We start from the raw sequence: 144,179 nt of genomic DNA on the forward strand, positions 1-144,179 counted from the left end.
CCCCTTCGCCCCCATTATGAAGGGGATGAACTTGGACATTAAAAAATCTGGAGTGTCACTATTGACCTCAGCGAACCCGGAAACTATGGATTCGACACTCTTTTTCAATTTTATAAATAAGCCCCCCTGACCCCCACTACTATGGGTGCTAGAGATGGCTCATCCCCACAGTGCTTGTCTGCAGATAATACGTTATGTGTGTACCAAGTTTCGTTAATTTTGCTCCAGTGGTTTAGGAGGAGATGTGTCATTTACATACATACATACATACTAATATACATGCATGTTTTATATATATATATAGATAGATAGATAGATAGATAGATAGATATCTTCGATTATTTTTATATCTCACTCCCCACCAAAAGGGGGCTGAATTTGGACTTATAAAAATCCGGACTGCCAATATTCATCTCTGCGACGCCGAAACTATGGATTCCACACAATTTTCTACTATTTTTATATGTCGCTCCCCCATCGCCGCCCTCCGCCCCCCCACGAAGGATGCTGAAGTTGGACTTTAAAAAAATTCGGAGTGCCACTGTTCATCTCAGTAACGCAGGAAACTTTGAATTCGACACTATTTTCGATTATTTTTATATTTCACTCCCCCCCCCTCAACCCCCAGCAAAAAGGGTCAATCCAGTGTGTCACTATTCACCTCAGTGACCAAAGAAAGTAGTACGGATTCAACTCTATTTTCGATTAGCTTTTTCTCAATCCCCCTTTCTGCGTTTAGGAGCGCGCAGTTGTGAGCTCGCATCCGGGAGATATTGGGTTCGAACCCCACTGTCGGCAGCCGTGAAGATGGTTTGCCGTGGTTTCCCATTTTCACACCAGGCATATGCTGGGTCTGTACCTTAATTAAGGCCATGGCCGTTCCTTCCCATTCCTAGGTCATGCCTGTCCCATCGTCGCCATAAAAACTATCTGTGTCGATGCGACGTAAAGCAAAATAACAATCCCCTCTTCGGCCCCCACCACAGTGGGTGCTGAACTTTAACTTATAAAAATTCAGTAGTGTCAATATTCATTTCAGCGACACCGAAGTCTATGGATTCTACACTATTTTCGATTATTTTATATATCACTCCCTCCTCACCCCCCACACTCCAAATGGGGCTGAAGCTGGAGTTTTAAAAAATCCGGAGTGCTACTATTCATCTCAGCGACCACGAAATCAATGGATTCTACACTAATTTCGATTATTTTTATATATCACTCCCCTCTTCGCCCCCCACACTCTAAAGGGGGCTGAAATTGGACTTTAAAAATACGCAGTGTTACTATTCATATCAGCGACCACGAAATCAATGGATTCGACACAATTTTCGATTATTTTATAAATCAATAAGTCTAGAAGAGTCAGTGTCGAGGAAAAAGTACAGTACTTCAAGGAAGTGGGTACGGCTGCTGCTAATCGCAGCTCTGATAACCAAGTAGGAGATAAGAGGGACAGGAGCGTTAGTTCTTGCTTCGCATTTAGTGCACATTCTCTGATTGAATGGAGCACAGATCTACCATCTGATTGAAAGGATCGTGCTCCACACTACCTTCCAGTAGCATGATCAGGTAAGTGATGCAGTATCGACCTGTAAAGATGGAAATACTACCGTTAATAATCTGCTGCAGTATGGTTCCTTAAAAGAGTTTGTTACTCTCTCCTTTGCTGTGTTATTACGACGCATCCCCAAGACTTATAGCGTCAGTGGAAAGGAACAGGTTTAGGAGAGGAAACGTAGCGGTCGGGGCAATAATAATAATAATAATAATAATAATAATAATAATAATAATAATAATAATAATAATAATAATAATAATAATAATAATCTTTGGGGCTCAGCTACCGTGATCAAGCTTTGTAATTTGGGGCAATGGTTGGCTCCCTGTGCGACAATTTCGATGTTCCCTTCTACTACTCTACGAACTACGGCTGTTGTCGGGCAAACAGCAAATGGTCTGACATGCAGCTACTCTCACTCTCCTTACCTTCTACGCACTTGGCTTGTTCTCTTCCTGTCCTTTCCCTCAACTGATGAGGATTTGACACAGTTTTGCCCTTCCTGACCAGTATTCACTACTCCGTGTTTATATTTCCACTGTTTATATATCAATATCCACCTTTAGAAGTATCAAAAACAAAATCATGTTATTCGTTACCTAGCAACAATAGTAAATTATGCTGCATCCTTCAAGATCCCTTTTAACATCAAGGTCTAATGTATTGACTTCAAGGCTTGCAGCAAGAGTGCTCAAGAACGTCGCCCTGTTTATGATCTCTACAAAAAAAAAAAAAAAAAAAAAAAAAAAAAAAAGACTTCATGGAAAACTGTTACATTTCGCTTGTATCCTTCAGTTCTTTTAACACTCACAGCAAGAGTATAAAAACTACATGAATTTCAAATGTTCACTTCTTCATGAAAGTGTTAGTTATCCTTTAATGTGTTGTTTTTGATACTTCTAGCCATGTTCTTCTATCGGCTGATGATGTGCCGAAACCAAATTAAACACGTTGTGACATAAGTTTGTGCAACGGTTTATCACTGTATTGAATAGGTGGAACCTCTCTCTTTCTAACACTGTCATTCTCAGTTCAACACGGATCAATTATTAAGTTTTTAACCTTAAATAATAAATATGAGATATGCTTAATTAACCAAATATGAGATATGCTTAATTAACCCAGGGAGGACTGTCCAGTTTGTAAATAATTAATTTAAATGGTTTAGCGTACATATAATTTCAGTTATTATTATTATTATTATTATTATTATTATTATTATTATTATTATTATTATTATTATTATTATTATTATTATTATTATTATACTGCGGCTCCTTCCCTGGCTTTTGGTCAAAGCAGTACCAAGTTCGATTTTGGGCCGGGTCGGAGATTTTACCATTCATCTGGCTTGGGGCGGGGTGTTTATAACATCTTTATTCTTATAAATCGTAGCCTATTTGACAGACGCGCAGGTCGCCTATACAGCGTCAATTCGAAAGACTTGCACCAGGCCTCTCCGGAAGCCACACGCCTTTATTATTATTATTATTATTATTATTATTATTATTATTATTATTATTATTATTATTATTATTATTGTTGTTATTCAAGGAATATGAACAAATTCCACCATGAAACTGTTTGTTTAATAATTTCCTGGCACACATGTAATTAAATGATGGTTATTTAATCATGGGCTTTTGCTATACCTTGTTTAACTGCACCTCTTCGAAGTGACAGAAATAATTTATCCATGTCTCCAAATCATTTTGTCCAACGTTATCTGTTCTATTATTCTCATCCTCTGCGAGTGCTGTGAGCGTTTACTGCCGGTGTATTGTCATTTCTTGTGAAATTACTCGAGTTCCTTCTTTATGCCATTTGTAATTTGCACACCTTGTATTTCAAGGCCCGTTTAGTAATACATAGTGCACCTTTGAAGGCTATCCCAATTAAGAGAACTGTGATTACAACTGTCTACTCTATACTTCACTTGTTTGGCAGCCGCCCTATAGTCTTCTTTATACAAAGGGCACTAGGGAAGTTTTGCAATGTGAGTGAACGCTTTAGACTTTAGCAAAATAATTTCCACCACACTCAATACACTTCTCCATACGTCGAAGCCAGTCACTGAACCAACTCTGCCACTTTTCTTCGGTTACATTTTCACGCTCTTGATCCCATGCTGCCAGAAGCTCCTCGTCGGACATAAAACGCCGCCCATTCAGCTTCATCTTCACTTCTGGAAAGAGTGCGAGGTTACATGGGGCAAGATCAGGACTGTATGGAGGGTGATCAAACACAGTCAATCCTGATCTGACAAGAAAATCCAGTGTTACATTAGCACGATGTGCTGGAGCATTGTCGTGATGCAAGAACCAAGTGTTGAGCCGTGACCTCGGACGGAGCAGCTTGAGAGCCTGGATGACCTGAGGCAGACAAGCCTCTCAGTACCACTTCGCAGTAACTGTCCTTTGTGTTTCTAGCACAACCCGAGTCAGGATGTCCTGTTTAGTGAAGAATACTGCAATCAACCTTTTCTTCACTGACCTTGACTTTCGCACAGTCACAGGAGTACCCTCATTTTCAAAAAGCCACACCTTGCTCTGGGATTTTGTTGGGACTTGTAATAATAAAGCCAAGTTTCGTCATCTGTAACGATGCTATTGACGTTACGTGAAGTCCCATTTTAAAACTGTTTTAGCATTTTTCAGCACATTTCACTCGATGTGCCCTTTGTTCCTCTGAGAGTGAATGGGGCACCCAAAGGGTACAAACCGTTCTAACATGGAGATGTCGTGTAGAATTGAATGAATAGCTGGTGCAGGGATGTGGAGGGTCACTTCTACCTGCCGATATGTCAACCGCCTCTCTTGCTGCAACATTTTCCTCACAGCTTCAATGATTTCCTCAGTCACTGATTCAGACTGTCACCCAGAACGAGGATCGTCTTCAACCCCAAACCTTCCCCTCTGGAACTCCTTGTACCAGCGGAAAATTGTTGTCCGATGTGGACAGTCTTTCCCCAGCATAGGAGTCATTTCCTCCAGGCACTGGTCAACAGTTAATCCATGAGCAAAATTGTAGCGGATAATTGCGCGATATTCACCTTTAGATCTCACTGACATCTGAACTTGCTTTCAGTCCCACTGCTTGGTTACAACTGGTGTGAAGGTCGCACCTTGCTGTCTTCTAGACCGCTTTTCACTCCTCTTCTCATCCCTTACCATAACAGGGGTGTCCAGCTAACCGTTTTTGCGTATTGCAAAATTTTCCTAGTGGCCTTTGTAGCTCCGTCCTAACACGTGACTGAGCTCTGTCTTCTTCGATTCCTATTGGCTCGCTCAAGTGTGGCCATACGTAATGTAAGAGCTTTAACCTCTTGGAGGATCGTCCCTTCGTTCGTGAGAGGGTCGGGGAGGAGAATGGGAACTTCCCAGTTAATAAAAGGAACTTCTGACTTCTCGTTGTACAGAACGATCAGGCAGTGGAAGCGGCAGCCGAGGTAGGACAGACCATTTTTACTGTTACCTGGGCTTCGGAGCAAAATCATTTCATGAGGAAATAACCTTTTTCGTTCCAGGACGTGCCACTTAGAGGGTGACACCCTCTTTCTGGCTACAGCTCATCTCTTTCAACCTTCACGGCACTTTTATCTGAAAAATATTCCACTTTTCAGTCGATAGTTCAAAAGTCCTATCGCGTGACCATTCCGTCGTGTATTCCAGTCGATAGTGCTTATCTCTAGGTTCAACCCATCCGTTTCCCGAATTCAGGGCTTCATTTTCTGTCACGCCAAACTGCTAGTAGAAAACCTTGGATAAAGACCTACTGACGGTTTCTCAGGAATAGTGTAACGACTTTCCTCTGTAGTAATAAAGTCGTGCACGACGTGTGAATGTTGTTCATTACTATACAAGTCTGTAATTATATTATTACAAGTGATTTTTACATGATGACCATCGAAGAATATTATAGGTTGATAAGACTCATAACGTACGTTCGATATGAGCTCCCTTGGTGAAAATCCAAGCAATGGTCCAATCGAATCAGGTTGTAATCTGAAGTCAATCTTGAATGAAGACTTGATAACACATTTATATGAAACTAGCTGGAGCACACGGCGGCGTCCGGGTAGTTTTTGAATGTTTACCTTTAGTATTTGTAGTACCAGTTAGTTAAGTGTAAAGTGGATGCTTATTGATTTATTTTCGAGATATTCATTTTACGACCTATTATGTAGTTTTAGAGTTACATAGATGTATCTCATTTCAAGTTTTAGATTATTTAATTTTGGAGTAAAACCTTGTGCTTGTGGAAGCTAGAATTGACTGGGAAGTATTTGATTCTTTCCAATAAAAAGTAAAAGTAATAATTATATGTACTTACAAGTCGCACTGTACATAATGATGTACACGATTTCGGCAGTCATTGAGACTGTCAAAATCAGCCTAGTGACCCCAAAAGCAGTGTATTCAACACTATTCTCGGTCATTTTATACTGTATACTTTTAAGCCCTTCTCAGCTCCTGTCTCAATGCAGACTGAACGTGGACTTAACCGGTATCAAGAGCGTCACAGTTCGTATCAGAGACACATAAACAATGGATTTCGACATTAATATTGGTCATTTTCCATTATTTTTGCTCGTCTGCCCCTCTCATTCCCCACCCCCAGCGGAGGCTATTATTTTTCGTCTCCATTGTATTTTTTCTAAGATGGTAAGTCATACGTGTACAGGTGTCGTTGAGAGCAATTCTGTAACATACCCACATACAGTACATGCATAATATATCCGTTATATTTACATTCATTTTCACCCCTCCTCAAGACTCCATACTGATTGTGGCTGAAGTGTGACTTAACCATCCAGAGTGTCACAGTTCGACTCTGTGACGTCGTAAAGGATGTATTCGACATTAATATCAGTCAAATTCGTTTATTTTTATATTTCACCATTTCCCCTAGGAGTGCTAGGGGGTGTTTTACCCCAACACTATTTTTTTCAGATAGTAAGTCATACGTGTACCAATTTTACATGAGGGCTGTGCTGGATGAAAGCACATACATCCGTAATTTCGGTCATTTTGAACATTTTCCTTTCCACAACGACATCAGGAGTGTCATTATTCAGCTCAGTGACATCGAAAACTATGCACTGTGCATGAATATTTGTTGTTATCTATTTATTATATTTCACCCGTCTTTCTGTGTTTTTTATAATTCACCCTCGCCATTAGGGGTGCTAGGTGTATTTGACCCCCACAGTAATTTTTTCTATATTGAAAGTCAAGTGTATACCAAGTTTGGTTGAGAGGTATGCTAGAGCATACACACATACGTCTTCAAAATGTGTCCCTTTGGACATTTCCTTTTCTTTACCAGTTCTCACCCGTCTGCCGATTGTGGCTGAACTTAATCTTAAATGGCATCCAGAGTGTCACACTTCATCTCAGCGATCTCAAAAACTATGGATTAGACACAGATATCGGTCGTTTTCGGTTAATGTTTACATTTCACCTCTACTTTAGAGGCTATGGGTCTCTTACCCCAAAGGTATTTTTTCCAGATAATTTACGTTGAGAATTACGCTAGAATATACACATATACGTCTATTATCTCGGTCATTTTGGAAATCATGTTTTCCACTTCTTCTCACCGCTATGCGAAAGGAGGGAGAAGTTGTACTTCTAAAAATATCGGAGCGTTACTATTCATCTCAGCGACACCGAAAAGAATGGATTCAACACTCCTTTCGATTATTTCTACGTCTCACCCCCTCGTAAGTGTGCTGGGGTTGTCATACCTCCACGCACTTTGTCTCCTGACAATAAGTCATACGTGACATAGTTTGTTTGAAATCGCTCCCGTAGTCCCGAAAAGTATGGATTCAACACTAATATCGGTCAGTTTTATTCATAATTATATTCCGTCCCCTTATCTAAGGTTTCTAGGGATGTCTTTCCCCCACAGTCTTTTTTGTTCCAGATAGTAGGTAATATTTGTACCAAGTTCGGCTGACTATTGGACTATTGGAACGTACACACAAACATCCTTAATCTCGGTCATTTGGATATTTTCTTTTCTTCACTCCTCACCCGCCTTCCAATTGGGAGTGTTTCTATTCATTTCAGCGACTCCGAAAACTTTGGATGTGACCCTATTTTCGATTATGTTTATATCTCACCCTCTCCAACACCTGCCCCTAGCGGTGCTAATTTGTCATAATCCCACGCAGTTTATCTCCAGATAGTAAGTCATAAGTGTTAGTCCGGATCCTCGGTGTACGGGGCGACGCGTCCTCCTGTGACCGGGTGGCACCGGGTTCGATTCCCGGCCGGGTTACGAGTTTTTATTTTAAATGATTAATATCCCTGACCTGGGGCCTGGGTGTTTGTGTCTTCCTTAATGTTCCTTTCCTCTCATTCACTTCCGCCATTTACAAATACACGCAAGTTCACACTTACGGTGCAAAGTAGGGGCAATATATTTTCTTAGATCGACGCCCCCAAATAAACAGCATTTTAAAAGAGTCATAAGTGTACCAGGTTTTGTTTGAATCGCTCCAGTAGTTCGGAAAACTGTTATTGTTCGCTTTTAGTTTTGATATAAATCACCCTCCTCTAGAGGTATCCTGAACAGAATTTTCTCCAGCTACGCTGTAACATACATAGGCTGCGTCCTTTATTTCGGTCTTTTTTAACAATTTCTGTTTTACCATTTCTTCCCCTATGCCAAAGGGGGATGAAATAGGATTTATACAAAGTATGGAGTGTCATTATTAAACTCAGCGACCCCAAAATTATCGATTCGACAATACAATACCTCAACGACCCCGAAAACTATGGATTCGATAATATTTTCCATTAATTTTTATATCCCTAACCCCCTCACCTCCCACCATAAAGGGGCGTGATTTTGGACAGAAGAAATCCACAGTGCCGCTAATCATCTGAGCGACCCCGAAAACTATAGATTCTACACTATTTTCGATTAATTTATGTATCCCTCAGCCCTTGTATCCTACCTCAAAGGGATCTGAATTGGACTGTTAAGAAACACGGAGTGTCACTATTCATCTCAGTGACACCGAAAACGATGGATTCGACACTATTTTCCATTATTTTTGTATACCTGTCTTCCCTCGCCCCTCCCCCAGCCCGAAGGGCGCTGAACTTGGTTTATAAAATTCTTGAATGTCACTATTCATATCAGTGACCACAAAGCGTACGGATTCGACAATACTTTCGATTATTTATATATATCACACCCTCTCCACCCCCAACACTGAGGGTGCCTGGGATGTCTTACCCCCACGCGGTTTGTCAAAAGAAATCCGGCGTGTCACCCTTCATCTCAGCGACCCCGAAATGGATGGATTCGACACCATTTTCGGTTATTTTGATATATCACTTCCCCCTCGCCCCCCACCCCAAAGGGGTCTGAAAATGGACTTTAAAAAATTCCGGAGTGTCACTATTCATCTCAGGGACCACGAAAAGTATGGATTCGACACTATTTTCGAATATTTCATATGTCACTCCCCTCCCCCCTCCTCAATGGGTACGTGGGGTGTCTAACTCATCACGCGATTTGTCATGAGAAATCCGGAGTGTCACTATTCATCTCAGCGACCCCAAAAAGAATGGATTCGACACTATTTTCGGTCATTTTGATATATCACCCCCCCTCGCCCCCACCGAAAAGGGAGCTGAACTTGGACTTTGAAAAATCCGGAGTGTCACTATTAATCTTAGCTACCCCGAAAAGTATGGATTCGAAAGTGTTTTCGATCATGTTCTTATATCACTCTCCCCTCGCCCCCCACCCAAAAGGGGGCTGAATTTTGACTTGAAAAAATTTCGGAGTATCACTATTCATCTCAGCGAATCCGAAAACGATGGGTTCCACACTATTTTCGTATGTTTTTATATGTGACCCCCCTGGCCCGCCACCCATTCGGGGGCTGAATTTGGACTTGGAAAATTCCGGAGTATCCGGGGTCTTACCCCCACGCAGTTTGTCAAAAGAAATCCGGAGTGTCACTATTCATCCCAGCGACCCCGAAAAGGATAGATTCGACACTATTTCCTATTACTTCTGATTTATGACTCCCCCTCGCCCCCACCCAAAAGGGGGTTGAAGTTGGACTTGGAAAACTTCCGGACTATCACTATTCATCTCAGCGAATCCGAAAACGATGGATTCGACACTATTTTCGTATATTTTTATATGTGACCCCCCTCGCCCACCCGCTCCTAAGGGTACTTGGGGTGTCTTACCCCCACGCTGTTTGTCTCCTGATACTAAGTCGTATGTGTACCAAGTTTGGTGGAAGTCCCTCCAGTGGTTTAGGAGGAGATGTAGTACATGCATACATACATACATACATACATACATACAATGACATATATATATATAGATAGATATAGATAGATGTGGCCCACATTAATTTTTATTTCTAAACTCTAATCACCAAACCGTTCAATTAACGTACTTTCAATGTAGTGATGAAGATCGCCTACTGAATAACTGCCTGGCGGTAAAACTAGCACATAATCATCGTAATAGAACTTGTTTACGCCATCATGAACATTATTGATTTTACTGTAGCTTTCAAACGCACACGTCCAAGACTATGTGGCTGATGACCTACTTCGATCGGGGGATTAAAGTAGACGGTTGTTTCAGGTCCTTCTCCGCGTACAACGAACGTTCTTACACCGCTGATGCTCCTTGTCTACTGTCTGGGTTTGATACAAGAACATAACACATAATCCCCCGCACACGCGTGTATTGAATTTTTGCACAAGGCTTTTATTGTAAAAAAAATATCTGCACTTCTTCCGAAATAACTTATGAGCTCAAACGGAGGATTTAAGTCTCCATAGCCATCGAAACACCATACTTTAGACTTATGTTTTACGTAGGCAACGTAATGACTTCCAGGTCCACGACTGTTGTCGAAGTTGATTACAGCACTCTCACGTTCACGTGGGTATACCGGTAGTTGATCGCGCATACACACATTGCGAAAATAATGAATTCCTACTTGTTTAGCATACGTAAAAACCCCTTAGTGGGTTATAGCTCGATGTGGCAGTGCATTCAGTAGACATTTCTTGGTGATGTGTAGATGCCAAGCTCTTTCTCGTATGGCGCTAGCTTCATGTGTACTTACGCCTTTGCCTCGTAATGCAATTGCCACCATTTTTTTTAAGGCATTCATTCTCTTTTAACTGTTGCTTCGCTTCTTCTAGAGCCTTCAAAGTTCTTGCTACAATACTAGCACCACCCAGCAAATACCTTAATGCTGCTAGTCCAGCAAACAGCGCAGGAAAAAATCCTCCCCGTTTTGGTACAGGAATAATTTTTGCACGTTCAAAAAACATTGCTCTACACTTTGGAGAATTTCTCGCTCTTGCTGCGCGTAGTGCTTCAGTAATGGCTTCTCGCGGATTGCATTCCCGTCGAGTGGATTTCGTGCGGCCTTTGCAATTTCTTTGCATCCGAGAGTTTTAGTTTTCTTCTATATAACGTTTGGATATCGATGTTTCACAGTTCTGTACATGAGTTACTCGTCAAGAGCGATTTATGAACTGACAGTTACTTGTTATTTCGTTCGATATATATTACTATAGCGTACTTTATTAGACAGTTACCATGAAGATTATAATGCAGCAAGACACACTACCTCTTAGTGATATAGTGCCACACCTCTTACTTAGTTCTGGTACAACTACACAAAGACGACATGGAACTTTTCTTCCTTTTACTATTCGATGTATTATAACTGACTCATATAGATGCGGGAAGACAAATCCTTTACTTACATTCATTACCTATTTTCATGGCATACTCTTCGAGAATATTTACGTTTTAGCAAAGTCACTGTCAGCCACTATACACTATTCTTCAAATTGTAAAGGCGATCTGGTTAAAAGATGGTTTGAACTATTTTCAATTTATTGCACATGAGCAAGTACCATCAACTGATGATGTGCTTACCAATTCTCTTATATATTTGACGATGTCGCTACAAAATGGCAAAGCGTTATTCGCTCATACTTTAGAATGGGACTACATGAAAATGTAGATTGCTTCTATTTATGTCAAATTTATTCTCGTGTGCCTAAACAGTTCATACGCTACAACGCAAATATTATTATGCTTCTTTCGGCAAGATAAGCGCAACATGCGACGTGTCTATGATGATCCTGTTAACACTGATATGACACTGAGTGACTTTGAAAGTATGTGCGATACGTTCTTTTCAGCCCACCGTTACGGCTTTTAGTAATTGGTAAACAAAGTGATGTTCATTATGGACGGTATCGCATGGGATTTGATCACTTTTACGCATCAACACTGACTTAGAGACTCCACTTGGTCAAAACCGTCATCATGAAAACATCCAGCAAAGAGGTTAAACAACATATAATCCGTGCTTGAAACAACATTCGACGAACATTTAACCTCCTCAGTCCCTGTGTAGCATATATGCTACATGAGTTCTTTATTTTTTCCCGGTCGGGTAATGGCTCTATCGCGTGGTTGCCGGGTGTAGCGTATAGTCTACTGTGTGTGCTTCGTGCTCATAACTTGTTTTTGTTTATCGCACAAGTGTATAGGTGGCAGTACTAGTGAGAATATACAAGTTTGTTGACATCAAGACATGGGGACGAGACGTGCAGGTATTTGTTATGTATATGTTTATTTAATTAATGTGAATGATTTTAAGATAGCTTATAATAGGTCAATAAGTATTATGCTAGTGATCAGAACTCATTTGATATTGTATACTGCCGACAGCATGACGCTTTTGATGATGTAGCGTATACTCTACATTAGGCAATAACCTAGAAAATTTGTGCATACAGCAGAAAATTACTGTTCTTTTCTTAACTCGTTTTCTCGCTGCAGTTGTTAATATTAAACCATAGTTGCCTTCAAGATTAAGTACGTACTTGAATATCATTATACATTACAGTATTTAAATGAATACTTGGTACGAAGAATGCGACAATTTATATTTGACCTTTCATTATTTTAGCCTTGAAGGAAACAGATATTGCGGATCTTATTGCCACTATCAACCTTGGTGTGTCAGATATTGAACTGGATGGAGATGATGATGATATTGATGAAGATGACTTGAGAATCAACGCTGCAACTCCACCTATCGATGAAAGCAGTTCTGAATCGGAAGAAGATGCATTGCTGAAACGCCGCAGGGTTCCCACAGCTATGCCACCACTTCAGTCCAGGAATTACCATGCTTTGCACCTACCAGAAATGATGAACAGAACACAGAAAAGTAGGTCAAGATGTAGGCTACCAGGTTGTAAGGGTTTCACTTTTGTACAGTGCACTCAGTGCAAAATAAATCTGTGTTTTACAGAAAAAAGAAACTGTTTCTTGGCATTTCATAGAAAATAATAGGAATATTATTGCACCACGTTTTTGTGCTTTTTACAAAAAAAGGGCAATACTTACATATAATTTGTTGTAAATATGCTTTATAATTTGTGTCACACTTTGTATTGAACATGGTGAGAGAGAATAAAAGTATGTGATGTTGTTATGTATTAATGTATTTTAAGTGTTTATTGCACTTACAATCATAAAATACAATATAAGAAAAAATAAGAATTGTAGGAAAGTCACTTCTCAGTCCCGATGTAGCATATACCCTACATGCCATAATGGCTCAACGAAACATACTAATTTTTTTGGTTAGCATTTTCAAGTTATTTTAGCCTCTTATAACACACTGAATGCAAAAACAGAAATTTTCATGACTAAAACTTGCTCCGGGACTGAGGAGGTTAAAGAGCTTAAACGTATTAAAGCAGATACTGATTCATTTCTGAAAACGCAACTACAATAGATACACAATGAAAGGAATTTTTAATTCTACTTCATTTCCCAAGTCCACTACATGTTCTTTTTCAATGCAAATATGTCATGATAAAGAAAAACAAGAAAAAAGGAAAGCCAGAGGAAGAAGGAGAGAAGCAGGATGCGGAACCTACTACATCACCACAAGATATACATTCTTTGTCTGAGATCACACCGGAGGATCGCTCCTTGCTCCTTATATAGAAAATCCCTTTACAGGACAAACTGACACAACCTACGGTATTCGCTATGATGATGACTCTTTCTGGATAGGTAACGCAAACGTTAAGATTAATGGCAACAGTCACATGGTAAAAATGTATTACCTATAAACCTACTTAAAGGTGTGTTGGAACTTCTTCCTCACGAATATCTGACAAGGATATCATTTCACAAGATGATCTCAAAAAATATAAAACAATATTATTGCTAGTGACGCAACACGACATAATTACTAGAGGACAGAAGCAGTAAATATAAATAAGAGTCACAAGTGTCGGGAGTTTATTTCTAAGCTGCTTCCGTCACATCAACGAACTGCACGTGGTCTTAATATTATCTACCAACTTTTGTTGCCGTATGTACACACACGACTCTGGTATGACACTAACTTACTCGTAGAACGATTACAACTTCTAAGATGCTGGTCACGAATCAGCAATTCTAGAAATAGAGGGATAAATACGTCATGCGGGTGGCTCGTCATGATAAGCACCGCACACGAGTTACATAAACCAGGCCGTCGCACCTACCCTCGGAAAAATTATCTCTGGCAAGCCGACTTATTAGAAATGATTCCATACGCCTCTATCAATAAGGGTTATAAGTACCTATTTACTATCTTCGATGTGCACTCTAAGATTGCTTTTGCACAACCTGTGCGTCCTAAGGCCGCAGTTCAAGTCAAAGACGCATTTAACGTATGTTTGAACAATATCATGCGGGCAATTTCGTCAGCTGTTATCCGCTATCTTTAATCCACAGAACACCGTGCTGCCCTCTTTATGGCTACTACCTTAAGCACGTAGTAGCGGGCAATTAGAAAAATTCTGTTAGCTATCATCCGCCATCCTTAATCAAGAGATCACCGTGCTGCCATCTTTAGCTAGATACATTTGAAATGTGGTGGCGGCAAATTGAAAAATTCCACGTGCTCTTGTTTAGAAACAAACTCACGTGCTTTTTTGACTATACATAGGCTGTTAAGGCCTTATCATTCTCCTCCTCCGCCTCCTTCTCTACCTCCTCCTCCTCCTCCGCCTCTTATGTCAAGGCATAGCTTTATATCGAACAAGTTTAAACCTGCATCGCGAAGGCAAGTGGGTGCAGCGATAATATTATTGTGCATGTTTAGACTTGCGAAACATAAGAAGAGTAGAATCAAACGCTGTACTCGATACAACATGTGATCAGAACTTTGATTGAAGTGTTCAGAACACAAAATAAGTGATCAAGACTAGAATCGAACACTGTACTCAATACATCATGTGTTTAGAACATGTTAGGGGATACCCTTGTTCTAAGAAGATCAGATTGAAACATAACAAGGCTAGAATCAAACACTGTAATCGATGTTGTTAACTTCAACATGTGATCAGAACATTGATTGATGTGTTCAGAACACAAAACAAGTGATCAAGACTAGAATCGAACACTTTACTCAATACAACATGTGTTTAGAACATGTTAGGGGGTACCCTTGTTCTAAGAAGATCAGAATGAAACATAACAAGACTAGAATCGAACACTGTAATCGATGTTGTTAACTTCAACATATGATCAGAACATTGTTTGATGTGTTCAGAGCAAAATTACAATTTTAATGATTTGCTTAGTGTAAAATCAAAAACTATGGAAACACACTGTGCACATATCGCGTAGCTAACTCGCTCAGTAAACGATATTGCAAAACTACAACTTCAATGATTTGCCTAGTGTAAAAATCAAAAACACACTGTACACATACTGAGCAGCTAACTCGCTCGGTAAACGATATAGCAAAAGTACAACTTCAAATCATTCGTCTTGTGTGAAAATCAGTCGAACAAATTATCGCATAAACACGTAACATGAAATATCAGTCAATCTGTTGGCATGGGTTACAAGCATGTAGCTTATGCGGGAAGTAAAATTAAACAGAACGCTAGTGCTATAAGAAATACTCTGCTTACATTTAAGTCCCTAGCTGTTGAACAAGTTATTACATAAATATGTAACATGAAATATCGGTTAGGAAACATATTGTTTCAATCTGTTGACATGGGTTACAAGCATGTAGCTTGTGCAGGCGAGTGATACTATGCAAAATGTTGAGCCGAAAAAAAAATCGTGATAGAGTGTGGAACCCTGCGGTTACGTCTTATCATAAGGGCAAAAGGGATGAAAGGACTCTTCCTCCTCCTTACCGCACATTCCTTGTAGGGCTAATTGGCTAAAGGGCTAATGGGCAAAAGGGCTAATGGGCTAAAGGGCTAAAGGGCTAATAGGTAAAAGGGCTAAAGGGCTAAAGGGCTAAAGGAGCAACAACCTCATCGATCGCTATGAGCAAGAACGCTTGTACTTTGTTAAGTGTAGAAAATTTATCTTTATTGGTAAATGGTTTATGTTCAGAACAAGTAATGGAACCTAGGGGTTACGTCTTACCTAATAAAATCCCCGAGGTGCGATGAGTTACGTTTTTCCAACTAGTGTTTGGAACACTGAACATTTCAAGATGATAGCAGAGAGGTTAGCAATGTTCTGTTGTTGGATTTTAAATTCCGCGCTACAACATGCATAAGGTGGCAGCCTTGAGGTTTACCGCCGTAAAGATGACAGCAGTGAGGTTAGCGATGTTCTGTTGATGGATTTTAAATTCCGCGCTACAACATGCATAAGGTGGCAGCCTTGAGGTTAAGCAACGTAAAGATTGCAACAGTGAGGTTAGCGACGCTCTATTGTCCTTCAAAGTGAGGTTAGGGTCCGTCAAGAAGATAGCTGTCAAAAAAGCACGTGGCTATGTTTACCAAACGAGAGCACGCGGTCGTGACGTCACGGTCAAGTAATCAATCCTTTTCCCTACGTCGTTAATAGCAGCATTAGGATTAGCTATGTTTAAAAATGTTGGGAACAGAGCAGCAGTACGAATAGTCATGTTTTAAAGCGTGTACACATCACCTATCGATTTTATATGCATCGACTGTCGTACTAAACTTCTTCCGCTATTTTAGCATAACCTGTACCCATAAACATAAAGTACAAAGAATAGCCATGTTTCAAAGCGTGTACACATCACCTATCGATTTTGCATGCATCAAATATCGCACTAAACTTCTTCCGCTATCTTAGCATAACCTGTACGCATGAAGTTAAAGTACAAAGAATAGCCATGTTTCAAATCATGTACACATTACCTATTGATTTTGCATGAATCGACTATCATACTAAACTTTTTTCACTAGATTGTGTTGCTATCTTAGCATAACCTATACGCCATCTTGTGTCCGCCATCTTGCGCAAGCATCCTTAGGGCGTCTCAAGCCATCTTGTGCAAGGACCCTTAAGTCGTCCCATAAGAGCAGTCGCTATCTTGAGCAAGCATCCGTACGGCATCTCATAAGGAGCCATGTATAACTGCCATCTTGCGCAAGCATACCAAGGGCGTCTCATAAGAACCTATGTATAGCAGCTACCTTGCGTAAGCACCCTTAAGGAGTCATCTTGTGCAATTAGCGTCGAGAGATGGCTGCTATAGAATTTTTCTTTTTAAATTATCCACCACCATATTTCAAAGGTATCTAGATAAATATAGCAGCACGATGCTCTCTTGATTAAGGATGGCGGATGATAGCTAACAGAACTTTCCAAATTGCCCGCTACTACATGCTTAAGGTAGTAGCCATAAAGAGGGCAGCACGGTGCTCTGTTGATTAAAGATGGCGGATGATAGCCGTCAAAGGAGCACGTACGTATGTTTCAAAACAAGGGCACATAGAATTTTTCAAATTATCCGCCACCACATTTCAAAGGTATCTAGCTAAAGAGTGCAGGACGGTGCTCCCTTGATTAAAGATGGCGGATGGTAGCTGTCAAAATAGCACGTGAGTTTGTTTCCAAACCAGAGCACGTGGAATTTTTCAATTTGCCGCCACCACATTTCAAAGGTATCTAGCTAAAGATGACACCACGGTGCTCTTTTGATTAAAGATGGCAGATGATAGCTAACAGAACTTCTCAAATTGCCCGCTACTACGTGCTTAAGGTAGTAGCCATAAAGAGGGCAGCACGGTGTTCTGTGGATTAAAGATAGCGGATGACAGCTGACGAAATTGCCCGCATGATAGCAGCACGGTGCTCTGTTGATTAAAGATGGCGGATGACAGCTGTCAAAAAAGCACATGGCTTTGTTTCCAAACAAGAGCACGTGGAATTTGCCGCCACCATATTTCAAAGGTATCTAGCTAAAGAGGGCAGCACTGTACTCTGTTGCTTAAGGATGGCGGATGACGGCTGTCAAAAAGCGCGTGGGTTTTTTTTCCAAACAAGAGCATGTAGAATTTTTCAAATTGCCGCCACCACATAGAGGGCAACACGGTGCTCTCTTGATTAAAGATGGCTGTTGTCACGTGGAATTGCCTGCCACCACATTTCAAAGGTATCTAGCTAAAGAGGGCAGCACGGTGCTCTCTAGATTAAAGATGGCTGCTGTCAAAAAGCATTTTTCAAATTATCCGCCACCACATATCAAAGGTAAGTAGCTAAAGAGAGCAGCACTGTGCTCTGTTGATTAAAGATGGCGGATGACAGCTGTCAAAAAAGCACGTGGATATCTTTACGGATTCAAATCTCGCACTAGTGAGGTTAAGTTGGTAGCACTAAGGTTTAGGCCCGTTAAGATGGCAGCACTGCGGATGACAGGTGACGAATTTGCAGCTACTGCGATAAAGAGGGCAGCACGGTGCTCTGTAGTTTAAAGATGGCGATGACATCTGTCAAAAAGCACGTGGATTTGTTTACCGATTCAAATCTCGCGCTAGTTAGGTTAAGTTGGCATCACTAAGGTTTAGGCCCGTCAAGATGGTAGTACTGAGGATTGCGATATGTTGTTGTCTGTTAAAAAGCACGTGGCTGTCAAAAAGCACGTGGATTTGTTTACCAATTCAAATCTCGTGCTTGTGAGGTTAAGTTGGTACCACAAAGGGTTAGGCCCGTTAAGATGGCAGTACTGAGTTTAGCGATGCGTTGTTAACGATGATAGCTGTCAAAAAGCACGTGGCTTTGTTTACCAATTCAAATCTCCCGCGGGAGGAGGAGCAGGCCCCTGGGAAGGCTCTCGGGAGGAGGAGGAGGAGGCACGGGCCCCTGGGAAGGCTCCTCGGGAGGAGGAGGAGGAGGAGTGGGCCCCTGGGAAGTCTCCCGGTAGGAGGAGGAGGAGTTGGCCCCTGGGAAGCCCCCTCGGGAGGAGGAGGAGGAGGCCTCTGGGGAGGCCCCTCGGGAAGAGGAAGAGGAGGAGGCCCCTGGGAGCCAGAGGAGGAGGAGGAGGCCGCAGATCCATCCAATTATACTACTATTGTTCATTGAAGACAAATTAATATCACCTTCATACAAGCTGTGTTGAAGCGTCGTAGCAGGCTGGAATCTGCGGATCCTAGGATGGTTGCTGGGCACGGCCTGGAAAGGAGTCACGCCCGTCGTGGATGTGAAGTTCTTGACGTTCTGGAATTTCTGGAAGTTCTGGATTTTTTTTCTGGAATTTCTCGAAATTCTCGAGGATTTGAGAGTTCTCGATTCTCCAGGCGCACACGTTACAGGGTTCAATCTCCCACGAAAATGTTGATGAAAAGTGAGGCATGATTCACATACAAGTTTCCCGTACGGCATTCAACTTACTTGTAGCACTGTTAAACAGATTGACCTTTAAATTATTGCGTTCACTTATTGCAAATGAAATATGGCAAGTGTTACGAAAATGTTGATTCAAACACCTCGCTGAATCGTAAATGTTCATAAATTGTCACTTGAAAATAAGACGATTGAACTGAATATCTGACCTTGTGTTAGAAGTTAGTCGAATTAATAATTGAGAAAATAATGTGTAATTTATAATGTCAAGTTCATGACATGAGCTTGTTAACACTGGCATGGCAGGGTCACTAATCATTGTCATCACAGTTCTTAATTCACGGATCTCGCCAGTTTATGATTAGAGCACAATATTAAGCACAAGGTGCACAGTTTATGCAAGTTCAGGACACATTGGCACGTTTGTAATAAATTCAGAAAATTAAATGGTACTCGGAAATGTCCTATTCCGTCGATAAACAAAATTAAGTGATCATTAAAGTAAAACTGCTCTTGGAAAAAGTCTAACACTGTCCATGAAAATGATTACGAAGCATAAATTGTAAGTTCAATTATGACACTGAAAAATTCTGTGTTTCCTCGGAACTTCACGAGTGGAAAACACAAACTGAGATATTGCATGGGTAGTCTACGTTTTCACAGTCCGTTACGATGACACAAGTTGAAACAAAAGTCCAGATGCGTCACTCGAAAAATATTTCAAGTTTCCACAATCTGTTATGAAACATAAGTTCGAACATAATACTCTGAAATACTCTAAGTTTCCTCAGTTTGTCAAGAAACACAAGTTCAATGTGGTACTTGGAAAATTGTATCATTCACACGAAAAGATTTATGTTTCTACAGTTTATCACAAAACACAAGTCCAAATTAGACACTCCCAAAGTCTGTTTACGAATATACAAGTTCAAAATACGAGTTCAAATGTAGTACTTGTAAAAGTTACGACACTCACGAGAGAAATTGTAAGTTCCTTCGGTTCGTCACTGAAACACAAGTCCTCACATGGCACTTGAAGAAAATCAAAGTTCCAACTCCGCTGGAACCGAACACTCGCAACCATAGGATCGGTCCGCACTCGTAGCGCTCCACCCGTCACCCATGTCGCAGAGACGGTGGAGTAACATACACTGACTCTGTAGTCCTGATCGCCCTCCTTTTATGCCAGATTGTGGCGAAGAATCTAGCACGTTGGTGTTATCCACCCCTATAATTCCTTAAGTACACGGTGGATTTTCCTAAGAATTTGTCAGGTTGCGTCTATTACGATGGCCTTCACGGTGGCAGTGTCAAAATAACAACATTTTAACGCTAAATGGACTTTTGTACTTGGGCCAGGACATTACCATATATGGTCACGTTTGACCGTGCGGAGATCACCCGAAGTGCCTACGTCACGGCTGAGTACGTCAGCGAGTTCGGCGGGCTGCCTATGTTCCCCCTCGCGCGAAGTTCATCACACATACTTCGAACTTCTTTTCCGTAGCGGCGTTCCTGGTACAGTATACATAGGCTCTTATAGGACTAACCCTGGAGGAGAGCTGCACTAGGGCTCTCAAAGAAGGATACTTGCTGAAAGCTAAAATCATAATCAGAATGATGAGATGTAGATAAACATAGAATGTTGTTATAATCAAACTTTGTTATCCTGTTAGAAGTGAAAACGTTCGTTCAGTGTAGATTGCAAAGTGAAGAACCGAAAAATATCGTGCTACACACATGACGAGGAATGAAACCCAGGGGTCACGTCTTATCAGAAGAGCAAAAGGGAATAAGGACTCTTCCTCCTCCTCCTCACCGCACCCTCCTCCTAGGGCTAAAGGGCTAATGGGCTAATGGGCTAAAGGTGTAAAAGGCTAAAGGGCTAAAAGTCTAATGGGCTAAAGGGAAAAAGGGCTTATATTTATTTGTAGTACCTAGGGTGCCTCTCCTGTCTTTATCCGGGCTTGAGACCTGCTCTACATGTAGAGGCAGAGTTAACACCCTAAGGATGGGAAAATGTTGGAAAAGCGTCTGTACCAATATAGCTACTCGATCCATTGTATGCTACAGGAGGATGACATAGGTGAGGGTGAGGGATGGGAATGTATGAAGGTGTTTAGGCAGTTGTACTGTCGAGAGAGAGCTTACAGGTAAGGTTTTCACTTTGAGGATTTATTGCTCAATAATACCTGCAAGACGTAATGCTGGCACTATTTCAAAAATATATCTTTTATACTGTCTGTAGCCAGCATCCTGATAGTTTCCTAGCGGTTGCAAACGTTTTACGAGTAGTTTGAGTCCTGGCAGTGTCTTACGTCTACCTGGGGTAACGGAGTGTTGTTGTGAACTTTGAGCCTGCATGCACAGTGTTGATGTGTAGGGACTTATTTTGGTGTAATACGTGCTTCTGCAGTTGCGTTTACAAGTACAAACTTAGCTTGTTCTGATAGCAAAGAAGAGATGAAATCTTCTTCTACTTCAACTTGCATCTCTTGTTGAGATGTTTGCACGCTGACAGAACTCGTATTAGGCTTAGAAAATGAAGTAATATCATAAAGCTATAATGACAAAGAAACACTGAGATCTTCCTCTCCTACTTCTCCTTTTTCTTTATTATCACTATTATCATCAGCATCCTCATTCTCATCGTCATCATCATCATCGCTTTGCTTTGCTTTGCTTTTCTTTATCTAGAAATGTGTGCTTAGTAACAGAACTTGTAGCAGGTCTAGACAACCAGGGAGAATTAAAAATCTCTCGCTAAGTTGTACTTTTTAAAAATAAATCAGTATTTGCTTGAATACGGTTGAGCTTCTTCTCAGTGAAACTACATTACACGCGGCTTCGTGACGTTGAGCGTTGTAAGCGTACTTCAACTATGAAGAGAACTGTATGGAATTTCTCAAGAAATATTTGTTGAATAATAAACTGTTACAAATTGCTTCATCAAATGACAAGTACTTGTGAAATGTTCATTTCAATGTAAGGAATAACGGATTATTAGTTTGTAATAAATTATGTACCTACATATTTCACGCAGACGCTGTTATGCTATTACCGGTATTTATTTGTTAATATAACCCTGGTCTCTTCTCTTAATCATGTCTATGGTGCCTTAATTTAGCACTATATGGCAATGAAACGTAAGTGTTTCTTACTTGCTATCTCGAATCGAGCCACTGTTCCTTATTTTCTATCCGGAAATCTGGCAACCTTACTGACATTCGTAATGCCAACATTACGTGATTCTTCTCAAATTTGCAGTATTAACAACATATCGATATAGCTCAAGTTATTGTATTACATTCTCACTGATAACTGCTTTGTGAACTCCAGTACATTATTCTTGGCCATTCTCTAGATCTTACGTAGGCTATCACGAAATAATTACCTACTTTTCGCAGCAAATTTCAACTTGCACAGCGTTGTAAAGAAATACACAAGGATAATTTTAAAAATATTCGTAAGTAGCCAAATAAAATTAGTGCAGAGAATGCAGAGGACACTAAACATGCTCAAGGAGAGAAGGAAACTGCTCTCTTCACAGGGTAACACAGTATCAATTATCAAAATTAGCCTCCTTCAGAATGAAGCTCTCACCAAAGATGTTCTTTTCTTAACAGAATGAATGTCACATAGATCATTAATATTAATCTTTCTTCCAGCTGCTCCGGAGCTGAGGGACCTCATCAATTCTGATCATCATGAGCAAACGTCCTCAGGTGAGTTCCTACTTTTTTCTTCGTCAACATTTCTAGCACGAGTTTGGGTGATCTTAAATTTACGCACTGTGTTCTGAAGTCTGTTTATCTGCGAATATTGTCGTATGCGCGTTGAAAGTCAATGAAAATGTTATAAATATTGTATCATAATTCCAGAGTTTCTCAAGCAGTTTCCACAAAGTGAGAATGTGGTCAGTGGCTTACCGATTGGACCTGAAGCCGGCATGATGATCTCTACAAAACAGTGCGGTTTTCATGGGATAACGTTAGGCAGCGCCTTATAGATTGCATCCAGGAGGCTGATTCCCTCCATTTCTCCAACAACACGGAAGACTTTATTGCAATCATTTTGGGGCGCAGGTCTGTCAGTCAACCAGCACTTTAACTCATCCCAGAGATATTCAATTTGGTTTAGGGCAGACCTATGTGCCGGCCGTTCGGGTTTATTCACTTCCACTTGCACAGACACATCGGTTATGACCGTTGATTTATGAATGGGTACATTGGCGTGTAAAAGTGGAAAAGGTCATTAAAAAATTGTTGTCAAAGCGAGGGTAGCGTTAAATTGCCCAATAATTTCTGTCGGGCTTCGATATTCATGGTTCGAATAACTAAATCCATTGCTCCAGGACCAAACCACGAAGAACAGGCCCATACCAAAGTGTTCTCTCCGCTAAAATTCACTGCGGGAACAACGCACTCTGTTAAGTAATAATCACTTGGCCTTTACACACATCAGACTGCGGCAACGTGGAGCTTTCCCATTGTTCTCGAGTCCACAGCATTGCGTTCAGTTGGGAGCTTGCCAATGGAATACAAACGTACTGTGGTGTCGACCAACGGTACGAGTATTGGACTCACTTTGCCAAATCAAAAGTCTGTGGATACGGTTTCAAATAACGCTCAACGCTTTGACTTCGCCACTCGTCGCACGTGTCAACGGTGCGGATTTGTTCATAGTTTTTGGCTTAAGTGATCAACAGTCTTAAGAACCCAATAGTTATAATAATCAAAGATTCTAATCTTATTATCGTCTCCACTGCCGATTAAGTCTAGATTTACGGCTGTGAGAGTTTCTGCTTGCATTTATCAGAGGAAGTAATTCCAATAAGTTCTTCTCATCCGACGTACGGAGCTTGACGTCATGAAGCAATTTCCTCCCTCTGAAGGCGTCCACCAGTGCGCTTCCTCCTTACATCATGCTCCCTTCACCCTCACTACACACTCGGACTGAAGCTCCCAACAGCGTATCTTCAACCTGAAAACATTCACCAGTGAACTGCGCTCTAAAAGTCAGTAATCTAAATTTGATATTGCTGGACAGACTTCCTTGTTGATGGAAATTTACGATTTTACAATGAATGTCATTTTGTTAGCATTTTCCAAATCCAGATTTTTGCTTCAAATATCGAGAGAAAATAACAGACTTTTCTCGCTTTCTAGGGAGGACACCGTCCGAGAGTCGGTACAGGCCGGCAGAATCCGCATTCCAGCAAATCTAGAACGAGAGTAAATTACGACAGAAGTCACAACATTCGGGATGTAAGTATGTTGAAAATTTCTATCACTTTGTGTCAAAATATTTAAGAAAATGGGCAAAATCTACAGAAAATTTGAAAATATTTAGGTGGGTAATATTAGAAAGGACAGCAGTTTGGGAAGACATGTAAAACACAACAGCTTTGTTAACAAAGTAATTCCTTCGATTGAAGCTGAGGAAATTATTCTGTACGACGAATAGTTGTACGTCAAACGGTATGTGTTCGCAGAAAAACTGGCTCGTTGGAAATCTGAGAATAAATCAACAGCCCAGTGCCGGTTGGCTAATATTTCGCCTTCTTTTCTCATGAAGTGTCATATTCAAAACTCCTTAAAATACGAGAGTTTCTTTCCTGTTAGCCCGGAGCTAAAGCTGCTACCGAACGGGTATTCTTAAATATGGACTTCTTGTGGGCAGATGATAGTACTCAGCTACCCACAAACACACTTTAGGCGATACTTATAACTACGCTTCTGGCCGATTTCTAGAAAAGGTTGTGTGACAAAAAATATTTTATCAGAAAATACAACTCATGACAAAAGTACCGGCTATACGGTCTGTGACAACAAAGTTATGTGAATGAAGTCAGAACGGTCGATCCACCAGCACCGGTGACACACAACGCTGCATTGCGTTGCAGCAGGTTTTGACCACCTGCTCCCAACGTTGTTCAGTTGAGCATCGTGTGCGTGCCGTATAAGACCTTTTTGACACAGTGGGTGTTTAGTGTGTTGGTTCTGAACTGCGTACAGGAACATAACGACCAAAAGATCAATGTACAGTTTAGTTTTAAGCTTGGCAAGACACCGAAAGAAACGCATTCGATGCTGGTACCTTTTTATGAATATCAAGCACTGTCCTCGAAGTGTGTGTACGAGTGGTTCGCCCGTTTTCGAGGAGACCTGGAAAATGTTTCTGACAACCCCCGTAGCGGAAGACCGGCGACCGCCGTCAGTGACGAAAACATTGAGAAGGTGAGGACATTGAGGGCGAACGATCGGCGATTAACTGTGCGCATGATAGCGGATGAACTGCAGATTAACCGTGAATCCTTGCGACAAATCGTTACCCAGAAGTTAGGGAAGAGGAAACCGTGTTCTCGTCTTGTGTCTCATCACTTAACTCACGATCAGAAGCAGGCTCGTTTAGAGGTTTTTTTCACAGGATTTTGTCGAAACGGCGGTTGCGACACCAAATGTCTTGAACTGTGTTGTCACTGAGGATGAAACCTGGTGTCACAGGTACGACCCTGAAACTAAACGGCAAAGCGTGGAATGACGTTATCGGCGATCCCCTCGTCGGAAAAAAGGTCAGAGCCGAAACGACACGCACCAAAACGATGCTCATCAACTTTTTCGACAGTCAAGGCATTATCCACAAGGAATTTATACCTGAGGGAACGACGTTGAATGCTGCACAGTACATTGAAATTTTGAACCTCACCGGAAAAGTCTACGCAGGGTACGACTCCAGTACGCAAACCAAGGCTCATGGTTTCTTGTCCATGACAACGCACGTCCGCACACAGCCAATATCGTCAAACAGTTGATGGCAATAAAGGCGGTGGTGCAACTTGACCATCCCCCAAACTCGTCAGATCTCAAGCCTCCAGACATCTTCCTATTCCCACAAGTCAAAATCGCTTTCAAAGGAAAGAGATTTGACGATATTCCTGACATCTAGCGAAACGTTACGTGGCTTTTGAATACTATTCTAAAGGAAGCCTTCTTGAAAAGTTTCCAGGAGATGTATCGCCGATCGCAGCAGTGCATGATTATTGGAGGGGACTATTTCGAAAAACAGTAAGGTCACTGTGTTGCATTGTGCTTCTATGTTGATAGTACAGGACTATTCATCGAACTTTGTTCTCACATGTTGTAAATGTGGTTACCTTGAACACAGTGCACTGGCTGAAATGCAGTGTTGTGCGTCCATTTCCCGTACATTCTGTTTCAGGAAAATATTTGTACAACAGTGCTTCTTACAACAAGTTTCAGGGAATTCTGTCACGTTATGTTGAGACAGAAAGACAGACATATAGACAGACATACTGACAGGCGGATGAAAATGCAGTGGAACCTACACACACAAAATGCAGAAAAATGCGAAATGTACAGAAAAACAATCATTTCTTTACTGATTTGGAATTTAGTGGATAACTGGCCTGCACATAACTGAGCACAGGATTGTATTTTTTAGAGATACATTGTATTTGAGACAATAAATGTTGGAACAATATTAATCTTTCAATACACAACGATCCCTACTTGCTGAAAATATTTGGGGATCAAAAATTCTATGCATGGATTTTGTGACGTAACTTTGTGATAGTACATATACACTCATGTTCATATAAACCAGAACACCTTCAAATATTCGAGATAGGAAGTTCATATTTACAGGACTTACGCACTAGCATGTTCGGAAGATATTATTATTATTATTAAGCGTATGGAATTTACAGAATGGACAAATATATACAATATTATACAAAAGAAAAACCTGCAAGGAATACTGGTAAGTAGGGAACAATTACACATGAATATCTAAATTGTTTATCCACTGCACTAGGGATACTGAGACATCAGCAAAGTCTTTTCGGTCTCCACCATAAGCACGCAGAGGGCATTCGTCCATTATATGATGCATGGTCTGGACTAAAGCACCACAATCACACGCTGGAGAGTCCCTGAAGCCCCACTGGTGAAGGGAGAATGCAGATCTTCTACAATTTGTGCGGAACCTGTTTAGTGATGCCCACGTTCTTCTTGACAAGCTGAAACCAGCTGGGGCGTGGTTTGGATTAAAGAGGCTTGGCCACTCCGGAGCTGTACGAATCCATTGCTCTTTCCATTCCTCTTTTAAATTGAAACCAGCATCCATTATATTCTTAGCTGTTTTCATCGGTGGCTTACGGGATTTCAACCTTTGTCTCCAGAGATCTGCAACATCTCTATGGATAGGTAGAGTTGGATTGGACATGATCTTATTATATTCTTGAACAAGGGCTCTTGAACGTCGCAGGCTTGGTGGAGCAATGTGGGACAGGACTGGCAGCCAGTGCGTTGCAGTAGGCTTCAGAGTACTAGAGATGATACGCATGGTGGTGTTAAGTTCTACATCGACTTTCTTCACGTGGCAACTGTGAAGCCATACTGAAGAGCAGTATTCAGCTGCAGAATACACGAGGCCAAGCGCAGTACGTCGTAATGTGTCCGCTGAAGCACCCCATGAAGTTCCACACAATTTAAACAGAATATTATTACGTGATCTCAACTTAGATCCGAGGTTTTCAAGATGCTTTCTATAAGATAGGGTTCGGTCAAGCAGGTGTTTTCAGGTCATAATTTGATGATTCATGCATGTTTACCTAGTATTTCGACACAGGCATGTTTAAAAGCTGAGCTGCTGGACATGCTTCTGACGTCCACTGGTAAGAGATTCCATTGTCGGGCTGCGGTAACGGTGAATGATTTCGTGTAGATTGCTGTTCTGTGTACAGGAAGGGATAAACACATGGTGCTGCAGGATCGGGTATTTTTGTTATGGTCTGTGGAGAGGAGCTTCATTCGATCACGGAGATAGGCTGGTTGAGAACTTTTAAGAATAGTATGCAAGAAGCAAAGAGTATGAAGTGTGCGTCGTTCTTGCAGGCGAAGCCACCCGAGCCGCGTGTAAGACGGCGTGACATGGTCAGCGTAACGAAGTCCACAGATAAATCTTACACAAGCATTCTGAGCACACTGTACTTTCCTTCCCCAGTCTACTCCTAGGTTGTTGTAAACTATATCGCAAAAAAAAAATGAGGTAATGCGAGTGATTCAACAAGAATTTTCTTTAGTTTAAAGGGGAAAGTGAATTTGAATTTACTGAGACAGCGTAGCGTTCCTCATATTTTTGTACACAAAGATATAGTTTGGGCAGACCTGGACAGATGTTCGTCAAATATTATACCAACATTTCTTACATTTTGGCTATACTGTATCGGAGTACCACTTATGGACAACTGTGGTAACGCTGTTCGATTGAGTTTTCAAAGTAATTTAGGGTAACCAATAATTATTGCCTGGGATTTTGATGCGTTTAATTTTAATCCGTGATTTCTGGCCCATATATCTGTGTACAGGAAGGGATAAACACATGGTGCTGCAGGATCGGGTATTTTTGTTATGGTCTGTGGAGAGGAGCTTCATTCGATCACGGAGATTTCGGGTTTGCTGTGTATATATATCTGTAGGTCATCAGCGTATAAGTGGTATTTACAGTGTTTTAATCCGGAAGATATGCCATTTATATACAAAGAGAATGTAGCATGGATGGCTATACCCCGGGACGCAATTCGCGCCTTGTACGCGACAAAGCCAGCACGCGTGGAACAAGTTATCAGTGCCCATGGAAGACGCAGTGCCTCCTAGGCAACAGTGCACATGATGAACCTAGATGAGTCACATGCTAATCGTTTCTGCAGAACATAGTAAAGAACATGTCCTGGTAATATGAGATATATATCTCTAGTCTTTCAAGGTGTTCTGTATTTTATGAACATTAGTGTATAATACAAGATATGTAAATTTAAATGTAGGAAAATTCATACATTATGAAAAAGTGGTGGGAAGAAAAAAAGAGAAAGAGATGTAGCTTTCTCTGGTGAACTGAAATCGAAAGTGACCGCTCGTGTCTTTCAGTTGAAGTAATCATTTTTTCAGCGCGGTATGACCTGGTGATCCGATCAAAACTTACATTGAATTTCACCTTGGCGTGCATAGATTTGACTACGAGCGTAGGCATATCCGGTAAGAAGTCATAAGTACGAGCTGTTAGTTGACCTTCCGTCCTGCGTACTAATTCAATATTACTGAGCTTGGAAATTCAGCACATTTTAAATAAATAACCTGAAGTATTCACTGTTGGAAATTCTGGGAACAGCTTTAAATTATTTGTTTGCTGCCGAGAAGAAATGAGCAGCGTTAATTTTTCAGCCGAGATATGTCCAAACTGCGCTCTCCTGTCTTCCCCAGACCTTCGTCCGTTCTTTCTCTATTACGGAGCAGAAATTACTTCCCAGCTTATGACTTTCTTAGAACTCGATGTTGCTTTCTGAAATGTTGAAATATCGGTTTACGGGACGAAGCACGTTCTTTCTGTTCAATATTGCATTCTCCTAGTTGTCCGACTCGTTGGCTGAATGGTCAGCGTACTGGCCTTCGGTTCAGAGGGTCCCGGGTTCGATTCCCGGCCGGGTCGGGGATTTTAACCTTCATTGGTTAATTCCAATGGCCCGGGGGCTGGGTGTTTGTGCTGTCCCCAACATCCCTGCAACTCACACTCCACACACAACACTATCCTCCACCACAATAACACGCAGTTACCTACACATGGCAGATGCCGCCCACCCTAATCGGAGGGTCTGCCTTACAAGGGCTGCACTCGGATAGAAATAGCCACACGAAATTATTATTAATATTGGAGGCTTACGATCGCTTTAATTATGCAAATTTTAATAATCTTGACGACAGATTTAGGTTATCGGGTACAGATTCCGAAATAGAAGTGGTGTATCTATTTATTTGTTTTGATTATTGAACACTTGCATTTCCGCGACATCATTATACAAAGTAATAAGTTATATGAACTCGTGACCGAAATGCCAAGCCAGTTTGGCGACATTAGGGTCCCATAGCAGCACAGGAGTACGGCACAAGGCAACCAGAAGGAACCGAATTCTAGGGGTAATTCGTGTTTGATGAAGAAATGATAAAAATGACAGGCGGAATCAGTTTTTTTTACAGGGCAAAAATTCGTTTTCTGAGAGGTGAAAAAGGAAGAGGGAACTCTCAGATATATGACAAAATTGACGGACGAAGCGTTTAAATGTAAAGCAAACAGTTCTGCCAAATGTTGGCAACTCACGCTGCGTTTGGGAGCTGTAAGGTAGAGACGAATATACAACCAATAGTATTTGCCCTTTTGCCGAATGAAAACAATTATATTTTTGATTCCATCAGGTCACATTGGAGCAAAGACTTGTTTATAGTAAGAGGACATCCAAGAGAGATGTTTGTTGAAATTATCTAATGGAGGATTACGTCATAAATGATAGGGATTGGTTGATTGATTGATTAGTTGATTGGTGGGTTGATTGATTGATTGATTGATTGATTGATTGATTGATTGATTGATTGATTGATTGATTGATTGATTGATTGAGTGTTTGATTGATCGATTGATTGATTAGTTGATTGGTGGGTTGATTGATTGATTAATTGATTGATTGGTGGGTTGATTGATTGATTGATTGATTGATTGATTGATTGATTGATTGATTGATTGATTGATTGATTGATTGGTTGATTGATTGATTGATTGATTGATTGATTGATTGATTGATTGATTGATTGATTGATTGATTGATTGATTGATTGATTGATTGATTGATTGATTGATTGATTGATTGATTGATTGATTGATTGATTGATTGATTGATTGATTGATTGATTGATTGATTGATTGATTGATTCTCTTACAGGCTGTGCCGGACTGGAGGCATAAACAACCTCCTAGCACGAACGAATCAGAATCTTGGCACTTGAACTTGAGCCTTCACGAGCATGAGATCTAAGTAAAATTTAAATGGGAAACGGAAGGCAAAGTCTGGATGAAAGAATAGAGAACACAGTAAATAAGTACGAAGACAGAGGAGACACCGGAGCATGTCCCAGAGCCACCTCATTCTTCAAAAGATGGAATTAACTCGATGAAACGTAATCACGTCCCGTGACGTACGAACTGTGTATTTTGTAAATAACTGAGTTTAAGGAAAACCTTCCTATTAAGATAATGACGAAGTTGTTCCTTACACGCCTAAATAGTTGAGAGATATTTCCCCTTGTAAGCGACGTTGGTAGGGGCTCTCACCATGCAAGTGTGATCATTCTAGCTGAGTGTCTCCGTCTGACTTCCCTTGGTCAATTCTTGTTCAATTCCGACCCCTTCGTGGCCTTTGGTTTTCTTTTTCCGATACCTTTTCGATGGATTCGACCTCTTTTTTCTTCGTTCGGATTAGTGTTAAAAGGAAGGGTTGCCTAGTTGTAGTTCGCCATGTTTAATGTTTGGACTAGTTTAAACCAGCCTAAAAATTAGCATACTTAATTACTTCAGATATTCTGAATGTTTCTGTCATCATAGGACGGTAGTCTTATTCAGAGTCGGTGGCTACTGTCCAGCGCTTTATACACACATTCATTAAATTTTACTTTTATTCATTTAACTTAACTTAATTACTTGTTACATTTTCAATATTGCTCATAACCTGCTTTCTTACCTCTTTCATACCCTAAAACTTCCGAATACCTATTCCTGAGTTTTCTCCAGTGGTGATTATTGTTTGAGAGGAACTCTACAAAGGAGGACTTGGATCATGAAGAAGAAGCAAGTCACCCTCTTTAATATTAGGTTGTTCCACCTTCCACTTACACTTTACCTGAAGCTGGCCAGGGTATTCCAGATGCCAGCGCAGCTAGAGTTCGTCACGAGCAGCCTGCACCTTTCTCCACGAGGTCGGTAAAGGTACATCAAGCCATCGGAGTAGCGCCAGGCGAGGCCTATCAATAATGTGAGGGAGCAAGAGGAAGGAGATCTTGAGGGTCCATGGACAAAGGAATAAGCGGCCTAGAATTTACTATGCTCTCAATCAAAATGTGAGGGAGTAAGAGGAAGGAGATCTTGAGGATCCATGGACAAAGGAATAAGCAGCCTAGAATTTACTATGCTCTCAATAAAAATGTGAGGAAGTAAGAGGAAGGAGATCTTGAGGATCCATGGACAAAGGAATAAGCAGCCTAGAATTTACTATGCTCTCAATCAAAATGTGAGGAAGTAAGAGGAAGGAGATCTTGAGAATCCATGGACAAAGGAATAAGCGGCCTAGAATTTACTATGCTCTCAATAAAAATGTGAGGAAGTCAGAGGAAGGAGATCTTGAGGATCCATGGAGAAAGGAATAAGCAGCCTAGAATTTACTATGCTCTCAATAAAAATGTGAGGAAGTAAGAGGAAGGAGATCTTGAGGATCCATGGAGAAAGGAATAAGCAGCCTAGAATTTACTATGTTCTCAGTCAAAATGTGAGGAACTAAGAGGAAGGAGATCTTGAGGATCCATGGACAAAGGAATAAGCGGCCTAGAATTTACTATGCTCTCAGTCAAAATAAGCAAGCAATTGAATTGTTCATAGGAAAAAGAAAATGAATTTGAAATTATCTTTAAATGTCGCTTAAGAAATTTGACACAAGATTCCCAGCCACCACCACGATCAGTTCCATAAGGGTGATAAAATTCCACTTGAATCCTTTCAAATGAGGGAAATTTTGAATTTCCTGTTCAGCTAAGGAAGAAACAATAGCTCGCTTCATTTCTTCGGAAGCTCCAAAAATGTTTTGGTATTATCAGAAAAATCTTCTGAAGGAATACATCCACGAGAAGAAAATGGAGAGATGGCAGCTAAAATGTAGGAAGTAGAAGCGTTGGTTACAAGTTCAATATGAATGGCTCCGGTATCCATACAAACAAACAAAACAGCATAGGCTTTACCTACAGCTTTAGAGGTAGGCCTCATAGGGTTAGTTCTATAAGAGAAAGGACCCGCATAATCAATACCAGTAAATGCAAGGTTGAGACCTGAAGGAAGGTATGTAGCACATGAGCTGAGATGCAGCAAAGGGTTAGAACGAAAACAATAGCTCGCTTCATTTCTTCGGTTTGTTTACTGCAGAGTTAATCTCATGAATCCCATTAATAAGCAAATAATGATCAGAAATAAGATATAATAAGGTGCGAGCACCAGCGTGCAAATGCTGATAATGAAATTGCTTTATAATCAACTTGGTGACATTATGCTTGAAGGTGAGATGGTAGGATGTTTCTTATCTTCGGACAAAATAGAATAAGAGAGCCGACCACCCACTCCTATAAGATTATCTTGATCGAGATAGGGAGACAAGGGGAAAATTTCACTACCCTTGGTCAAGGGGAGACCATTTCTGGGAGATCGAAACTCTTCAAAAAATGTTTGTTGCTGCACTATAAACAAGATTTTAATAGAAGCAGTTCTTAATTCCAAGGTAGTTAGAAATGATTGAGGTTTCAAAGGCTGATCTAACACAAAAAATTCCACCTTATGACATAGGCCATTACTCGTACAAGTTTATGAAAGGTGGAAAACTTTAGAAGCATTGGATGAGTTTGCATCTGAACATGCACAGCAATTGCAGTTCTACGAAACTCCATTGTCTTCACAGACTCTAAACTAGGACGGATGAGCCATTGCTATGAAGATTTGGCAAGCCACGAAGGACCATGCCGGTACAAACTAAAGCTTGCTAAACGCTTGTGGGTGCAACCTCTCAAGATGACGTCAGCAGTATTTCAGCTAAAGATCGTGCTTGAAGCTTTAGAACTCGGTGAGAGACAAAAAACTGCCAATGAAGAGAAGATAAGCCAAGATAAAACGATGATCGAGTCAGTCCAGAAAAATATCTTAGGACTATGAATTTTTAAAATTTTGGAGTAATTTATCGGATAATTCTACAGCAGGCAGAGCTGCACAAAGCTCTAGTGGAGGTAATAAAACAACTTTTAAAAGAGCCAGCTTGGATTTGGAAAACAAGAGATTAGAAAAGCATGGTTCGTTTCTCGAAGCAAGGTAAGCGAATCACCCGTATGAATTTTTATAACTATCAGAGAATAAACGAAGCTCTAAACTGTGTACTGGTTATGCCATTTTTGAAGAAACACGGAAGGCTCAATTTCGTTCCAACCTACCTTCAAAGTGCACAAAGTTTGCATAAAGAGTATATCAATAACTATGCTGGGAGCTAAATATTGCAGAGGATCAAACATTTTAGCAATTTCGGAAAGGACTTGACGCTCGGTATTGGGAGGATTATAGACAATGTCAATTTAGAGGTGAACGTATCCTGTTTAGGGCACCAATATATTGAGTGTTGTTTCCTCTTTAAACAATTTCACAGCGTCCTAGGCCTGATTCCTATCCATAAAAGAATTTAGAAGTTGACTATGTTTCACTAATGATTAGCATTGTCTAACAGGCATCGAACCGAATTCCATCGACCATTGTAATGTTTAATTTGAATAACGGCAGTAGAAAAGAAAACTTGAGAGCCTCTAATGGAAGAAGCCCTTTGAGTTAAGGTTTGTGCACTATTAGAAGGAATATTACCTTGAGCAAGCTCAACGGTGGATGGACTAGAACTAGTATTATTGTGGCGATGTATTAACGAATGATGCTTCAAGCGACAATGTTTACAAGAACTGATAGAATTCTACTTGTCCAACAGGTGACTGCCAGACAGATAATTGAAACATCTCTTGTTTATTTGAAGAAATTTTCTCCTGTCGTCTGTGGAAAATGACTTGAATTTAGGGCAGAAGAACAAAAGGTGGTCTTCCGAGCAACCCACAGGTTCGGAAGTTATCGTTTGAACATTCAATGCCTGAGTTCTAGAAACAATTATGAACTTAGAAACCTTAGGGACTGGCTGAAATTTATTATCCAAATTAAATGATTGATTACTCATCTGTAAAGCGATAGCTGAGAGAATCTGGCATCTTTGTTTGTGTATTGGAGATCTCAAACTACCAGATTTATAGGGTGTCGGGTTTGAACTTGGAGGAAATGAAATACAACAAAACGTATCCCAGTGTTGAACTGGTTGATTCGAGATTGCCAAGGCTTTAACATGCAACACCACAGTATCCAACAACGCTTTAAAGGCTTGCACCTTATCTGCTCTGGTGGCAGTCAAGACGCTGTATTCTTAGGCGGGGGTTTCCGTATCGCTCCTTCAATAGATCCAGGGTGACTGAATAATTGCTACGGGTGAGAGAAAGAGACTCGGTAAGTTTCAGTGCAGAACGTTGAACCGAGGAGCGCAGATAGTGGAACATTTGAAGGTCGGGCAGCGACTCATTACGATTAACTAAGGAGCCAAACAGTTACTCCTCGTTACCAAGCAAATGGGGAAGTAATGAAACTTGAGAGGTTAATATCAGAAGGTTTCAACACTCCTGAATGGGAAGTAGAGTTAGAAAGTTCTTCCTGTTTCAAAGCTGTCTAATGATTAGTATGGCCTCGGCATGTCGTTCAAAGTAAAGATTGTCGACCTCCTCTCTGTCGACTGACTGCTCACGCGACTGGATTTCCTTGTTAGTTTGGACTCAATAACTAAGACTAAAAGCCACTTCGTAATTGTTTAGTCTTTGAAGATGATTATCAATGTTACTAGTTTCATCTTCCTAGTTGGAAGGGAACTTACGAAGCAGGCTAAGTTGACATTTGTAGACAGCGCGAGCTCGAATCAACTTGTCGTCGGGCAGCATACTGGCGTCCAGAACAACTGGGGTAGCTGAAGTCTGCATCAGGGACTAGTGGAAAGAAATTACAAGAGAATCCTGGAACAATTGCAAATTAAAGTTAGTACAGTTGTGAAAACGTATCTGCTGTCCCGGGTTTCGGCACCATGCAGAAAACTTAGGAATAGTTATTCGGAAATTTTACGCGTTTAAAAGAGATAAGAATGCGGGTTATGGGAAACAGCAGTTGCAAAATTTATTACAGTAATATTGTAAATATAACAACAAATAATTAAATTGAGTTAAACGAATAACAGTCAAATTTAGTGAATGTGTGTATAAAGCGCCAGACCATGAGCCAAATAGCCACCGACTATGCGCGATAAAGATAAGATACAATAAGAGTATCGTCCTATGATGACAGAAAAATTCAGAATATCTCAAGTAATTAAGTATGCTAACTTTGAAGGCTGGTTGAAACCAGATCAAACAATACATTTAAATAACATTAACAAATATATAAATATTGAAGTTTACCAAAAGTTAAATTTAGTTAGGTTTCAATGACTAACTTTACTAAGAAATCATGAAATAGGTTACAAAATCTTGAGCTGAATCTCGTAGCACTCATTCTCCTCCAGGAAGTTAAAAGTTCAAAGGAAATTTCATTGCAGTTGACAATTATCACAGACGAACTGCCCGACATATAAAAAAGTCCTTTCAAAGGAGTAAACATGACTCGTAAAATAGAGAATAGAATAGCAGTAGATTTAGCGAATATTTCGCTGCAGGCTACCATTCGATATCTCAAATAAAATGAAAAAGCCAGCCAAGCCAACAACTAGCGCTGCGGTGTGCGAAGACGAAGGCGAGGAACCGCAGTTGCTAGTGCGTGCACCCAAGACGAAAGGGTTGCCGTGAAGAACTGACGGAGATTCCGGAGAGTGAGCAAGTAGTCGGGCTATGTAGAACAACACAAGATTCTAGATGCAGCAGCCGAAGAATAGTGCTGAAAGACTAACAGTGAAAATGACTACGCAGAAACCTTAACAAAAAAAAAAAGTAATAAAAAAATTGCTTTCAGAAGGTATATTAATAATTACAATCAATAAACAATACAGTAAATAAATTACCAAAGATAAAAAGTAGAAAAGAGCCGAGGGATACATTCTTGGTACCAATCAAAGATAAAGTTGGCGATGACGTAAACAGTCATGCACTGGTGAAATGACCAATCACAAATCAAGAATGATTGACGTAAGGTCAGCGTAAATAGCGGAAGAGAAAGGCAAACAGCTATCCATTAAACCTGTGACATGAAGGCACGCCAAAGGGGAACTTAAATCGAATCAACGGAAACGTACCAAGCTGAAAGCATATTTAAGGTAAAAGGAACGAAGATAAATGCCGTAGCTACCGAAAATAATGTAATTTACCAAAACCGTACGTTCCACAACCAGTTAAAAGATATTTCAGCTATTTAGCTCGTCCAGAACTTTGGCGAAGTGTGATGGGACCAGGTCGACCAGGTCACGACTTCTTAAAGTCAAATAAACGAAGGAAGAGTGAGCTGAACCTCCCCCTCTCGGACTGTCGGTAACTGCTGCCATCACCCGTTTTCAATTTAAATAACGGCTGTTCCGAAAGCGCCTGCTTCTCGATGACAACAAATCTGTGGGGTTCCATGCCCCCTGTTCCAAAGTGCTCTGTTTATTTGAGTAGCACAGGAAACGTTGTCTACAGTAGTGCTACATTGATCGTCTTGAACCCATTAATGCCGTCCATTTCATTCGCCCCTATAATTCTACCCTTCCTTTTGAATCACCTCGCACACGAAGACTGGTTCTTACATAAATAACAAGCTAATATCGTTTCTGTTTTTATTTCAGGGTGGAGGAACTGGTACAGGCACTGCTCCTCTTCCGAAAGGGTAAGATGCGTCTAGTGCAGTAATAATAACAATAATAATAATAATAATAATAATAATAATAATAATAACAATAATAATAATAATAACTAGTGGTGCATGTTTGTGGGTTACTGTAGTCACGTCCTAGTTCGTGAACCATGGGCAACGGCTGAGTGGCCTAGTAAGTGGTCCTGAGAGTCGGGATACCAGTTGCTATGGAATGGGAGTGGGCATCTCGGACATATTCTGAGTCCTGGCCCTCCTTGTGCTCAGGCGGCTAGGACTATACAATCCACCGGTGGTCCATAACCCGTTAGAGGAGAGATCCTCACTTGGACTATGTGTAAGTATGGTAGCATCCTGCTTCATGAATCTACCGAGCTCAGAACATTTTAAGCAAGCCTCGGACCTATGGGAGTAACGGAGTCCCACTCCCATTTGACAGGCGAGGGACTCCTTGGAAACAACTTGGCGAACGAAATGGAATTCGATGGGGAGCTATCAATATTAATGGGGCTTATGGAAGAAAGAAAGTAGAACTGGCTGAGTCAGCAAAGAGGATGCATCTGGATGTGCTAGGAGTAAGTGATATTCGGGTAAGGGGAGATAACGAGGAAGAGATAGGAGATTATAAAGTGTACTTGACGGGTGTTAGAAAGGGAAGGGCAGAGTCTGGGGTAGGGCTCTTTATCAGGAATACCATTGTACAGAACATAGTTTCTGTTAGGCACGATAATGAGCGAATGATGTGGGTAGATTTATCAGTTGGAGGAATTAGGACTAGAATTATGTCCGTGTATTCACCATGTGAGGGTGCGAATGAGGATGAAGTTGACAAGTTTTATGAAGCATTGAGTGACATCGTGATCAGGGTCAACAGCAAGGATAGAATAGTGCTAATGGGCGATTTCAATGCGAGAGTTGGGAATAGAACTGAAGGATACGAAAGGGTGATTGGTAAATGTGGGGAAGATATGGAAGCTAATGGGAATAGGAAGCGTTTGCTGGACTTCTGTGCTAGTATGGGTTTAGCTGTTACGAATACATTCTTCAAGCATCAGGCTATTCACCGCTACACATGGGAGGCTAGGGGTACCAGATCCATAATAGACTATATCTTGACAGACTTCGAATTCAGGAAATCTGTTAGGAATATACGAGTTTTCCGCGGATTTTTCGATGATACAGACCACTATCTGATCTGTAGTGAACTAAGTATCTCTAGGCCTACGGTAGAGAAAGTGAAATCTGTCTGCAAACGAATAAGGATAGAAAATCTCCAGGACGAGCGAATTAGACGGAAGTACATGGATATGATTAGTGAGAAGTTTCGAACAGTAGACAGTAAGCAGGTTCAGGATATAGAAAGTGAATGGGTGGCATACAGGGATGCTGTAGTAGAAACAGCAAGGGAATGCCTAGGAACAACTGTGTGTAAAGATGGGAAAAGGCGAACATCTTGGTGGAATGATGAAGTGAGAGCAGCTTGTAAACGTAAAAAGAAGGCTTATCAAAAATGGCTCCAAACAAGGGCCGAGGTAGACAGGGAGTTGTACGTAGATGAAAGAAACAGAGCGAAACAAATAGTTGTTGAATCCAAAAAGAAGTCCTGGGAAGATTTTGGTAACAACTTGGAAAGGCTAGGTCAAGCAGCAGGGAAACCTTTCTGGACAGTAATAAAAAATCTTAGGAAGGGAGGGAAAAAGGAAATGAACAGTGTTTTGAGTAATTCAGGTGAACTCATAATAGATCCCAGGGAATCACTGGAGAGGTGGAGGGAATATTTTGAACATCTTCTCAATGTAAAAGGAAATCATTCTGGTGGTGTTGTGAACAGCCAAGCAAATGGGGAGGAGGAAAAGGATGTTGGTGAAATTATGCTTGAGGAAGTGGAAAGGATGGTAAATAAACTCCACTGTCATAAGGCAGCAGGAATAGATGAAATTAGACCTGAAATGGTGAAGTATATTGGGAAGGCAGGGATAAAATGGCTTCACAGAGTAGTAAAATTAGCGTGGAGTGTTGGTAAGGTACCTTCAGATTGGACAAAAGCAGTAATTGCACCTATCTATAAGCAAGGGAACAGGAAGGAATGCAACAACTATCGAGGTATCTCATTGATTAGTATACCAGGCAAAGTATTCACTGGCATCTTGGAAGGGAGGGTGCGATCAGTCGTTGAGAGGAAGCTGGATGAAAACCAGTGTGGTTTCACACCACAGAGAGGCTGTCAGGATCAGATTTTCAGTATGCGCCAGGTAATTGAAAAATGCTACGAGAGGAATAGGCAGTTGTGTTTATGTTTCGTAGATCTAGAGAAAGCATATGACAGGGTACCGAGGGAAAATATGTTCGCCATACTGGGGGACTATGGAATTAAAGGCAGATTATTAAAAGCAATCAAAGGCATTTATGTTGACAATTGGGCTTCAGTGAGAATTGATGGTAGAATGAGTTCTTGGTTCAGGGTACTTACAGGAGTTAGACAAGGCTGTAATCTTTCACCTTTGCTGTTCGTAGTTTACATGGATCATCTGCTGAAAGGTATAAAATGGCAGGGAGGGATTCAATTAGGTGGAAAAGTAGTAAGCAGTCTGGCCTATGCTGACGATTTGGTCGTAATGGAAGATTGTGCCGAAAGCCTACAGTCTAATATCTGGGAACTAGAAAATAGGTGCAATGAGTACGGTATGAAAATTAGCCTCTCGAAGACTAAATTGATGTCAGTAGGTAAGAAATTCAACAGAATTGAATGTCAGGTGGGTGATACAAAGCTAGAACAGGTCGATAATTTCAAGTATTTCGGTTGTGTGTTCTCCCAGGATGGTAATATAGTAAGTGAGATTGAATCAAGGTGTCGTAAAGCTAATGCAGTGAGCTCGCAGCTGCGATCAACAGTATTCTGTAAGAAGGAAGTGAGCTCCCAGACGAAACTATCTTTACATCGGGCTGTTTTCAGACCAACTTTGCTTTACGGGAGCGAAAGCTGGGTGGACTCAGGATATCTTATTCTTAAGTTAGAAGTAACAGACATGAAAGTAGCAAGAATGATTGCTGGTACAAACAGGTGGGAACAATGGCAGGAGGGTACTCGGAATGAGGAGATAAAGGCTAATTTAGGAATGAACTCGATGGATGAAGCTGTACGCATAAACCGGCTTCGGTGGTGGGGTCATGTGAGGCGTATGGAGGAGGATAGGTTACCTAGGAGAATAATGGAGACTGCTATGGAGGGTAAGAGAAGTAGAGGGAGACCAAGACGACGATGGTTAGACTCGGTTTCTAACGATTTAAAGAAAAGAGGTATAGAACTAAAGGAGGCCACAACACTAGTTGCAAATCGAGGATTGTGGCGACGTTTAGTAAATTCACAGAGGCTTGCAGACTGAACGCTGAAAGGCATAACAGTCTATAATGATAATGCATGTATGTGTGTAATGTATAATAACTAGACGAAACCCCGTCAAAATATAACGACTCATGTATAAGATATTCTGTGTACAATTAGCCCACCATGATCGTTAAGGCGTGAAGTCTATACGGTCTCACACCGTGTTCTGACGGTTCGAGTCCGTTGGTCACCCTCTCCCTTCCTAACATCATATATTTCGTGTTTCATCTCACCTCAGTAACTCCACTGATGGGTAGACCACAGGAACTCACTACGAAGATTCATCTCACCTCAGTAATTCCTCTGATGAGGTTGGCCTCAGGAAATCGCTAAGAAGATTCATCACAACTCAGTAACTCCTCTGATGAGGTTGGCCTCAGCAACACCCCTGATGAGTTTGGCCTCTGGAACACGCTACAGAGATTCATCTCACCTCAGCAACTCCTATGATGGCTTTGGCCTCAGGAATTCGCAACTGACCTTCATCTCACCTTAGTAACTCTTCTGATGGGGTTCACTTCAGGAACTGGCTATGAAGATCCATCTCACCTGAATAATTCCACTGATGAGGTTAGCCCCAAGAACTCTCAACGTACTTTCATCTCACCTCACCGAAAATCCTCTGGTAGAGTTGGCCTCAGGAACTCGCTATGATGATTCATCTCACCTCAGTAACGCCTATAATGGGGTTCACCTCAGGAACTCGCATTGAAGATTCATCTCCGCTCGGTAATTCCTCTGAGGGGGTTCACCTCAGGAACTCGCTATGAAGATTCATCTCACCCCAGTAACTCCTCTGATGAGGTTGGCCTCAATAACTCCTGTGATGAGGTTGGCCTCAGAAACTCGCTACGGACTTCCATTCGCCTCATTAAATCCTCCCTTGAAGTTGGCCTAAGGATATCAGTATGAAGTCTCATCTCACCTCAGTAAGTCCTCTGATAGGGTTCACGTAAGGTACTCGCTATGAAGATTCATCTCCCCTCAGTAACACCTCTGATGACGTTAACATAAGGAACTCGCTAAGAAGAGTTATCTCACCCCATCATCTCCTCAGATGAGGTTGGCCTCAGGAACTCACTACAGAGATTCATCTCACCTCACTAAATACCCTGATGAGGTTCACCTAAGGAACTCGCTATGAAGATTTATCTCACCTAGTTAACTCCTCCGATGAGGATGACCTAGTAATTCGCTACGAAAGTTCTTCTCACCTCAGTAACTTCTCTGATGAGTTTGGCCTCAGGAACACGCTATAGAGATTCATCTCACCCCAGCAACTCCTCTGATGAGGTTGGCCTCAGGAACTTGCAACGAAAATTCATCTCACCTCTGTAACTCCACCGATAAGGTTGGACTCAGGAACTCGCAACGGAGTTTCATCTCACCTCAGTAACTCCTCTGATGAGGTTGGCTTCCGGAACTCGCTCTGAACATTCATCTCACCTCAACAACTCCTCTGATGGAGTTGGCCTCAGGAATTCGCAACAGAGATTCATCTCACATCTGTAACTCATTTATGAGGTTGGCCTCAGCAACTCCTATGATGAGGATGGCCTTAGGAACACGCTACAGAAATTCATCTCACCTCAGGAAATCCTCTGATGGCGTTGGCCTTAGGAATTCGCAACGGACTTTCATCTCACCTCACCAAAATCCTCTGGAAAAGTTGGCCTCAGGAACTCGCTATGAAGATTCATCTCACATCATTAACGCCTATATGGGGTTCACCTCAGGAACTCGCATTGAAGATGTATCTCACCTCGGCAATTCCTCTGATGAGGTTGGCCTTAGGATCTCGCTATGAAGGTTCATCTCATCTCAGTAAATCCTCTGATGGGGTTGACATCAGGAACTCGCTACGAACTTTAATCTCCTCAGTAAATCGTCTGATGGGGTTGAAATCGGGAACACGCCATGAAGTTTAATCTCACCTCAGTAAATCCTCTGATGGGGTTGGCCTCATTAACTCGCAAAGAAAAGTCATCTCACCTCAGTAACTCCTCTGATGAGGTTGATTCTAGGACTTCGCTGCTAAGATTTATATCCCCTCAGTAATTCCTCTGATGGGGTGAACCTGGGAAACCCGCTATGAAGTTTCATCTCACCTCAGTAACTCCTGTGATGGGGTTCACCTCAGGAGCTCGCTACGAAAAATCTTCACACCTCAGAGACTCCTCTCATAGGGTTGGCATCAGTAACTCACTACGAAAATTCATCTCACCTCAGTAATTCCTCGGATGAGGTTGGCCTCAGGGACTCGCAACGGACTTTTAATCTCACCTCAGTAAATCCTCCGATGGGGTTGATCCCAAGAAGTCGCAAAGGATTTTCATCTCACCGCTGTAAATCCTCTGATAAGGTTGGCCTCAGAAAATCATTACGAAGATTTATCTCCCACAAAACGCTTCTGATCGGGTTGGCATCAGTAATTCGCTACGAAGATTCATCTCGCCGGAATAACTCCTATGGTGAAGTTGGCCTCAGCAACTCCTCTGATGCGGTTGGCCTCCGGAACTCCAAACAGACTTTCATCTTACCTCAGTAAATCCTCTGATGGGGTTGACCTCAGAAACTCGCTACGAAGGGTCATCTCACCTCAGTAACTCCTCTGATGGTGTTGTCCAAAGCAAATCCTCTGATGAGTTGACTTCAGGAACTTGCAATGAAGATTCATCTCACCACTGTAACTCCACCGATAAGGTTGGACTCAGGAACTCGCAACGGACTTTCATCTCACCTCAGTAACTCCTCTGATGATCTTGGCTTCCGGAACTCGCTCTGAACATTCATCTCACCTCAACAACTCCTCTGATGGAGTAGACCTCAGGAATTCGCAACAGAGATTCATCTCACCTCTGTAACTCATTTATGAGGTTGGCCTCAGCAACTCCAATGATGAGGATGGCCTTAGGAATTCGCTACGAAGTTTCATCTCACTTCATTAACTCCTCTGATTAGGTTTACCTCATTAAATCGCAACGAAAAGTAATCTCACCTCAGTAACTCGTCTGATGGTGTTGGCCTCAGGAACTCGCTCTGGACATTCGTCTCACCTCACCTCTGATGGGGTTGACCGCAGGTACCCACAACGGTCTTACATCTCACCTCATTAACTCCTCAAATTAGGTTGAGTTCAGGTAGTCGCTATTAAGTTTCATCAGTAACTCTTCTGAATATGTTGGCCTCAGGAACTCACTATGAAGCTTCATCTCACCTAAGTAACCCCTTTGATGGCGTTGGGCTCAGGAACTCGCTATGAATGTTCATATCCCCTGAGTAACTCCTCTGATAGGGTTGTCCTCAGGAACTCTCTATGAAGATTCACCTCACCTCAGTAACCCTTCTGATGTGGTTGACCTCAGAAACTCGCTATGAATGTTCATCTCATCTCAGTAACTCCTCTGATGGGGTTAACATCGGGAACTCACTATGAAGTTTTACCTCAACTCAGTAAGTCCTCTGATGGGGTTGACCTCAGGAACTCGCTACGAAGGTTCATCTCATCTCAGTAATTCCTCTGGTGAGGTTGACCTCAGGAACTCGCTATAATGATTTATCTCACCTCAGTAAGTACTCTGATGTGGTTGACCTCAGAAACTCGCTATGAATGTTCATCTCATCTCAGTAACTCCTGTTATGGGGTTAACCTCGGGAACTCGCTATGAAGCTTAATCTCACCTCAGTAACTCCTCTGGTGTGCTTGGCCTCAGGAACTCGCTGTGAAGATTCAACTCACCCCCGTAACTCCTCTGATGGGGTTAACCTCAGGAACTCGCTATGATGATTCATCTCACCTCAGAAACTCGCTATGAATGTTCATCTCATCTCAGTAACTCCTGTGATGGGGTTCACCTCAGGAACTCGCTATAAAGATTCATCTCACCTCAGTAACTACCCTGGTGAGATTGACCTCAGGAACTCGCAACGGACTCTCCTCTCACCTCAGTAACTCCTCTGATGAAGTTGGCTTCAGGAACTCGCTACGAAGAATCATCTCACCTCAGTAACTCTTGTGATGAGGTTGACCACAGCCACTCCTCTAACGAGATTGGCTTCAGGAATTCGGTACGGATATTCATCTCACCTCAGTAACTCATCTGATGGGGTTGATCTCAGGAACTCGCGACGGACTATCATCTCACCTCAGTAAATCATCTGATGGAGTTGATCTCAGGAACTCGCTACGGACTTTCGTCTCACCGCTGTAACTCCTGTCATGAGGTTGGCCTCAGGAAATCGCTACGAATATTTATCTCCCGGAGAACTCTTCTGATCTCACCTCAGTAACTCTACTGATGATTTAGGCCTCAGGAACTCACTATGAAGCTTCATCTCATCTCAGTAACCCCTCTGATGGGTTTGACCGCGGGAACTCGCTGTGATGTTCCATCTCACCTAAGTAACCCCTCTGATGGGGTTCACCTAAGGAACTCGTTATGAAGATTCATCTCACTTCAGTAACTCCTCTGATGAGGTTGGCCTCAGGAACGTGGAACGGACTTTCAACTCACCTCAGTAAATCCTCTGATGTGGTTGACCTCAGGAAATCGCAACGGACTTTCATCTCACCTCAGCAACTCCTCTGATGTGGGTTGCCTCGGGAACTCGCTACGATGATTCATCTCACCTCACTAACTCCTCTGATGATGTTTTCCTCATCAACTCGCTACGAAGGTTAATCTCACCTCAGCAACTCCTCTGATGAAGTTGGCCTCAGCAACTCCTCTGATGAGGATGGCCTCAGGAATTCGCTACGAAGATTCATCTCACTTCATTAACTCCTCTGAAGGGGTTGGCCTCATTAAATCGCAACCAAAAGTCATCCCACCTCAGTAACAATTTTGATGAGTTTGGCATCAGAAACTCGCTGCGGAGACTCATCTCACCTCAGTAACTCCTGTGAAGGGGTTGACCTCAGGAACCCGCTATGAATGTGCATCTCACTTCAGTAACTCCTGTGATGGGGTTCACCTCAGGAACTCGGTAATAAAATTCATCACACCTCAGTGACTCCTCAGATAATTTTGGCCTCCGGTACTCGCTTCGGGCATTCTTCTCACCTCACTAAATCCTCTGGTGAGCTTCGCCTCAGGATCTTGCAACTCGTCTTATGAGGTTGGCCTCAGGAACTCGCCTTGGAAGTACATCTCCTCTGGTGAAGTTGGCCTCAGCAACTCCTCTGATACGGTTGGCCTCCGGAATTCCAAATGGACTTTCATCTAATCTCAGTAAATACTCTGATGGGGTTGACCTCAGGAACTCGCTACGAAGGGTCATCTCACCTCAGTAACTCCTATGATGATATCCTCCAAAGAAAAACCTCTGATGAGGTTGAACTCAGGAACTTGCAACGAAGATTCATCTCACCTCCGTAACTCCACCGATAAGGTTTGCCTCAGGAACTCGCAACGGACTCTCATCTCACCTCAGTAACTCCTCTGAGAAATTGGCTTCAGGAACTCGCTACGAATATTCGTCACACCACGCTTACTCCAGTGATGAGGCTGACCTCAGCCACTCCTCTAACGAGATAGGCTTCAGGAATTCGGTTCCTCATATTCATCTCATCTCAGTAGCTCATCTGATGAGGTTGGCCTTAGGAACTCGCAACGGACTTTCATCTCACCTCAGTAAATCCTCTCATGGGGTTGATCTCAAGAAGTCGCGACGGACTTTCGTCTCACCGCTGTAACTCGTCTAATGAGGTTGGCCTCAGAAAATCGCTACGAAGATTTATCTCCCACAGAACCATTCTGATCGGGTTGGCATCAGTAATTCGCTACGAAGATTCATCTCACCACAGTGACTCCTCTGGTTAAGTTGGCCTCAGCAACTCCTCTGATGCGGGTGGCCTGAGGATCTCCAAACGGACTTTCATCTCACCTCAGTAAACCCTCTGATGGGGATGACCTCAGGAATTCGCTACAAAGGGTCATCTCACCTCCATAACTCCACCGATAAGGTTGGCCACAGGAACTCGCAACGGACTTCCATCACACCTCAGTAACTCCTCTGATGACGTTGGCCTCCGGAACTCGCTACGATGACTCATCACACCATGCTAACTCCTCTGATGAGGTTTGCCTCATCAACTCGCAACGAAGGTTCATCTCAACTCAGCAACTCTTCTGATGAGCTTGGCCTCAGGAACTCGCTACGATATTCATCTCACCTCAACAACTCCTCTGATGGAGTTGACCTCAGGAATTCGCAACACAGATTCATCTCGCCTCAGTAACTCCTCTGATGGGGTTGACCTCATGAACTCGCTATGAAATTTAATCTCACCTCAGTAATTCCTCTGATGGTGTTGGTTTCGGGAACTCGCTATTAAGGTTCATCTCATCTCAGTAACTCCTCTGATGGGGTTGACCTCAGGAACTCGCTATGCAGGTTCATATCTTCTCAGTAACTCCTCTAATGAGGTTGACCTCAGGAACACCCTATGATGATTCATCTCACCTCAGTAACTACTCAGATGGGATTGACCTCAGAAACTCGCTATGAATGTTCACCTCATTTCAGTAACTCCTGTGATGTTGTTAACCTCGGGAACTGGCTATGAAGTTTAATCTCACCTCAGTAACTCCTCTGATTAGGTTGATCTCAGGAACTCGCTGTGAAGGTTCATCTCACCTCAGTAACTCCTCTGACGGGTTTGACTTCAGGAACTCTCTATGAAGGTTCATCTCACCTCAGTAACTCCCCTGATGAGGTTGGCCTCAGGATCTCGCCACGGACTTTCATCTCACCTCAGTAACTCCTCTGATTGGGTTGGCTTCAGGATCTCTCTGCGAAGATTCATCTCACCTCAGTTACTCCTGTGATTAGGTTGGCCTTAGGAACTCGCCACGAACTTTCATCTCACCACAGTAACTCCTCTGATTGGGTTGGTCTCAGGAACTCCGTGTGAATATTCATCTCACCTCATTAACTCTTTTGTTCTGCTTCTCCTCAGGAACTCGCTATAGATATTCATCCCATCTCAGTAACTACCCTGGTGAGATTGACCTCAGGAACTCGTAACGGACTTTCATCTCACCTCAGTTACTCCTCTGATGAGGTTGGCCTGCGGAACTCGCTACGATGATTCATCACACCACGCTAACTCCTCTGATTGGGTTGGCCTCACCAACTCGCTACGAAGGTTCATCTCACCTCAGCTACTCCTCTGATGAGGTTGGCCTCTGGAACTCGCTACGAAGATTCATCTCACCTCAACAACTTCTCTGATGGAGTTGAACTCAGGAATTCGCAACAGAGATTCATCTCACCTCAGTAACTCCTCTGATGAGGTTGGCCTCAGCAACTCCTCTGATGAGGATGGCCTCAGGAATTCGCTACGAAGGTTCATCTCACTTCATTAACTTTTCTGATGGTGTTGGCCTCATTATATCGCACCGAAAAGTAATCTCACCTCAGTAACTCTTCTGATGGTGTTGGCCTCAGAAACTCGCTATGAAATTCATCTCATCTCAGTAACTCCTCTGATGTGGTTGACCTCAGGAACTCGTTATGATGATTCATCTCATCTCAGTAACTACTCTAATGTGGTTGACCTCAGAAACTCGCCATGAATGTTCATCTTATCTCAGTAACTCCTCTGATGGGGTTAACCTCAGGAACTCACTACAAAGTTGAATCTCACCTCAGTAACTCCTCTGATGATGTTGATCTCAGGAACTCGCTGTGAAGTTTCATCTCACCTCAGTAACTTCCCTGATGAGGTGGGCCTCAGGAACTCACTGTGAAGGTTCATCTCACCTCAGTAACTCCTCTGATGAAGTTGGCCTGAGGAACTCGCCACGGACTTTGATCTCACCTCAGTAACTCCTCTGATTGAGTTGGCCTCAGGAACTCTCTACGAATATTCATCTCACCTCAGTAACTCCTGTGATGAGGTTTATCTCAGGAATTCGCTGCGAAGATTCATCTTTCCTCAGTAACTCCTATGATGAGGTTGATCTCAGGAACTCCTCTGATGAGATTGGCCACCGGTACTCCTGTGATGAGGTTTGTCTCAGGAACACCGCTACGAATGTTTATCTGATATCATACCCGAGCCCGTAGAGGAATACAACACATTCTTTGTAATGTTACTTTTTGCCAGTGTTGCAACTGTAACGACGTTCGTACTCTCGACCTGCACGTTCCAGTGTTTCCCAGTCGAATGGAAATGGGTCCCACTCACATGAAAATGGAGACGTATTACCTGAACGAGTTAAATAATCTCAAGGGTTTGTAGATTTCTGCCTCTTTTCAATGTACAATTCACCGATCGACCGTTGGGAAGCAAAACGGTGGCTATTCCTGTTCACGCTAATAACAAAACTACTTTTGTGTTAAGCATTGGTGGACCATGTCAAGGATTTCATTAATATAATGCATGTTGCTCCTAGTTTGCTACAAGCACAGTATCAGCTAATTCAGGTTTGTAAATTGGCATATCAGCAGTTTGCTGATCCTTCGAGATTCCCTGACAATAAATTATGAGCCGGAGTATCGACTGACACTGCTAAGTACCGGAGTGGAAGAAGTTCAAATTATTAGCGTTAAAATTACGACACGGAGAGAGGAACTTACACATTTTTCTGACAACACTCCAAGCTCGAAAATATAGGGAAAGCTACAAATACAAAGGGACAGTAACACTGAACCGAGTAGCTTCTCCGTGATTAAGCGGCTCACTACATAGCAACACCGAATGGAAAATCTGACCAGGAAGGCGTCCGAATGCATATTCGTGCTTGTCCCCATCCACCTCCCCACTTTGTCCAGGTGGCATTGAAGTACTGGAGACGGATTTTGGAAATCAGAATGCAATATTTTCCCTAATAATTTAAAAATGTATGCCAATTTTTTATGCTTTTAAAAGCACTCTACAAATACACAGGCAAAGGGCTTTCGTCAGAACTCTTTACGATGGCAATCGGTTTCAAGCTTGTCTCCAAATCGCTGTAGTTTTTTATATATTTAGAAAATAATAAGTACGAGGCATGTTTTTGAAGTAAGAACCGTTTTGATATTCCGCCGATGCAGCGCTGCGGTCAGCATTCCGTGCATGCGCGCCGTCTACCTGCACCTATTGGCAAGGCTGATACGCCATTACGGCAATAGTCGCCCTTGTGTACGTTTGTTGGCGAGCATTTGAAATGGCCTCGCCGATCGAGAGTCCCGCCGACTATGACGTCCGGTCTGTTATTCGTTTTCTGAGTGCAAAAGTTTTGAAATCTATCGATATTCATCGTGAGATCTGTGCAGTTTACGGACCAAACATTATGAGCGATGGAATGGTTACGAAATGGGTTCGAGCATTTAAAGCTGGCCGCAAAGATGTGCATGATGAAGAATGGAGTAGGCGTCCTTCAGTCATTAGTTAAGGTTTGCTGCAGGCATTTGACCGTGTAGTGAGAGAAGCTTTCAAACCTTTTGCACTCAGGAAGCGAATAACAGGCCGGACTTCGCAGTCGGCGTAACTCTCGATCGGCGAGGCCATTTCAAATGCTCGCCAACAAACGTACACAAGGACGACTATTGCAGTAATGGCGTCTCAGCCTTGCCAATAGGTGCAGGTAGACGGCGCGCATGCACGGAATGCCGACCGCAGCGCTGCATCGGCGGAATATCAAAACGGTACTTACTCAAAATGATGCCTCGTATAAGGATAATGATAATTATAGTAATAATAATAATCTTTTACAAGGGTGCGGAAAATATTTAATAGACACTTGTGAAGTGTTCGCACTTTTCAAGCGTGTGGGATTGTTACCCACTGTAAAGCACACATCCTTTTCGCTCAGCGGTTCCGCTTTTGTAGAACTCTGTACATTCAACTAGTATGCGTTCTACTATTATTATTACTATTATTATTATTAATAATAATAATAATCCTACTTCAGAAGTCTCAAGACTATTCCTCCTTAGTTGGTAGCGATCGATAAGAATCATTTAAAATATGGAATCTCAGAAACAGATACCATTCAGACAGGTTCACCAAGGAGAAGGCTCCGATCGTCTACAGGGTCGGGTACGCGGTGAGGTGGCGGGGATTTTATGACCAGATGCGCTTCCAGACGTCAATCTCATGAGAGGAGTTAATGAGATGAAATTAATGACGTGATAAATGAGAGTAGGAAGGGAGAGGGTGCCGGCACATAGCCTACTCCCGTCGAATAGCACCAAGGAGTCTGCTCAAGTCTTGATGTCTCGATCCTATGGAAGAATCACCATAAACTGCGTCATGTGCCCTCGCCCCATGTGAGCACTGCGGAGAAGTTTGGAATTTAATCCAGGCTTTAGGCACGCAATGTAGTGATTAGAAGTGTAAGCCACCACCTCTCCTACCCTACCGGCCAACATTCCGATGGTGGAAATATTTTCGATCAACAGGAGATGAACCGGTTAACCACCGTACCAGACTGCACCGCCTTTACGATGATGGCCGGCTAGTAATAATAATGTTCATAATAAATAAAGTTCGAATGTTGAAGAAGAGTCGCATTTCTTTGCTGAAGTAATTTTACCAGGAATCTGAGAAATTAGTGTGAATGAGGAGTTGGTCAATACAATTTTATGATGCATATAAACAAATATTTCGGCCATTTTTAATTTTTGTGTCATTTCGCACATTTTACTGATGTAAAGTTATACATTGAGCATTTTTGTTCAAGTTAAAACGTTCTTTTCCACAGGGTACATGTAGCACAGGCAGACAGATGTATGCTCTTGTCGATCGTCATTTCTTTGTATGTGTTTTTAATGGAAGTTACCTAGTTCAAGATTTAATATATCGTTACGACAACAAAGACGACAAGAAAATTCTGATTCCTGACTATTGCTATGTCCCAATACCCCAAAATCAGGGTCGACCGTATTCATACCATCAATTTCCTAAGCAAGATGCTTTCCGTAAAAAGTGGTTGCATGCGATTCGTAGGCAGGACCTATGAAATAAAAAATATAACTCCTAATATCAAAGTCTGCTCCAAACATTTTACAGTTGAAGATTATGTCATTACTGAAACTGTTAAGTAAGCCAATTAGTACTAATTAAGAAATAATTTTATAATAAGGTAGTACATTCTGAAAAGTTAATATGACCTATTTCAATACTTTTAGGCGAGAAACGAAGACTTAAATATAACGCTGTACCTTCGATATTTGCATGGTGTAGCACAGGTACCTTGCAAATAACTCGGAGAGCAAGAAGATATAGAATTGGGAAAACAGCCATAACACCGTGTGCGGTACGGTACCCTGAATCACACCGTGAACTATAATTTGACACTGGAGCACCATCTAATTCAGACTTCCTGAACAGGAAATAACTCATTACTTCCAAATTTGAATTTTTTTACCGGTATTTGTCTTATGGTCCGAAACAAGATCCTCAAAATAGTGCGCTACACATAAATTAAGTTCAGTTGTACTGCATGTAGCCCCAGGCACTGCTGTCATACCAGTGTCGTGCCTTATGTACGCCTATAAGCAACAAAGAAAAGAAAAAATACCGTATTAGGAATTTTTCAAAAAGCTATTTGAACTTTAAGAATTCAATCTTAAGAAAAACGCTAAAAGAATGATTTGCTGCATTTATTCCTTACTGGTACCTTTCAATCAACTCTTACATTTTCCCGGATTTTTTTCGCCCCTTTCCTTCAATTTTGCTTCCAAATCCGCAATCGTCATTGCATCTATACCATTTACCATCTTATTGAAAACATTAGCAGAATATGGTAACTCCATTTAATGCACATAAAGCAAAAGTTTCGTTTCGATGATCGCAGATGTAGGAATACTCCATTATAAGTCTCATGTAAAACAATCGAGCAGCGGAAAGCGCATACCGGGTATTACCATTACGCTGCCTTGCGGACAAGTTTTGCGTGATATATCCCTATTGCGCCTGAATCAGATCTCAAGTAGCTGTAGCTCTGTATTATGTTCATCACTCTATTAATAATAGTGATGGTGATGGACAAAGCAAGGAAGAAAAATAAAGCCAGCTCTGCGTGGGAACCAGCTCAGTATCGGGAAGCAAAGTAGCATCTGATAACCGAAGTAAGGGGGATGCGGTCAGAGAACTAACAGGGCATAGATAGCCTTCAATAAAGGATAAAGCTCTCCACATCTAAAACATCAGGTTAGCACACATGTTTGTGTACGGAAGAGAGACCTGGACACTAGCTTCAATGGTGCTGCAGACGAATACTCAAAATTCCTTGGAGAGATAGAGTTACTAACGAGGAAGTATTGGAAAGAGATGGAGAAAGCCCGAGCTCATCCCCGAATATGGAGAAAAGAAGAAATACATTAATTGGACATATGCTGAGACTAGACTTCACCCTAGAGGGCTCTGTATAGAAACAAATGGTGGGGGAAGGTCTCGACTGGAATATATTGGTCAAGTGTTAGGGGAGCTGTAATGACAATCTTCTGTAGAGATTGGCACCAACCTGGGACATTCGGAGAGCTGCTACCAAACAACCTTAGTGTTGTAAACTTTAGTACTCGGTAATAATATTAATTGTTCCGAGTCTATTTACAATATGAAAATTGAATTTTAAAAATTAAACAAAGGTTATATTTCTCTTTAAATCGCAAACTTAACAATCTTTTCACTGAGTGAACAACATGAGGTTACAGGTGCAATGACAATTTCAAAAATTGGAAAATCCAAGATTCAGAACCTTAACAATTCTGGGATTCAAGCCCCTAAGTTACAGATTTACAATTTGAAAATGGTATTATGGTAAGGGCAGAAATACCCTAATTCAAGAGCACTTGGTCCCTAAATTACAATGTCAAGCCTTCCAGAGGCACCCTTCACCATTACAAATCTTTGAAAAGAGCTAACAGGCTCTCAGTTTCTTCCAGCCCACTCAAGGCAACATCAAAATCTTACACTCTCTGGCCTTTCAAGGCCCAATTTACAAATTGAAACAGGGATATCTAGTACCCAACCAACAGGGCCTTTGCGAAAAAGAACAGGTAAAATAAACGGCCCGAACACAAACTGAATGGAGGCGAATATTGCTCTCCCAGATAATAAAACTTAAAAACCTACACGGCTTTCGGCCGATAAAACTGGGGCTAGTCCCAAATTACTGAGGTGGCTCGCATGGAAATTACTTTAATACATTACAAGAAAGGTTACAAAACGTAGTCACCTCAGTTCAGGAGGGTAACTCACTCTCTACCCCGATTTACAGTTAAAGAGTTTAGGAAATTTTACATTAGCCGAAAGAAGATTTACATTTTAGAAAAGGTTTTTTACATAGCTAAAGATTCTACCGTCCGAAGAAAGAGGCGCCCCGCCTCTTGCCTTAACACACACACATAGAAAGACGGCGATCAGTTGACAAAGTAGCCCGAAAAGCCGCAGTTTGTATACCCTCAGGGAAGGTTCGAGAGAATTCAAGACTAATCAGGACACACCATCTTAATTTTTATTGGTTAACACAAAGTGAGCAACAAATGCGGGATTGGCTGAAATTTAATTACAAAAATTTATGATTGGCCCGATTCAAAACTGGCGGAAAAAGAAGTGTTGCCAACCCAAAAATAAATGAACATAGATTCAGTTAAAAAGCTAGAAATACGAAACTTCTTTACGTATAAATTCTTCCACCTTGCACCAGAGTGCATGATCAGAGATTTTGGTAGAGTCATCTGCGGAAAAATGTTCAAACTTCTTGATTAATGGAAAAACAAAACACGGAGATATTCAATCAGTTTAGGAAACTTCAGAACAACACAATTCATAAATATGGTAGTAGTGACATCTTCCGATTGAAGTTCCAACTTCATGTGGTATCCGTTGCACCTTTTGATCGATAGAAGAGCTTATTAAGGCGCTTATTTTGAATCTGCGGCGTTGAGGTATACCTCCCGGTACAATAATAATAATAATAATAATAATAATAATAATAATAATAATAATAATAATAATAATAATAATAATAATAATAATTGTTACCGTGTTTTAGCGGTAGTTATGCGTAAAAGAAGGTGCGGGTGTGAATGGGTTTCAAGCTACGAAATTATAGTGCATGTAAAATTAATTTAAAATTTAACAAGGTTATATTTTCTTTTCAAAAACAAAGCAATAACAGACATGGCAGGTACAATGTAGCAAAACAAGGGGAGTTACAATATTTACAGGTTTTGGGCTTCACGCCCGGACTTCAGCGATCAGCTCAGTTTTACCACAAACACAAGTTTTAACAGAGGGGCAGAAAACCCCATTCATCCCTAGGAGCGCCTGGCTCCGAATTACACAGAAAAGCCTCCACGAGGCATATGACACTCCATTTTCAAAAGAGCGATCCGCTCTCAAAATTTAAGCCTCTCAAAGGCCACACCAAACTCTACCTTCAAGCTGTCCTCTAAGGACGTATTCACAGGGGTAAAATACCCAACCTACTGAGGTCTATTACATGAAAAGAAGGTTGATTACATGACCTCTAAAATAACAATTTGAGAGGAGGCTAACCGCACTCCTGATACACTTTGTTTAAGACCTACTTGGCACTAGGCCGTTAATACAAGGGCTAATCCCATACTACACAGGTGACTTAAGAAAATAACAATTTACATTACATCACGGAAGAATGGGTTGAGAACATAAGTTCACCTCAAGACAATGTGAGTGGGAGCTCGAGAGGGTTAAGCACTCTCTATCCCGATATGTAGCTTTACAAGAAAAAGATGAAAAGAGTAATTACATTTTAGGAAAAGGTTACATGATGGAAATGCTTCGAACCCGCCGCGAGACTTAAACTGCCGACCTAGCAAGAAAAGAAGTTATTAATAGGCCATTACCTGGTGTTGAACGGCTGAAGAAGAAAGAGGCGCTTCCCGCCTCCTGCTATGTACTTAATACACTGAAAGATGGAACAGAAGTGGCCTGGAGACCCTAAAATCAGCAGTTTATATCCTCTCGCGGAAGATTCTAGGCGTTAGGGGAAATAAAACACCCTCCCTCAAAGTTTTTATTGGCTAGGGAAAAGAAACCCCTACATAGAGGAAGAAGAAACACATTATTGGTGGAAAATTAATTAAAGAAATTCGGGATTGGCTAGATCCAAAATAAGGGGAAACAGAGGGGTATACAGCCAACTTAAACCATGACAGAAAGAAATTTAACAAAGAACCAACTCTTGAAATAAAAATTTCTCCAACAAAATAGTTCTTTGATTTCGCACTAGGTTGCACTATTGTAATTCTTCAGTAGTGTCCTCTAGAAGAGAAAGTTCACACTTCTTACTTCAAGCAAAACAAAGACACATCAGAAATGACACAGTTCACAAACTCAAAAATTTCCAAGTGGTGACATCTTCTGAGAAGCTAGAAAATTAATAGAGTAGATAAAGTTCAGATTTCCACCAGAAGAGGAATTTCAACTGGCGCAACTTTTAAATAACCGGAGTAGAGGTGTACCGCCCGGTACAGACCTCCCCCCCCAAAAGTTCCTCCACGGGGTAACACAGAAGAGCATAACTTTTGATTGAAAGTAAGGTCCAAGTTTTAATGTGAATGTGAAGATAGTTTGCAGTAGCATTTATGAGAATTAGGTTTGTTTCAATTTCAAAATTTGTTGTTGCAGGTGAAGTAAAGTCTTTCTGTTTGTAGAAGTTGAATTTCTGAAGATAAACTTTTAATACTTGAAAGTGATGAAAAATTTGGCAATGTCCACCAATTATTGTTGTTGAATTCCCAAGTGTAATCATTACTTATAGTAACTGTTCATATAGTTGATGTTGATGAAGTGAGGTGGCCAGACCGGCCGTTGCAGCTTGCGTTCAAAGGAGGCCACTCGGACCCCTCAAGTACCCTGAGATACCGCTCGCCCGCACTATGAGGGGAGCAGAGGTGTTGAAACACGCCGCGCCCGCGGTGAACATATACAGGCTGCGGGCAAGTAGCAGGTCGTGCGCCGCACATCAGCCTTGGCCGGAAGGAGAGCTCCGGCTCGCCGGGCACATGTCGTCTTCGCTGGAGAGGAGGGGGCCCATCCCCCTCCCCAGATGCTGCACGGCGCTTCGCGGCTGCGGGGGCACTGAAACATTAAAACTAGGCGGCAGAATTGTGTTGGACCATCATGTTTTTTTGAGGGCACAGACTTGTAGAGAGATAGAGGAGCCAGCGGCGTGCAGATATTCATGGTATTCATTAAGCCACTGTGTAGAGTGGAGCAGGAGACGGGAGCGTGGTAATGGCCGTGGCAAAGACAGGATGGCAGTTTAATGGGTCGGGGCAGTTTTCACAAACATGCTTACATAAGAAACAAAATCCTATAGAAGGGGCAGAATGCCTAGAAATTGAAAACTCAAAACAAAATATAACCTCCATATTCCTTTCAAGATAACATGAAGCAAGTTAACACGTAAATTACACCGGTTTCACCTGTGACAGGTGAACCCTAAATATCCTCTCGGTGGCTGGATTGCTAACTAACAACGTAACTGGCGTAAGAAAATCGAGAATGATACAAGGCCCATGAAATCTGGGGGCAAGCTTGCCCGCGGGAACAAAATTCTTGACCATTACTTGGTCGCCTACCTTCAAAGGGGTGGGTCTCCGTCCACGATCATACCTTTCCCTAACCTTTTCATGAGACATTTTAAGATTGGCTTTAGCCTTCTTCCAAAGATCTTTAATGCTGTCCGGATCTATTGTCTCGGGTAGAATGTCATTCAGAGACCAGAGGTTAGAGAGCGGCGAGTTGGGAACAAACTTAAACATCAAAGAAGCTGGAGTAAACTTGTGAGATTCATGAACCGCCGAATTCAAAGCAAAAGCTATCCAATGCAGGGACGTGTCCCACCTGGAAGGATCTTCATGATGATAGGCAATGAGTGCGGACCTGAGATTACGGTTAACCCGTTCAGCCAGAGATGGTTGAGGGTAATAAGCAGAAGTAGTTACATGAGAGATTGATAAGTCAAAACAGAATTTACGAAATAAATTAGATGTAAAAGCCTTAGCATTATCAGATACAATATATTGACACGGACCAAAAGAAGCAAAAATTGAATTTAAGCAGGTAATGGTAGACTGAGCGGTAGCCAGCTTAGTCGGAAATAACCAAGAAAATCTGGTAAAACCATCTACGCACACAAAGATGAACTTGTTAGCGTTACCCTTTGACTGGGGGAAGGGTCCTACATAATCGATATACAGACGTTCCATGGGGCGCGACGCTTGATGCGAAGACAAAAGGCCTACCTTGGTGGACATGGTGGGTTTACTGAGCAAACAAGATTTACAAGCTTTTACAAGTTCACGGATTTCACCGTCCATACCTTTCCAGATGAACATTTCACGAATCTTTTCACGAGTTTTAAAGATACCCAGGTGCCCCCCCAATGGGGTCTCATGATAGTATTTGAAGATCATAGGCACAAGAACCGCTGGAACGACAACCTTCATCATCTTATCATGCCTCGATGGGCAACATAAAACACCATTCCTCAGAACATAAGGGACGACATGTTCCCCAGAAGAAAGGGTTTCCATTATCGGACCCAGCGTCGGATCTTCACGTTGGTATTTCTCAATATCCCTAAAGAGCATGGGAGCATCTGTTAAGATGGCATTAACCTCAGATAGTATGGACTCGGGAGGTGATGAACTGTCGGCCGGTTCCTGGGTCTCGACGTCGTTAGAAAACATACGGCTGAGTCCATCAGCCACAACATTTTCAGTACCTCTGATATGCCGTACATCGAATTGGAAGGCGGAAATACGGATGGCCCAACGGGCTATACGACCAGTACGACGCGGCCTACCTAAGACCCAGCTTAAGGCTTGGTTATCTGTCTCCAGGTCGAATTTGACATGTTCCAGATAGAGACGGAACTTTTCTAAGGCAAATAAAACTGCCAAACCTTCGAGCTCATAGATGGAATACTTGGCTTCTTGAGCCGATAGAGCCCTAGATGCATAGGCGATGGGTCGCCTCCCTAGTTCAGTCTCTTGAAGAAGGACTGCAGCTACAGCTGACGACGACGCGTCCGTTTGGACGATGAATTTCTTCGAGAAATCAGGCATAGCAAGTACAGGGGCATTACAGAGAGCTAATTTAAGGTCTTCAAAAGCGGCTTGTTGAGAAGGTCCCCACTCAAATTTGATGCCTTTCCTACGTAGAAGGTTTAAGGGCGCCGCTCTATTAGCGAAGTTAGGAATAAACTTTCTGAAGAAATTCACCATACCAATGAATCTAGCGATACCTTTGATGTCCTTAGGAGGTTTAAAATCACGGATGGCCTGTGTTCTAGAATGATCAACTGCTACACCATCAGGTGATACAATATGCCCTAGAAATGACATAGAGGGCTTAGCAAAGGCAACCTTGGACAACTTGACAGTCAACCCAGCTTTACGAAGGCGATCGAGAACTTCTCGCAGATGATCTAGGTGTTCTTCAAAAGTCTCTGAAAATACGACGACATCATCCAAGTAGTGATATAAATATTCAAATTTGATGTCGGAGAAGACCCTATCCAACAGCCTAGTGAGTACAGCTGCTCCCGTAGGGAGCCCGAAAGGCACGCGGTTGTATTCATATAAATTCCAGTCCGTGGCAAACGCTGTAAGATGTTTAGACTCTTCGGCAAGGGGAATTTGATTATAAGCCTGATTCAAGTCCAAGATGGTAAAGAACTTGGCCTTACGAAACCATGAAAAACAAGAATGAAGGTCGGGAAGGGGCACAGATTGCAACACCACCTTCCGATTGAGAGCCCTGTAATCAATGACAGGCCTGAAGCCTCCTTGGGGTTTCGGGACTAGAAAAATAGGCGATGAATACGCTGACTTAGAGGGCCTAATAATACCATCCTTCAACATCTGATCGATGATTTCTTTCAGAGCTTTCATTTTAGGAGGAGACAGCCTATAAGGTGGAAAGCGAACAGGAATCGAATCCGTGACCTCAATTTTGTATTCAATAAGGTCAGTAACACCAAGAGTATCAGAGAACACCTCGGGAAACGACTGACACAATTTGCGAATACTATCAGCCTGCTCCTCAGGTAGATGTCTAAGGTCTAACACCATCTCATCCTGGGTAGGCGAAATAGATGAACATGATGCAGAATTACACTTTAATAGAGGGATTTTACAATTAGAGGCAAATTTGAATGTGCACGACTTACTCTGAAGATCGAGCACAAGACCAGTGTAAGACATGAAGTCCGCTCCCAGTATGATGGGGCAAGACAAATGCTTGGCCACAAACAATTTGATTTTCCATGTAAATTTAAAAACACGAATTTTGACATGTAAGGAACCTAGAATTTCTAATGGAGATGAATTAGCCGAAACATATTTAACAGGAGATGAGTCATAGTCAGGGAGTTTACAAACAGATTTCAATTTAGAATACCAATCAGCCGAAATAATGGAACAAACACTGCCTGAATCTAAGAGAGCTGTTATAGGCTCGTTATTTAACTCAATCTTAAGAAAAGGAACAGGTGCGGGGGTATCCGCCGCAATCCTAAGACACTCTCTGGGGCATTCAAAAAAGGAATTTGAAGATTGCTCATTCCCTGAATTCTCGACCTTTTTGCCCGGGGCTGAGCCTTGGAAAGCAGGATTAGTCGACTCAGCCGAAGCCGCTAGTCACTTTTTATTATTGGCATAGGTGGAATTTGCACCAGAAGTTGAGCAGGAGGGGGTGCTATTTGAGTTTGGGCAATTCTTGGCGATATGTGAGAAAGCCCCACATTTAAAGCAGCCTTGTGATGAACCAGCTCCATTCCTAGTCCCACTTGGCTTGATCAGTGGACACTTGTTGCGCAGATGGTCAGGCGACCCGCAAGCATAACATTTACGGGGATTGACTGGTCGGCGAGGTGGAGGCCGAGTGTTACTAAAGGAAGGCGGGGGTTCTTTCGCGACACGCAAAGAATCGGCGTATCTAACTCCTTCCGCTGAGACGGCCAATGCTTCAAGTTCAGAGAAGGTTTGCGGACACGCCGCGAAACACAAATATGACCTGTAGGATGGCGAAATACCTTCTACAATAGCCTGTACAATCTGATCTTCAGGAAAGTGCAGAGCAAACACCCTAGTGTAGAATTTGATATCTTGTATGAAATCAGCCAAGTTTTCATCCAAGCGCTGTACACGGTAATAGTACTTCTGAATCAGAGATGACCTGGCGCGGGCAGGAATAAAATTTGCAAGCAAATGTGCATGGAAATCTTCGATAGATGACTGTTCAGCTATGGCTCTTACTATTTTATCAGAAAGAATACCAATTGCATAGGGATAGATGATTTGCAAAATCTGACAAGGGGAAAGCGAAAACACAAGGGCATGATCCTGAAATTCCACTAAAAATCTTAAAAATGAAATAACTTCACTAGTGGTGTTGACAGAAAACTTAGAGATACCTCTTAGCAACATTGCCAATGGATGAGGCAAGCTGCTAAACCCAGGTGACATAGTAGGTAAAGGTTTCAATGGCAAAGAAGTTAATTCAGAACGAATGTTACCCAATGACGCACGGCGTTCAGATTCGTTGTTCGATGGGGCAGAGATAGTTTGAGCAGCAACGGTTATCCTATTGACTTCTCCCTGAGGAGGCTCTTCATCACTACCTACATTCACTACGGTGGGCTGATCAGATTTGGGAGGAACTTCCCCAGTTAACAATTGAGTGACTTTACTAGACAATTCAGAGATAGTTTCAAGGAGCGTATTAGCTTGCTTCCTCTGAACGTCATTCACCTTCAGAGAAAACAGATCATTAACTCTATTTGAAAGGTGATATAATCTGCCTTGTACACGCTTAATTTGGTTAGGAGACGGATCATTTTCATCAAAAAAGCTGACTACGGATGCTAGCCCAGTAATGTTTTCGACGATCGTGGAAAGAGAGTCATCAATTTCTTTCTCTCCCAAATTGGGGATGGAAATGGGCAAATCAAGGGACTCTCTAAGCTTGTTTGTGTCGATTGCAACCGTGCCTCCAGATTGAACGTTTCTGATAATTAACTCGTATATCAACTCCTCTTTGCGCAAATAGTTAAGGAGGAGAACATCGCGAGGGCCGGGCATGATGACGGAACAATTTTGAAAAACTCAAAAAATTCCAGCAACTGAGAAAATTGTTAGAGTTCGAATCAAAGCAATGTTTAGCCGTCAAAAGGGGCTAAATTGAGACCCATTCAACCACGCTCTGCTACCACTTGTTACCGTGTTTTAGCGGTAGTTATGCGTAAAAGAAGGTGCGGGTGTGAATGGGTTTCAAGCTACGAAATTATAGTGCATGTAAAATTAATTTAAAATTTAACAAGGTTATATTTTCTTTTCAAAAACAAAGCAATAACAGACATGGCAGGTACAATGTAGCAAAACAAGGGGAGTTACAATATTTACAGGTTTTGGGCTTCACGCCCGGACTTCAGCGATCAGCTCAGTTTTACCACAAACACAAGTTTTAACAGAGGGGCAGAAAACCCCATTCATCCCTAGGAGCGCCTGGCTCCGAATTACACAGAAAAGCCTCCAAGAGGCATATGACACTCCATTTTCAAAAGAGCGATCCGCTCTCAAAATTTAAGCCTCTCAAAGGCCACACCAAACTCTACCTTCAAGCTGTCCTCTAAGGACGTATTCACAGGGGTAAAATACCCAACCTACTGAGGTCTATTACATGAAAAGAAGGTTGATTACATGACCTCTAAAATAACAATTTGAGAGGAGGCTAACCGCACTCCTGATACACTTTGTTTAAGACCTACTTGGCACTAGGCCGTTAATACAAGGGCTAATCCCATACTACACAGGTGACTTAAGAAAATAACAATTTACATTACATCACGGAAGAATGGGTTGAGAACATAAGTTCACCTCAAGACAATGTGAGTGGGAGCTCGAGAGGGTTAAGCACTCTCTATCCCGATATGTAGCTTTACAAGAAAAAGATGAAAAGAGTAATTACATTTTAGGAAAAGGTTACATGATGGAAATGCTTCGAACCCGCCGCGAGACTTAAACTGCCGACCTAGCAAGAAAAGAAGTTATTAATAGGCCATTACCTGGTGTTGAACGGCTGAAGAAGAAAGAGGCGCTTCCCGCCTCCTGCTATGTACTTAATACACTGAAAGATGGAACAGAAGTGGCCTGGAGACCCTAAAATCAGCAGTTTATATCCTCTCGCGGAAGATTCTAGGCGTTAGGGGAAATAAAACACCCTCCCTCAAAGTTTTTATTGGCTAGGGAAAAGAAACCCCTACATAGAGGAAGAAGAAACACATTATTGGTGGAAAATTAATTAAAGAAATTCGGGATTGGCTAGATCCAAAATAAGGGGAAACAGAGGGGTATACAGCCAACTTAAACCATGACAGAAAGAAATTTAACAAAGAACCAACTCTTGAAATAAAAATTTCTCCAACAAAATAGTTCTTTGATTTCGCACTAGGTTGCACTATTGTAATTCTTCAGTAGTGTCCTCTAGAAGAGAAAGTTCACACTTCTTACTTCAAGCAAAACAAAGACACATCAGAAATGACACAGTTCACAAACTCAAAAATTTCCAAGTGGTGACATCTTCTGAGAAGCTAGAAAATTAATAGAGTAGATAAAGTTCAGATTTCCACCAGAAGAGGAATTTCAACTGGCGCAACTTTTAAATAACCGGAGTAGAGGTGTACCGCCCGGTACAATAATAATAATAATAATAATAATAATAATAATAATAATAATAATAATAATAATAATAATCTATGTGTAAGAGCGAAGGACGGTTTGCCCTAGAGGTGTGCTAAGGAATGATTTTAACTTACTTCAGTTTCTTGCTAGACGTTTGGAAATCACATAAGTAATGTAATGAACTAAGTGCCAATAATCATTACGTCAATTTAGGAACTTCTGATGCCCTCCCCCACCCCACATAAGAAGTACTAACTTAAAATTACTTCAATCTGCGTATACCTCCGTGGAGCTGAACAGGGAATAAAATTTTGCACTCAGCATGTATGCAGAGGTTTGCTCGAAGCAGCTCAAACAATTTCTTGCGATTTTGCAACCAACTTACAAAAAATCGTCAACAGTTTAACACATGCCAAAATAAAATAAATTGCACTAATATACGAAACTATGAGCATTTAAGAAACGAATATGCCTTGGACGTATAGGTAAAACCGAAAATATTATTAATCTTTGAAAATACCTTTTAAGAAATAAATAATGTTTTTCAATGAGAGAAAGATCAGACATTATTGCGTCATTCTTCTTTGCTCTTAAACCCGAAAGAGGGAACTTTAAATTTTGAATAATCCAGTATCCTTATGATGCGTGTGGTTATACTAAATTATTCACTGTACACGTAACTGTCATCGATGCCAGGTTCTTCATGGTCCGGTGCACGGTGAGGAGCCGAGACTGTGCGTTCCCATATAGCGGGAATCTCTCTCGTCAAATAAAGTCACTATGACTGTCTAAACCTTCTGAAAATTCAAGGGTACCGGAATCATTTGGCCTTGAACATGGACAAGCACACGCAATAACGGAATAATTATGGTTCGGGAAGTACATCGATCACACGATAGACCATAGAAACGAAATAAACTCTAAACTGAACTGATGGCAAGGCCAAATTATTGTATTCATAAGCCAACCAGGGCAAATTCAGCACTAAGTTAGTGTAACGATCAACTATCACCATTTAATGGAAAGAAAGGGATCAAAATACTTAAATTGGAGATGCCTTATGTATCGGCGTTATGGCGCCGAGTGTAAGGGGGTTCATGTGGTAGTTATTCGCTCGTCAGTGTCTGAAATAGAAAGAGAACCTCCCTAAGATATTTCCGCTCACCTAACAGAACACAATGACACGACAAGGATGGATAACTAATCTGAAAACGGCTTGAGGAAGGCAGTTTCAAATCCAAAACATCTGCAACGTCCAGAATTTGGCAGAAAGTGTAGAACACACAGCTGATGTCCCTTAGAGTTTTGTTCACGTTGATCCCACCTGTTTGGCAGTAGTATAACTGGACAGTTCGGCCGCCACCTCCAACTCCGGCTCCCAGGGGCCCACTCCACCTCCTCCGCTCGAGGGGCCTTCCCAGGAGCCCGCTCCTCCTCCTTCTCCCGGGAGCCTTCCCAGGGGCCGGCACCTCCTTCCGCGGGAAATTTGAATTGGTAAACAAAGCCACGTGCTTTCTGACAGCTATCATCAACAAAAACTCATCGCTAACCTCAGTACTGCCATCTTGACAAGCCTAAACTTCAATGCTGCCAACTTAACCTAACTAGCGCGAGATTTGAATCGGTAAACAAAGCCACGTGTTTTTTTGACAGACACGTGCCTTTTGACAGCTATCATCGACAACAACGCATCGCTAACCTTAGTGCTGCCATATTAACGGGCCTAAACTTCAATGCTGCCAACCTAACCTTACTAGCGCGAAATTTGAATCGGCAAACAAATCCACGTGCTTTCTTGACAGCTGTCATCCACCATCTTTAATCAACTGAGCACCGTGCTGCCCTCTTTAGCTACATAGGCCTATCTTTGAAATGTGGTGGCGGATAATTTGCAAAATGCTTTTTGACAGCAGCCATCTTTAATCGACAGAGCATCGTGCTGCACCGTTTAGTTGAAATGTGGTGGCGGCAATTTGAAAAATTCCACGTGCTCTTGTTTGGAAACAATGCCACGTGCTTCACTGACAGCTACCATCCGCCATCTTTAATCAAGAGAGCACCGTGTTGCACTCTTTAGCTAGATACGTTTGAAATGTGGTGGCGCAAATTCGAAGTGCTTTACAAACTCACGTGCTTTTTTCACAGCTACCATCCGCCATCTTTAATCAAGAGAGCACCGAGCTGCACTCATTAGCGACATACTTTAGAAATGTGGTGGCGGCAAATTCGAAGTGCTTTACAAACTCAAGTGCTTTTTTGACAGCTGTTATCCGCCATCTTTAATCAATAGAGCACAGTGATGCACCCTTTACCTACTTACCTTTGAAATGTGGTGTCGGCAATTAGAAAAATTCCACTCGCTCTTGATTGGAAACAAACCCACGTGCTTTTTTGACAGCAGCCATCTTTAATCAACAGAGCATCGTGCTGTCCTCTTTAGCTACATACATTTAACATGTGGTGGAGGACAATTTGAAAATTTCTTTTTGACAGCAGCCATCTTTAATCAACAGAGCATCGTGCTGCAATCTTTATCGTAGTAGTAGGTAATTTCTATGTCACAGCTGTCATCCGCTATCTTGCATCGTAAACCTCAGTGCTGCACTCTTTAGCTACTACCTTTGAAATATGGTGGCGGATAGTTTAAAAAATTCTACAGCAGCCATCTCTCGACGCTAATTGCACAAGATGGTGGCTATACATGATTCCTTAAGGGTGCTTGCGCAAGATGGCGGCTATACATGGCTCCTTATGAGACGCCCTAGGGATGCTTGCTCAAGATGGCGACTGCTCTTATGAGACGGCTTAAGGGTCCTTGGACAAGATGTCTTGAGACGCCCTAAGGATGCTTGCGCAAGATGGCGGACACAAGATGGCGGCTATAAACGACTCCTTATGAGACGCCATAAGGATGCTTTCGCAAGATGGCTGCTGCTCTTATCAAGAAAGGTAGCTTAGAGGCTAACGTGCCGTGCTAGTTCGATTCATAAAATTTGGGGCTTAAATGCATAATGTTAAATATCTCGAAAACAGTGCATCGTTGAGCAAAACCGACAAAAGTTTATGCCTAACACCTATGCTCGCAGTATGAGGAACATGATAGCATAAGAAAAACATAGTCTAATGATGAGATCAACGGTTCGGTTCCTACTTATGCCCTTTGGCATTTACTCTGTTTTAGCTTGTATTGAAGCGAGATTTTGTAACATGATCAGGTCTAGCTATGGTAGAGAGTATAACGTGCCCTGTCGGTTCGATTAATTAAATTTGGGGCTTAAATATAAAATGCTAAATATCTCGAAAACAGTACATCGTAGAGCAAAACGGACAACGTTTTTCCGCCAAATACGTACGATCGCAGTTTCAGGAACATGATAGCATAAGAAAAACATAGTCTCATGATGAGTCAACGGTTCGGTTACTACATAGGCCCTTTGAAATTGACGGCTATCTAATCCTACATGATGGCGGCTGCATAGATTCTTATGAGGCAGCTTAAATGTGCTTGCACAAGATGACGGCTGCTTTTATGAGAGTCCTAGGGGTATTTGCGCAAGGTAGCAGCGACAAGACGGTGACCATACATAGCTCTTTATGAGACAGCCTCGGGGTGCTCGAACAAGATGGCGGCTACTCGTATGAAGAAAGCTAGCTTAGAGGATAATGCGAAAGATGGTGGCTGCTGTAATGCATGCGGTGGAGGGAAATTTGAAAAATTCTATGTGCTTGGGCCCATCTTTAATCAACAGAGCATTTGAAAAATTCCACGTGCTCTTCTAAGAGCGACCATCTTTAATCAACAGAGCACCATGCTGCTATCTTAAACTACTTACCTTTGAAACGTGCTAGCAGGCAATTTGTGACAGCTCTGATCGTTAATCAACAGAGCATCGTGCTGCTATATTTACAGCACTAAATCTCATACTTTAGAAATGTGGTGGTGGGTAATAAAAAAAACTTCGTGCTTTTTGACAGCTATCAGCGGTCATCTTTAAACAATAGCTGTTATACACTGACCGACAGTGACAATGCAACACCAAGGAGGAGTGGTTCGAAAGGGATGAAAGTTGGGGAAAACAGAGTCGGCACGGAAGAATATTTGATGTTTATTTCAAACCGATATGCAGGTTATACAATGCGCACGGCATCGACTCAGTAGGATGTAGGACCACCGCGAGCGGCGATGCACGCAGAAACACGTCAACGTAAAGAGTCAATAAGAGTGCGGATGGTGTTGAGGGATGGTTCTCCATTCTCTGTCAACCATTTGCCATAGTTGGTCGTCCGTACGAGGCTGGGGCAGAGTTTGCAAACGGCGTCCAATGAGATCCCACACGTGTTCGATTGGCGAGAGATCCGGAGAGTACGCTGGCCACGGAAGCATCTGTACACCTCGTAGAGCCTGTTGGGAGATGCGAGCAGTGTGTGGGCGGGCATTATCCTGCTGAAACAGAGCATTGGGCAGCCCCTGAAGGTACGGGAGTGCCACCGGCCGCAGCACATGCTGCACGTAGCGGTGGGCATTTAACGTGCCTTGAATACGCACTAGAGGTGACGTGGAATCATACGCAATAGCGCCCCAAACCATGATGCCGCGGTGTCTAGCGGTAGGGCGCTCCACAGTTACTGCCGGATTTGACCTTTCTCCACGCCGACGCCACACTCGTCTGCGGTGACTATCACTGACAGAACAGAAGCGTGACTCATCGGAAAACACGACGTTCCGCCATTCCCTCATCCAAGTCGCTCTAGCTCGGCACCATGCCAGGCGTGCACGTCTATGCTGTGGAGTCAATGGTAGTCTTCTGAGCGGACGCCGGGAGTGCAGGCCTCCTTCAACCAATCGACGGGAAATTGTTCTGGTCAATATTGGAACAGCCAGGGTGTCTTGCACATGCTGAAGAATGGCGGTTGACGTGGCGTGCGGGGCTGCCACCGCTTGATGGCGGATGCGCCGATCCTCGCGTGCTGACGTCAGTTGGGCTGCGCCTGGACCCCTCGCACGTGCCACATGTCCCTGCGCCAACCATCTTCGCCACAGGCGCTGCACCGTGGACACATCCCTATGGATATCGGCTGCGATTTGACGAAGCGACCAACCTGCCCTTCTCAGCTCGATCACCATACCCCTCGTAAAGTCGTCTGTCTGCTGGAAATGCCTCCGTTGACGGCGGCCTGGCATTCTTAGCTATACATGTGTCCTGTGGCACACGACAACACGTTCTACAATGACTGTCGGCTGAGAAATCACGGTACGAAGTGGGCCATTCGCCAACGCCGTGTCCCATTTATCGTTCACTACGTGCGCAGCACAGCGGCGCATTTCACATCATGAGCATACCTCAGTGACGTCAGTCTCCACTGCAATTGGCATAAAGTTCTGACCACTCCTTCTTGGTGTTGCATTTGCTCTGTCAGTCAGTGTACATAAGCTGTTAAGGACTCGTCCTATGTCAAGGCATTGCTCTATAGAACAAGTTTAAACCTGCATCACGAAGCCAAGAGTCTGCAGCGATAAAATCATTACGCATGTTTAGACTTGCAGATGACAAAAGAAGCATAACTAGACTGGAATCAAACGCTGTACTCGATGCAACATGTGTTTAAAACATTGCTTGATGTGTTCAGAACAGTAAATAAGTGATCAAGACTAGAATCGAACACTATACTCGATGTCGTAAACTTCAACATGTGATCAGAACATTGATTGATGTGTTCGGAACACTAAAACGCGATATTATGCATAAGGCAGTGCACATACTGCGTAACCATCTCGCTAGGTAAACGATAGAGCAAAAGTACAACTTCAAATTATTTGCCTTCTATCATTTGTCTTGTGCGAAAAGCAGTCGAACAAGTTATCGCATAAACATGTAACGTGAAATATCAGTTCGGAAATATATTATTATTATTATCTGTTCGCTTGGGTTACAAGCATGTAGCTTGTGCAGGCGAGGACGACTCTGGAAAATACTGAACCGAAAAATAATCGTGCTACACACATGATTGTGAATAGAACCCAGAGGTTACGTCTTATCAGGAGGGCAAAAAGGATGAAAGGACTCTCCATCCTCCCTACCGCACATTCCTTGTAGAGCTAAAGGCTAATAGGCTAAAGGTTTAATGAGATAAATGTCTAAAGGGCTAATGGGCTAAAGGGCTAATGGACTAAGGGGCAAAAGGGCTCCTCTACTACCTTACCACGCTCTCCTCCAAGAAGGAGTTTGCTGAAGTAGGCATATTTTAACACCCTCATCGATCGCCATCAGCAAGAATGCTTCTAATTTGTTAAGTATAGCAAATTAATCTTCATTGGTAAATGGTTTTGTGTTCAGAACAAGGAATAGAACCTAGGGATCACGTCTTAGCAGAATTACCTAATAAAATTCCCGAGATGCAATGAGTTGCGTTTTTCTAACAGAAATCAGTATCTGCTCGATAGTTTTTAGTGTTTAGAACACTGAACGTTTCAAGAAGGCAGCAGTGAGGTTAGCGATGTTCTGTTGTTTGATTTAAAATTCCGTGCTACGACATGCATAAGGTGGCAGCCTTAAAGTTTAGCGGCGTAAAGACGGCAGAAGTGAGGTTAGCAATGTTATGTTGTTGGATTTTAAATTTCGCGCTAGAACATTCATTAGGTCTCAGCCTTGATGTTTAATGCCGTAAAGATGGCAACAGTATGGTTAGCGATGATTTATTGTCCTTCAAAGTGAGGTTAGGGTCCGTCAAGATGACAACTGCCAAGAAAGCATGTGGCTTTGTTTACCAACAAGAGCAAGTGGTCATGACGTCACGGTTACGCGGTATGCTACGTCAACATGCGAAGATCAAAGTCCACGCCTACGTATTTAACACTTTGCTATGTTCGCAAATTTTTACACATAATTATTAGTAGTATAATTGGACAGTTCAGCGGCCGCCTCCGCCTCCGGGTTCCCAGGGGCCCCTCCGCCTCCCGCGGGAAATTTGAATTTTGGTGGGAGATTTGCATTTTGGCGCGAGATTTGAATTAGTAAGCAAAGCCACGTGCTTTTTGACAGCTGTCATCGACAACAACGCATCGCTAACCTCACTGCTGCCATCGTGACGGGCCTAAACCTCAGTGGTACCAACTTAACCTAACTAGCGCGAGATTTGAATTTGTAAACAAAGCCACGTGATTTTTGACAGCCACGTGCTTTTCGACAGACAACAACGCATCGCTAACCTCAGTACTGCCATCCTTACGGCCTAAACCTCAGTGGTACCAACTTAACCTAACTAGCACGAGATTTGAATCGGTAAACAAAGCCACGTGTGTATTTACAGCCACGTACTTTTTGACAGACAACAACGTATCGCAAACCTCAGTGCAGCCACCTTGACGGGCTTAAACCTCAGTGCTACCAACTTAACCTCACTAGCGCGAGATTTGAATCAGTAAACAAAGCCACGTGTTTTTTGACAGCCACGTGCTTTTTGACAGACAACAACGTTTCGCTAACCTCAGTACTACCATCTTGACGAGCCTAAACCTTAGTAGTACCAACCTAACCTCACTAGAGCGAGATTTGAATCGGTAAACAAATCCACATGCTTTTTGACAGCTGTCATCCGCCATCTTTAAACTACAGAGCACCGTGCTGCCCTCTTTATCGCAGTAGCTGCAAATTCGTCACCTGTCATCCGCAGTGCTGCCATTTTAACGGGCCTAAACGTCAGTGCTACCAACTTAACCTCACGAGCGCGAGATTTGAATCGGTAAACAAATCCACGTGCTTTTTTGTCAGCTGTCATCTACCATCTTTAATCTATAGAGCACAGTGGTGCCCTCTTTAGCTACATACCTTTGAAATGTGGTGGCGGATAATTTGAAAAATGCTTTTAGACAGCAGCCATCTTTGAGCACCGTGCTGCCCTCTTTAGCTAGATACCTTTGAAATGTGCTGGCAGGCAATACCACGTGACAGCAGCCGTCTTGAATCAAGAGAGCACCGTGCTGCCCTCTTTATGACATGTAGTAGCGGGCAATTTGAAAAGTTCTGTTAGCTGTCATCCGCCATCTTTAAACAAGAGAGCACCGTGCTGCCATCTTTAGCTAGATACCTTTGAAATGTGGTGGCGGCAAATTGAAAAATTCCACGTGCTCTTGTTTAGTAAACAAACTCACGCGCATTTTGTCAGCTGTCATCCGCCAACTTACATTGCAAACCTCAGTGCTACACTCTTTAGGTACATACCTTTGAAATATGGTGGCGGATAATTTAAAAAGAAAAATTCTACAGCAGCCATCTCTCGACGCTAATTGCACAAGATGGTGGCTATACATGACTCCTTAAAGGTGCTTATGCAAGATGGCCGCTATACATAGGTTCTTATGAGACACACTTGGCATGCTTGCGCAAGATAGCGGTTATACAATACTCCTTATGAGACGCCCTAGAGATGCTTGCGCAAGTTGGCGGATGCTCTTATGAGGCGGCTTAAGGGTCCTTGCACAAGATGGCTAGAGACGCCCTTAAGATGCTTGCGCATGATGGCGGACGCAAGATGGCGGACGCAAGATGGCGGCTATACACGACTCCTTATGAGACGCCTTAAGGGTGCTTGCGCAATATGGCTGCTGCTCTTATGAAGAAAGCTAGCTTAGAGGCTAACGTGTCATGCTTGTTCGATTCATTAAATTTGGGGCTTAAATGCAAAATGTTAAATATCTCGAAAAAGGTGCATCGTAGAACAAAACGGGCAAAATTTTTCTGCCCAATACCTCGGTTCGCAGTACGAGGAACATGATAGCATAAGAAAAACATAGTCTAATGATGAGATCAACGGTTCGGTTCCTACTTATGCCCATTGGCATTCGCTCTGTTTTAGCTTGTATTGAAGCAAGTCTTCGTAACATGACCAGGTCTAGTTATGGTAGAGAGTATAACGTGCCGTGCACGTTCGATTCATTAAATTTTTACCTTAAATGCAAAATGTTAAATATCTCGAAAACGGACAAAAATATTTCTACCGAATACCTAGGTTTGCAGTATCAGGAACATGATAGCATAAGAAAAACATAGTCTAATGATGAGATCGACGGTTCGATTCCTACTTAGGCCCTTTGGCATTGGCAGCTATCTAATTCTACAAGATGGTGGCTATACATAGCTTCTTATGAGACAGCTTAAGAGCGCTTGCACAAGATGGCTGCTGCTCTTATGAGACACCATAGGGGTGCTTGCGCAAGGTAGCAGCGACAAGACGGTGACTATACACAGCTCCTTATGATACGGCCTAGAGATGCTCACAAAAAATTTTGGCTGCTCTGATGAAGAAAGCTAGCTTTGCATCGTGCAGGTATCTTTACAGCACTAAACCTCATACATTTGAAATGTGGTGTCGGGTAATTTGATAATTCTACGTGCTTTTTCTTAACAGCAGCTATCTTTAAACAATAGCGGCTATACATAAGCTGTTAAGGCCTCCTCTTATGTCAAGGCATAGCTCTATCGAACAAGTTTAAACCTGCATCGGGATAGATGCAGTAAGCACGTGCTGCAGTGATGACTTCATTATGCATGTTTAGACTTGCAAATCACTAAAGAAACATAACAAGACTAGAATCGAACACAGCACTCCATGCCGTTAACTTTATCATGTGATCGGAACATTGATTGAAGTGTTTAGAACATTAAATATGTGATCAAGATTAAAATAGAACACTGTACTCGGTACAACATGTGTTTAGAACATGTCAGCGTATACCTTTGTTCTAAGAAGATTAGGTTACCGCACATTCCTTTTAGGGCAGAAGGGCAAAAGGGCTAAAGGGCTAATGGGCTAAAGGGCTAATGGGCTAAAGGGCTAATGAGCTAAAGGGCTAATGGGCTAAAGGGCTAATGGGCTAAAGGGCGAAAGTGCTAGGGTGCCTCTCCTCTCTTTATCCGGGCTTAAGATCGGCTCTAAAACTAGAGGCGGAGTTAACACCCTAAGGAAGGAAGAATATTGGGAAATAATCTATACGAATATACCTACTCGATCGATTATATACTACAGATGGATGACTTAGGTATGGGTAAGCGTTTACTTAATAATACCTACACGACGTAATTCATGCTCTATTTCAAAAATATCTTCTTTGTACTGTGTGTAACCAGCATCATGATAGGCTCTTAGCAGTTGTAAAAGTTTTACGAGTACGTTGGGGTCTTTACAGTATCTTATATCTACATAGGGTAACAGAGGCTTGTTGTGATCTTTGAGTCTATATGCAGACAGTTGATGTGTAGGGACTTGTTTTGATGTAATACGTGCTTCAGCAGTAGCGTTTCTAGGTACAAACTTAACTTGTTTCGATAGCGATGAAGCGTTGAAATTTCCTTCTTCTTTACCTTGCATCTCTTCTTGAGATGTTTGCACTGCGACTGAACGTGTAGTAGGCTTAGGAAATGAAGTAAAATCATCAAGCTGTAATGGAAATGAAACATTAAGATTTTCTTCTTCTTCTACTGCTTTCCCTTTACTACTGTTTTGATCAACATCATTATCCTTTTTATCATAATCATGATCTTGCCTCTCTTTATCTTGAAGTTTGTGCTTAGTAACAGAACTCGCAGCAGGTCTAGACAACAAGGGAGAATTAAAAATCTCTCGCAGAGGTGTACTTTTTGAACATATATCAGTGTTCCCTTGAATATGGTTGAGCTCTTTGTATTTTGTTCCCGATGAAGCTACATTACACGCGGCTTCATGACGTTGAGCGTTGTATGCGTTCTTGAACTCTCTTCTACAATGTTTGCATTGAAAAATTGTCCTACATGATATCTCATGACGTCTCCTGTGATAGCTTCGGGAAAATGCTTTTCCACACTTTTCGCAAATACACCTAGAAGTAGGTTTTTCCATGACGCGCTTTAACCTTCTGCTAACAGATTCTTCTTTAAATCTACTTGACATTTGTTACTCTCTACTTCGATGATGCGAACAGCTTAGCGATTAACAGTAAACTAACACAAAAGCGTATAACCAAGGTAGCAAGGGTAAGGTTTAAGCCCATCAAGATGGCAAGAGCGAGGTTAGGGACGTTCTGTTGTTGGATTTTAAATTCCGCGCTATAACATGCATAAGGTGGCAGCCTTGAGGTTTACCGCCGTAAAGATGGCAGCAGTGAGTTTAGCGACGCTCTATTAACCTTCAGTGTGAGTTAGGGTCCGTCAAGAAGACAGCTGTCAAAAAAGCACGTGGCTTGGTTTACTAAACAAGAGCACGTGGCTGTGACGTCACGGTCACGTAATCAATCCTCAGCTCTACGTCATTAAGAGCAGCATTAAGATTAGCTATTTTTAGAAATCTTCGGAACAGAGCAGCAGTATTAATAGCCATGTTTCAAAGCGTGTACCCATCACCTATCGATTTTACATGCATCGAACCTCGTACTAAACTTCTTCCGCTAGATCGTGCTGCTATCTTAGCATAACTTATACGCATGACCTTAAAGTACCAAAAATAGCCATGTTTCAAAGCGTGTACACATTACCTATCGATTTAGCATGCATCGACTCTCGTACTAAACTTTTTCCGCTGGATTGTGCTTCTATCTTAGCATAATTTTATACACATGAACTTACAGTACAAAGAATATCCATGTTTCAAAGCGTGTACATATTACCTATCGATTTCACATACATCATATATCGCACTAAACTTCATCCGCTAGATTCTGCTGCTACCTTAGCATAACTTATACGCATGAACTTAAAGTACAAAGAATAGCCATGTTTCAAAGGGTGTACACATTACTTATTGATTATGCATGCATCGAATCTCGTACTAAACTTCTTCCGCTAGATTGTGCTGCTATCTTAGCATAACCTATACCCATAAATTTAAATTGCAAAGAATAGCCATATTTCAGAGCGTGTACACATCACCTATCGATTTGGCATGCATCGACTCTCGTACTAAAACTTCTTCCGTTAGATTATGCTGCTATCTTAGCATAACCTATGTGCATGAACTTCAAATGCAAAGAAAAGCCATGTTTCAAAGAGTGTACACATCACCCTTAACTTCTTCCGCTAGATTGCACTGCTATCTTAGCATAACCTATACGCGTGAACTTAAAGCATAACAAATAACGATGTCTAACAGCGTGTACACATCACCTATTGATTTTGCGTGCATCGACTATTTTTTACCGCCAGAGTGTACAACGATCCCGTATGTGTATTGCTAACGTATGTGTATAAAGCTAAAGCACAAAGAATAGCTATATTACAAAGCGCGTACACATCACCTATCGATTTTGCATACATCGACTATCGTACTAAACTTCTCCCGCTAGAGTGTACAACGATCGAAATTGTGTGCTGCTACCTATGTGCGTGAATTTAAAGAATAAAGAACAGCGTGTACACATCACGTATTGATGATGCATGCGTCGACTATCGTACTACGCTTCTTCCGCTAGAGCATGTGGCAATCGCTTTTGTGTATCCCTAACCCATGTGCACGAACTTAAAGCACAAGGAAGAGCTATGTTCCAAAGCGTGAACACATCACCTGTCAATTTTGCATGCATCAACTATTGTACTAAACTTCTTCCACAACAGCGTTCGATCATCGCTTGTGTGTGCTGCAATCTTAACATAACCTATGTGCACGAAGTTAAAGCACAAATAATAGCCAAGTTCAAAGCGTGTACACCTCAACTATCGATTTTGCATGCATCGACTTTCGTACTAAACTTCTTCCACTAGAGCGTGCGACAACCTTATAAGTATGCTGCTAACTTAGTATAACTTATACGCATGAACTTAAAGCATAAATAATAGCGATGTATAAAAATCTTGTGAACATAGCAGCAGCAGTAAGAATAGCAATGCTTTAAAAGCGTGTACGCATTGCCTATCGATTATACACGCATCAACTATCGTATTAAACAACTTTTACGCGAGCGTGCGATCATCGCTTGTATGTGTGCTGCTATCTTAACATAACCTATGTGCACGAACTTAAAGCATAAAAAATAGTTATGTGTAAAAGTTTTGTGAACATAGCAGAGTGTTTACTACGTACTTCTCCCGCTAGAGTGTACTGCTATCTTACCATAACCCATGTGCACGAATTTAAAGCACGAAGAATAGTCAAGTTTCAAAGCGTGTACACATCACCTATCGATTTTGCATGCATCAACTATCGTACTAAACACATCCCGCTAGAATGTACAACGTTCACATGTGTTTATGCTGCTACTTTAGCATGACCTAAGCGAACGAACTTAAAGCACAATGAATTGCGATGTTTGAAAATCTTGCGAACATAGTAGCAGTAAGAATAGCAAGGTTTAAAGGCGTGTACATGTCACCTTTTGATAATGCATACATCAACTATCCTATTAAACAACTTTTACGCGAGCGTGCGATCATCGCTTGTATGTGTGCTGCTATCTTAACATAACCTATGTGCACGAACTTAAAGCATAAAAAAAAGTTATGTGTAAAAGTTTTGTGAACATAGCAGAGTGTTTACTACGTAGGTGCAGTCATTGAACTTTGCATGCTGAAGCAGCATACTACGTGACCGTGACGTCACAGCCACGTGCTCTTGTTTAGTAAACCAAGCCACGTGCTTTTTTGACAGCTGTCTTCTTGACGGACCCTAACCTCACAATGAAGGACAATAGAGCGTCGCTAACCTCACTGCTGCCATCTTTACGGCGGTAAACCTCAAGGCTGCCACCTTATGCATGTTATAGCGCGGAATTTAAAATCCAACAACAGAACGTCGCTAACCTCACTCTTGCCATCTTGATGGGCTTAAACCTTACAGTTGCTACCTTGGTTATACGCTTTTGTGTTAGTTTACTGTTAATCGCTAAGCTGTTCGCATCATCGAAGTAGAGAGTAACAAATGTCAAGTAGATTAAAAGAAGAATCTGTTAGCAGAAGATAAAAGTCCGTCATGGAAAAACCTACTTCTAGGTATATTTGCGAAGAGTGTGGAAAAGCATTCTCCCGAAGCTATCACAGGAGAAGTCATGAGATATCATGTAGGACAATTTTTCAATGCAAACATTGTAGAAGAGAGTTCAAGAACGTATACAACGCTGAACGTCATGAAGCCGCGTGTAATGTAGCTTCATCGGGAACAAAATACAAAGAGCTCAACCATATTCAAGGGAACACTGATATATGTTTAAAAAGTACACCTCTGCGAGAGATTTTTTATTCTCCCTTGTTGTCTAGACCTGCTGCGAGTTCTGTTACTAAGCACAAACTTCAAGATAAAGAGAGGCAAGATCATGATTATGATAAAAAGTATAATGATGTTGATCAAAACAGTAGTAAAGGGAAAGTAGAAGAAGAAGAAGAAAATCCTAATGATTCATTGCCATTACAGCTTGATGATTTTACTTCATTTCCTAAGCCTACTACACGTTCAGTCGCAGTGCAAACATCTCAAGAAGAGATGCAAGGTAAAGAAGAAGGAAATTTCAACGCTTCATCGCTATCGAAACAAGTTAAGTTTGTACCTAGAAACGCTACTGCTGAAGCACGTATTACATCAAAACAAGTCCCTACACATCAACTGTCTGCATATAGACTCAAAGTTCACAACAAGCCTCTGTTACCCTATGTAGATGTAAGATACTGTAAAGACACCAACGTACTCGTAAAACGTTTACAACTGCCAAGAGCCTATCATGATGCTGGTTACACACAGTACAAAGAAGATATTTTTGAAATAGAGCATGAATTACGTCGTGTAGGTATTATTAAGTAAACGCTTACCCTTACTTAAGTCATCCATCTGTAGTATGTAGTCGATCGAGTAGCTATATTCGTATAGATTATTTCCCAACATTCTTCCTTCCTTAGGGTGTTTTATTTCAGTCTTGATCACTTATTTAATGTTCTAAACCCTTCAATCAATGTTCCGATCACATGATAAAGTTAACGGCATAGAGTGTAGTGTTCGATTCTAGTCTTGTTATGTTTCTTTAGTGATTTGCAAGTCTAAACATGCATAATGACGTCATCACTGCAGCACGTGGTTACTCTAGCTATCCCGATGCAGGTTTAAACTTGTTCGATAGAGCTATGCCTTGACATATGAGGCGACCTTAACAGCTTATGTATAGCCGCTATTGTTTAAAGATAGCTGCTGTTAAGAGAAAAGCACGTAGAATTTTCAAATTACCCGCCACCACACTTCAATGGTATGAGGTTTAGTGCTGTAAAGATACCTGCACGATGCAAAGCTAGCTTTCTTCATCAGAGCAGCCACCATCTTGTGTGAGCACCTCTAGGCCGTATCGTAATGAGCTGTGTATAGGCACCCTCTTGTCGCTGCTACCTTGCGCAAGCACCCCTAGGGCATCTCATAACAGCAACAGCCATCTTGTGCAAGCGCTCTTAAGCTGTCTCATAGGAAGCTATGTATAGCCGCCATCTTGTAGAATTAGATAGCTGCCAATGCCAAAGGACCTAAGTAGGGATCGAACCGTCGATCTCATCATTAGACTATGTTTTTCTTATGCTATCATGTTCCTGATACTACAAACCTAGGTATCAGGTGGAAACATTTTATCCGTTTTGCTCTACGATGCACCGTTTTCGAGATATTTAACATTTTGCATTTAAGCACCAAATTTAATGAATCGAACCTGCACGGCACGTTATACTCTCTACCATAGCTAGACCTAATCATGTTACGAAGACTTGCTTCAATACAAGCTAAAACAGAGCGAATGCCAAAGGGCCTAAGTAGGAACCGAACCGTTGATCTCATCATTAGACTATGTTTTTCTTATGCTATCATGTTTCTCGTACTGCGAACCGTGGTATTGGCAAGAAAAATTTTGTCCGTTTTGCTCTACGATGCACCGTTTTCGAGATAATTAACATTTTGCATTTAAGCCCCGAATTTAATGAATCGAACTAGCAATACACGTTGGCCTCTAAGCTAGCTTTCTTCATAAGAGCAGCAGCCATCTTGCGCAAGCACCCTTAAAGAGTCTCATAAGGAGTCGTGTATAGCCGCCATCTAGCGTCCGCCATCTTGCGCAAGCATCTTAAGAGCGTCTTTAGCCATCTTATGCAAGGACCCTTAAGCCGCCTCATAAGAGCATCCGCCATCTTGCGCAAGCATCTCTAGGGCGTCTCATAAGGAGCTTTGTATAACCGCCATCTTGCGCAAGCATCCCAAGTGTGTCTCATAAGAACCTATGTATAGCGGCCATCTTGCATAAGCACTTTTAAGGAGTCATGTATAGCCACCATCTTGTGCAAGTAGCGTCGAGAGATGGCTGCTCTAGAATTTTTCTTTTTAAATTACCCGCCACCATATTTCAAAGATATGTACCTAAATAGTGTAGCACTGAGGTTTGCGATGTAAGTTGGCGGATGACAGCTGACAAAAAGCGCGTGAGTTTGTTTACTAAACAAGAGCACGTGGAATTTTTCAATTTGCCGCCACCACATTTCAAAGGTATCTAGCTAAAGATGGCAGCACGGTGCTCTCTTGATTAAAGATGGCGGATGACATCTAAGAGAAATTTTCAAATTGCCAGCTACTACACGTCATAAAGAGGGCAGCACGGTGCTCTGGGTTTAAAGATGGCGGATGACAGCTGACGAAATTGCCCGCATGATAGCAGCACAGTGCTCTATTTATTAAAGATGGCGGATGACAGCTGTCAAAAAACACGTAGCATTGTTTCCAAACAAGAGCACATAGAATTTTTCAAATTGCCGCCACCACATTTCAAAGGTATCTAACTAAAGTGTGCAGCACTGAGGTTTGTGATGCAAGATGGCGGACGACAGCTATCAGAAAAAAAGCACGTGAGTCTGTTTCCAAACAAAAGCACGTGGAATTTGCCACTGCCTCAAAGAGGGCAGCACGGTGCTCTCTTGATTAAAGATGGCTGCTGTCACGTGGAATTGCCTGGCACCACATTTCAAAGGTATCTAGCTAAAGAGGGCAGCACGGTGCTCAAAGATGGCTGCTGTCAGAAACCATTTTTCAAATTATCCGCCACCACATTTCAAAGGTAAGTAGCTAAAGAGGGCACCACTGTGCTCTATAGATTAAAGATGGTGGATGACAGTTGTCAAAAAAGCGCGTGGATTTGTTTACCGATTCAAATCTCGCGCTCGTGAGGTTAAGTTGGTAGCACTGAGGTTTAGGCCCGTTAAGATGGCAGCACTGCGGATGACAGGTGACGAATTTGCAGCTACTGCGATAAAGGCGGCAGCACGGTGTTCTGTAGTTTAAAGATGGCGGAAGACAGCTCTCAAAAAGCATGTGGATTTGTTTACCGAGTCAAATCTCGCGCTAGTGAGGTTAAGTTGGTGCCACTAAGGTTTAGGCTCGTCAAGATGGTAGTACTGAGGTTAGCGATACGTTGTTGTGTGTCAAAAAGCACGTGGCTGTCAAAAAACACGTGGCTTTGTTTACCGATTCACATCTCGCGCTAGTGAGGTTAAGTTGGTAGCACTGAGGTTTAGGCCCGCCAAGATGGCTGTTTTGAGGATTCCGATACGTTGTTGTCTGTGAAAAAGCACGTGGCTGTCAAAAACACGTGGCTTTGTTTACAAATTCAAATCTCGCGCTAGTTAGGTTAAGTTGGTACCACTGAGGTTTAGGTCCGTCAAGATGGCAGCAGTGAGGTTAGCGATGCGTTGTTGTCGATGACAGCTGTCAAATGCGCGTGGCTTTGTTTACAAATTCAAATTCAAATCTCCCGCCAAAATTCAAATTTCCAGCGGGAGGCGGAGGGGCCCCTGGGAGCCCGGAGCTGGAGGCGGCCGCTGAACTCTCCAATTATACTACTACTATTATCTATGCTTTAAGTTTGTGCACATATGTTATGTTAAGATAGCAGCAGATACAAGCAATTGTTACACGCTCTAGTAGAAGATGCATGCATTTTTATTTAATTATTTATTAATTATTAATTAATACACGCTGTTATACCTTGCTATTCTTACCGCTGCTATGTTCGCAATATTTCTAAACAACACTATTCTTTGTGCTTTAAGTTCGCTCATATAAGTCATGCTATGATAGCAGTACACTTATACGATTTTGGCACAATCTACCGGGAGAAGTTTAGTACGACAGTCGATGTATGCAAAATCGATAGGTAATGTGTACACGCTTTTAAAAATAGCTATTCTTTGTGCTTTGAGTTCATGCGTATAGGTTATGCTAAGATAGAAACACAATCGAGCGGAAGAAGTTTAGTAGGATAGTCGATGCATGTAAAATTAATAGGTGATGTGTACACTCTTTGGAACATAGCTGTTCTTTGTACTTTAAGTTCGTGGGCATAGGTAGCAGCACACAATTTCGAACGTTGCACCCTCTAGCGGAAGAAGTTTAGTAGGACAGTCGATGCATGTAAAATTAATAGGTGATGAGTACACGCTTTGGAACATACCTATTCTTTGTACATTAAGTTTGTGCACATGGGTTTGCAGCAGACAATTGCGATCGTTTTACACTGTAGCGGAAAAAATAGTCGATGCATGCAAAATCAATAGGTGATGTGTACACGCTGTTAAACATCGTTATTCTTTGCACTTTAAGTTTATGCGTATAAGTTATGCTAAAATATAAGCACAATCTAGTGGAAAAAGTATAGTATGGTAGTCGATACATGCAAAATCGATAGGCGATGTGTACACGCGATAGCTATTCTTTGTACTTTAAGTTTATGCGTATAGGTTATGCTAAGATAGCAGCACAATCTAACCTCACTTTGAAGGACAATAAAGCATCGTTAACCTCACTGTTGCCATCTTTACGGCGCCAAACCTCAAGGCTGCCACCTTACGCATGTTGTAGCGCGAAATTTAAAATCCAACAACAGAACATCGCTAACCTCACTGCTGCCTTCTTTACGGCGCTAAACCTCAAGGCTGCCACCTTATGCATGTCGTAACGCGGAATTCAAAATCCAACAACAGAACAACGCTAACCTCACTGCTGCCTTCTTGAAACGTTCTGTGTTCCAAACACTAAAAACTATCGAGCAGATACTGATTTCTGTTAGAAAAACGCAACTCATTGCATCTCGGGAATTTTATTAGGTAATTCTGCTAAGACGTGATCCCTAGGTTCTATTCCTTGTTCTGAACACAAAACCATTTACCAATAAAGATTAATTTGCTATACTTAACAAATTAGAAGCATTCTTGCTGATGGCGATCGATGAGGGTGTTAAAATATGCCTACTTCAGCAAACTCCTTCTTGGAGGAGAGCGTGGTAAGGTAGTAGAGGAGCCCTTTTGCCCCTTAGTCCATTAGCCCTTTAGCCCATTAGCCCTTTAGACATTTATCTCATTACACCTTTAGCCTATTAGCCTTTAGCTCTACAAGGAATGTGCGGTAGGGAAAATGGAGAGTCCTTTCATCCTTATTGCCCTTCTGATAAGACGTAACCCCTGGGTTCCATTCCCTATCATGTGTGTAGCACGATTATTTTTCGGTTCAGTATTTTGCAGAGTAGCCCTCGCCTGCACAAGCTACATGCTTGTAACCCATGCGAAAAGACTGAAACAATAATATGTTTCCGAAACGATATTTTATGTTACATGTTTTTATTGATAACTTGTTCAACTGCTAGGGACTTAAACGTAAGCGGTGTATTTCTTATAGCACTAAGTGTTCTCGAAACAGACTTTCAACGTATTAGGTCATGTTACGTACGTGTAGTACGTGTTGAAGAGATGTTAAGTACAGAACAAAAATGGCCAGCCGGACAACAGTGGGATCCGAACCCACAACCTCCTGATTTCGCGTCGATTGCTCTACCAATTGAGCTATGGTGGCCTAGGCCGTCTTTGTTCTGTTTGAAAGGATCTGAGCTACAGGTCTGTACTGAACAGTACAGTTCTGTACTCAACATCTCTTCAACACGTACTACACGTACGTAACACGACGTAATACGTTGAAAGTCTGTTTCGATTACAATGCGGTCGTGAAAATTCAATATTCATTGACTTGCCCCACAACGGGCGACTTAAACGCACTCTACAGTGTGCTAGCAGCTGTGCCAGACCTGTAGCTCAGATCCTTTCAAACAGAACAAAGATGGCCTAGGCATCCATAGCTCAATTCGTAGAGCAACCGACGCGAAATCGGGAGGTTGTGGGTTCGGAACCCACTGGTGTCCGGCTGGCAATTTTTGTACTGTACTTAACATCCCTTCAACACGTACTACACATACGTAACACGACCTAATACGTTGAAAGTGTGTTTCGATTACAATGCGGTCGTGAAAATTCAATATTCATTGACATGCCCCACAACGGGCGACTTAAACGCACTCTACAGTGTGCTAGCAGCAGTGCAAGACCTGTAGCTCAGATCCTTTCAAACAGAACAAAGATGGCCTAGGCCACCACAGCTCAATTGGTAGAGCAACCGACGCGAAATCGGGAGGTTGTGAGTTCGGATCCCACTGGTGTCCGGCTGGCCATTTTTGTTCTGTACTTAACATCTCTTCAACACGTACTACATGTACGTAACACGACCTAATACGTTGAAAGTCTGTTTCGATTACAATGCGGTCGTGAAAATTCAATATTCACTAAGCGTTCTGTTTAATTTTACTTTCCGCATGAACTGCATGCTTGTAACCCATGCCAACAGATTGAAACAATAGGTTTCCGAACTGATATTTCACGTTACATGTTTATGTGATAACTTGTTCGACTGCTTTTCGCACAAGACAAATGATAGAAGGCAAATCATTTGAAGTTGTACTTTTGCTCTATCGCTTACCGAGCGAGATGGTTACGCAGTATGTGCACTGCCGTATGCATAAGATCATGTTGTATGTTCGATTTTAGTGTTCTGAACACATCAATCAATGTTCTAATCACATGTTGAAGTTAACGGCATCGAGTACAGTGTTCGATTCTAGTCTTGTTATGTTTCAATCTAATCTTCTTAGAACAAAGGCATCCCCTAGTATGTTCTAAACACATGTTGTATCGAGTACAGTGTTCTATTCTAGTCTTGATCACTTATTTAGTGTTCTGAACACATCAATCAATGTTCTGATCACATGTTGAAGTTAACGACATCGAGTACAGTGTTCGATTCTAGTCTTGTTATGTTTCAATCTCTTCTTTTGTAATCTGATCTTCAAGTATCCCCTGACATGTTCTAAACACATGTTGTATCGAGTACAGTGTTCTATTCTGGTCTTGATCACTTATTTAGTGTTCTGAACACATCAAGCAATGTTCTGATCACATGTTGAAGTTAACGACATCGAGTACAGTGTTCGATTCTAGTCTTGTTATGTTTCAATCTAATCTTCTTAGAACAAAGGCATCCCCTAGTATGTTCTAAACGCATGTTGTATCGAGTACAGCGTTTGATTCTAGTCTTGTTATGTTTCTTTCGTCATCTGCAAGTCTAAACATGCATAATGATGTTATCGCAGCACACTCTTGCCTTCGCGATACAGGTTGAAACTTGTTCTAAAGAGCGATGCCTTGACATAAGAAGAGGCCTTAACAGCTTATGTGCAATGACCCTTAAGTCATCTCATAAGAGCAGTCACCATCTTGAGCAAGCATCGCTAGGGCGTCTCATAAGGAGCCATGTATAGCCGCCTTCTTGCTCAAGCATCCCAAGGGTGTCTCATAAGAACCTATGTATGGCAGCCATCTTGCGTAAGCACCCTTAAGGAGTCATGTATAGCCACCATCTTGTGCAATTAGCGTCGAGAGATGGCTTCTGTAGATTTTTTAATTATTCGCCACCATATTTCAAAGGTAGTAGCTAAAGAGTGCAGCACTGAGATTTGCGATGCAAGATAGCGGATGACAGCTGTGACGTAGAAATTTCCTACTACTGCGATAAAGATTGCAGCACGGTGCTCTGTTGATTAACGATGGCAGCTGTCAAAAAAGCACGTGGGTTTGGTTCCAAACAAGAGCACGTGGAATTTTTCAAATTGCCGCCACAACATTTCAAAGGTAAGTAGCTAAAATGTGCAGCACGGTGCTCTCTTGATTAATGATGGCGGATGGTAGCTGTCAAAAAAGCACGTGTCTTTGTTTCCAAACAAGAGCACGTAGAATTTTTCAAATTGCCGCCACCACATTTCAAAGGTATCTAGCTAAAGAGTGCAGCACGGTGCTCTCTTGATTAAAGATGGCGGATGGTAGCTGTCAAAAAAGCACGTGGCATTGTTTCCAAACAAGAGCACGTGGAATTTTTCAAATTGCCGCACCACATTTCTACTAAAGAGTGCAGCACGGTGCTCTCTTGATTAATGATGGCGGATGGTAGCTGTCAAAAAAGCACGTGGCATTTTTTCCAAACAAGAGCACGTGGAATTTTCCAAATTACCACCACCACATTTCAACTAAAGAGTGCAGTGCGGTGCTCTCTTGATTTAAGATGGATGCTGTCACGTGGAATTGCCTGCCACCACATTTCAACTAAAGAGTGCAGCACGGTGCTCTGTCCTTTAAAGATGGCTGCGGTCAAAAAGCGTTTTGCAAATTATCCGCCACCACATTTCAAAGATAGGCCTATGTAGCTAAAGAGGGCAGCACGGTGCTCTGTTGATTAAAGATGGCGGATGACAGCTCTCAAAAATCACGTGAATTTGTTTACCGATTCAAATCTCGCCCTAGTAAGGTTAAATTGGCAGCATTGAAGTTTAGGCACGTAAATATCGCAGCACTAAGGTTAGCGATGCGTTGTTGTCGATGATAGCTGTCAAAAAGCAGGAGTCTGTCAAAAATGCACGTGGCTTTGTTTACCGATTCAAATCTCGCGCTAATTAGGTTAAGTTGGCAGCAATGAGGTTTAGGCTCGTCAAGATGGCAGTACTGAGGTTAGCGATACGTTGTTGTTGATGATAGCTGTCAAAAAGCACGTGGCTTTGTTTACCAATTCAAATTTCCCGCGGGAGCAAGAGCGGGCCCCTGGGAAGGCTCCCGGGAGGAGGAGGAGGAGGAGGAGGAGGAGGAGGAGGAGGAGGAGGAGCGGGTCCCTGGAAAGGTCCCACGGGAGGAGGAGGTGGAGCGGGTCCCCTGGGAGCCGGAGGTGGAGGTGGCGCCCGAACTGTCCACTAATACTACTTTTCTCGTATTAATATTTGAAAGTGCGATTGGGCACCTCTTTAACCCGGCAGTGGTCGCGTGGTGAGTGAATCACTCACTTCCCGAAATGAAGTGTTGTCATTGCCCAGCTCCCCTCCCCTCTAGGTATTCCTCAGCCAATCCCTTATCTTCCGTGCAGGATGTTCAGTACGAGTTAGCCGTTCACTAGAGAAGAGTTATTTTTGTTCTTAGTATGCAGTGCGCTCGGTGAGGGATTTGCTCAGCACGCGACCACTAGTGTTACTGTTTTATTATAACTCGACAATGTACCTTTGGTGTACTGTTTTATTTGTTAGGGTGTTCTTTCATTAGTGATTTACATAGTTGTGAACATTGTGTAGTTATTCAATGGCTACTTCACAAGAATAGCGAATCCTGCAATGGACGGACGAAGTGGAACAGGAACTAAAGCAAGTAAGAAATACGGTTGGTGGAAATGATTTGCCACAACCTTGGTGATCCTTATGGCAGTGAAAATGAGGGTGAGAGTGACCACGTGGAAAACAGTGATCATAATACTGATTCAGAGGTATCGGGAGAAGAGCTGGAAGAGGAGCAGCGTGTACCAGTACCTCGTTATATTGGAAAGGACAACTGCACGGTGTGGGGCATTCATTGTGCATCGAGCACGTCAACCTTATCCTTAAGTTACCAGGAAATGCCAAGTTTGTCAGATCACCACTTGAGTCCTGGAAATTATTCTTTCTCTGAAACGTTACATGACATAGTCTCGATGACACACATTAAAAACTTTGTATTGCTTTATATTGTATTTATGTATTATTTACATTTGTAAAATAAATACCTTAGAAGTCTACTTCAAGATAATTATAAAACCAAGGAAAGGATAAACAATAAACAAAACCGACTTTACTATTGGTTTTGAAAAGAGCGAAATGCTAATGACGCGACCACTTTTGTATCAGAAAGACATCATAATTCTCAGACTAGAATATTATGCTGGAAACTAACACCGTAAATAATTTGTGGACTATCTTCGTTCATATTACGCGATGGGACATGTCCGTGAACACTTCCATATCATTAACAGATGCATTTAAGTAAACTACTTATCACAATAACATAAAAATTACTGGGTGAGGGAAACCCTCAGACGCGACCGACCACGCGACTACTGCCGGGTTAATTCTTTCTTTCTTTCTTTCTTTCTTTCTTTCTTTCTTTCTTTCTTTCTTTCTTTGTTTCTTTCTTCTTAGCTTTTGAGTGTCTCGCTATAGCTTTTAGGCATATTTATTTGTCTGTAGTGAAGGTATTCATCTATTATGTCCGTCTGCTTAGGTGAATGGTCGATCTAGAGGACCCGTTAGGTTCATGGATATTATTGTTAAAAAGTTAATTCCCTTATTTCGGGGCTGTCCCCAATATCTCAGCATCTCACACACAACTATCCTCTGCCTAGCCTAGTTACTGTCACACAAAATCTGACTAGTAACAGTTTGCTCACATGTTTGATTTCAGGGAATACAGTTCGATACCGGGAGCCGCTAATCAATTTGGGACTGACTTCGAGATTAAGATGTGTGTCCTGGTCTACTTACGAGCCGTGCAGTCCAACAGCAGCTTCACTATGACATCGAACGACGCACGTGCTGGTGGCTTTGATGATATTGTGTTCTCCTACGGGAGTCCGGGCAATGAACACAATATTCTGGTGCAGTTAAAATATAGTAACCATCCTCTCAATTTGCGTACTCCGGAAAAGAAATTGTTGAATTATTATTTTAATAGCATGAAAAAGACCATCGAATCGCAGATCTTTGAGAACAGTACGTACGTACTCCTTACTAACGCAGATGTGAAATTAGAACGCGAAGTCGCAAATATTGACTCTCCTGCAAAGAAGTTGTTGTGTACTACATGGAGACCTGAAGATGTATTTCAGGTTAGTCTTACTGATGATGTATGTAAAGACTTTAAGGATGAAATTGGAGCTGAAGATTTTGTTAAGAGGCTCTTGATATTCAGAAATCAATCAAATCTAGAACGTCTGGATGAATTCATAAAGCAGGAGCTATTCAAAATATACAATGGCTTTGTACCTGACTATCGGGTCATTCAACAGAACTTCGTTGAAAAAATAAAAGCCTGGTGGGGAGGAACGACTAAACCACCACTTGATGAAAAGTGGACAGGATGGATTGAGCTGGAAAAGCAACCCTTTAATCAGATTAAATTTTGCAAGGACACTCTCTCAGATCTGGAAAAGAGGGTGCAGAATTCTGAATGTGATATAATACTCTTGAAATGTGAGGAGGCTGAAGCCCAAATAGCATGTTCAAAAGTATATCAGACCTTTATCAGAAAAGAAAACCTTCGAGTGCTTTTTACTGATATTTCTGAACAGAAAAAGAATCTGGAAATGCTGTTCAATCTCTGGTTAGACGACATATGGAACGTGCTAGTCATTACTGATGTTACCAACTGTAGTCAAAATTTAGGAGAGTTTATCACAAACATTAAATGTAACTTAGAGAAAAAAATTGTTATCGTCTCTAGCAGAGATGGTGACAAATTAGGACTCTCGAAGGCACATGAAACTGATCCACATTTTATCAAGTCTAGTTTCAACCAGTTGAATGACAAGTCGCAAGACAATTTGCGCAACATATTGGTCGATTTCCAGGGCAAAAGCATCGCTCTTGGTAATATACAGGCTGACAAAGTTCTAGACGGAGGTTGCATTCAGTCAGTTTTAACTTCTCCGAAGGTAGAGATAGGGGAAGCTCTGCCTGCATGTGAAGGAACATACATTCCAAGAACGTTGTCTAAGAGGCTCCTTGTGAAGAGAGACATCTTGAATTCGAATGAACCGGTTATTATTGGCATAACAGAGAAAGGCGTTAGTTCGTCAATGTCAAAAGCAATACATGAAGGAACTTTGACTCAGCAATCGGCCAGTGACCTGTTACACAGGTATAATCGTGCCCTAAACTGTAGTAAAATGAAGAAAGCAACGTGTGAAGTTAATTGTCGCGCTGAGAAGTCACCAGAAGATCCTGTACATTTCATAGAAATGATTGGCAATTCATTTTACTGGTATCGTTCTCGTGGGAGTACTGACAACCTTTTCAAGTATATCGAGTGGTTGCCTAGGGAAGAAGAAGATTGCAAGAAGCTTATCAGAGATATTAGAAGTTGGCAGCCAAAGGCTGAAGACCTCGTGAAGCATGAGTTTCAGACTGTCATTGTGGCAGAAGAAGCTGGATGCGGTAAAACTTCTCTTTTGAGAGAAGTTGCCAATAAGATGAAAGAACTCTATCCTCATCGCTGGATTATTAACATAGACCTCAACAAGCAATCAGAAATTCTTGATAAGATGAGAAAACCAGATAATGTAACGAGAGAAAATATTCTTGACCTTTTAAATAAATCTGCTAACGTAGATGATTCTGAGCTTGGAAGGAAATTGCTGGAATATTATGTTTCGAAATCAGGAGATATTTGCCTTCTCTTTGATGCTTTTGATGAAATAATGCCAAAATACACTGACACAGTTCTTAATATTCTGAAGCTCATTTTGAATGACTTCGGACTATCAACGTTATGGGTGGCAACAAGGTATAATGCGAAAGATAAGCTAGAATGCTTACTAGGAACTAAAGCGTTCAGAATTGAGCCGCTTTCTGAGCAAGAACAGTTTCAATATGTGTCTAAGTTGTTCGGAGAAAAGGTGGCTAGGAAGTTTCAAAGACAAGTTCTTAACGAACTAGAAGAAAGTGCTGGTGTTCGTATCAGCAGCATTCCTTTACATCTAAAAATGATCTGTCAAATGGATCCTGACTTCACAGGTAATTTGTCGAGAGTGAACATCATTAATTTTTATGAGCAACTTATTGAGCAAAAATTTGATGTATATTTCAGGGAAAAGGCTCTTATAAATAGCCATTCCGCTTCCAGTGATGATATAAGGGAGGATCTGCGTAAGATGTTCATGAAGCGTCATATGATTTGTTCCGTAATTGCACTACCCGAAATGCTAGAGGATGTCGACGAGTCCCAAAAGTCTTCCATAACAAAGAAGGTAAAGGAGTTATGTGAAGAAATTGTGGAAGGTAAAGAGAGATTAGGATTCATAGATGGAGTTGTTCTTGGCAAGCCACATTTCATTCATCGCACATTTGCAGAATGTTTTGCTGGTAAGTGGCTTGCAAAACATTGGAAAGAGAACAAATGTATTGTTTCGACGATTTCTTTTACTTATCCTCTAAGGCGGGACATTATGAATAAGGCCATGTGTCAGGAACTGGCTAGTAAATTGCCAGCACATCTTGCTGTGTTGAATGGGGATATCAATGCACTGCGATACCTTAAGGAATACCTGAACAAGAGAGATGCTTTAGGAAGAACACCGCTGCATTTAGCAATCATGATTGAAAACAAAGATGAAGAAAAACCACTAATGGTACTTGAGCTACTGAAATATCAGCCTAATTTAAACATATGCGAGTATCTATACGCCTTTGCACCTGTGTATTATGCAGCCCAAATGCATTGCTGGCATATAGTAAAAATACTTCTCAAGCATGGTGCTAGTGTAAGCCACCTGGCTCTAGTATTCACCCCTACAAAGGAGTTCCTTCATGCCCTGGTACATGGTGCTAAGCCGCGTGAGTTAGAGGAACATGAGCGAACGATGCTCATTGAAGCCTTGGAAGAAGTTGGCAGATCCGGGGATTATCTGAAGATTAATTTTGAAGACAACTGAGCAATAATGTTAAGGTGGTGCAACTGCTCTCAGTGCCATGACTTGTTGCTCCGCTCAGTAACGACAGAGACTGAAGATCAGGTTTTGTTAAATAATGAATGGATGAAATATTATACGTGCAGTCCAAGATAGCTAGTCCTCTATAATTTCCCGGGTTATTTTCATCTCCTTTTTTCTGTGAAAGTGTGTATTAGGACCGTTTTCCAATGTACAGGAAATTGTTCAGTAATCCAAATTTTTTAAAGCTATGTGTAAAGAAATCTTAACTGTGTTACTTGAATATTTCCACATCTCTACAAAAACCTGGTATTCTCCACATGCTTTATATTTTTTAAGTTCTTTGAGTACTTTTACTTCTAATTCTTGGAATTTTGGAAGGATTAAGGTATTCAATTTTTATCGTGTTATTTATAGCCCTTTGGTCATAATCTCATATTTTCACTATTCTTATTATATTTTGTGAGAATTTATTCCAGACATTTTTTAGGTTAAGAGCATTTTCTTCTGTTTTGACGATTTCTAACCTTAAATGTACCTAATATCTCTCCTTACGAATTTCATCACATTCTGTCGACCAGTTGGCATGTTTTAATATGAGAGTACAATGGAGCTAAATTTTCAACTTGTTTTTGGATAACTGGGATCAATTCTTCAAGGTAATCTGATATTTTAATTGTTTTTGTTACATACTTATATATATCACAAACCACGATGATCCGTATTGGAGAGGAATTACAAATGCGGAATGTGGAGTTCTTGGTTTCACATTTGTCATCTTGATTAAGTGGTGTGGTCACAATTCCCCTTTAGTTGATTAGTTTTGATACTGTTATTGTTTATTGGTGTGAATTAAACTTTAATTTTGACAATGTATTGATCCGAACAATACCTAATGCTTTCTACAATTTTACATTATAAATTAACTTAAGGGAACATATATCTGGCTAACATTCCTCCTTCCTTCAATCAGGACGATTCCAAGTCTTAAGCTTGTTTGTTTCCCTTCTTAAATATGTTAATTTAGATGTAAAGTTCAACAAATCGTTGCACACTCTTATTTGTAAATGTATGTGGGGCCCATTTTCCAATGGTATCTCTATAACTTTTCCCTTCCAAATAGGGAATTAAAATCTCGTAATAAACTTTTAACAATAATTTCATTTATTTTGTTTATAATTTGTTCAACAAGACCCCAACATTTGTGCACTTCTTTCTTTGTTTGTGTTACGTCTTTTGGTTTCAATTTTTAAAGGTTAGATTTACAATTCGTGGCGACAGTGCTTGAAACTATTGTTTTTAATTCAGGATGAATCACGTTCTAAATTGGGAACATTGATTTATAACTCATTGGCCAGGTATCCTATTATAATTTTTACAACCTTGTGATTCAAAAATGTTCTGCCATCGTGTTTCTCATTTATGAAGACCGACAATTACAATGCTTTTTATTTAATTCAACTGTAAGATTCATAAGTTTTTCCAAGTTTAAGGAGTGTGTTAATTTTGTGCGTTGCAACATTGTTAATTTATTGATGTATTAAGTTCAGTTGGCTATCCACCGAATTCGAAGTAGCCTTCACCTGAAGCCTGATTGGACGGGACATTGGAATTACTTTCCTGAAAGACCTTTGCATATTGGCTATGGAAGTATGAACCTGGTTGTTTTGTTGTTATTGTTGTTGTTCTCGTTGTCTTTGGTCCAACAGTGCTACTTTATTTCTCTGAAGTCAGCCGACGAGGAACCCGCTATCTGCAACATTGATTTAATAAATTTTAGGTGTGAATGAAAAAAATACATGCAGGATTTGAAGTAAGTGAAAAATTGAAAGCTGTAAAACTTGATGAATGTACTGTATTTCATATTTCAGTGCCGAAAATAAAATAGCCAAGTGAGTTGATTTCAGAAACAGATAATTATAGTTTAGAATCTGTCTACATAAATAAAATTGTAACGATTGTGTGTTTGTACATTGAATATTTTGGCGAAATTTCCGTACAGTTATCCCTTTCAGGTATAATAATGACCATATGCATAATTTTTAGCTTTGGTGTCTGTTTGTCTGTTTGTTTGTTTGTCCGTTTGTCTGTTTGTGTGTCCTTCTATAACTTGAACACTACTTGATATATTTCCACAAAACTTCATATTTAGAATCCACCTGTCTTGGGTAGGTTTTGGAGGAAGTAGTATAATACAGGGATTCGGCCGCCGCCACCGCCACCGGGCTCCCAGAGGCCACCTCCACCACCACCACAGCCAGAGGCCTCCCAGATGCCTCCTCCACCACCACCAAAGCCAGAGGCCTCCCAGAGGCCTCCTCCACCACCCGCGGGAAATTTGAATTTGTAAACAAAGCCACGTGCTTTTTGACAGCTGTCATCGACAACAAAGCATCGCTAACCTCAGTACTGCTATCTTGACGGGCCTAAACCTCAGTAGTACCAACTTAACCTAACTAGCGCGAGGTAAACAAAGCCACGTGTTTTTTGACAGCCACGTGCTTTTTGACAGACAACAACGCATCGCTAACCTCAGTACTGCCATCTTGACGGGCCTAAACCTCAGTAGTACCAACTTAACCTCACAAGCGCGAGATAAACAAAGCCACGTGCTTTTTGACAGCCACGTGCTGTTTTGACAGCTGTCATTAGCCATCTTTAATCCAGAGAGCACCGTGCTGCCCTCTTTATCGCAGTAGCTGCAAATTCGTCACCTGTCATCCGCAGTGCTGCCATCTTGGCGGGCCTAAACCTTAGTGCTACCAACTTAACCTCACTAGCTCGAGATAAACAAATCCACGTGCTTTTTTGACAGCTGTCATCCGCCATCTTTAATCTATAGAGCACAGTGCTGCCCTCTTTAGCTACTTACCTTTGAAATGTGGTGCCGGATAATTTGAAAAATGCTTTTTGACAGCAGCCATCTTGCATCGCAAACCGCAGTGCTGCCCTCTTTAGCTAGATACCTTTGAAATGTGGTGGCAGGCAATTCCACATGACAGCAGCCATCTTTGATCAAGAGAGCACCGTGCTGCCCTCTATGTGGTGGCGGCAATTTGAAAAATTCTACATGCTCTTGTTTGGAAACAAACTCACGCGCTTTTTTGACAGCCGTCATCCGCCATCTTTAATCAACAGAGCACAGTGCTGCCCTCTTTAGCTGGATACCTTTGAAATGTGGTGGCGGCAAATTCCACGTGCTCTTGTTTGGAAACAAAGCCATGTGCTCTCTTAACAGCAGTCATCCGCCATCTTTAATCAACAGACCACTGTGCTGCTATCATGCGGCTAATTTCATCACCTGTCATCCGCCATCTTTAATCCACAGAACACCGTGCTACCCTCTTTATGGCTACTACCTTAAGCACGTAGTAGCGGGCAATTTGAAGAGTTCTGTTAGCTATCATCCGCCATCTTTAATCAAGAGAGCACCGTGCTGCCATCTTTAGCTAGATACCTTTGAAATATGGTGGCGGCAAATTGAAAAATTCCACGTGCTCTTGTTTGGAAACAAACTCACGTGCTTTTTTGACAGCTACCATGCGCCATCTTTAATCAACAGAGCATAGTGCTGCCCTCTTTAGTTAGATACCTTTGAAATGTGGTGGCGGCAAATTCCACGTGCTCTTGTTTGCTAAACATAGCCACGTGCGTTTTTGACAGCTGTCATCCGCCATCTTTAATCCAGAGAGCACCGTGCTGCCCTCTTTATCGTAGTAGATGTAAATTCGTCACCTGTCATCCGCAGTGCTGCCATCTTTAGCTAGATACCTTTGAAATGTGGTGGTGGATAATTTAAAAAGAAAAATTCTACAGCAGCCCTCTCTCGACGCTAATTGCATAAGATGGCGGCTATACATGACTCCTTAAAGGTGCTTACGCAAGATGGCTGCTATACACAGGTTCTTATGAGACGCCCTTGGGATGCTTGCGCAAGATGGCAGTTATACATGGCTCCTTATGAGATGCCCTAGGGATGCTTGCGCAAGATAGCGGCTGCTCTTATGGGACGGCTTAAGGGTCCTTGCACAAGATGGCTTGAGACGCCCTAAGGATGCTTGCGCAAGATGGCGGACACAAGATGGCGGCTATACACAACTCCTTATGAGACGCTTTAAGGGTGCCTGTGCAAGATGGTTGCTACTCTTATGAAGAAAGCTAGCTTAGAGGCTAACGTGTCGTGCTAGTTCGATTCATGAAATTTAGGGCTTAAATGCAAAATGTCAAATATATCGAAAACGGCGCACCGTAGAGCAAAACGGACAAAATTTTTCTGCCTAATACGTAGGTTCGCAGTATGAGGAACAAGAAAACCATAGTCTAATGATGGGATCAACGGTTCGGTTCCTACTTAGGCCCTTTGGCATTTGCTCTGTTTTAGCTTGTATTGAAGCGAGTCTTCGTAACATGATCAGGTCTAGCTATGGTAGAGAGTATAACGTACCGTGCTGGTTCGATTCATTAAATTTGGAGGCTTAAATGCAAAATGTTAAATATCTCGAAAACGGTGCATCGTAGAGCAAAACGGTCAAAACTTTTCCCCCTAACACGTAGGTTCGTAGTATCAGGAACAAGAAAAAAAACATAGTCTAATGTTGAGATCAACGGTTCGATTCCTACTTAAGCCCTTTGGCAATGGCAGCTATCTATTTCTACAAGAGGGTGGCTGCTCTTATGAGACACAAGATGGCTTGAGACGTCCTAGGGATGCTTACGCCAGAGGGTGGACACAAAATGGTGAGTATACATAGCTCCTTATGAGACAGCCTAGGGGTGCTCGCACAAGATGGCGGCTACTCTTATGAAGAAAGCTAGCTTAGAGGCTACTGCGCAAGATAACAGCTGCTGTTATGCATGCAGTGGAGGGGAATTTGAAATTCTATGTGCTTAATCAACAGAGCACCCTGCTGCCCTCTTTAGCTGAAATGTGGTGGCGGCTAATTTGAAAAATTCTTTTGACAGCTGTCATCTTTAAACAATGGCGAGTATACATAGGCTGTTAAGGCCTTATCATTCTCCTCCTCCTCCTCCTCCTCCTCCTCCTCCTCCTCCTCCTCCTCCATCTCTACCTCCTCCTCCTCCTCCTTCTCTACCTCCTCCTCCTCCGCCTCTTATGTCAAGGCATAGCTTTATATCGAACAAGTTTAAACCTGCATCGCGAAGGCAAACGTGTGCAGCGATAACATTATTGTGCATGTTTAGTCTTTCGAAACATAAGAAGAGTAGAATCAAACGCTGTACTCGATACGACATGTGATCAGAACATTGATTGATGCTTTCAGAAAACAAAATAAGTGATCAAGACTAGAATCGAACACTGTACTCAATACATCATGTGTTTAGAATATGTCAGGGGATACCCTTGTTCTAAGAAGATCAGATTGAAACATAACAAGACTAGAATAGAACACTGTAATCGATGTTGTTAACTTCAACATGTGATCAGAACATTGATCGATGTGTTCAGAACACAAAATAAGTGATCATGACTAGAATCGAACATTGTACTCGATACAACATGTGATCAGAACATTCATCGATGTGTTCAGAACACAAAATAAGTGATCAAGACTAGAATCGAACACTGTACTCAATACAACATGTGTTTAGAACATGTTAGGGGGTACCCTAGTTCTAAGATCAGAATGAAACATAACAAGACTAGAATCGAACACTGTAATCGATGTTGTTAACCTCAACATATGATCAGAACATTGTTTGATGTGTTCAGAGCAAAACTACAACTTCAATGATTTGCCTAGTGTAAAAAATCAAAAACACACTGTACCCATACTGCGCAGCTAACTCGCTCGGTAAACGATATAGCCAAAGTATAACTTCAAATTATTTACCTTCCATTATTCGTCTTGTGTGAAAATCAGTCGAACAAGTTATCGCATAAACATGTAACATGAAATATCAGTCAATCTGTTGGCATGGGTTACAAGCATGTAGCTTATGCGGGAAGTAAAATTAAACAGAACGCTAGTGCTATAAGAAATACTCTGCTTACATTTAAGTCCCTAGCTGTTGAACAAGTTATTACATAAATATGTAACATGAAATATCGGTTCGGAAACATATTGTTTCAATCTGTTGGCATAGATTACAAGCATGTAGCTTGTGCAGGCGAGGGCTACAATGCAAAATGCTAAGCCGAAAAAAATCGTGATAGGGTATGGAACCCAGGGGTTACATCTTATCAGAAGGGCAAAAAGGATGAAAGGACTCTTCCTCCCCCTATCGGCACATTCCTTGTAGGGCTAATTGGCTGAAGGGCTAATGGGCAAAAGGGCTAATGGGCTAAAGGGCTAATGGGCTAATAGGCTAAAGAGCTAAAGGGCTAAAGGAGCAACAACCTCATCGATCGCTATCAGCAAGAACGCTTGTACTTTGTTAAGTGTAGAAAATTAATCTGTATTGGTAAATGGTTTTATGTTCAGAACAAGGAATGGAACTTACAGGTTACGTCTTACCTAATAAAATCCCTGAGGTGCGATGAGTTACGTTTTTCTAACTAGTGTTTGGAACACTGAACTTTTCAAGATGGCAAGAGTGAGGTTAGCAATGTTCTGTTGTTGGATTTTAAATTCTACGCTATAACATGCATAAGGTGGCAGCCTTGAGGTTTACCGCCTTAAAGATGGCAAGAGTGAGGTTAGCAATGTTCTGTTGTTGGATTTTAAATTCCCCGCTATAACATGCATAAGGTGGCAGCCTTGAGGTTTACCGCAGTAAAGATGGCAGCAGTGAGGTCAGCGACGCTCTATTGTCCTCCAAATTGAGGTTAGGGTTCGTCAAGAAGACAGCTGTCAAAAAAGCACGTGGCTATGTTTACCAAACAAGAGCAGTGGTCGTGACGTCACGGTCACGTAGTATGCTGCCTCAGCATGCAAAGTTCAATGTCTACACCTGCGTAGTAAATATTCTGCTATGTTCACAAGATTTTTTACACATAACTATTCTTTATGCTTTAAGTTCATGCACATAGGCTATGCTAAGATAGCAGCACAAACACATGTGAACTTTGTACATTCTAATGGAATAAGGTTAGTACTGCGAGCATCATAGATACATGATGTGTACACGCATTTAAACATAGCTATACTTAATGCTGCTGTCATGTTTACAACATTTTTATACATTGCTATTCTTTATGCTTTAAGTTCGTGCATACACAAGCGATAGTCGTACGCTCTAGCAGGAGACGTTTAGTACGATATTCGATACATACATTATCGATAGGTGATGTGTACACGCTTTAGAACATAGCTCTTTTTTGTGCTTTAAGTTCGTGCACATGGGTTAGGGATACACAAAAGCGATTGCTACATGCTCTAGCGGAAGAAGTCTAGTACGATAGTCGATGCATGTAAAATCGATAGGTTATGCTAAGATAGCAGCACACTTACACGATTTTAGCACAATCTAGTAGAAAAAGTTTAGTATGATAGTCGTTTCATGCAAAATCATTAGGTAATGTGTACACGCTTTGAAACAAGGCTATTCTTTGTACTTTAAGTTCATGCGTACAGGTTATGCTAAGATAGCAGCACAATCTAGCGCTAGAAGTTTAGTACGATATTTGATGCATGCAAAATCGATAGGTGACGTGTACACGCTTTAAAACATGGTTATTCTTCGTACTTTAAGTTCATGCGTATAGGTTAGGCTAAGATAGCAGCACAATCTAGCGGAAGAAATTTAGTACGATATTTGATGCATGCAAAATCAATAAGTAATGTGTACACGGCTTGAAACATGGCTATTCTTCATACTGTAAGTGCATGTGTATAAGTAATGCTAGGAAAGCAGCACAATCTAGCGGAAGAAGTTTAGTACGATATTTGTTGCATGCAAAATCGATAGGTGATGTGTACACACTTTGAAACATGGCTATTCTTTTTACTTTAAGGTCATGCGTATAGGTTATGCTAAGATAGCAGCACAATCTAGCGGAAGGAGTTTAGTACGAGAGTCAATGCATGCAAAATCGATAGGTAATGTGTACACGCTTTGAAACATGGCTATTCTCTGTACTTTTAAGTTCACGTGTATAAGTTATGCTAAGATACCAGCACAATCTAGCGGAAGAAGTTCAGTACGAGATCCGATGAATGCAAAATCAATAAGTAATGTGTACACGCTTTGAAACATGGCTATTCTTTGTACTTTAAGTTCATGTGTATAAGTTATGCTAAGATAGCATCACAACCTAGCGGAAGAAGTTTAGTACGATATTTGTTGCATGCAAAGTCGATAGGTAATGTGTACACGTTTGAAACATGGCTATTCTTTGTACCTTAAGGTCATGCGTATATGTTATGCTAAGATAGCAGCACAATCTAGCGGAAGAAGTTTAGTACGAGACTCGATGCTTGCAAAATCGATAGGTAATGTGTACACGCTTTGAGACATAGCTATTCTTTGTACTTTAAGTTCATGTGTCTTAGTTATGCTAAGGTAGCAGCACAATCTACCTGCAGAAGTTTAGTACGAGAGTCGATACATGCAAATTCGATAGTTGATGTGTACACGCTTTGAAACATGACTATTCATTGTACTTTAAGTTCATGGGTATAGGTTATGCTAAGATAGCAACACCATCTAGCGGAAGAAGTTCAGTACGAGATTCGATGAATGCAAAATCAATAAGTAATGTGTACACGATTTGAAACATGGCTATTCTTTGTACTTTAAGTTCATGTGTATAAGTTATGCTAAGATAGCAGCACAACCTAGCGGAAGAAGTTTAGTACGATATTTGTTGCATGCAAAGTCGATAGGTAATGTGTACACGCTTTGAAACATGGCTATTCATTGTACTTTAAAGTCCCACGTATAGGTTATGCTAAGATAGCAGCACAATCTAGCGGAAGAAGTTTAGTACGAGAGTCGATGCATGCAAAATCGATGGGTAATGTGTACACGCTTTGAAACATGGCTATTCATTGTACTTTAATTTTATGTGTATAGGTTATGCTAAGATAGCAGCACGATCTAGCGGATGAGGTTTAGTTCGATGGTCGATGCATGTAAAATCGATAGGTGATGTTTACACGCTTTGAAACATGGCTATTCATTGTACTTTAATGTTATGGGTATAGGTTATGCTAAGATAGCAGCACGATCTAGCGGATGAAATTTAGTTCGATGGTCGATGCATGTAAAATCGATAGGTGATGTGTACACGCTTTGAAACATGGCAATTCATACTGCTGCTCTGTTCCCAAGACTTCTAAGCATAGCTAATCCTAATGCTGCTCTTAACGACGTCCAGCTAAGGATTGATTATGTGACCGACACGTCACGACCACGTGCTCTTGTTTGGTAAACATAGCCACGTGCATTTTTGACAGCTGTCTTCTTGACGAACCCTAACCTCAATTTGGAGGACAATAGAGCGTCGCTAACCTCACTGCTGCCATCTTTACGGCGGTAAACCTCAAGGCTGCCACCTTATGCATGTTATAGCGGGGAATTTAAAATCCAACAACAGAGCATTGCTAACCTCACTCTTGCCATCTTTACGGCGGTATACCTCAAGGCTGCCACCTTATGCATGTTATAGCGTATAATTTAAATTCCAACAACAGAACATTGCTAACCTCACTCTTGCCATCTTGAAAAGTTCAGTGTTCCAAACACTAGTTAGAAAAACGTAACTCATCGCACATCAGGGATTTTATTAGGTAAGACGTAACCCGTAGGTTCCATTCCCTGTTCTGAACATAAAACCATTTACCAATAAAGATTAATTTTCTACGCTTAACAAAGTACAAGCGTTCTTGCTGATAGCGATCGATGAGGTTGTTGCTCCTTTAGCCCTTTAGCCTATTAGCCCATTAGCCCTTTTGCCCATAAGCCCTTTAGCCCATTAGCCCTTCAGCCAATTAGCCCTACAAGGAATGTGCGGTAAGGAGGAGGAAGAGTCCTTTCATCCTTTTTGCCCTTCTGATAAGATGTAACCCCTGGGTTCCATACCCTATCATTATTTTTTTTTTCGGCTTAGCATTTTGCATTGTAGCCCTCGCCTGCACAAGCTACATGCTTGTAATCTATGCCAACAGATTGAAACAATATGTTTCCGAACCGATATTTCATGTTACATATTTATGTAATAACTTGTTCAACAGCTAGGGACTTAAATGTAAGCAGAGTATTTCTTATAGCACTAGCGTTCTGTTTAATTTTACTTCCCGCATAAGCTACATGCTTGTAACCCATGCCAACAGATTGACTGATATTACATGTTACATGTTTATGCGATAACTTGTTCGACTGATTTTCACACAAGACGAATGATGGAAGGTAAATAATTTGAAGTTATACTTTGGCTATATCGTTTACCGAGCGAGTTAGCTGCGCAGTATGGGTACAGTGTGTTTTTGATTTTTTACACTAGGCAAATCATTGAAGTTGTAGTTTTGCAATATTGCTTACTGAGCGAGTTAGCTACGCGATATGTGTACAGTGTGTTTCCATAGTTTTTGATTTTACACTAAGCAAATCATCAAAATTGTACTTTTGCTCTGAACACATCAAACAATGTTCTGATCATATGTTGAGGTTAACAACATCGATTACAGTGTTCGATTCTAGTCTTGTTATGTTTCATTCTGATCTTAGAACTAGGGTACCCCCTAACATGTTCTAAACACATGTTGTATTGAGTACAGTGTTCGATTCTAGTCTTGATCACTTATTTTGTGTACGCATGAACTTAATGTACAAAGAATAGCCTTGTTTCAAAGCGTGTACACATTACCTAATGATTTTGCATGAAACGACTATCATACTAAACTTTTTCTACTAGATTGTGCTAAAATCGTGTAAGTGTGCTGCTATCTTAGCATAACCTATCGATTTTACATGCATCGACTATCGTACTAGACTTCTTCCGCTAGAGCATGTAGCAATCGCTTTTGTGTATCCCTAACCCATGTGCACGAACTTAAAGCACAAAAAAGAGCTATGTTCTAAAGCGTGTACACATCACCTATCGATAATGTATGTATCGAATATCGTACTAAACTTCTCCTGCTAGAGCGTACGACTATCGCTTGTGTGTGCACGAACTTAAAGCATAAAGAATAGCAATGTATAAAAATGTTGTAAACATGACAGCAGCATTAAGTATAGCTATGTTTAAATGCGTGTACACATCATGTATCTATGATGCTCGCAGTACTAACCTTATTCCATTAGAATGTACAAAGTTCGCATGTGTTTGTCCTGCTATCTTAGCATAGCCTATGTGCATGAACTTAAAGCATAAAGAATAGTTATGTGTAAAAAATCTTGTGAACATAGCAGAATATTTACTACGCAGGTGTAGACATTGAACTTTGCATGCTGAGGCAGCATACTACGTGACCGTGACGTCACGACCACGTGCTCTTGTTTGGTAAACATAGCCACGTGCTTTTTTGACAGCTGTCTTCTTGACGAATCCCTAACCTCAATTTGGAGGACAATAGAGCGTCGCTAACCTCACTGCTGCCATCTTTACGGCGGTAAACCTCAAGGCTGCCACCGTATGCATGTTATAGCGTAGAATTTAAAATCCAACAACAGAACATTGCTAACCTCACTCTTGCCATCTTGAAAAGTTCAGTGTTCCAAACACTAGTTAGAAAAACGTAACTCATCGCACCTCAGGGATTTTATTAGGTAAGACGTAACCTGTAAGTTCCATTCCTTGTTCTGAACATAAAACCATTTACCAATACAGATTGATTTTCTACACTTAACAAAGTACAAGCGTTCTTGCTGATAGCGATCGATGAGGTTGTTGCTCCTTTAGCCCTTTAGCTCTTTAGCCTATTAGCCCATTAGCCCTTTAGCCCATTAGCCCTTTTGCCCATTAGCCCTTCAGCCAATTAGCCCTACAAGGAATGTGCCGTAAGGAGGAGGAAGAGTCCTTTCATCCTTTTTGCCCTTCTGATAAGATGTAACCCCTGGGTTCCATACCCTATCACGATTTTTTTTCGGCTTAGCATTTTGCATTGTAGCCCTCGCCTGCACAAGCTACATGCTTGTAATCTATGCCAACAGATTGAAACAATATGTTTCCGAACCGATATTTCATGTTACATATTTATGTAATAACTTGTTCAACAGCTAGGGACTTAAATGTAAGCAGAGTATTTCTTATAGCACTAGCGTTCTGTTTAATTTTACTTCCCGCATAATCTACATGCTTGTAACCCATGCCAACAGATTGACTGATATTTCATGTTACATGTTTATGCGATAACTTGTTCGACTGATTTTCACACAAGACGAATAATGGAAGGTAAATAATTTGAAGTTATACTTTGGCTATATCGTTTACCGAGCGAGTTAGCTGCGCAGTATGGGTACAGTGTGTTTTTGATTTTTTTACACTAGGCAAATCATTGAAGTTGTAGTTTTGCTCTGAAAACATCAGACAATGTTCTGATCATGTTGAGGTTAACAACATCGATTACAGTGTTCGATTCTAGTCTTGTTATGTTTCATTCTGATCTTAGAACTAGGGTACCCCCTAACATGTTCTAAACACATGTTGTATTGAGTACAGTGTTCGATTCTAGTCTTGATCACTTATTTTGTGTTCTGAACACATCGATGAATGTTCTGATCACATGTTGTATCGAGTACAGTGTTCGATTCTAGTCATGATCACTTATTTTGTGTTCTGAACACATCGATCAATGTTCTGATCACATGTTGAAGTTAACAACATCGATTACAGTGTTCTATTCTAATCTTGTTATGTTTCAATCTGATCTTCTTAGAACAAGGGTATCCCCTGACATATTCTAAACACATGATGTATTGAGTACAGTGTTCGATTCTAGTCTTGATCACTTATTTTGTTTTCTGAAAGCATCAATCAATGTTCTGATCACATGTCGTATCGAGTACAGCGTTTGATTCTACTCTTCTTATGTTTCGAAATTCTAAACATGCACAATAATGTTATCGCTGCACACGCTTGCCTTCGCGATGCAGGTTTAAACTTGTTCGATATAAAGCTATGCCTTGACATAAGAGGCGGAGGAGGATGAGGCAGAGAAGGAGGAGGAGGAGGAGGAGGAGGGGGAGGAGGAGGAGAATGATAAGGCCTTAACAGCCTATGTATAATCGCCATTGTTTAAAGATGACAGCTGTCAAAAGAATTTTTCAAATTATCCACCACCACATTTCAGCTAAAGAGGGCAGCAGGGTGCTCTGTTGATTAAGCACATAGAATTTCAAATTGCCCTCCACCGCATGCATAACAGCAGCTGTTATCTTGCGCAGTAGCCTCTAAGCTAGCTTTCTTCATAAGAGTCGCTGCCATCTTGTGCGAGCACCCCTAGGCTGTCTCATAAGGAGCTATGTATAGTCACCATTTTGTGTCCGCCATCTTGCGTAAGCATCCCTAGGACGTCTCAAGCCATCTTGTGTCCCATAAGAGCAGCCACCATCCTTAGAAATAGATAGCTGCCATTGCCAAAGGGCTTAAGTAGGAATCGAACCGTTGATCTCATCATTAGACTATGTTTTTTCTTGTTCCTGATACTACGAACCTACGTATTAGGCGGAAAAATTTTGTCCGTTTTGCTCTACGGTGCACCGTTTTCGGTATATTTGACATTTTGCATTTAAGTCCTAAATTTAATGAATCGAACTAGCACGACACGTTAGCCTCTAAGCTAGCTTTCTTCATAAGAGTAGCAACCATCTTGCACAGGCACCCTTAAAGCGTCTCATAAGGAGTTGTGTATAGCCGCCATCTTGTGTCCGCCATCTTGCGCAAGCATCCTTAGGGCGTCTCAAGCCATCTTGTGCAAGGACCCTTAAGCCGTCCCATAAGAGCAGCCGCTATCTTGCGCAAGCATCCCTAGGGCATCTCATAAGGAGCCATGTATAACTGCCATCTTGCGCAAGCATCCCAAGGGCGTCTCATAAGAACCTGTGTATAGCAGCCATCTTGCGTAAGCACCCTTAAGGAGTCATGTATAGCCGCCATCTTATGCAATTAGCGTCGAGAGAGGGCTGCTGTAGAATTTTTCTTTTTAAATTATCCACCACCACATTTCAAAGGTATCTAGCTAAAGATGGCAGCACTGCGGATGACAGGTGATGAATTTACATCTACTATGATAAAGAGGGCAGCACGGTGCTCTCTGGATTAAAGATGGCGGATGACAGCTGTCAAAAACGCACGTGGCTATGTTTAGCAAACAAGAGCACGTGGAATTTGCCGCCACCACATTTCAAAGGTATCTAACTAAAGAGGGCAGCACTATGCTCTGTTGATTAAAGATGGCGCATGGTAGCTGTCAAAAAAGCACGTGAGTTTGTTTCCAAACAAGAGCACGTGGAAGTTTTCAATTTGCCGCCACCACATTTCAAAGGTATCTAGCTAAATATGGCAGCACGGTGCTCTCTTGATTAAAGATGGCGGATGATAGCTAACAGAACTTTACAAATTGCCCGCTACTACGTGCTTAAGGTAGTAGGCAGAAAGAGGGTAGCACGGTGTTCTGTGGATTAAAGATGGCGGATGACAGGTGATGAAATTGCCCGCATGATAGCAGCACAGTGCTCTGTTGATTAAAGATGGCGGATGACAGCTGTTAAGAAAGCACATGGGTTTGTTTCCAAACAAGAGCACGTGGAATTTGCCGCCACCACATTTTAAACTAAAGAGGGCAGCACTGTGCTCTGTTGATTAAAGATGGCGGATGACGGCTGTCAAAAAAGCTCGTGAGTTTGTTTCCAAACAAGAGCATGTAGAATTTTTCAAATTGCCGCCACCACATAGAGGGCAGCACGGTGCTCTCTTGATCAAAGATGGCTGCTGTCATGTGGAATTGCCTGCCACCACATTTCAAAGGTATCTAGCTAAAGAGGGCAGCACTGAGGTTTGCTATGCATGATGGCTGCTGTCAAAAAGCATTTTTCAAATTATCCGCCACCACATTTCAAAGGTAAGTAGCTAAAGAGGGCAGCACTGTGCTCTATAGATTAAAGATGGCGGATGACAGCTGTCAAAATAGCACGTGGATTTGTTTATCTCGAGCTAGTGAGGTTAAGTTGGTAGCACTAAGGTTTAGGCCCGCCAAGATGGCAGCATTGCCGGTGACAGATGACGAATTTTACATCTACTACGATAAAGAGGGCAGCACAGTGCTCTGTGGTTTAAAGATGGCGGTTGACAGCTGTCAAAAAAGCACGTGGCTGTCAAAAAGCACGTGGCTTTGTTTACCACGCGCTAGTGAGGTTAAGTTGGTAGCACTAAGGTTTAGGCCCGCCAAGATGGCAGCACTGCCGATGACAGGTGACGAATTTTACATCTACTACGATAAAGAGGGCAGCACAGTGCTCTGTAGTTTAAAGATGGCGGATGACAGCTGTCAAAAAAGCACGTGGCTGTCAAAAAGCACGTGGCTTTGTTTACCACGCGCTAGTTAGGTTAAGTTGGTACTACTGAGGTTTAGGCCCGTCAAGATGGCAGTACTGAGGTTAGCGATGCGTTGTTGTCTGTCAAAAAGCAGGTGGCTGTCAAAAAGCACGTGGCTTTGTTTATCTCGAGCTAGTTAGGTTAAGTTGGCACTACTGAGGTTTAGGCCCGTCAAGATGGCAGTACTGAGGTTAGCGATGCGTTGTTGTCTGTCAAAAAGCACGTGGCTTTGTTTACAAATTCAATTTTCCCGCGGGAGGTGGAGGAGACCTCTGGGAAGCCTCTGGCTGTGGTGGAGGTGGAGGAGGCATCTGGGAGGCCTCTGGCTGAGGTGGAGGTGGAGGTGGCCTCTGGGAGCCTGTGGTGGTGGTGGCGGCCGAATCTCTGTATTATACTACTCATTGCAATTAGTATTACACTCAGCAAAAAGTGATGAATTTATTTAGGTTGTCCGTGTCTTCTGCCCAAATGATGCTCTCTTTTTCTTCGGTTTCCTCATGTGAGTCACTCTCTACAAGGTTGTGTATGTATAGGTTGAGGATTTAATACACTTTAGATAAGGTCCTCATCGGTTAGCTCCTGCTCGGTGGGTTCATTGTTATCCATTGAATCCACTCCACGAGTTCCTTTTCAGATACATTATCCAAAGGATACACTTCCTACAACATCCAAAAATTCAGACACTGATTCGGGATATTGTTTCTCCTCAACAGTCTGTGGCGTTGAATCAAATGCAGGATCCGCAGTTCGCCAAAGTTTTCCCCAGCACCGTTGTAAAGTAACTCTTTTACTTGAGCCCAGGACAGTGCGACAGCATAGACGGCATCTTGTTAATTAAACTTTTTTTGAAATTCAGCTTCATCACACTCATCGCTTAACAGGCTGCGAACGAAAGAACTCCTATAAAACGATTTAAAACTCTGGAGTACCCCTTGATCCATTGGCTGAATCAGTGAGGTAAAGTTAGGCGCAGAAGTGTAGCAAATATATTTCCAGAAAGTAACTCAGCTACTGGTGGATGTGCTTTACAGTTGTCGAAAAGAAGGATGGCTTTGCTGTCTTCTGGTAGACCAAGGTTTTTGAAGCTTTCTTTGACTTATGGCACAAAATGATGAAATAACCAGTCTTTGAATACGGTGGCGGTCATCCACACATTTGTTTGAGCGTCATAATGAACACGGAAGTTCGTGACATTTTTAAATTCCCGAGGTTTTCTAGATTTACCGATTACAAAAGGAGTTATTCGTTGGCATCCAGACGCATTAGCACAGAGCAAAACTGTCAATCTGTCTTTGTTTTCTTTAACCCTTTAGCCGCCTTTTCACCTCCCGCAGCTGGAGTAGATGTTGGTAAGCACCGCCATAATAGGCCTGTTTCATCAGCATTGTAAATCTGATCGGCTGTTAGATTATTAACTGCGATTATTATTTTAAAGTCGTCTTTGTATCTTTCTCCTGAATCTTGGTTTGCTGAAAGTATCTCTCCGGTTACATCAAGTTTTCGAATTCCATGCCGAAACTTACTTTCTGAGCCAACCATCAGAAAATTGCATTCACGTTCTGCAATACCTAAGTCTTGTCCAAATTTCTTTGACTTTTCAATAACCATTGGCCTCGTTACCGGCTTTCGTTTGGAGCGTACTGCACTGAACAATTTGTACAATAGCTATCTAATTGTTCCATTTCTTTAATGTGTGTCTGGAAGCCAAATTTTCAGTTGTTACCGATTGAGAAGCAAATTTCATTAGTTCACCTTTTTGTTCTTTTACGTTGTAAATAGTTGACGAGCCAATATTAAATTCATTCAACAAAAAACTTTTGTTCTCACCTTTCTCCAGGCGTTTGATGATTTCCAGTTTGTGGTTGATGGTCAGAGTTACGTGCTTACGTTTCTCTCCTGATTTGGAACTTGAAGAAGGTTTCGATTTCGAGGACATTGTCACTACTTAAATACCAAGAAAACTTTCACAGGGCACTTTGATATGTATGTTCACAACACTACTGTAATACGGATCCTAGATGGCAAGAAAAAATACTGCAGCGTAAAGAGCTCGCAATCAAAACAATGAAATGAACTTGTGTGTGGTGACAGCCAACAAAGGCGATTGTGTCTAACAATAGCAGACCCGTAGTGGACACTTCCGGGTGGTTTCGAAAGATAATTTATTGAACATAACAGGCGATTTCGCCCCTATACATGTTCACATACAGAGAAAAGGAAAAATAAACAATAGAGAATACAAATTAACTAACTACTGCTACCGTCCGGCCGTGTCATCACCCTGGTGAGAAAAAGGCCGCCCTCCTCATGATGACACAGCCGGCACTAACTGTGGGGCCCTAAGGCGAAACCCCAACAATTCTAATCAGATGACAGTGCGTTTATTCTCACCATTCCATTGCAACAAACCACATCTAACTGGATCCTCTCTCCTCTCCTATCCTACCTATCGCATTCTTGCCTTTCTTTGCTTATTTGGAGTGGGCCTTACCCACCCCGTCATTTCCCTTGCCCATCCTCCCTTATCCCCCCCCCCCCCTAATATGCATGAATGGCGAGAAAAGGCACCTGCCCTAATTTCATAATAATAATAATAATAATAATAATAATAATAATAATAATAATAATAAAAATAATAATAATAATAATAAAAAAGAGAGAAGAAGAGAAAATTATCGTATCCCCTGGGCATGCCATAAGGCTCGATGGACACCCCGGAAACGTGAAACCCCTAAAGTAGAGCCACCACAGCAGTCATCCTCAGAGCCTCGTGCCATGCCCCCTCATTCCGTAGAATTAACACCCCAGAATCAAGAGAGTAAAACTAAAAGAGAGAATCATAGTAATAATAATAATGAAAGTAATAATAATAGTAATAATAATAATAATTTATGTATAAGAGTATTATTCGTAACAGTCATTTGCTGTAGCAGTCTCTTACTCAATATTCAAGCATGCTCATCAAGTGTCCTTATTTCGTTCTGCGCTTTCGTCACTTTATTGTTACTGACCTACACCTAATCAATACTGTAAACCACACCACTCAGCATTTCAACACTTGCATTCTCACCAACTCTAACACAAACAGAAAGACCTTGCCTTCATGTAATCCCATATCATTACCCAACTCCCCATACTCAACTAAGTACACAACTCCTATCTTCCCTATCTCATTTGAATCTTATCATACTATCCCCTTCCCTTATATCCACACTCTTCCCATATACATACAAAACTATTCCATCCCCCTACTCCCTTGTCCAACCTCTAACTCAGCCTCCTTCATTTTGCTCTCGCAGGTCTTTTTTGCCGCGCATAAATACCTGTTCAATTCACCCCCTTTTTCCCACTGTTTAATAATCCATCTCAAGATTGCTTTCTCATCCCCCCTTCCCAATATTTTCCGATGCTCTTCACTCAATAATCCATGTCTTATCTCCCTCGTTTCCTCGCAGTCTCTTAGCAAATGAAATTCATCATTCACTGCTCCACAAAGTATACATCTTGTCTTATCCCTCCCCTGTAACCAACCAGTATTCCTTGGTAAACCTAACAACCACCACATCATTCCATATCGTTTTGACCTCTCAACGTATCTAATATTCAACCCTGCTATCTCCTCTATTTTCGTCAAAACCTTTAACGAATTTCTCAGTCTGCTTTCCCCTAATAATTTCTGCCTATGGATATCTCTAATCCTCCTTTCCAGTATCTTCATCCCTCTAACTTCTGTCTTCGACCATACCTCCCCCCACAGATGTCCTAATCCTATCCTCTCCACATATCCCTTTATTTTTTCTAGCCAGCCTCCCCTATACATGCTCTTACATTGCTGTTCATACGCGGCCTGCACTATCTTACCACCTTCCTGTCTTTTTAAATTCATCCAGTATCTCACTATTCTTTTTACCCCCTCTGATTCCAAATCCTCCCCACACATTAGTTCCGCCCCTGCATTTGCTGTGCACCTCGGTAAGCCCATTACTAACTTAGCAAAACTACTAATAATCCTTCTTAGTTCCTCTCTTTTCTCATCCAGCCCCCAAACTTCTGCACCGTACAATACCCTCCCAAAAATTACCGACCTTAACACTAGCCTCAGGGTTTTATAACTGATACCCGGATATTTGGTTAGCATGTTTCTAACTGAGGCTAGGGCTGCCAATCCCCTGTTTTTTGCCCTTCTGATCTGATCATTCCACGTTCCTTTGTCATTAAAAATAACTCCTAGATATTCCAACTTCCTTACCTGTTCCAAACTTTCTCCCTGTATTACCCAATTACCTTTTATCTTTCTTCTTTTGTCTACCTGGACTACTAATACTTTAGACTTATTTCCATTAATTCTCAATCCCCATTTACTCGCAAATAGCGTCACTGCATTTAACGCTCTATTCAACCCCCCTGAAGTTAGCGTCATCAATAATACATCATCCGCAAATATCAGTCCTGGTACCTCTACACCATTAATTACCGGCACAGCCCAATTTTCTGCCCCAAACCCCTCTAAAATATCGTTGATAAATAAAATAAACAGTATTGGCGATAATTTACACCCTTGCTTTAAACCCACCCTGGACTCTAAGGGTCTACTCAGTCTCTCTTCTCCCAATTTTACACAAAACCTAACCACCCTATATATTCCTTCCACTGCCCTCAACATCTTTTCCGAAATCCCTAACCTGCCTAATTTCTCTAATAGGGCCTCTCTATTCACCTTGTCAAAAGCTTTCTCAAAATCTATTGCTGCTACGTAAACCGTACTTCTAGCCATACTTTTATACTTTTCTAGAATAGTCTTTACTATCATAATATTGTCCACCGTTCTTTTCTTTTTCCTAAATCCTCCTTGATAATCTGTCAATATTTCATTTTCTTCCGCCCACCTACTTATCCTGCTCGCTAGCACTCCAGTGTATATTTTACTCAAGGAATCCAGCAGAGATATGCCCCTGTAATTGTTCACACTACTCCTACTACCCTTCCCTTTGTATATTGGGCATATAATTCCTGTTTCCCATTCCTTCGGGAACTTCCCTCCCTCAAATATCTTATTAAATAGTTTAACTATGCCCTCTATCATTATCTCATTTTTTGCCAATTTCTTTCCAAAACTTGTTATTTAAACCATTACATCCCCCGGCCGACTTGGCTCTAACTCTGCTTATCACTCCCAGGACTTCCTCCCTTGAGATTTCTTTATCCAGATCATATATTGCCACTCTCCTATTCCTCCAAATTACCTCTTTCTCCGCCCCTCTCCATCCTTCTTCTCCCTTTTCCCCTAGTAATTCATCAAAGTGCCTCATCCATTGCTCTTCCTCAATACTCGTTTTCTCTTTATTCCTTCCACCCTTAATAATTTTATTAATCTTGTCCCAAACTCTCTCAAAATTATTTGTCTTGCAATCCTTATTTATGGCTTCAATTTGTTCCTCTAGCCACGCCTTTCTTGTCTCACAAATTTTCTTTTTATACTCCTTCCTCAATTTACAGAAAATCTCCCTTTCTTGGTCCCCACCCTTCCTTCTATAATCTTCTAACGCAATCATCACCTTCCTCCGCATTCCTTCACACTCTCTATTAAACCATTCTTCTCCTTCCTTCTTATTTCTCTTACTAGATCCCGTCTTCTGTGCTATTATCTTTATTGGATGTAGCAGCAACTCTAAAGCTTTATCAGTATTATTCTCTTCTAAGGCCCCTTCCCACCCATATTTCAGGAATTGTAACTCCTCTTTTACTACTCTATTCCAATCTCGGCCCACTTTCTCTGACCATTTATACTTATTATATCCACTCCCCCGTTTATCACTCGTCCCCGACTTCCTTGTGCACTTCTCTTCCCTCCTTTTCAACATAACCCCCACCGGGAAATGGTGTGATTCAATCCAGTCTCCTATTTCCATTCTTACAATATCCTCAATCATCCCCTCCGAGCTCAAAACCATATCTATCACACTACCACCTTTCTCAGTAACATATGTCAATTTCCCCATCCTGTCCCCCTCTATCCACCCATTCAAAATATACAAATTTCCCACCGCACACATCTCCAGGAGCTTCTCTCCATAACTATTTATAATTTCGTCCTCACTCCTTCTACTTTTCGGCATACACATTCCATCCTCCCTACTATATATTGGGCTCTGTTCCCCTATTCTCGCGTTCCAATCCCCGAATAACAACATGTCCTCTTCCCCTGGAAACATTCCTCTTATCCTACCGATATCTACCAGTAACTCTTCAAAAAAATATTTATTTGCATATGCTGAATTACTAGGATGGCAGTAAACAAAGGCTAGATTTATTTTTCTTCTCCTTCCCTCAACCCCTCTCATATTCAATCTCATCCATATGGTTTCTTTCATATCGGTCTCTATATCCTCCACCATTTCACTAATTTCTTCCCTAATTAAAACTATCATCCCTCCTGGTGCGCGGCCTCTAGTCCTCTCTTTTCTTCTATATTTATATTTTATCACAAACCCCTTCCATGTAATCTCCTTCCCTGTTTCCAGCCACGTCTCCAAGAGTGCCACAACATCAAAACCTTCAATTACTTCCCGAACTTTCTTATTTCCTAATTTGTTCATTAATCCCTCTATATTTACACATCCTATTTTCCAATCTAGTTATAACTTTCCCTCACTCCCTTCTGTATCTCCCCCTCTGTTCTTGCTCCTAGTCATTATCGACCTATCAGTCGTTATCACCCTCTTATCTCGTGTCTCCCTCCCATCTCTTTTAACCGATCTATTCCCTTCCCCTTCCTCCCTATCCTCCTTGCCATTCCGACCTTTTCCCCATAGATCCTTCAGACTCATACTTCTTTTCTTACTCAAAATTACTTTACCTTCCTGTTGATTCGTCTTCCCTTGTCCTTTCTCGCTCACTAAAACACTACACTCTGCTCTCACAGTTTCTTGCTGTTCTCTCTCGCTGACCGCTTCACTATCTTGATCTTCTGTATCCGGACTGCACTGCCCGTTCTCTTCTGCGATGATATCCTCCCTTTCCACGTCTCTCCTCCTCTCCTTTTCTTCCTTCTTCTTCTCATCTTGCCTTGTCATCTCGCCACCCTCAGCGCTCTCGTTTGCGTCCATCTCCTTTAGCTTCGCCACTGAGTGCACTCTAACCCATCGCCCGTTTGTCACCTCCAACCTCAGTCCTCTTATTCGGGCCTTTAGCCCCTGGTTCCTCGCTCTCCATAAGTGCCTATTCAAGATCCTCCTATTTTCACTTCCTTCTCTTCCCATGTCTCCTTTCACCCCCATTTTCAGTCCCTGTAAATTCTTACTGTTACTTAACACAATTTCTGCCATTACGGTTGAGAAAAATTTGACCCTAATTGGCCTCCGACCTTTGATTTTACCAGCTCTCTCTACATCGTCTATGTCTATCTCACTAAAGCTTATCTTCATTGTATCACGTATAACTTCCACCACCTTAGATATCAGTTCAATCTTGCTCTCCCTCGCCCCTTCCTCAACTCCATATATAAATATGGCTTTCTTCAATCTCTCCTGCCTGTACCCCTCCGCTTCTTTCTTCATCTTCATCACCTCCTCTTTCAGATGTTTCACTTCCCCTCTCAATAACTCGATTTCTTTCTCATTATTGTCCACTCTCCTACTCGATTCCTCCGTCTTCTTTTCAAGCCATTTCTTCATGTTCCCTATCTCCTTCCTCTGCTCCTCTATCAAGTCCTTTATTTCCTGCACCTTATCCCATTGACACTTTTCCTGCATAACTTCACTTACAACCACCCTGAGTGCGGCCAAATCCTCCGTACTATATTTTCCACTGGTATTTGGGCCTGGGTTTACTTCCACCCCCCCCCCCCCCAATAACCAGTAGCACCGCTATCACTGTCACTACCAGTACCGCTTCACTCATTTTTAATCCGTCCGTACTTATCACCAATCCATTCCTGGTCTCCTTCTTCTGCCTTGCCTGCCATTTCCCAATAGCGGCCCGGTACTGTTCAATGCCGACCATGTTTACAGCACGCACTTCACTACGCAACCTCTCTCCTCGACCGCTCGAGCTAGACTGGTTTCGAAAGATGCCGTGCACTTTAACTGTCGCAAACGTCGGAATAGTGCCGGACCATCGGGCGTTCCGGACTGTTGGATACCGAACTAATGGCATTCTACTGTAGATGATGTAGTTTGAGAGTCATGAAATATGTACCATTTAAAGTTTTAGATTATTTAATTTTCGTGTAAAACATTATCGTTATGGAAGCTCAAATTGACTGGGAAGTATTTGATAATGTCAAAAATATAATAAGTCATAACTCGTCGCACTATGGATACGATGTAGACGATTTCAACTGTCAGTGGGTCCGCCACCAGTTACTCTTGCGACCCCAAACTAATATGAACACTAATATCGGTTACTTTAGACTATTTACATTTAAGCCCATCTCAGACCCCCGTCTCAATGGAGGCTGAACGTGGACATTCAACGGTATAGAGAGCGTAACAATAATTCATTTCAGCGGCACAAAAACAAATGATTCGACATTAATATAGATTCTTCTACCACTTTCCCCACATCTGTGGGTTTGAGGAAACGAACTGCGTCGTACTAGTGGATTTGGCCCTTTTTATGACCGGATGCCCTTCCTGGCACCAATAATATATGGAGAAACATAATAACTATTGCGTATTCGTGTCGTGGTTGGTAGTGTAGTATGTGGCCTGATTTTGAAGAAGTGTTGGGACAAAAACAATCACCCAGTCCCCGAAATGGGAGAATTAATCAGAAGCGATTGATGTCCCCTACCCGGCCGGGGATCAAACCCAGGTCCCACTGAAACGAAGGCCACTATACTGGCAATTCAGCCAAGGAATCGGACGAAGTTAATATAGGTTATTTTCCATTACATTTACACGTCATCCCCTCCCATCCTCCAAGCTTAGCGGGGCTTGTGATGTACCATCTGCACTTGTTTTTTTCTTCTCCTGATTGTCATATGTATACCAAGCTTCGTATTCTGGAACACACATCCATAATCTCGGTCATTTTCACACCTTCTCGACCTCCAATCTGAATGCGGCTGAAGTAGGACTTAACCAGCATCCAGAGTGTCACAGTTCAACTCAGCGACGTTGTAAACAACATATTCAACATTCATATCAGTCGTATTCGTTTATTTTTATATTCCACCTCCTCCCCTAGGAGTGCTAATTTCTTTTCCTCCAACAGTATTAGAGGTACAGCAAGAGGGATTGAGAACCACCTTGTCAGCATTTTCTGAGCACTCAGCACCAGAGGTCATTGACCCCAAGTAGTATACCAATGCGGGTTCTGACCACGAGGTCATTGACTTCTAGTAGTAGGGCTATGCACATTCGCGGATTTTGCCTGAGAGAACAAGCCAAACCTCACAGACGCAATCTTGGAGGGGCTTAACCTCACTTTAACGGCCAGATGCTCTTCAAGACCTGGACAGTTGCCATCTTGGAGGAAAATAACCTCACTGGGCGTATTTTTTACGGGCATATTCCCTTCCCGATGGGGCAGTCACCATCATGGAGGGGCCTAACTTTGTTTTAACGGTCAGATGCCCTTCCCGACTCCATCTACAATAATAGGGCAATGGGTATTCTCGCGACGCCATTTTGAGTAGTAGGGTAATGGAGATTCGCGTAAGAGAGCAAGAGTGACCTCATGGTGGGGCTTTACCTCAATTTTATGGTTAGATGCCCTTCCTAAGGCCATCGTGTGTAGTAGGGCAATGGGGATTCTCGCGACGCCATCTTAAGTAGTTAGGTAATGTGGATTCGCGTAAGAGAGCAAGCCTAACCTCATGGAGGTGGCCGAACCTCACTTTTATGGCTAGATGCCTTTTCCGACGCAATCTTGTGTATAGGGCAATGGGTACTTTCCCGACGTCATCTTGAGTAGTAGGGCAATGGGGATTCGCATAAGTGAGCACATCTAACACAATTGAGAAGTGTAACTTCACAAGGTCTAGTTTTATGGTCAGATGCCCTTCCCAAGGCAATTTTGGAGGGCCTAAATACACTGCACCGTCCGCAGGGCAAACCCATAACGCCTAGGAAGGTGAGCCTTAACCTTACCCACCCAATGGGAGTCCACCAGACAAGATGGTTGGTAGTGTGCTAGCCCCGAAGGGAGTTATAGATAACACGAGCGAAAGGCATAAGAAAACGAGGAAAATAATTGCAACACATCACAATAACGAGCAAATGGTATAGAAAAAATACACTTACCTTGGGAAACGCCATCAATAGGCTCAAAGGCCGTAGTCGAAATAAAGGAAAAAGGACAATAACAATGCTGAATTGAATCGAAGTGACGAAAACCAAGAATCTCTGGGTAACCAAAAACTTTATTTCAAGGTTAGAATTAATTTAAGATTGAAAGGAACACTTTAAAAAGGTTGGCAGGTTTAAAATTGTGTAAAAGAACAAATAAAATGTGGAACAAATTAAACTAGTTAAAACAAGTAAAAGTTTGCCCTACATACAATATAAGAACTTGGACAGTTGTGACCGGTCACGTATTTAAAAACTAAATAAATTAAGCCCTTACTCGGATTAACATAAAATGCTAGGTTCATCTAGTGGCTTGAATTTCTTTCATTAGCCTTTAACATTTTGTTGAATTAAAATCCATTCCTCAACAAGGAGCCGACGCAAGGATAGTCACTTAACTAGCAAACGAGAGAAAAAGTCGCAGCAGAAAATTAAAATGCATGATTAATAATCGGCGAAATGAATAAATAGAAACACATCACAATTACCACACACAGAAATCATTAAACATCCATCGCACAGAAAGTAAAATCAAGTAACAGGGGCCAAATCAGTCCCAAATCTTGACAACAATCACATCAACAAAATGTTGCTAGGGGACACCAAAAACAAAGCAACGCGTCCGCCCAAAGCCACATAGAACTAGACTCAGCAAAAAATTAAATGGCAAAGATCAATCAAACAGGAAAGTAAATACAAAACTCAGGACTAAAACACACGAGAAGGTAAAAAATACCTAAGCTAAAGCGAGATAAGGAGAATAACTAGCAAGGACCATCTTGATTTACACAAGGAGAAATACATGTCCGGGCTAAAAATTTATATTGAATTTAATGTTCAATTTTGAAAAACTGTCCACGCCGTGCATTGTTTAAAAGTTAAAATGTAGCTCATTAATAAAACTTGTCGTAAGGTAATGGACGAACAGTCCTTATCCAACTCAGAAATTATAATTATTACCACTTGAAGTAGCTGAAGCTCAATTTTAACACATATTACCAAAATGTGTGTTTTTCTTTTCTTCCTTTGAAGTGCAATCCATTGCCAGGGAATCATTCTAAGAGTAAATAAAGCCAAGTCTTACGTTTTTAGATCCTTCACCACAAGGCAACACTACTCACAGGATATTACCTTCCACACGAAGAACAACCAGATGAAAACAATGTAGATAAATTACTCGTAGTGTATATAAAATGAACAACAGAGCACAGAATCCCAGATTAACGGGCCTACAATGCCCGTGGAGGATGAGTTTCACAATGGGTCAATGCTACAGACCCACATCATTACGCTGAAAGGACACACTCAGCTACTCTCCATGGCTGCACAACTCGGACTGAAAGCGTCACCACGCCAGCCCGGGTGGATTCACTCGGCTGCCCACAGCTTGGGCTCATTGGCTGAGGCAGCATCGGGAGTTCACGGGCCAGGCACCATGGCGCTGCTCCCTACAGACGGAGTAGAAGAATATAGTCAAAGTCAATGCCAAGATGGGAAGATATTCCACGTTAAATGGATTACAACTGTGTTGATTGGCTAGAAGCCGGTTGACACGAGTTTCAATGGTAATCATACCGGATCGAAAAGGTTTACAAGGGACGTCTTATTCACTTTAATACAGTTACAGTCCTCCCTCCCTGATACACAACATATCCACATGCGTATTGTCATAATAATGTGGTGGTCCATAAGCAAACTAGATTTTGGTGAATGAGTTCAATAAACAATAACCACCGGAATAAGGTTCGTCTTGCCAAAGGCCTACATGACCAAATTGTAGTATCAATTACAATTCCACATTATGTTGATTTTCAATATAGTAGAGGGGGGTGCGATCAAAATTACTTCGATTACCAGTCATATAAATCGACCACTCAAGAAGTTGCAGTTGTAAAACTTCACACTTAGTCAAGAGAGTTTTAACCAGAGTTTTCCGAACCCCTGATTTCACACGGTATAATTTCAGCCAAAGTGTCACACAGTAGGATAGTTTTCAAATACCATACCAAGTTCACTTTGGGGGTTCAAAAATCATTCGAAGTTTCCAATGCAGAACCTAATTAAAAAATTTCTCTGCTAGTTCATGCATTCTGACAATTTCCTAAAAGAACGGCGGTAATATTACCCTAAGCATATAACTCAAATTTACCTTTTACCATCTTTACAATATTTAAGTACCTCCACTAATACTGGATAGTGTACCGTTCCCGTCTAAAACAATATTCTACCGGCGCCTTCGGAGAGCACGAGATGCTCGCTGTTGCTATGAAAGATAAGAAGATGTTTCTGGAGCCACGCGCTGCCGAGATAATGCATTACGCAACTTCTATTTTGCACCATGACTCCTTCTTGTATTAAATGCAAAATATTACACCATATTACCTAATTACTACTTGAGGCATATATGATATGGCACATTCTCCCCATATATGACAACATATTTTTTCTCTCATTTTATCTCATGGTTCACTACTGTGGCTCCACTTCTGTTACTTTTCCCGATTATAATAGTTCACGTTCAGCTAGCAATCTCTCCTCTCTCCTAGCTTCAAAAAATATTTCCAAACGAGCTTGGAACTTGCGTTCATTTCCGTCACACTGTTGACAAATTTCTGCTGGTAATTGGTCTGTATCTTCTATATTTGCCAGGTTTACTTCCTCTATAGCTTCTTCTTCGTCTTCTTGATCCACATATTCTTGCTCCACATCTGCTCTTCGCCGAAATCTTCCTCTACTTGATTTAATTGCAAAATTTCATTTTGATCTTCCATCCGAAAAATTAAAGTATTTGATCCCATGTCAATCACAGCATTGTAAGTTCCTAAAAAGTCAGCACTCAAAATTAAGTTATGTTCCATGCGTAGTAGGACACGCAAGGATGATACTGTTGAATTTCCAATTTTGAAATCTAATAAGGCTTGTTCTTTACAAATAGTAGTTTTGTCGTGTACAATTCCACGAACTTTTAATCTTGAAATGGGTATTGTCGGAATTTTTACTCTGGCCATAAACTCAGTTATCAGTGTCTGAGAAACTACACCAATAGTAGCGCCGGTATCCACCCAAACTCGAACTTGCATTCCTCCTACTCTGACATAAATCACTGGTAATTTCCTTAAGCAATTTTGACTTAATTTTTAATTTTCTTCTAACAAATCCTCAAGCTGAATCACCCAACTATCCACTGAAACAATTACCCATCTGTCATTATCCGTATTACTTGTTTTCTTCAGACTATCTCCGCATACAAGTATTGAGCTTTTTTTAGCTCAATTGTCTCTCGTATTGAAATCTGGTGCATGTGCATTCAATCCTTTATCTTGTTCTGCTTCCCGGAATTCGCAGTAAGCATCGCTCTCTGCACCATGGTTCTGGTCCTTTGTATTTCCCTGTATTGCTTGTTGCCATTGATCTCCGTCTTGTCGTCTATTTCTCAACTCCATCACGTACCTCTGTGACTCATTTCTTTGTTGATAATCAGATCTTTGTCTAATATCATTCCGACCATCTGTATTCCTTATGTTCTCTCATTCATTATAAGGTCGTCACTGTACTGCATAACCTCTGTAACGATGTCTGAATGTTCGTCCATTCCTTCCGTATGAATAATTATATCCTCTAGTATCATTCCTATCATTGGTATACACTTGTCCTATTCTATTACCTGGATAATTTTTGAAGTTCAATTCACCTCTCTGTGATTGCTCATTTTCAACCTGTCTACATTGCTGTGATGTCGTCTGCGTTCCTGAACTTTGGACTCTACCTCCTTTCCTAATTTTAGGTGGTGGACTGCTATCTTCCGTTAAATCAATCGTATGTAAAGGCTCCGCATGTCTGATCCTTGGTTGATATTGTGTAGAAGTTAAATCCAACTGACGTAAAGTCATCTCCGCCTCAGTCACTATTCTAACATTTGCTGCCATTAGAGTTCTCTGTACTTCCATCGGTAATTGTTTAAATATCGCTACTATCATCTCGGACTCGGAAGTTGGTGTATCCAAGTCCCAGAATTTTATAATTTGGGAAATGAAATAATTAGCAAACCTTGTTGGAATAGTAGCAGGATAATTTCTTGAATACAGTTCCATGCGTAACGATTGCTGTATAGATATGTGCCGGAATTATTTTAAGAATGCTACCTTAAATTGCTCATAGGTACTAAACGTATATTGGAATGCCATCGTCCATTCTAACGCTGAATCAGATAAGAATTTTCCAATTGTACGTAATCTTCTATCAGCTGGTACCCTATTATCTGTCATATAATCTTCCATCTCTCGAAGAAGTGCACGCGGTGTTCTATCGTCCAATCCACTAAATTTTCGCGGTTTATCTTCTGAAGCTGTACGAAATATGTTGTAGATTTGGCCTCCGTTCGTCTCTCTTGGCGTAGATGATCCTTCTTCCGATCTTGGTAAATTCAAAGGAGAGCTGGTTCACTAGCTTTACTAGCTACTTTTTCAATACTATTATGCTGCATTGAACACTTCAGCTTATCCATCTCCTTGTTTGTTCTTAAGTAATTCTATTTTATCCCTCAAATGCTGCACTTCCTTTTCTACAGATATCAACTTATTCGTATTTTTCTGCGAAGACTCAGCCTTGCCACGACACGCGCACCTACTTCTTGTATGTTGACTCTAGCATTCTCTCTATCTACCAAAATCATCTTTTTGATTTCTTCACCCTTGCCTGCGATTTGATCTGTAAACTCTTGTCTCAATTCTTCTTCCATAGTCCTCATCTTCGACTCAGTTACCAGTTGATTTCATATAACTTCGCTTCTAGCTTATTCTCATTCTTCCGTTGTACTTCGGCTACATGGGTACTTATTTCCTCCGTAATATTAGAAAATCTTTCTTCCGTAGCCTCGCTTAAGTGGTCGATCGCGTTTCGATTCTTGCCTATCTCAGTTCGTGCCTCCTCTAAGCTATTTACCATTTCCTCCAATTGCTCTTCAGTCTTTAAGGCTCCATCTGTTATTTTGCCAGTTATCTCCTCAACGGTTTATCTAATCCGGTCTACCTGTTCCTCATTTCTATTCTCTATATCATCCATACACTTCTCTAAACGTATCATTCCTTCCTGACAGCACTTTTGAACTGTATCGATCTTTTCCTCCAATTTACCATTCCCCTCTGTTATTTTACACGAAAGACCATTAATGTTTTTAAGTTCGCGATTTATCGCCTCCTGCTCACGTTTACCTGCTTCCGCAGACACCAAGTCTATTTTCTCCGTAATCTGCTGCATATGCTCCTTTTCACGTTTCTCATCTTCAACAGCTGCTAACTCTATTGTCTCCATGATCCCTGTCATGCTTCTGTCTACTTCCGCAGTCACAAAGTCTATTTCCTCCTTAATTAATCGCATACGCTCCTGTTCACGCTTGTTCACGCTCCTTCCCCTATTTCTCCACCAAGTTCATCTAAGCCAACAGGTCAGCTTAATACCATATCAAAATACGACTACGCGGCCTAAGTCGTTACGAAAGCTTTAAGTGTGTTCCCCAGGTTTATAAATTAACTTCAACAGATTCTGCGATTTACGTTACTCAGATAACAAACAATATGGCTTTACAATCCGCCATGCAGAAACTGACTATCGAATATCAATCATGTTCTTATCACGCACAATCACTATAAAATCCACGCGTATTCAAGTAATTAAAAAATATTATGTCTCATAGCACGAAATATTTAATTAAATATAGGCTTTTCCTAATATGGGCTCAAAACTATGCATTAGACAACAATGCTTAACCATATTTGCATATTATATCCAGCTAAAGGATAATATTTCCCGTTACAATGGTCCCTAAACAATCAGCCTTCGATAACAATGCCACTATAGCTATCTCTTTCCATCCGAGATTGAGGCTATCACGTGTCCCTAACCGAGTCTAAATAACAAAATCTACTAACTCACTGGCTATATTAAATTTGCTGTACAAACAAATTTCTCAGGCTATGTCTTTGATTAATTATATCTGAAGGATATAACAGCATCTGTCTCACGTGAATTCATTTTATTGTTCACGAATTCCAATGGAATCATTGAATATTTGACATGCCTTTCTCATCGGCTAACATGTTCTATTCACGACATCTACCATAAAAAAAATTAAGTGCCGATATTTACCCAACGTAATTCATATATTCAGTAATTACTAATTTTCTCTAAATATATTTTGTCTTCTTGTATTCTCATATCAACAAGTAATATTGAACACAGGACCTTACACTCAATTGTCTACTACCTTAGGTTGCCAGTTCTCATGACTCCGTCTGGGTATTGAATAAGAATCTCAGACTCCATCATCTATAATTCGCCCATTCGAAATTATCTCTACCTATCTAAATTTATAAATATTTAAGCTCAGGTATCCATCACGGGAATTCCAAAAATTTCGAATTCCAAAATCCTATAAAAGCCTATATAACCACTTGCTATGTGTGCAAAGAGCATCATTCTATTGGCTCAAAAATAGGTACGACGTCTTTTCACTATTTGTGCTTTCAACACCATTATAATAGCCTTAACAAAAATATATAACGTCTGCCTACTTCAAAATTAAATCGCACATTCAGGGTTAACAATGCAAATTTAAATAATTTACTACTCCGTCCCTGAATAAAAATATCCGGACATAGCAATAAAAAGGGGCGACAACAATGCGCTATCCTGGCTATGGAGCTTACCCGATCAACATGATAAGAAGCCCCACGTACGGAAGCCAAGATAATTATGTACCGCTCCCGTCTAAAACAATATTCTACCGGCGCCTTCGGAGAGCTGCGAGTTCGGTTCGTAAAAATATGATCAGGGCAAAATAAATTAAAAAATTCAGGTTAAAACATACCATGGGTACGTGAACGGGAAACAGTAACATAATTCCGAAATAAAATTCAAAATAGGGGGTAAGATCGATTTATTATCTAAGAAAACATTATTGAAACTCAAATATAAACAAATTGATATGAAAACGATTCAAAAGATGGCTCAAATAAATGCCATAAATTCCACTATGTGCCGTGCACATAGTTAGCAAAAAATTATTACAGGTCACAAAAAGACGGGCAATGTCCCTTTTTACAATAAAAATAGTTACAAAATAAAAACAACAGCCTGGGGACATCCTGCCTCGCAAGAAAAGATACCTACTAATTGGATTGGTAATTCCTGCCTGAGAGATTCTATTATATCTGGGAACATAAATTGAGCTGCCACTCACTTCTCTGTTCATTAAACTAACACAAGACCTCGAACTCAACTTAAGGCATCACAATACACATTCATATGGCCTTAAATGCATATTCCAATTTAATATGGTCATTATATATGACAGGGTCAACAGCAAGGATAGAATAGTGCTAATGGGCGATTTCAATGCAAGAGTTGGTAATAGAATTGAAGGATACGAAAGGGTGATTGGTAAATGTGGGGAAGATATGGAAGCTAATGGGAAGGGGAAGCGTTTGCTGGACTTCTGTGCTAGTATGGGTTTAGCTGTTACGAATACATTCTTCAAGCATAAGGCTATTCACCGCTACACATGGGAGGCTAGGGGTACCAGATCCATAATAGACTATATCTTAACAGACTTTGAATTCCGAAAATCTGTTAGTAATGTCCGAGTTTTTCGAGGATTTTTCGATGATACAGACCACTATCTGATCTGTAGTGAACTAAGTATCTCTAGGTCTAGGGTAGAGAAAGTGAAATCTGTCTGCAAACGAATAAGGGTAGAAAGTCTCCAGGACGAGGAAATTAGACAGAATTACATGGATATGATTAGTGAGAAGTTCCGAACAGTAGACGGTAAGCAGGTTCAGGATATAGAAAGTGAATGGGTGGCATACAGGGATGCTGTAATAGAAACAGCAAGGGAATGCCTAGGAACAACTGTGTGTAAAGATGGGAAAAGGCGAACATCTTGGTGGAATGATGAAGTGAGAGAAGCCTGTAAACGTAAAAAGAAGGCTTATCAGAAATTTTCTCCAAACAAGTGCCAAGGCAGACAGGGATTGGTACGTAGATGAAAGAAACAGAGCGAAACAAATAGTTGTTGAATCCGAAATGAAGTCATGGGAAGATTTTGGTAATAACCTGGAAAGGCTAGGTCAAGCAGCAGGGAAACCTTTCTGGACAGTAATAAAGAATCTTAGGAAGGGAGGGAAAAAGAAATGAACAGTGTTTTGAGTAAATCAGGTGAAATCATAATAGATCCCAGGGAATCACTGGAGAGGTGGACCGAATATTTTGATCATCTTCTCAATGTAAAAGGAAATCATCATGGTGGTGTTGCAAACAGCCAAGCTCATGGGGAAGAGGAAAATGATGTTGGTGAAATTATGATCGAGGAAGTGGAAAGGATAGTAAATAAACTCCATTGTCATAAGGCAGCAGGAATAGATGAAATTAGACCTGAAATGGTGAAGTACAGTGGGAAGGAAGGGATGAAATGGTTTCATAGAGTAGTAAAATTAGCATGGAGTGTTGGTAAGGTACCTTCAGATTGGACAAAAGCAGTAATTGCACCTATCTATAAGCAAGGGAACAGGAAGGATTGCAACAGCTATCGAGGTATCTCATTGATTAGTATACCAGGCAAAGTATTCACTGGCATCTTGGAAGGGAGGGTGCGATCAGTCGTTGAGAGGAAGTTGGATGAAAATCAGTGTGGTTTCAGACTACAAAGAGGCTGTCAGGATCAGATTTTCAGTATGTGCCAGGTAATTGAAAAATGCTACGAGAGGAATAGGCAGTTGTGTTTATGTTCCGTAGATCTAGAGAAAGCATATGACAGGGTACCGAGGGAAAATATGTTCGCCATACTGGGGAATATGGAATTAAAGGTAGATTATTAAAATCAATCAAAGGCATTTATGTTGACAATTGGGCTTCAGTGAGAATTGATGGTAGAATGAGTTCTTGGTTCAGGGTACTTACAGGGGTTAGACAAGGTTGTAATATTTCACGTTTGCTGTTCGTAGTTTACATGGATCATCTGCTGAAAGGTATAAAATGGCAGGGAGGGATTCAGTTAGGTGGAAATGTAGTAAGCAGTTTGGCCTATGCTGACGACTTAGTCTTAATGGCAGACTGTGTCGAAAGCCTGCAGTCTAATATCTTGGAACTTGAAAATAGGTGCAATGAGTATGGTATGAAAATTAGCCTCTCGAAGACTATATTGATGTCAGTTGGTAAGAAATTCAACAGAATTGAATGTGAGATTGGTGATACAAATCTAGAACAGGTCGATAAGTTCAAGTATTTAGGATGTGTGTTTTCCCAGGATGGTAACATAGTAAGTGAGATTGAATCAAGGTGTAGTAAAGCTAATGCAGTGAGCTCGCAGTTGCGATAAGCAGTATTCTGTAAGAAGGAAGTCAGCTCCCAGACAAAACTATCTTTACATCGGTCTGTTTTCAGATCAACTTTGCTTTACGGGAGCGAAATCTGGGTGGACTCAGGATATCTTATTCATAAGTTAGAATAACAGACATGAAAGTAGCGAGAATGATTGCTGGTACAAACAGGTGGGAACAATGGCTAGAGGGTACTCGGAATGAGGAGGTAAAGGCTAATTTAGGAATGAACTCGATGGATGAAGCTGTACGCATAAACCGGCTTCGGTGGTGGGGTCATGTGAGGCGAATGGAGGAGGATAGGTTACCTAGGAGAATAATGGACTCTGTTATGGAGGGTAAGAGAAGTAGAGGGAGACCAAGACGACGATGGTTAGACTCTGTTTCTAACGATTTAAAGATAAGAGGTATAGAACTAAGTGAGGCCACAACACTAGTTGCAAATCGAGGATTGTGGCGACGTTTAGTAAATTCTCAGATGCTTGCAGACTGAACGCTGAAAGGCATAACAGTCTATAAATGATAATGTATGTATATATTTATGTATGTATTATATATGACACACGGCACATCTGGCCTAACACTTCGGAGTTCATGAGTTCGACTCTATGAACACTCAAGGCAAATCAAGCCTCTCTCGCTAATCATGCAGCTAACACCATTATATTTTCCCCTCTATTATATACCAGGCACCCACGTCCTGTACTAACACACATTGTAATCTCAGTATCAGGCTAATCTTGCCTTTTTCTCGTAAATTCGTAACACAATGCCAATAACCAGTCTTCCTTGCCGATCTAAAAGGTACTAGTTCAACGGTGCACTATCATGCTGCCATCCACTCCTGTAAACATACTACATGCTTAAAAAGAATGTTCCCCACTGAAATTTATTCCCAAACAAGCCTTAGGCTGTGCAGCCTTCTTAATAAAAGAGTCTACATCTTATTACAAAAAATGGAATGCACAGTTACCTCTTGACATACATATATCCTCATCTACACCTAATCATTGCCCTCTTTCCCATCTTATAAAAAGGAAATAAAACAATATATAAAAATCAGAGTTCAAACATGCATCTTCCCTGAAATATGACATTAAACTATAAAAGGAAAACATAGCTCAGCCACAAAAGGACTGACATTTACAGTTAACTACTATACGATCGAATTAGCCTAATTTCTTTTATCTAAGCATGCCTAAAATATTTTTAAGATGAACTTATCTGGTTTTGTCTCAACTTCTTCATGGTTCCAGGCCGCTTTGTCTGCAAAACTTACGCCATTATAGCAACGAACTGCATGGCGTTACCAAATACACAGCAGGTCTTTTCTTCCTCAATCATCTTTGTAATGTGGTGCTTCGCAAACACCATTAAATTGAACCGAAATGATAACGGCGATTCGCACACGTTCTTCGCGTTACCGGACGCGTACCGATCACAATATTTGCACTATACAGATGCAAATTACATATACGGGTTTGGATATACCGATAGTAACTATCGTCTTAGTTATATTCAATCCCGTGCCACAACCACACTATGGCATACTGCATCATCATACGTGATCTTATATATACAGCAAAGGTAATTGCTTTGTTACTGTACAATACACTTTTGTAATTACATTATATCACTCGCATTTAGGTATTGTATTCTCAAAAAATAACGTTTCAGCTTTCATAAAATATGTATACTTGTTTGATTAAAAATCGTCACTGTAAAAGTTACTTTCATATAATACTGGCTTAATATAAGAAACACCGACCCACGTGATTAGCAAATTCAAGGCAGAGTAAGCTTTCCATTTCCAGAAAACTGCTGCGTTCAATAAACTTCCGGTATTAGTAATATCATCGGGATTTCACGGATGTGATGACGCCATGGCTCAGCCGCTTGCTCGGCAAAGCGCTGAATCAATAGAAATATTTTAATTACATAATTAGTTCAGAATTAAGTACTGTAACTGTCTACAGGTAGTTTTTTTACGTCTAACTTGCTACTATTTCATATCAAAAACGTGGAGTATGGCTTTATGACAGATTGCCTAATAAAATCAACACTAGTACAGCACTGTAAATCTCGAAGTTTCTAGGACTGGATTTATTTGTTCTGTATATTCCTATCATTTCGCAACTTCGCCTCCGGGGCTGTGATCGATCTCTTTTGAATCGGCCGCTCTCAAATACTCTCGTAAATTCCCCGATTGAATCATACGGAATACCCGACATGCTCGCTGTTGCCATGAAAGATAAGAAGCCATTTCTGAACCCACGCGCTGCCGAGATACTGCATTACGCAACTTCTATATTGCACCATGACTCCTTCTTCTATTAAATGCACAATATTACACCATATTACCTAATTACTATTTGGGGCATATATGATATGGCCCAATAGGGCATAATCTAAGGCACAACACCTTACTACTATTAGCAATTGAAGGGATGGTGAAAGGAAAAGGAGGATGAGGAAGGAGACGATATCTGTTATTAGACAGCATAAGAAAAAGAAAAAAAGATTATGCAGAAGTGAAGAAAAGGGCACAAGATCGAGAGGTATGGAGGTCACAGCCATGATTGGTCCGGCCGAATGGCAGAACAACCTAAGATGATGATGACTAATACTTAACGCTAATACTATTTTGCAAATCGCCTTGGGTTTTAAGGACGTGCATCATCTTCTGTTGTTAATCATGTTAAAATAGGGTAACTTATTTTACAATTTGGCCCAAGACAGGACATAGGGTCGCAAGGAGGGCAAGTAAAAAATAGAGGAATAAATTTAAGTTAGTGAGTATATATTACAAGGATCAGCAGATCTACATATTAACCTTACATATCATTAGCTAACGATAAACTAACTAAGGCTCAGAGCGCACCACAGATGCGATAAAACCCAGAAAGGGAAAAACAGAGAAATATAAGAAGGTCCACAAGGTACACCGAGACAGAAACAATGCAAAAGTAATCAAGAAGCAAAAGAAAGGAACCACATCTTATACAGTACACTAGACTAGTTCACAATAATACGTACCAACCATAAGGGCACATGGAAACTAGTAAATTCCACCAGACACCGTGAGCATACTAGGGCATATGGTACATACTTACACTTAATGCTTACACAAGAGAACCAGAATAGATAGCACAGATTGTCAATAAAACAACAGAAGAAGAACCAATAAAAATATTTCCATGATCACAGACCACAGTTTTGATAGCCTCACAATTAAAAGGCACCGGGACATACACTAAGGGAAAACATGGTACCACTAATATCGAAAAGGTAAAAAAGGCACAGGGCAAGACAACACGATTAGCTAATCTCACACGCTTTAGCCGGAATAAGGTAAGCTCAGGTCTAAACATCAAATTATATATTAGTGGATAAAGTACACGGAACTATAGGGTGGTGAGCTTGTCAATTTCCCCAAGATCAGGAGCTAACAGTGAACAGACATACTCACTAGTGTAACTGGGCCCATGGGAGTAATACACATATATTATGTATAATAGTGCCAATGGAAAATCTAAGAATAGTTTCCCTCGAGTAGTAAGATTTATGCAGTGGAGTAACTATGAAACTAAGAATGGAGGCCGTGGACTAGAAATCTCCAACAAGCATTGCAGAGTTACAAGACATTGGGCAAAGGGAGTATGCTACATAACCTGGAAAGTTAAAGAGAAACATACGAAGGAATAAGGGACATAAGTGAAAAATAGATCAGAAACCAGTATAAGATTTAAAAATAGATATATATATATTGAAACAATAAATCAAACCTCTGACAATTTATAAAAAATGAGAACTATACAAATATAAAATTTTCCCAACCACTTACACGGATTACAAATTCATTATATATAAAAAAAGAGATAAGATATCCAAGAGAAAGAAAGGAAAGAGAGAAGATGCCGCAGGAAAGGAAAAGGGCAAAGGAAAGGATGAATACTGCTATAAAAAGAGAGATCCAGAATGACAAGAAAGGGAAGATGTTCAGTTAGCAAATTCGAGTACACCAGCAGAAAAAATTATCTGAACAAAATGCAAATACTATATGCAGATCACCACCACTTCTGTTATCCCACAGATTAACACTGGGTAACGTAGTTCTACAGCCGAATAATCACCAAGTAGTTTCATTGAACCAGTTTCACAATATCCTGAGGCACTGAACGAATAGAAGTACGTGTACAGTAGAAGTCGCACAGTTGCCAATACACCACACGCACATTTCAAAAGAAAGTTGTTACGAAAGGTCGTGAATGAAAAGTTTTAAACACAAAAAGGGCAAGTGAAATTTCGGCCTGGAAATGCCATGCTCCCAGCTTAATTTTGCAGGGAAAGTCTATCCCAATGCAATTAAAGGTATTTACAGTAAAGAAATCAGTTTGTCATACCTCATCTAGAAGCAAATTGAACTGCCCGCACATGAAGTCTTCTGGCCACAAGTACTTAAGGACGAAGTTGACGTAGAATGTTGCTCCCTCCACACAGGCCTAAGTCCATCTCAATGTTTCCAGAGGAAGGCCAGGTATTTATAGTGTGGAGTAGAATGAGAAATATATCTGGAAGATTCCAGAGATTAGTGAAGCATGCGCGAATAAACCAGGCGGTCACATGACTTCGGCCGGCAAAAAGGAAGTTAGTTTATCGAAGATGGTGAAGATGAATAGAGTCGAGTTCATGCAAAGTATGAAGTATGCAAATTCCAGTTGGAGAAAAAATGCAGTTTGTATCATGATGAGGGTAAGTCCATACTAATCGTAGAAAAAAGGTTATGTGCGTGGCGAAATTCATAACAGTAGTTGCCGATGAAGTGAAGAGTTCGTTACATTATCCGCCGGGCACCAGAAAAAAAATCCAAAGGATTTTTTTTGTTGGTTTTTATTTGGTAGTTGCTGTAGTTGTAGTTGAAGTTGAAGTAGTTGATATGATTGAAGAGTGAAGATTGGTGGTAGGAGACGAAAAGCCGAAGATACAGTTGAATGGCGACGGCGAGACGGCCCCAGGAACAGCGATGGAGGGCCCTTCCAAAAGCTGGAGCGGGGGTCGACGGCAGCCGCAACAGTATATCAAAGAGGAATGGTACTGGAAAACAAAACAAAAGGCAGCAGAAAAAGTATCCAAACACAAAGAACATGCGTAATCAGAAAAATAGGAAAACACACAGAGGTAGGGGAAGAAGGAGAAAAGGGAAAGGGCTAACGCGTTAGCAAGGGGAGAAGGGAAGGAGAGGAGAGTAGTTATAAATAGAAATATATACATAGATATATAAATATAAATATCACAAACGACAATAAAAATGAAGAACAATTTTGAAAGAGAGGAAGAAAATGGTTGGGAAGCATATTTACACTCCCATTACAACCTGTGCCGACTGGGCTGGGAGGGAGACTGGAGAGACCTGTGTGGAGGGGGAGAAAGGAAAGAAAAAGAAAAAAGAAAGAAAAAAAATCCATAAAGGGAGCAAAAGGAAGTGATGAGGTAGACAAACAACAAAGAATAAGAAAAAAACAAAGAAAAATAACACTGGGAGCAGTAGGCATTTCCAGACTAGAAGCAGAAAAGAGAGAGAGAAAAAATTTTTTAGAAAGAAGAGATAATAACAAGAGAAGGAAAACACAGTGCAAAGAAAAGCAAGATGTGAAAGTTCAAGAAGGATGAAATCGCTTGAGCTGACTCAGATGAAGTTTCTTAGTGTCGAACAAATCAGTTGTAGATTGCAAAAATACAGTGACAGGGGTAGGGAAAGACAAAATACGGTATGGACCAAGCCATCGAAGAGCAAGTTTAGCAGAGGTGGCATTGATTGCCGAGCTGTGCGGATGATTGGCAACGAGGACTAAATCACCAATTTTAAAGTTTGATGGCTTATGACGAGGATTATAAATTTTTTTGTGCACTTGTTGAGCTTTTAGCAATTGATGAAAGGCGTCTTTCCAGAGTGATGAAGAGGATGGCTGATCAGAAGATTCAAAAAGTTTGTGTAAATCCCAATTTAAGGAAAGAGGAGTTTGAATATCACGACCAAGAAAGAGCTTAGCCGGAGTTTGAGCAGTAGAACTATTGATGCTGGAATTAAAGGCCAACGCCAAAGAGGAGAGATGAGAATCCCAGTCTTTCTGGAAAGAACTATGAAATATAGATAAAGCAACTTTAAGATTGCGGTGGTACCTTTCCACGGTGTTGGACTGAGGATGGTAGGGAGAAGTCAAAATACGTTTGATACCCAGTTGAAAACACATATTAAAAAAGACACCGGAAGTGAAAATAGAAGCATTATCAGAAACAATATTAGCCGGCAAACCGGTAATAGGAAAAATTTGTTCAGTGAGTAAATTGATGACAATCTTGGTAGAAATTTTACGTAAGGGTCGGAGGACTAGAAATTTTGAAAATGCATCCAACAGGGTGAAAATATACAAGTTGCCACGAGAAGACCGAACAATAGGGCCAACTAGATCAATGAAAAAGGTTTGGGCAGGGTGAGTAGGTGGAAGGGCAGAATGAAGGCCAGCAGACTTTATGTTTAAAGGTTTAGATTTTTGACACAATTCACAAGTGTGAACAAAGTTGCGAATAGACTTACGCATTTGAGGCCAAAAGAAAAGAGAGGCTATACGGTTGTATGTTTTGGTGATGCCGAGATGCCCACCTACAGGGGAGGAGTGATAATATTGCAAAATCATGGGTTGAAGAGCCTGTGGGAGCACCACTTTAGGAGAAGCTTTCTTGGTGGGTTTGTAGACCAAGAGGTCTTTAAAAATAGTAAACGGACCCTGGTAAGAGGGGTCAGATAAAGATTGTTTGAGTTGGATGCAGAACTGATCGGTGAGCTGATGCGACTGACAAGATTGAAATGAAAGGGGAAAATCTGTTAAGGAAAAAACAGCATTAACAGAGGAAGGTGAAGGCAACACAGAGACGTTCCGGGGTAAATCATCAGTGGTACTAGGCTGAGGAGCAGAAGTATCAAATAAACGGCTAAGAGCGTCCGCTACAGAATTTTCAGAGCTAGAAATAAATTTAAGGGAGAACTTAAATCTGGACAATCGCATGAGCCATCGGCCAGTTCTACCAATCTTAGGTGCATTGTGCAACAACCATGAAAGAGCCTGATTATCAGTCTTTACAAGGAATTCTTTATGCTCCAAATATTCTGCAAAGTGTTCGATAGTATTTAATAGGGCCAAGGCTTCACGTTCAAAGATAGAATATTTCCGTTCAGTAGGAGAAAGAAGTCGACTGAAATAGGCGATAGGTAGAGGGACATCATTCACAACCTGAGTTAAAACACCAGCAACAGCAAGATTAGATGCATCAGTATGAATTTCAAAAGGTAGGGAAAAATCAGGAAATTGAAGAATGGGAGCATGCATCAAAAGAGATTTAAGCTGAAGAAAGGCATCCTGTTGAGATTGAGTCCAAGTAAACGGAACATTTTTACGTTTCAGATAATTAAGAGGCTCAGCAATGTGGGAAAAGTTAGGGATGAACCGGTGATAGAAAGAAACCAGACCTAAAAAGGTGCGCAACTGTTTGAGATTTTTGGGAGGTAGAATATTAGAGATAGCAGAAGTACGTTCGGGATCGACGGCTACTCCCTGAGGTGACACAATGTGACCTAAGAACTTTATAGAAGTTTGAGCTAGGGAAATTTTAGAGGGGTTAACTGTCAGACCAATAGAACGTAATCTGGAAAGAACTTGGTGGAGATGAGACATGTGGGACTCAAAATCTGGGCTAAAGATTAAAAGGTCATTAATATAAGGATAGAGAAATTTGTACTTGAAATCTGAGAATAAAGAATCTACTAATCTCTGCATGATTTGTGACCCCAAGTTCAATCCAAAAGGAACTTTTGTGAACTGAAAAAGGCCATTTGGGGTGATGAAAGCAGTAAGCCGACTGCTCCGTGAGTCCAAGGGGATTTGGTAGTAAGCAGAATTGAGAACTAAAAGAGAAAAATATTTAGCTTTAGAAAAAAAGTGGAAAGCGTTTTGCATTTTAGGAATAGGATAGGAATCATAGAGGATTTTGGAGTTTAATTTACGGTAATCAATTACCAGGCGCGAAGAACCATCAGGCTTGTCGACAAGAAATGCCGGGGATGCGTAATTGGAAGAGGACGGAACAATGGTACCATCCTGAAGCATTTTGTGAATAATGTCATCCATTTTTGCCATCCGAGGAGGGCTGAGATGGTAAGGAGGTGAACGAACAGGAGTTTGATCAATTAAATCAATGTGAGCCTGATAAGTAACCACAGAGCCTAGTTTATCAGTGATAACATCAGCGAATTCAGATTTTAAGGCATCAATTGCATCTAGTTGGGGAGCAGTGGCATAAATATGCTGACGATTGAAGACGTGGTTCATAGGGAAATCAAGGGGGTCCACCAAAGGAATTTGAACGTGTGGATTGAAAAAAAATGAGATAGAAGCCATAGCAGTATTATAAATAAGGCCAGTATGAGCAAAAAAATCATAACCGAGTATGACAGGGAGTGAGCAATTGCTAACCACTTGAAATTCAAATGGCCAAGAAAATTTGGAAATTTTAACACAGAGTTTTAGTTGACCCACAATTTCAAGAGAGTGCTGAGATATAGAGAGACATTTGAGGGTAGAAGGGCATAATTGAAGATGCGGATGTGTTTGTAAAAGTTGCTGGAAAAAAGAAAAACTGATTAGGGAAATGGCAGAACCAGAATCTAATAAGGCTAAGGAGGGAGTGTCATGTAACTGTACAAGAGTATAGGACTGTGATTGAGTACCAGAAGAGAAAGCTGAAGAAACATGAGGCAGATTTTGCCCATGAGGTCGTGAGCTGCCTACTGACGACGGGAAGTTAAGTTTCCCAAGGAAAAATTGGTACAATCGCGCGCTAAGTGCCCTATAGCGTGACACCGATAACAACGGAAACGAGAGATATTACCCTGAGAAGGTAGACGAGTGGTAGAAGGTGTACGAATTGTTGAAATGTTGAACTGGGGAGGTAGAGTGGAAGAATAATAAGAAAAGTTACTATGGGTATTTAGAACATCTAGTTGAGCGATACTGTAAAGCTGAGGAACAGTAGTGGGTGGCGAAAAGGGATTAATGATTTGACGGAAGGCTGGAGAGGCATAAAATCGAATAAGAGAAATGATTTCCTGGGGATGTTGAGCAATGGCTAACACGTCAGAATAGCCGATGATGGAGTCAAGATAATCATAAGCCGATTCATCGGGACGTTGATGACGTCTGATATACTTGTTACCGAGTTGTTGTCGGATCTCATAAGGCAAAAAATAAGTGTGTAAAACTGAACGAAAATGAGCCCAATCGTGAGAGGACTTCATATATTGAAGCCAAAAATTACTAAGATGACCAGATGTTTTTGGGTAAAGCAATGAAAGCAATTGGGAAAACGGAGCTAAGTCAGTTTGTAGAAATTTGCGAACTGAAAAAAGCCATTGTGTCAAGGTATCAGGATCAGTAGACTGAATGACGGGTACCTGGTGAAGACATTTAGTGAGAATATGGAAATTAAGTGGTTGATGGGAAGAGGGGTTGTGATGATATGGGGATTCATAAAAATATTGCTGAGAAGGAGATGGTGGTGGAGTTCGCAAATCAGGAGTGTAGTGCTGTGCTGATTGAGTTTTGTCGACAGAAGGCGGAGGGGCCTGGTAAAGTGGAGGTTTCGACTCGGCAGTAAAAAGAGAAAGATCAGGATAGAGAGGGGTGTTAGGCGGAAGTGGGGGTGGTAGAGATTCAGAGCCTGCACTGGAAGAAACTGTCGTAGTAAAGGTACAAGATGTAGAAGTAACAAAAGGGTTATAAGACAGATTAGTAAAAGGATTGGGATCAGAAAAATTGAACTGAGGATCAAACGAAATATCAGAAGTATCGGAAGCATAGGGAGAAAAATTGTCGGAGAAATAAGCCATGTTAAAAAAAGAGGAGGAAAAGAAAGGCAAAGTCTAGCGAGATGAAATACTAAACCACCTAAGAAAAAATATTAAGCAACTAAGGCCGTAACAAAGTGGAGATTTAAAGTAGTAATGGACTACACAATTCGGGTTTATGCTGCGATATATACTCTGCTACCATGTGTAACTGGGCCCATGGGAGTAATACACATATATTATGTATAATAGTGCCAATGGAAAATCTAAGAATAGTTTCCCTCGAGTAGTAAGATTTATGCAGTGGAGTAACTATCAAATTAAGAATGGAGGCCGTGGACTAGAAATCTCCAACAAGCATTGCAGAGTTACAAGACATTGGGCAAAGGGAGTATGCTACATAACCTGGAAAGTTAAAGAGAAACATACGAAGGAATAAGGGACATAAGTGAAAAATAGATCAGAAACCAGTATAAGATTTAAAAATAGATATATATATATTGAAACAATAAATCAAACCTCTGACAATTTATAAGAAATGAGAACTATACAAATATAAAATTTTCCCAACCACTTACACGGATTACAAATTCATTATATATATAAAAAAAGAGATAAGATATCCAAGAGAAAGAAAGGAAAGAGAGAAGATGCCGCAGGAAAGGAAAAGGGCAAAGGAAAGGATGAATACTGCTATAAAAAGAGAGATCCAGAATGACAAGGAAGGGAAGATGTTCAGTTAGCAAATTCGAGTACACCAGCAGAAAAAATTATCTGAACAAAATGCAAATACTATATGCAGATCACCACCACTTCTGTTATCCCACAGATTAACACTGGGTAACGTAGTTCTACAGCCGAATAATCACCAAGTAGTTTCATTGAACCAGTTTTACAATATCCTGAGGCACTGAACGAATAGAAGTACGTGTACAGTAGAAGTCGCACAGTTGCCAATACACCACACGCACATTTCAAAAGAAAGTTGTTACGAAAGGTCGTGAATGAAAAGTTTTAAACACAAAAAGGGCAAGTGAAATTTCGGCCTGGAAATGCCATGCTCCCAGCTTAATTTTGCAGGGAAAGTCTATCCCAATGCAATTAAAGGTATTTACAGTAAAGAAATCAGTTTGTCATACCTCATCTAGAAGCAAATTGAACTGCCCGCACATGAAGTCTTCTGGCCACAAATACTTAAGGACGAAGTTGACGTAGAATGTTGCTCCCTCCACACAGGCCTAAGTCCATCTCAATGTTTCCAGAGGAAGGCCAGGTATTTATAGTGTGGAGTAGAATGAGAAATATATCTGGAAGATTCCAGAGATTAGTGAAGCATGCGCGAATAAACCAGGCGGTCACATGACTTCGGCCGGCAAAAAGGAAGTTAGTTTATCGAAGATGGTGAAGATGAATAGAGTCGAGTTCATGCAAAGTATGAAGTATGCAAATTCCAGTTGGAGAAAAAATGCAGTTTGTATCATGATGAGGGTAAGTCCATACTAATCGTAGAAAAAAAGGTTATGTGCGTGGCGAAATTCATAACAGTAGTTGCCGATGAAGTGAAGAGTTCGTTACACTAGGATAGGATCACCAACTTATGCGCATAATTACCTGATTATCAAGGAAGAGAAGCAAGGAGATTCAAATTACATTTACTAACAAACAAGAAGAATACAAACTGAAACAACAAGGAACTTAAAAAGAACTCATGGTTAAAGGGGTAACATAAATTCGAGCAATATTAGAGTTGACCGACACGTTAGGAGACTCCTATTGTTTACAAGATGGAGGGTTCGCGATCAGTAGGTCATCCATGACAGCCACATCAAAAGATACCACGGAACGAACAACACGTAGATAGAAGGTAACAAACTTTTGAACCATTCACCTTAAACACCTTGAGAAACACAAGATAGACATGGTTCAAAGAAGTAACACGGGAGGGTAGGCCAATAAGGTATGGACTGTAAATAACGAGTCAGGTCGATATGAAACTCTCGATAGAACAATGAGGAAGGAAGGAACACAACCGAAAGATCCAATAATCCTTCAGCGGCGTGGCAATGGTACCAACTGGGCAATCCTAGGTGATCCTATACTCACCTAGAAAAGCCACGGAATGGTAAGATGACTAGTACACAATATCACGGGATCCACTGAGGAAAAGGCCATAGGCTGGCAGGATAATTCAAATGAACACAGGACTACAAGATAAAACATGATGACGTCAGGCCAAAGACAAAGCACGAAGGCATAAGTTGAAGAAACCAGAACCCACTAAGAATCGAGAAATATTTCCAACAAGGAAGGTTATTCAACCAGAGTTTTAGACCAAACTAACAAATGGCCAAATCTACTGCAACACAGAGGTAAATTAAAGGAAAATTCATATCTCTACCTAAGTGTCATGACAAAATAATGCCATACCCATAATGACTAGCCAGATACACGAGTCAACCCATAAGAGGTAAAAGGATACCCATCCTCAACACATGCCTTGCAGCAATTACACAATCTCAAAGCAATACTAAATAGAAATTATATGACCGAAACAATACATAAATCTAGGACTAGAACCATACCATCTAGGTTCAAGGGAGTTACATCTCTCAGGGTAAGAGGCCCACCTACCAGAACCAAACAGTACTAACAGCAATTAGTAGACAAGGTAAATCGCACTTCATCACTAATTATTATCAACAACTCAAAGGATGAAAACCAACCAATAATGTATTACCAAGTTTCAAGACGGGAGATTCAACCACAATGCTCACAGCAGTGCACAAACCGAACACCTTCAGATAAAGAACGAAGAGACAGAATTTCTACACTACTTCACATCGAGTAGGTTAGGGTAATAAATGCCACACCAAAACATTTACAGGAAAAATAGGTTAGCGATGGTTCACACATTGAATAAAGCAACAGAAACAGTCGACCAAAGTAACCGAAAAAAGAGAAAGCGTTAGATCACTTAATCACAGATGAATACATCACTATTCAGTAAATGAAACACCGTTAAGACGTACACTCCATGCTCTAGGCAAACATCTCCGACACCAACCAACCATACGACAACATAACTAGTAATCGCGCAGTAGATAAATGACACAGAGCGCAACTCAAATCATTAAAAAACGCGTCACACACCCACACATACAATGGAAGGATGACACTAGCAAACACACTCCCACTCCATCACAAACGTACTATAGCCCAGCAACAATCGAGCTACGTGACAATAGATGGATCCAACACAAGGTAATCCATGTAGAACCAGGTAAGATATAATCCCGTTAACTTAAATTACACACCGAGTATACGGAGAATCAATCCGAAAGCAAAATTTAAAGATAGATGATGTTAAACACTCATAGTGGTAATCTAGTTGCACACCACACGAGCTCAAGATTCAAATGCACAAGCTAAAGATTTCAAATAAAGAGTACATTATACCAAGACAGATAATGATACTCGAATTCTCAGGTTACAAGAAATCAAACAAAATAATATACCAAATGTGTACTAATGTCAGATCCATAAACACATAATATAATGACAAGCAAATTAATTCACTCACCAACCTGCAGTATGTGTACCAGCTTCAACTAAAGGTACGGATCCGTTACCAAAGTTGTATTCAATCAATAGGCGGTTTACCGTGACATCACCAATTAACAAACCATGATTTGGGAAATATGAACACGCCTAATTCGTTTAGCGGCCGGATCGCTCACTAATAGAGAAACCGGAAATAAATATTGCAACACAGTACCAGGGCCTTGATATCTAGGGGCGAGCTTTGCTAATAACTTATTAATGGCCTTACTGAAGGGATAACATTTAAAATACACAAGATCATCAACTTTCAATTTAGAAGAATTTCTACTTTTATCGTACTTATTTTTAACTTTCTCATACGACGCAGATAAATTCTTCCTGGCTTTATTCAAAATCCTTTGAACATCATTTGGTTTAGAGAATTCAGGTAGAAGATCTTCGATATACAGCACGTTAGATATGGGGATTATAGGGTATTGCTGAACATCAAGGCATAGGCGCCTTTCCATGTGATTCGTGAGTGGCGGAGTTGAAGGCATGGGCCAACCAGTGTAGACAAGAATCCCATTTGGATTTATTATCATGATGATACGCAATCTGGGCAGACTTTCAGTTTCTAGTCAACCTCTCAGCATGTGAAGGATTCGCATAGTACAGGGTGGTAGTAACGTGGGAGATGCCCAACTCAAACAGATACCTTTTGAATGAATTTCTAAGTAAGGAACTAGCGTTATAAGAGACTAGAGACTTGGGAAGAGCAAAGGATGCGAAGATAGAAGTTATGAAATTAATAGAAGCACCCGATTTAGTGGATATGATTACAAATATCCAACAAAAACGGGAGAATGCGTCTATACAAAGGAATGAGTGTTCCCTAGAGAAGACCGAGGGAGGGGACCCACGAATGGCACAAGATTTACAGGATTTAATCATCGTTCTGATGTCACTGTACATTTCCTTCCAGATGAAGATCTGCCTGATTTTGTGCCGGGTTTTCTATTGCCCAAATGACCTCCAATGGGAGATCAGTGATAATACCTAAATATGACTGGCACAAGAACTTTTGGGACAACGGTTTTCATATTATGGTCTTTCCGACCTTTGAAACAAAGAAAACTCTTAGATACGAGTAAGGTTTTACTTCAGAACCACCATTACTTGTGTCGATGATGCATTACAATTCTGGGTCAGTTTCTTATGATCCCAAATTCGTGGTACAACAGAGGAAGGTCTGAAAGGACGGCACAAACGCCAACAGCATTAACTTGAAGTTCTTCCACATCAGGTTTCACGTCAGTACCATAATTTCCATAAAACATCCTACACAAGCTATCAGCAATGACATTTTCAGAACCTCTAATATGTCGAACATTGAAACTAAACTTACGAGGTGCCCATCCAGTTATTCTTCCGGTCCGTTTGGGCCGATTTAATACCCATGAAAGAGCTTGATATTCAGTTTCTAAGTTCACATTCTCGATAAAGGGCCAAAACTTCTCTAGCACAAATAGCACAGCTAGATATTCTAGCTCGTACATAGAGTATTTACTCTCCAGATTGATGAGGACCTTGGATACATGGGCTACAGTTCTGCGCCCATCATCATGTTCGTGTAAGAGGACAGCAGCAATAGTTTTGCCTGATGCATCAGTTTGAACAATGAAGGGCTTATTGAAATCTGATATTGCGAACACTGGGGCACTGGTTAGAGTAACTTTCAACGAATTGAAGGCTATGTGTTGAGCACTATCCCAAATGAACTTAACATCTTTCCGCCTAAGATAGTTCAACGGGGGGTGCAATTTCGGCAAATTTGGGGTTAAATTTTCTAAAAAAATTCACCATACCGATGAAGCGGGACATACCTTTAACATCCCTAGGGGGTGGGAAATCTCTGGTGGCCTGAGTTCTAGAATGATCTCTTGTAACACCTTCTGACGAAACTACACTCCCGACATGCTAGGTCTGGCGAATAAAACTTTGGATAGTTTTACGGTAAGTCCGTCCTTCTTTAGGCGTTTCAAAACTTCCCTAACGTGATCCATGTGATCCTCAAATGTGTTGGATAAGGTTAACAATATAACATCGTAGTTAATAATGCGACACCAGATGAAAAGCCATACGGCAATCTCAATAACTCGTACAGATTCCAATCAGTTATGAAGGCAGTAAGGGGAATAGATTTCTTAGATGAGGGTACTTGGCAGTACACCTGGTTCAGGCCTAATAGAATGAAAAAATTTTGCTCCCTCAAACCATCCCAAACAAGTGTGCAAGTCCAGCAACGGGATAGAATAGCTGCCTCTGTGGATCCGTGGTAGAGTGTCGGCCTCCGGATCCCAAAATAGTGGGTTCAAACCCGGCAGAGGTAGTCGGATTTTTGAAGGGCGGAAAAAAGTCCATTCGACACTCCATGTCGTACGATGTCGGCATGTAAAAGATCTCTGGTGATACATTTGGTATTTACCCGACAAAATTAATTCAATCTCAGCCATAGACGCCCAAGAGAGATTCGGTTTACTCTAGGTCCGCTAGATGGCAGCCAGAGTAAACCGGAACGTCGAAATTAACGAGCAGACAGCCAGATGGCGTCAAATCGAAATCTCTTCAAACGGTAGCTGAGGCCATACGATTATTATTATTATTATTATTAACGGGATAGAACGAAGCAAAATCTTACGGTTGAGGGCACAATAGTCGATAACAGCTCTGAAGCCGCCACAGGGGTTAGGCACCAAGAATACAGCGGAAGCATATGGTAGAAGTAGAGGATCTGATTACGCCATCTCTCCCCATTTGTACAATTATCTTTCTCAACTCAAGCATTCGTGGTGGGAAAGACGATACGAGGGAGATCTAACTGGTTGGTGGTCCGATAACTCGATATCGTACTCCAGAACGTCATTCAAACCTAATTTGCTAGTGAAAACATCCGGAAACTCTTCAAAAATAGCACGGATAAGGTTAGCTTCAGCATTCCCTGAATGGTTTAGACCAAGGCGATCAATTTCGCTAGGTTCATCAGAATGAGGATAACCAACACGAGAGACAACAGGAGCATTCAACGGAACGTTGGTTAAGTCCAATTTTATATCAGATGAAAATTTGCAAAAGACATTTCGACTTTGTTAATCCAACATAAGTTCGGCACTAGACAAAAATTGGCACCTTGATTCAAATTACAGGAAAGGTTAGGCGTTACAAAGCACTTGATCTTCGAGGTAAAATTACTTATCCTTAACTTGACCTTCGCCGAACCCAAGATTTCCAAGAACTGGCAGTTGGCAGAAACACATTTGACATTGGAATGTTCCAATTCAGGTAACTTACATGAGGTTTTCATCTGAGGATACCAAGGAGAATTAATAAAACACACCACACTACCAGTATCAAGCAGGCCTTCGACAGGTTCATTATTATCCACAAGTACCTTAGGAGGGGACACGAACAGAAAACTTATTGCACTGGTACGGGCAGACAATCTTTCCGGAATTTTCAGAATTTTCGTGTTTAAGTGTTTTGTTGGCGTGTAGTCATTGGCCACTATTTTGATTTGACAAGGTGCTGTTCTTTTTAAGGTGCTGTTTTGAGCCACAGGTAAAACAACTACTAAAATTACGCTTGATAATAGGGCAATCGTTCTGTAGATAATTCGTAGATCCACAGTTGAAGCATTTACGACCATTTGTTTCTTTAGAGGTTGGAGAAGCAACAGGATAGGCCGGAATAACCGGAGGGGGAATATTGACAGGTCTCGAAGCATCTACGTGCTTAACGTCCTCCGCAAACGACACGCCTCTTTTATTTCTTGAAAATGGGTCGGACAACGAGACAATGAAAGGTAGGAGCGGTATGAAGGTGATACATCCTTCGGAATCCTAGCTACTATTTACTTTTCGGGAACAGAGATTTTAAAAACTTTACAGTAGGACATCAAATCCAGAAAGTATG

At 41.4% G+C, this 144,179-nt stretch overlaps 1 protein-coding gene across 1 annotated transcript; it reads left to right on the forward strand.

Moving 5' to 3' along the window:
* The first annotated feature begins 1,460 nt into the window (after positions 1 to 1,460).
* Positions 1,461 to 93,575, forward strand: LOC137496908 (uncharacterized). The gene is made up of 5 exons (XM_068229656.1): positions 1,461 to 1,572; positions 22,894 to 22,950; positions 24,394 to 24,492; positions 37,749 to 37,789; positions 88,421 to 93,575. The coding sequence occupies exons 2-5, from the start codon at positions 22,933 to 22,935 to the stop codon at positions 91,665 to 91,667; spliced, it is 3,405 nt and encodes a 1,134-aa protein (XP_068085757.1). The 5' UTR covers positions 1,461 to 1,572; positions 22,894 to 22,932; the 3' UTR covers positions 91,668 to 93,575.
* The last annotated feature ends 50,604 nt before the right edge of the window (positions 93,576 to 144,179 follow it).

The sequence above is a fragment of the Anabrus simplex genome, chromosome 11, assembly GCF_040414725.1.
Source record: "Anabrus simplex isolate iqAnaSimp1 chromosome 11, ASM4041472v1, whole genome shotgun sequence".
NCBI lineage: Eukaryota > Metazoa > Arthropoda > Insecta > Orthoptera > Tettigoniidae > Anabrus > Anabrus simplex.

What these genes read in the sequence shown, in the direction of transcription:
- LOC137496908 (XM_068229656.1), top strand. An exon ending in GAAGTCACAACATTCGGGAT is followed by an intron (nt 24,493 to 37,748) that starts GTAAGTATGTTG and finishes TTTTTATTTCAG; the next exon opens with GGTGGAGGAACTGGTACAGG. An exon ending in ACTGCTCCTCTTCCGAAAGG is followed by an intron (nt 37,790 to 88,420) that starts GTAAGATGCGTC and finishes GTTTGATTTCAG; the next exon opens with GGAATACAGTTCGATACCGG.